Here is a 102433-nt window from a genome sequence, read left to right as displayed (position 1 = left end):
CCATGTGGGGATAGGGGGAGTGAAACTGCCCTCCAAGTTTGAAGTGCTATTTAGAGGGGTTAAGATCTAATATCCTCTTTATTTTCTACAGAAAGATCTGCAGGGCCGAGCCCTGCATTAGAGATCTCCTTGGCTGTTCTTGCCCAGATCAGTCATGTCAGTCCTGTGAAGGGGGATCTGCATGAGCTGGGGATTGTAAGTGGGGAAATTGTCAGACTTCAGCTCCTTGACTGTTGGGACCTGAAGGTCACTGCAGTATGTCATTCTCAAGGCAATTTTCTCTGGAATTGCAATATGGTCATGGCTTTGTTTTACGACCTTGATGTCACAAAGTATTAATAATCTCTTAAAACAAGCCCACTTGCAAAAAAAAAAAAAAAAAAAAAAAAAAAGAGATTTGATCATTTGTTAGGTTTTTTTGGTCAGTATTTATAGTCTGCTTAAATATCGGAGCTTTTGGTGTGATACATAGGTACGGATGCGAGTGGGTGGGTTTCTCTGCCATACTTGCCTGTATACAACACGGAAATGAATTTTCAGGAGGGCAGCTGTTTCCACGACATTTTAAGGCCAGTTTGCAAATATCTTCATCTGTTTTCTTTAGCTATATATACAATTTGCATGCTAGATGGGTGCGACATGGCTTAATTCATATTTTTAACTTTTTCACACAAAAAAAGACTCTTATTAATTTATTTCCTTTCTGCAATAAATATCTCAGATAGTAATCTGCTATTTCTGTTCTTTTGCCCCAAGCATTTTTAGATATATTGCAAAAAATATACAATGAAAGGTACAGGCGAATTACCTACTGGAACAGATCGGAAGCCTGTTCAAGCGAACATCCCCTCTGAGAAGTGGACTGTTATCACAGGCTCACAGGAAAGACAGGCAAACCTTAAGCATGATGTCAAACAATTATAGAATCTGTTCAGAGAAGTTTATTTTTCATCAAGAGTTAAGGGTTGTCTCATACTTTTTTATTCTAATTAGAATTAACATAGCTACCACTGCAATATAATTATCTTAATTACCTTTAATATATTCTGGCATTGAGTTCCACAGGGTAATTCACCTTAATTGTATTTTTCCACTTGTTAACTTTATATTTGTTATACATTCTGGCATTGAGTTCCACAGGTTAATTTACTTTAATTGTATTTTTCCACTTGTTAACTTTGTATTTGTTGCCACCCTCCTCAGATTCTGTTTCTTCTAAAGAGGGTAGAAGAACACACAATTTACCTCCTTTCCTTTCTTTCTTTTATATCTTCACAGCTAAGAAGTTGGCATTTTCCACCAGCCAAATCTGAGACCCATACAGTGCATTTGCGTTGTCTGTAGCTCGGGCTGCAACGCACACTGGCATGACTGAGCCCTGATACTTGCAGAGAGGGACACGTAGCGCAGTCTTGTCAGGAATATTGGGCATAATTACCACGTCCCCTGTTTCTAAACGTGGTTCTCATGTGCCTGCATGCCTTGCGTTGTGTAGTGGAGTAAGCCTGTGCTTTATGGGCGCCGTGAGGACTGTCGGGTTAGTGGCTGCAGTGCACCCTGAGGATCAGGGCTAGTTGTTCTGACAGGACTGAGAAGGACTGAGCATTTGCAGCATTCGTTGAGCTTGTCTGTGAGCATTTAGGACTGAGACAAATATTAGAGTAGGCAGCATAAGCTGTTTTAACGTGTACCTTCCACATTTAGTCTGGTCCACTCAAAGCACTTTACAGATCAGGTCGGTATCATTGTTCCTCTTTCACTGTTAGTGAAAGCAGTTGTTGAGATGGAGGGAGTTTCCATTTTACACCAGCAGTAAAACCAGAAACTAGATTAGAGACCAATTGTCATATGTCCCCACACAGTGCTCTATAGAAAGCCACACTGGCAGCATTCTCACGGTGATTCTTCCTTACTGGAACATATAAGACAATTTATGTAGTGCAATTAATAAAACTAAATTGGCAGGAAACTGAAGAAGTGTGTGCATATTCCTGGATCTGGGTTATATCATGGCATTTGACAGACAAAATCCACATTATAAAGGATTTTCTGTAATAAATATTCTACAATGAAAACAAACACCTGGCAAAGGATCAGGCTTTCTCAACCTTTCTACTGGGATTTTTGGGAATCATGACTGCCCTTTCTGCTGGCAATCACTGCAGCAATATCCAGTCGCTGAGTGAGGTTATTTGGGGCACCTTGCTACTCTGCTCTCACAAGACATGTTATTTCTGTGTAAAGAAATACTCTCCTTTTTATAAAGACATCACACCGATTCTTTAAACCTTTAATGTCGTACTGAAAAATGACAGCTGGGATCAGTGGATGGTTGAATGGGTTGATGGTGGAAACATACTATGGTGGGAAAACTGAAATTCTAACATATGGTAGGTAGCTCCTCTGTACCAGAATAGCATGGACATTTCTGTGGAAAGAGAACAAAATGCAGTTTAATTATCATCCAGCACTCTCCCAGAGACAGGATAGCAGCCTATTCCCCTGCATCAATGCTGAAACAAGATGTGCTGTGGGTTTTGATCTATGTATTTATGCTATGCTCATTACTGCGGTATTTAAGTTAGGTCAGTCAGGGTCTTTGGTTGAAACCTCTCCTTAATTAAAAACATACATATCTTTGTGGGAAGTAGAGGGCAGCTAGTTGTACTGTGGATGGCCTCCTACCTTTTCTGTATTCCTTCTGCCTGAAAATTGCTAATATTCCACACCTCGGTATGGAGCCAGCAGAGCTCATTAACGTAGGCTTACGTCTCACCCAGCAGGCAAAGCTGGCTGGGAAAAACTAGCTTATCAGCTACTTTAATGACTGGAAATTAGTGGACTGTAGGTGGTCCTGCATGGGACTGTAAGTCATGTAAACTTCTTTATGCTTCAGTTTTCTCATCTGCAACTTGTTACGAAGATTGTTTGATGTGTGCTTTGGGATCTTCTGGGAAAGCGCGCCCTATGTTAAATTACAGCGTCAGTGCCTTTTTGGGCATAGCCTTACTTTTCTGGAGAATTAAAGGCTAAGAACCCAAAGCGGCAGGACTGGATGTTTCAGTGGTCACTGCCCACAGTCAGGCCAGCTGTCCACACCCGCTCCGTGCACTGCCTGCTGGAGACGTTTAAAAAGTCTGGCTTTTCTTTAACTGTCAAAATTGGAGCTCGTTTCCCTCCCCTTCCCCAATAAACACAGCTTCAGTTGTAGGGACTGAAATCTTTTTTCAAGTTCTAGGCACAGATAGGAAGCTTTTTCGTCCTGGCTCCCGTCCCTCATCTTTGATCTTGTAACACACTCCAGTTCATGCAAAGGAAACGGGATTCTCTTGCCTCTCACAGGCGCTGCGCATTCTGTAGCTCTGGTACAAAACATCTGGTGCTTCTATTTGGTCTGAAATTGTATTTGTGTCAGGGCTCAAACAACAGGGAAATAACTGCTTTTTTTCATAAAGTACAGGCTGGCTCCAATTTGTTACAGACCCTGCTCAACCAGGTCAGAGAAACCAATAAATCTTCACACCCCTGATGACAATAAGAAAAGTCTGGTGGCACGTACTTGGAGCAGCAGCAGAAGAGGGGAATCATTTTTTGACATACAATGAAAAATAGTAAGTGAGTCAGAAGTAATTTTGATTTGCAATGCACAGAGGCAGAGCTTGGATGGTTTGCAAATGACTGGGCCTGGTACACATGATGCTCTGACAACTGGAAAAATGCAGAGTTGCCCCACTATCAGTGATCTTTGTATTTTCCTGAGGATACACTGAGCTACACAGAAGTATGCAGAGAATTACCAGAGGCTTTATAAAATAGGCTGCAGCTTCACCTGCTGAATAGGGGATAGGACACCGTGCTGGGAGCTCTAAGGCTGGCTTTCTTCTCTGACTTGAATGTGTATAAAAAGAAATGCATAAACTGAGTGAAGAACAACATGATAATGCCCAGAGTTTGGCCACCTAGGTTCTGCACCCAGCCGTGCTGCTGCATTAGCGTGGGCCTTGGGAAGATAAACTAATTCCCCCCAGTTTCGATTCCCAAGTCTATATGTGATGTTTGCTCATCTTTGAGGTCAGGAGGCATGGAAGTCCCTTTATTTGTGCAAGCCTGGCTAAGTGCAACTGTCAATTGCCCCGCTCTTTAAAAAATGGACTAAGCAAAGGACAGCGTGCTCTTCAGTCTCGATTCAGACAAGCGACAAGCTTTAGGGCAATAACAAAGAAAATGGAAATAAATATGTGATACTGTGCTGGGATGGGAGGGCTGCTTAGAATGGCTTCTCCACTACTCAACCTCTGTTTTTTTGTTGTGGTGTTCCCCGTCCCCCAGGAATAAGATGTTATACTCATTAGTGCCGAATCTCCCTTCAGTCTCTCCAGGCTCTTATCCTTCCGTATTACTTTCTTTTGGTCATGCTTAGTTGTAGATGTTTGACACTGAAGTGTAGATGTCGACCAACTTATTTCTGTTTTAGCTGGATGATCACAGATATGTTTTTTTTTTCTCTCCATGACTCATTTACATCATCTGTAAAGAGGAGCTTCATCTTTGGATGAAAGATTGGTGATAATTTACTGACTTTAAAAAAAGAGCTATTCCAAGTTCTCCACTGCCAGTGTGATCTTCCATAGGTCATTTGGACAAACATGGTACCAGAGGACAGAATTTCAGAAGGCCTCCACTTAATAGATGCTGAATTTCTCTGAAAATCCCCTTGCCTTTGGGCTTATGGATAGGGAACAATCTTTGTGATGAAAATTACACTATTTCTTCGATCATGCAGCGTGGTCCACTGTACTCTGTGCATTTGTGTGGAGTGCTGTCCCACATTCCTCAGAGTCATTGCTACCGCAACAAGGAGGTTTACTTTAAAAATGTAGAACAACAGCAACCAGACTGTGCTAATGATTAAATTATACTGATGGTTGAAGTTTAAGTAACAGTTAATGCACTAATTTCAGTATAGGAAGTACACTAAAAAAGCAGTAAGAGCTCCTCTTGATCTTCATAATTAATGAGAACTGCCATGATCTTTCAACATATTTCCACCCACACTTTCTTTTATGTTAACAAGTGTGTAGGAACGCACAGCAGTCAGCCTAGTAGAAAGCCTTCTTTCAGAGCACTTTCCATCACACCGTACAAGCCACGTGCGCTCCCCTGAAGGGTCCTGGAGCCAGATCTTGCCCCTGTTGAATCCTGGCCAACAGTTTAATTTCTTTCAGTGGAACAGAACAAAGTCAGGCCTTCAGACGAGAAGGCACCCAACACGCATGTCTGATCTACATGCACGCAAACAAGCATCGTCAGCTGTGCTGAACATTTCTGGAAGGAAGATGAGTGGAATTCATATCACTTCACTTTAAACATCTCATTTGGCCTAATTCTTGACTACCCCTGTAATTCATGGATGGAAGCGGGCATTGTTAGAGAGCAATTAATCCATTTCAAATGTCTGCAATGTGATGAGGGGAATTGCACCCCAGTGCCTGTTTCTCTGCGCTCGTTATATAGGAAGTCTAGACAGTTGGCTCGGATATAGAGATGTCTGAAGATGGATGAGAGGGTTCTTTCACCTCAGGAGGTAGAACGGAATCTGCTGGATATGGGAAGCTTTGCAGTGGCTCTTGGTTGGATAAGAAATGCCTGAAAATATGGGGCCGCTTAGCTGAATTGTTGCAGCTGTGCAAGATCTTAACAATTTAAAAGCTGTTTACAAGAAGTTTCTGAAGTTTAGTCTTGGCCTAGAATGGGTAAGGCCTAAAGCAGTCACTGATCCTCAAGATAAGAACTTCTTTCAGCAGCTCTGTAATCAAAGGAAAAAAACAGCTTTTCTTTAAATCACTGCTTTAATCTTGTTTCTCCCACCAATGTTGGAATTTTGTGCTCTGCCACCAAATGCAGTAGGCTATTTATAGCATCAGCTTGAATGAATAGTAAGAACGCTCTTGTTGCGGCTGCATCTTTGAAATGATGGAAATCACATAACTGCAAGTTGACAGTAATGAAGTTGCACAATATTTTCAAATATAGTTGTTTCTGCCACCGCTCAGTTCCCACAGTACATTGGCGGAGGCAAAGGGATATATTTGGCAGGGATTTCTAGGCATGTGGTAGGGAAAAGACTGAAAGGATTCAACCCCGAAGCTTTTGTTGACTTCTGGGGTCCTGATGTCACCACTTCATGTGGCCTATGGATCCTCTCTGTAGCCTTCAAATGTAGCTGCCTTTGGGGAACAACTGCAGGATCGGGGCTTTAGGAAGTGTAACCTATTGGTACGTGACAAACCAAGCGTCCCATCAGCTCCTTGCAGAGAGGTGCTTCATCTCCTGCCGGTGGCTAATAAAATGGAAAGATATTTGAACGCTTTGGCCACTTCTTATCTGCTGTCCTTATTCAAACAATACAGATAACAGCAAAACACAAAATGTTTGCTGTTTTTGTTTCCCTAGATGCACGCATGAGTATTCCCTTCGTTTTTACGTTACGTTGTCTGTGTAATGCTTCAGTTTGTCAGGATAATTTAAAAGAAAACAGCTGTGAAGCTTTTTAGTGATCCCAACAGCTAATGCAAATACTTACTAAATCAGAATAATGGATTAGTCAAGGGGAGACGGTTTTGACTATCTGTGAGAAGCCACTTTTCAAAACAAAATATAGATCATATCCATAAAATAGGAGGGTAGTATATAGCAAGAGGTTTATCAGGCAAATGTGATAGCTCAGAAACGCCAGGGATTGCATACCAGCTTTCTACACGTAATGGTTTAATTGAAAGTCATGGCTCTGCTCACCTGTGTAAAATTAACAAGTCCTCATATATTCATAGGCTGAAACCTCAGCGTCCCCTGTGCTTCTCCGTGTCTGGGGTCATCAGTGCGGGGTGGTTTGCCTGCACGCAGCCCCTGGGAATAAATAAATGGTTATTGGGAAACAGCAGTGCCATTCTGCAGAGTGATGGGATTTCAACATTTATTTTCATCCTGAAGCTTTGTCTGTGAAAAGCAGGTACAACAAAAGCTGAAGGATAGCTTTGTGGGAGGGCACTCGATGGCAAAGACACAACTTTGAGTCTGCGGGTACTTCAGCCACGTCCCTGCCAGTGGTCTGGCCCCAGATGATCTTTCCTTCTCTCCCTGGAAATTCCCTTGAGAAAGTTTAGTCAGAGAGGCAGATTTGTCAAAATGATTCAAGGAAATGACTTAAGAGCTGTGAAATTTTTCCAGCTTCATCTTATTGAAGCCAGTGGGCTCGATTCTCCTCTCGGTTTTGCATCAGCGTTGCAGAAAGCACGAGCACAAGGGAAACGCGACGCCGTGGCGTGCACCTCTGCTTCAGGCAGCGCGCGCTGCCTGGCACAGCAGCCTCCCAGCGCAGGACGCCTCGAGTCACTACTGCATAAAATACAATAGTCATTACAGTGACTATTTGCACACAGAGCCCTTGGGATGAGTTCTAAAGAAGAAAACAAAACTGCTTGTAAAAGTCAAGACTTCGGCCGCTGAAACGGAGAAGCGATGAGAAACGTGCCAGCTTGCGACGTAGCGTGTCCGAACTGGGCCCCCGTCCGGCAACAGTTTCAGACTGGAGACGGGAAGCGGCACTGAGCGGCTGCGTGGACCACAGACTGCTGGCAGGCAAAATACAACCCCAGACTTGCCGACCTTCTTTGTCGTAATGTAGACATAGGGCTGTAAATTAAACGTTTATAGGGAAGTTTCTGTAATGAGAACAAATTAGCGTATATAAGATACAGCATAAAATTGTGCAATTGATCAAAAATGAGTAGGTTTAACTTCTGAGCAATACCTGATTTGAAATCCTACCCTGAAGCACCTGAAAACATTAAAGAGCATTTTTTTTTCAAAACTGCTTTAAATTTACACTCCTCCTTCTTACAAGATGCATGGCTGCATGTAAAACTTCTCATTAATCTCTCTGGAACTCGCAAAGGGAGGTCACCGTCATCGCTCCATCACGATTTTGATAAGGAAAGAAACTCGGAGCTAAAGCTACGGACCGGCAGAGGTGGCAAACCAGGGGTGAAGCTGGACGAAGAAGTGAGACCTCCCGTGGGAGTCCAGAGCCTGACTCCATAGGCACCTTCTCGTCTCGCTCTTCTCCTGGTGACACGCTGTCTCCCTAGGCAACTAGAGATTGGAGAGGAGACGAGAAATCCTGTACCCAGAACCGCAAAGCGATGACTCGAGCTTGGATGTAGGGAAAATATCAGGGAAAGACAGTGAACTAACAGTTGAAGCAGAGGCGTCGGAGTCAGGTGCTTCGGGTTCTATTTTTGACTTGGACCAGCCATTTCACTTCTGCTCGCTTTGGCTTCCCCTCTGCAAGATACAAAATGAGGATGCTTGCGGCTGCCTCCTGGGGCTGGGTTGTCTTGCCGAGGCCAGGGCTGTCAAATCGCACCTCCTGGGTGATGCTCAGTTGACCTCGGCTTCGTTCTTCTCTGCTTTGCTACGTGCGTCTCTGCTGTCCTTTCCTGGGCCCGTGCGGAGTCACAGCACCAAATTTCAGGACCGTTCCCAGCTGGGACCCTCCTGTTACTGCATGCTATTCCACCACAGCGTCTGATGGGCAAAATCCCTGCCCGCTGGGCGAGCTGGGGTGTCCGTACAGCTAGTAAAGTACGTGGGATCGAGCTGTGGCCCTTGTACGAAGCGCTGCCACTCCTGTCTGAATTAAAGATGCCATCTCAGGGGACAGGCGCTCGATAGGATCCCGCACCATCATGTCTGCATCTCACGTCAGCCCAGGTACGGCCCTGGGAGCTGTCGGCAGAGAGGCGGTGAGGGACCAGTGATGGGTGTCAGCTCGGCCTACCCTGCCCTGCCCGGCTTTGAATGAAGGACCTTCCCAGGCTGCAGGTGCTTTCACTTTGCTGCATTCCCCAGAAGATCCCTGGTAATGAGGGCTCTCTCCTTTTTTCCAGGAGGCACCTCCAGCTCCTCCTGCCCTTCTGGAGTCAATCAGATTTGCTACCACGTAAATTCAGGTGTGCTTAGAGAGCTCCTCCTTTCTAGAGACCAGACCCACAGCCGCGAGGAAGGGCGGCCGCATCTCTGCGGGGCACAAGGTGAACTTCGCGGTTATTTCTGCTTTAATGAACGCGGCCGCAGGGCCGCAGGCAGCCGGGAGGAGCCTCCGCGCTGCTTTTCCACCCTCCCGCCCGGCTTCCGGCGGCACCGGGGCCCGGCAACCAGGGGGATTTCGGCGCGGGGCGGCTCGGGGCCGGCCCCTTTGTTCGCGCGGGCCGCGGGGCCCGGCCGTGCCCCCGCAGCGCCGGCGGCCGGGCGGAGGCGGCGACCCGGGCGGAGGCGGCGAGCGGCGCCGCCGGCCCCGGCCTCCGCCTCCCTCCGCCAATCGCGGCGGCCCGCCGGGCTCCCGCCTTCCCGCCCCGGCCCCGCCGCGGCCGCGCAGGGAGTGGCAGGGCGGCCGCCGCCAGGGCTGCAGCCGGAGGCGGCACGGAGGCTCCCGCTCCGCTCCCCGGCGGGCTGCCAGCGGGTAAGGGGGCGCGGCGGGGAGCGGCGGGCGGGGGGCGGCCGCGCCGCGCCGGCAACAAAGGAGGGGATGGAGGGAGGCGGCGAGGGAAGAGCCCGGCGCCGTGGCGCTGTCAGCGGCGCGCTCCGCCGCTCGGTCGCCGTGCGGGAGGCTTGGCGGCGGGAGAGCATTGTCCTTGGGGCGGGGGGGCAGCGTCCCTGCTGAGGGCTGCGGGGAGCGACCGCGCTCCCGCCGCTTCCCTGCTGCGCCCCGCCGCCTCTGCAGCCCCGGAGGCTGGGCGGGAGCGGGGGAGCTCGGCCGGGAGCCGGGGCCGCGGGGTCTGCTCGGCTGCCGGCTGGCCTGGCGCACGCCCACCTGCACACACACCCCCGCACACCCACGGGGCTGCAGCCCCGGCCCGCACCTCCGCAGCTGGGTGTTGGTTTGGAGGTAGCGCACCCGCCGGGGCGCAGCAAATGGCTCTGGCTGGGAGCAGCTGGAGAAGCAGGGGCCTGATGCTGGGAAGATGGAGATGAGAGTGGGTGTCAGCATCGATAGCTCAGCGCCGAGCGAGTTTTGGTTTTGAAACGGGAGGAAAATTTTCTTTTGTCTCTGGACTGCTTGCGGGGCTCAATCTCCTCTCTGTATTTTTGTTCTTTAGTGATACAGATATCGACATTAACTACATACTGCAGGATTTGATGGGGTTCTTTTTGTCTGTGGCGAGGAGATGTGCTTCTGAGGAAGGCCCAGCTGGGTCGGGCTGCGGGCACTGACACGCTGCTCAGGTTGTGAATGGCAGGGCAGATCGAGCGGGTCTCTGCCCCTTGCATCTCTTGGTACCAACCAGCAAATGGTCTGTTTGGGGAAGCATCCAGGGATGGAGGCAGAGGCACGCGTTGTTATCTCCAGGGTATCCAGGCAGGCTGCGACGGCGTTTGGGAAGTGCTGGGAGACAAAGCACTGTGTCAGCACCGACTGGTGTTTGCTGCTCTGTTGAGCATCGGTCTCGTAGGCCTGCAAACCTTGTCTCAAACTCATCCTGCTGGAATGGATGTCAGGTTTCACCAACCTATCCGTTACTGTCGGCTAGAAGCGTTTCTTGAGGGTGACTTGCAATTTGAGAAGAATTGATCTGTGTGTGGACAGAGGTATATTTGGGGTGCCTGGCCAGGCTTGTTGGCCTTAGCCTCTGCCCCGCCGCCTGCTAGGCAGCGTTCCTCTACCCAGCGGTGCTCCCAGAGAGCCCCTTGGATCAGCACGGGTCGGTCCTGCCCCGTCATTGCTGGGGAGGTGATGCTTTAAATGTGGTGCAGCTGCCCGTTCTTAAACTTGGGTCTGGGATTTGGCATTTTAAGAGATTACCTGCCTGCTGTTATAGCCTGCCAGGGCTAGGAAGGAGAGAGTCTGCATCAAACAGCTGTGTTCTCATGAAAAGGTGTCACTGTGCCTGCCAGAAATCACCGAGTGTACAGGACTTCAAAGGCTCAGCTCTGAGACAAGCCACAAGTTAAAACGTTGGCACCAGCCATTACAGGCATGTCGGAGGCAAGCCGTGCTGGAGTCAGTCTGTCGTCTCGGGAGCACTCGTGTGGGGCCTGCCTTCAATTAAGGGAAAACCTGTGTGTTTCAGGAGATGCTCTTAGGATAAGTACGGACTGGATTATCTGCTGAGGCCAAGGGTTGGTGTGTGCTCTTCTTCTGCTTGGCTTCCTGCCGCCTCTAGCCTTGGAGGCTGCCATAATTTGCTCTGGCAAGCAGCAGTTCCTGGTGTGTTTCCTCTTTCTCCCACTTGTGCTTTTGCTCTGGCAGAAGAAACGATGAAGAACCCAAAGGGGGATTTTCCAGTGTCCAGGGATGCATCAAGTGTCAGTGTCAAGATCTAAGGGTACGCGTGCCAGTTCTTCCCTTGTGTTACTGGGTGGCTAAAATGGGTAAGGGCACAGATTCCACCTCCTGATTGAGGTTGCTGTTTTTATTTATCAAAATGCTTCCTCTATCCATGAAATTCAGGGAAATGAATATTTTTATTTGGGGCGGGGGGGCAGGGGTCATAATTCTGGTGAGGACAAGAGACAGTACATAAAGCAAGTTCCATCTCCTGGATACATGGTGTTGATACCACTTTGCAGAGTCTCTACAATGCATGGCAAGGTTTGTATACTTTTAAAGCTCTGGAAAGCCCAGGTAGAGGTAGCTAGACCTGAACGTGACTTGTTGCTAACCTACGTTAGATGCTGGTATGCACTTATTTATAGAGAGATCTATTTTTTTTTCATAAATATCTTTTATAAATACTTGTGACCCGTTTCCCCCTCCATCTCCCAAGGGGTCCAAGAGCACAAGAACGACCAAGGAAGCTGCTGACATGGGACGAGAAAGCATGTTTTCTGCTGCTTTATTGCTGAGTTAAAGATAGCCAACAATCTCTGGCTGTTGCTCTTTTATCGCTGTTCTTGTGATATTTACAGTAGAATTTCAGGTCTTGTTTGTCTGGGAGAGCACCTTGGGTGATAGTACTGGTGATGTGAGACCCCAGCAAGACTGGGGATCTGTGTTACTGGTCAGTTTTCTAAAACAAACAAATTGGGTAAGTTGCTGAATAAAGAAGACAAACTGTCCAAGGTCACTGCAGGAGCCTAGGTTAGAGAAAGGAATTGGACCTGGTCTTCACCTTCCTGAGTCCTACTCTAATCCTGCCTTCTGCACGTGGCCGTCCTTCCCATCCCGCGTGAAAGCTCTCGTCTCTGGCTGATGCTGACAGAGAAACACCGAAGTCTGTCAGTGCATCGATATCCAAAGCCTCTTTCTGCAGTACCACCGTGCTCTCAGAGCATTTCCCCCTGCTCTGCGGAGAGGACCCTGTGTGCTGTGTTTGTCTTCTGTACTTTGTTGAATTGCGATGCTAAACAGGACAAAGCAAATTCACTTTCCTCGGAGCTGGATTTAGTTTCTTGCTCTTATATGATTGTGCAGTAGCTCTTGCTGTAGCTACCAGTGGAAAAATGACTTCATTGCATGTGACTCTGAGTCTGGCACCTTAAACTGATACTTACTGCTATTCCTGAAAAAAAAATCCCCAAGAAACCCCATTAAGAAAAAAAAAAAAAACCCAACAACAAACCCACAATATTTGTGCATCAGACTTCTTGGAAATCATTCCCATGCTGTGGCACGGTTTTTGTTATCTCCTTCTAAATGAGTGAAACTGTGTCTATAAAATAGCCGTGGTTGTCTCAGATGCAGCGTAAGCAAAGAAAGATGTGTGAAGAAATAAAACCAAGCATTGTCATATTTTGTTGTCACAGTTTAAATTTTTTATTTCAGACTGATGGAATAAAATATGACGCTGACTTGAATTGGCACTGAAAGTAGGTGATACTTTCCTTTCAGTGATTTATTTTTATTCTGCTAGTGTTTACCCACCTGGATAGTCATAGGGAAATGTGGCACACGGGAGTGAAATGCCCTGCTGCAGATTCTGAGCCAGCCGTGAAGTCCCCATCTCCCCATCCCCATCTGTGCTGCAGCACAAAGGGAATCTGAAGTTTGTTGGGTTTATTTTGAGAGTTAATGTTCTGAACTCTGGTGTTGTCTCCCTTGATAACTCCAGTTGTGCCTGGGAAAGCCAAATGATTATTTTTGAAAAGCTTTTATACTCTGTGTCTATAAAGTAAACACTTCAGAAAGACTTCCCAAGCCCTTTGATGGGTTGGCTATTCAGAGAGATAGTGGTGCCTCATAGAATCAGGCAACTATTCATCTCTGCCACTGTTTTTGGAGTAATCTTGGGAAAAATCTTTTCGTTCTCTGTGTCTGTTTCTCCCCGGTACAAAATGGGTGTTGCAGTTCTGACCTCCTTTGAGGTCTGTGAATGAAATGCTCTGTGGGTGTTGGATATGTGGATCTTGGAACTTTTAAATCACTTTTTGGTGCCTTTTAATCCATCTCCTGCGCTCCCCCACACGGTTCCTTTAAAAAGATAACACGAATAAAATTGTATTGCTTGTGCCAGAACTCTCGGTCAAAATTAATCCTATTTTATTTTAGTGAATAACTTGCATAGTACAGTAGAGACTACATGGATATTGGTTACACTGGGAGGGCTTCACAAAAATTTGGGGTGGCAGAAACTTCGAGAAATCATCTGATCCATCTGTCTGTTCCAAGTTAGGTCTGTCTTCATCTCTGTCATTCAAGACAGAGGTTTGAAGAGGTGTTTTTGTTTTATTTTGGTTTTTTTTTTTTGTTTTGTTTTGTTTTTTTTTAACAACAGTGTGGGCAATGAGGGAGTTTCTACAGCCTCTCTGGCCAGCCTAGCTCAGTTTGAACTGATGTTGTAGTCAGAATGGCATAGTGTGTGTCTTCCCCTTTGTTTTGTTTGTCGTCGTCACTTTGTGTATCTGCCGGTTACTGTACAAAGGACAAGTACAAAGGTGTTTCGTTGACAAAAACAGCACAATTTCTTTTGCAGCCTGAACTTCTTTTACAGGACACCCTCCGGAGGGGCAGAGGAAGGCTGCCAAACAGAGGCACCAACTTCTGGCCTAGTCACTAACAAGGGCTTTCTCTGGCTGGTCTGTTCTGTTTCTTCCTTTGACATATTCCTCCCCCCTTTATCTGTTGCATCACGCTCCGAAAACTTCTGCGTCCGCCAATTAGTGCTGGAAACTTTTCTGTAATCTTGACAGGCGCGAAAAGCAGCTGTCTGTTGAAACAAACAGCGCTTTCCCATCCCTTGCGAATACTCCCATTCGTGACCTGCAAGCGCATCCCCTGGATGCAGAGGCTGTCCTGGCTGGGGAACAAACCTCCCTAGAAAAAGAGGCTTCTCCTGGAAGATGTGGAGAGGCACTTACATCGTGAGATGTGTTTAATGGGCTTTTTAGCCTCATATTTGGCTGCCATATGTTGCGTGCTGTACTACCTCAGTGGCTCCTGTCAGCCCTCTGCATGAAGCCCATCCTGGTGATTAAAGTCTGCTCCTTAGCTATATTTAGTGTATAGCTATTTGTTTTATAACTGAGATCCTTACTATGCAAACTGGAGTAGGTCAGTCTGCAACCTTGAATAAGTGTGTTTTCTTTTTTCTCTGGACTTCTGTTTCCCAGCTGCGAGGTTCTAGCTAATGAGCAATCCACCAGCCATTCCTAATGGCGATTTAACGATGGACAACATGGCACAAAAAGGCTGGCTTGTGTGGAATACGCAGCTGAGGCAGAGGAAGCTGATGTTTTGCCTTACCCAGTTCATCTTTTACATGTCCGTTTACATGGAGTTTTACTGGGATCTATGAAGTAGCTTTTTGAACTTGCTAAATCTCTTCCATGGGAAACATTTATATGCGTATGTATATTTGTATATATTTCTAGTAAATGATACTGGCAATAGCAATGCCTCTTGCGAGCTTAATCTTGATGTCTCCAAAGCATCTGCCAGAAGTTTTTCCCTTTTTATCTCTGAATCCCCTCCAAGCACGTTGGTTAGACAGTAGGAAGGTGTGGGAGCACCTGATGTGCTCGCATGGAAATGTCAAAGTCAAATGGGCGATTTTGGGTGATCGTATGGTTCAAGTTTATGGAACGCTATGATATACTCTGCCTTAGGGTGCTGGAAACATTGATTGTCCTTGTCAGAAGAAGTGACAATTCTGTTTTTGCTCTTCGTTTTTGCTCTTCGTTTTTGGTTGAAACAGGACCCATCTGCATTAGAGATGTCGTGCCAGCACTCTGCATTGCAATGTACTCAGGCTGCTGCTTGTAACCGCTCCATACTTGCTTGGCTAGATGAGATTGTATCTTGATCTCTGTACAAAATCATGATTGTGGTCTTGCCTGCATTAGAGGAGAGATTAATGGCACTTGCGGTATAGAAACAACCCGTTTCTCTAAGAAGTGAAGGAGCAGCTAGGGACACGTGGTGGCTCTGCAAAGCTCTGACTGGAACATGTAGTGCTGCGCTACTCCAGGAGTATGGTGGGTTGATCCATCTGTCCTGCCTACCTGCATGCAGGCTGGGTTCACCCCTCTTATCTCCAGAGATAAAAAACGTTAAATCCCATTTTAGCACCAATCCATCTAGCCAGACCTGTTCCTTTTGGCTGCCGGCATCTATACATCAAGCACTGCTGTATGTGTGTTTCCCAGTGGCACGGTAGCGTATAGATAGAAATGCCGATTAAAACCAGGCGACGGAGCAGTACAGCTCTTGCAAGGTCTGCGTTGCTGCTGGAGGAGGCTGGGATTGACAGCCTTTCCCAGCTGTGTGCAGCCCGTGCCGTGACCGCCTCTCTTGTTCTTGCCAGCCCAACGAGTCCCGCTGGAGCACGGGCAGCACACTGAGCATGTTCACTCTCTACACCTGCTTTGCAATCTGACTGCGTAGGATGGTGTTTTCTTTTTTCACCCCCTAGAAACTGCAGTCTCCAACCTTCTCTGGTATAACATACTAGGTAGCCGTACTATGGTGCTGGTGTGGCTTCGTGTGTGGCTTAGTGCCTAGAGGCTTTGAGCTAGGATCTCTGTTTCTCTACATGTGGTGCAATCCAAAGTCAATGGTGGCCTCTGCAAGGCGGACTGTGAGCTGTGGGTGAAAGGAACCGCGAGGCAGGAGGGGATAACGTAATAATGTTGACAGATAAGATCCAATTTGATATAACTTGCCAAATTTATTATGGTTTTGGTCATTGATAGGGATGTAGTTTGAATAAGAGATGTGTTCCTTCTTGTACTATAAGGTTTGTGAGCTATCCAAACTCCTGGCTTTTCTAAGCACCTTTGTACTGGGGTTGGGGATGGTAAAGTAGGAAACTCCATGATTAACCCTTACTGGCCGAAAGCAAACTTTCTACATCACTGGTTATGGGGGGAGCTGCGTAGATACGTCGGTGTCAGCTGAGGTCTGGGGAAATCGCAGTATTTGTAGAGGGGCTCAGGAGAAAGCAGCACTTGGTGCGTGCAGCCCAGAGGTCAGCTGCTTAAGTGGGAGGCTGAGCGCAGGCTGGTGAATCAGCAGGGAGGAGGAGGAGGGTGCTCCAGGGAACAACTGCATCCAGCATCGCTCTGCTGCCGCCAGCGCAGTGATGGGAAGCAGGAGTGTGGGTAGAGGGATGGGGCTTACACAGTGCCTTGGTGCTCTGGGGAGAGAGTGGGTTTGCTCCTCCTTGGCATCTCTGGTGATCTCCGATCTTTCAGCAGGTCCCAGTGGTGCAACCCTCCTGGTCTACCACCCTTCTATTCGCAAGCTTGGTACCATTATCATCCCTCTTTATGTGGCAAGGAGATTACTGGCCACTGTGGAAGAAGAAAGCAGGAGTCCTGGCTGTCAGTGCTGCATTTCAGCTCTGAGATGGTCTGTGTTTCCTTTTCAGCTTACCTCCTCTTGTATCTCAGCTTACTCTTAGCAGTCAGAGTGCGAAGGTGGGTTAGTTATTCTTTCAGCTTTTGGGAACAGTTGCTTTGTTTGTAGCAATGAGGTGATGTTAGCTCATAGTATTTGGCATAGTTTGTCCAAGGCCTGATGAGACATCGCCTGGGATGCAGCATGCATTTTCATAGAATCATAGAATGTCCTGAGTTGGAAGGGACCCACAAGGGTCATCGAGTCCAACTCCTGTCCCTGCATAGGACAACCCCAAAATTCACACCATATGTCTGAGGGCGTTGTCCAAATGCTTCTTGAATATTGTCAGGCCTGGCGCTGTGGCTACCTCCCTGGGGAGCCTGTGACAATTTTGGGTTGGCCGTGTCTAAAACAGACTGAATTCAAGTGATGGAGCTTTAGAGAAGGTCTCCTAAGATGAACCAGGAAACGGTGAGTCTCGTATCTCAGGGCCTCTCAAAGGAGAGCATCGCTTGTTCAAAATGACATAGTGAAGCTGGAAAAAGGGCAAAGCTGTCTCATGGGGGTTGGACAGAATCGGAGAGCATCAGAGCTGTGCAAAGGGCAGAGCAGGTACTTGGGCAGAAGGCTGGCTTGAATAAATCTGGACTGGCAACTGGGGGGTGGGGGGGTGGGCTCCCAGCCAGCAGAGGCCAAAACGAACACTGCTGAACTGCAGGAATGAAAAATCTTGTGAGGTGGTTTTATAACTAAACAAAAGGGGTTGCATCAGGTGCAGGGTAGGCCCTTCCATCCTGCATCCCTGCCTGAAGTTTCAGCAGCTTGTGGAGAGGCAGGGTCACTTTTCCCTTAATGTGACGTTGTTTGCATCGGGGTTCTTCTGAGGGGGTTCTGTACTCGGCGTTACACCTACAGTACCAGTGGCCCGGGGCACGGCTTTGCTCCTGTTCCTGCTCGGATCACCAGGCCTCCACAGCACACCCAATTGCGTTAAATGTGATTGCATGAACGTGGCATCTTTTCCTAGTGCATTTGAGGGTTGTGTAGATATTGGGCAGCATTAGTGGAGCGCAGTGGCGGCTTCAGTGGCAAGCCCAATGTGTCCCAAGGTCTCTTCTATTACACCAGAAATATGTTGCGTTCCACTCGTATTTTCTTTGCTTTTAACCAAATCATCTGCAAGTTTAAACCAGTACAACTGCACTACCATCAGACAGGTTGTCATAACACTGGACTGAAAATGAAAACAAAATTCCTAGTTTCAGAAAACTTAAATGTGCAAGGAGAAAGAGACAAAACTTGCAAGACCAGTTGTTTCCTATTTTCAGCTCTTTGTTGCTCCAGCCTTTCAGTTACAGTCTACAAACCCAGGCTGGCCTGCAAAGAAGTTGTCTTTGCAGGTGCAGGTTGTAAAAAGGGGGGGAAAAATTAGGGTGAGAGGGACCTGGGTCCTGTTTTTGTTTCATAATCAAAGTCCAGGGCAGAGGTTAGGTTACAGACGTGCACAAATCAAAATCTATGTGTTAGCCTGAGCTGCAGTGAATAACAGATGAAGTGCCAGGGTGAACTTTAATGCTACACTAAATCAAGCAGTCAAAAGCCAGGAAATTCCAAAAGTTCAGATCCTTCTGCAGCTCCGCACAGAGTGCGTAGCGTGGCTGAGTTATTGTATAGCTCATATTTAATTAAAGAAATTGTTTCTCTGGTAGTAAACCACCAAGCCATTATAATGGAATATGTTTATCATGTGTCATTGGCTTTCCTGCACTCTGCCTGCTATCCTCGTGTTTCTTTTCCAGATACTGCTTATGACAAATAACACTTTCTGTGAATAGGAAACTTGGATTTTGTCAAAGCTCCTTGAATTGTAGAGAAACCTCTCATGGAACTGAGTAGCCGTTGGATCAAGTCTGAATTGACCTAGAGGACAGCAGGCCTGATACCTCTGGGTATATTCTGTTCCCTTCCCACGTGAGTCATGCAGTTTTGCTGTCATGCCCCTATATATTTCTGTAGGGACACTGTCCCCTGCCCCCAGGCAGCAGAAACACGTGTAGATACAAGACCATCCCCAGGATTTTTCCCACAAATTAGAGATAGTTTTGCTCTGCAATTAGTGCAGAATTGTTGCTATCCACTCTGTCAGCCTTCAGTAGGCGTTTTGCCAGCATGGGGAGCGTGAGCTCATCAGCAAGCCCATAATTACTCCCCAGTTTGTATATGATGACTTCCTTGAATGGCCTTTGTTTCTTTTCCCCGCTTTGCCTCAGGTTTTGCGTTGTGGTTTTTAGTTAGGAGTGCAATGAGATGTGTTTGCACATTCTTCCTTTAATAAACATTGTTTTATAACTAAATCACAGGCGATTAGTCTATAATAGTGGTTAGAACTAGCTTAAAAAATAGCTAAGTTCTTAAATAAAAGGCCTCTAGGCTTTTCCTTTGCATTCTGTGCCGATTATTACAAAACTTGAGTGAGAAAGAAGACTAAACAGAGGCTTTTCAAGAGGTTAACAACCTTTCAGACATGTAAGGGAGACTACGTAGTAACAACAGAGCTTCGTGGCTGAAGAACCTGTGTGAATTCTTCAGCTGCAAGGGAGAAAAAGCCTGATGGTTGCCAGAGGGTCCCTGTGTGTAGCTGAAAGCAACACGCTCCTTCCTTTCACTCCTGTAGTACTCTATCTACGTTCCCTCTATGGGAGAAGGAAGGGTTTCTTGGGAGAGGAGTCTGACCTTAATTAAGAATGAGAGTCTCTTATTTCCTCTAAACTTCAATTAAGTGAAGGGATTTAATCCTAATCTGCCATGTGCTTGTTGGAAGGAGTAACTAATCGGAGGAGTGAGAAGGCAGTGATATGATTACCTTGGATTGGGTGGAACATCTTAAGGAATTAAAAGATAGGATTGCCCTGTCTTCTCAGCATAATCTCTTTCTCTATTAGCAGAGCTGCAGTTTGGCTTTATCAGATCCTCTCTTTTTGTTGATAGGGTTTGTTTCCCATCTGCAGAAGAGCAGTTTGAGCCTGGCCTTTGGATTTTGATTTCAAGGCAAAATTCTGTCCTTAAAACCCCTAGCCCGTCTTTGCAGCCTGGCCAGTGTTGTGGGGTCATGAGTCTGGGGCCCCAAATCTTCACCTGTCCTTGCCTCTGGCATGTGGTCAGTTGGGCAGTAATGTATCCTAGAGCAACGACTCTAGGAGATGGAGCTTTATTGCCTGAAAATCTCATTTTCCTGGGGGTGGGGAAGGTGCAGAAAAGCTTGAGAATATGAAGTGGATGCAACCAAATGCTCAGAAACAAAAAATGAAATAACTTTAAAAAAAAAAAAAAAATCAGTCTCTCTAGGCCAGTAAAGGTTTTGTATAAGGCCTAATAAATGAATACTAGAGTTGGCACTGAAAGCTTTTCGCCTTTATTCTGTATGCTTATTGTTGAAGTGAGTGAAGAGTTCCTCCAGCGATCAGTGGACCAAATTCTTCTCTAGCAGTTTGTTTTCAGGGAGATGTTGGGCTTCAGGTATTGTTTTCAACATTTACGGTGCCTGATGCTGAAGGTTTCTGCCAGCAGTAATGCTGTTTCAGTGAGAGATTCTGCATGGGGAGTGCGACACGTGCGAGAATGAATTGCTGGAGCAGGCAGTTGTGGGTCTTGTGGGGAGCAGGGGTTGTTCTTGAGCTGTGGTTCACTCTTGTCCAGAGTCCCAGTGGTTCTTGAAGGACAGAGGCTAGGGGACCAAACCCAGAATCCTCTTCAAGGCTCTGTACTCTTTCTAAAATACAAAGCCAGATCGTGGGTAGAAAATTACTCCTTTTATGTTTGACTCTCTTGGACATGCGTGCAAAGGATATGTCAAAACCAAAGTGCTGTTGGACCTTCCCCAGCTGCACATTGCGTGGCAGCGTGTGGATTGTTTCTCTTTCCTGTAGAGGATGGGGATTTACCTTGCAGGCGTAAAATGCACTTTCCATTACTCCATATGGAGTCGCTGTTATTACATTGTCAGAGCAGCTGCAGACAGAATTCCTGGTCCTTCCAAGCTGTGTCTTTATTACTAATGCAAAAGTCTTTGTGCAGATTGAGCCACACCACCACATCTTATGGCAGCCCTGAAAATGGCTGAAACTCTGCTTGCAGTCGTGCTGCCGTAGGGCTGCATCCGAAGCCCTGGTGTTCCGCATCCTTGGTATGAACATGAGGAAAGCTGGCGTGGTGTTTCAAATAATGGCACAAACAATTGCTTCTCAAAAGAGTAGATAAAAAAGGAAAGACTTTATTGTGCAAACCTTTCCCTATCCAAATAGTTGTCTTTGAAGTCACTGATTATTTGCATGAGTCAAGATTGTTTTAAAAAAAAAAAGTGTTTTACTGCTTCTCTGTATTGTCTTTGTTTATTATTAACCTTCTGTACAATATGATAACCTTGATTTCCTTTAGTCTGATAACTAGATACTGTTCTTTACCTTTTTTTTTTTTTTTTAATGGGCCTCTGTCCTGAAAAGATGTGTGCATGACCGCAAACTTCGAATTCAATTTCTTACATGTGGATTTCCAAATTTAGAAAATCTGAAACCTAAATTTTGGTACTCGCTTTTTGGGCTATATGTTCAATTTTAAGAAATAAGGAGTTATTTCCCCACAAAATATTGTATATACCCAAACATTACAGCAGTTTTCAGATACAGCTGGTCTAAATTCCACTTGGGTCTGCATTCAGAATGAAATCCCCGTGCCTTGCCTAGGGTTTCGTGTTGGGTAAACGCTTCTTACATCTAGATCCATCCAGAAGGAAGCACCAGGCACAGGATGGGATTCAGGCCAACTCAATCTGGTGTCTGGAAACCTGTGCCTGTGTCTTGCAGTTGTTGCACTCAGTATGTCGAGGTGAACAGATCCTTAGGTTGGCAGATACCCATGAGGGCTTTCTTCTGGGGCCTGTGCTGACTCTGGGAGTCTGCTTTGTTGCTTATGCCCATCTTGAACGGGGTGGTATTCCATGTGGCAAGGAAGTACTCGTGTGCCTCACTGAGGGTAGGAGGGATGGATGAAGCAGAGAAACGTGCGGATAAGCTATATTGCCAAGACTGACAAAGCCTTTTGCTTCCAACCCTTGTTTTGTGTTATTCTTCTACCACGTTTGAGAAATAATTGAAGTCTAAGCACCTCTAATTGTTTCTCTGTTTTTAATGTGTGCTGTTCTGATGCCTGGCCAGCGTTGTGGTTACTTGTGTATCCAGATGCATCGCTCCTGGTGAAAGGTATTTTTTGGATGTACATCTGTACTTAGTAGAGAACTGTTCCCCTTCTTGAATCTGAGCCTAGGTGACTCAGATCCAGCTGTGCCCTTTTCTGATGGAAAGATGGAGAACAGAATGTTTTGGTCATTTGAAGCAGGCTTTCATATTGTGCATTCCTGGGATGCTTTTCTTGGTTGTGGGAACAGACAGAGCCATTCATCCCAGTATGAAAAGATTGCAGGAACAATCTAGCAGAGATCTAGAAAATCCTTGTAATCTGTGTCATTTTGGAAAAGGAAGAAAAACAAAATAAGCAGAGCTGGTGGCCCTGGAGTATCCACAGGGGCAGATGGGTTTGGTTTTTTTTACAGTGTATCTGGAGAAAGTCACGTTTCCATGAAGTTATATGGGAAGACAAAACTTACAGCTTGTGCAGGTAATATAGGGAGTAGGAAAGAGAAAATGGCTCATGTGTTTCTTACGCCACATGTGGCATCATATTTGCCTGTGATCAGCATCTACTGCTGGAAATGGATATTTCAGAAGGGCTCTGGTCATAGAGCCTGTTGGGATGCCGAGGGTACAACCCAGGAGCTCAGGGCAGGTTGTTATCTCTGGGGGAGCAGGGCAGCGCCCTGTGGAGATACTGGCCTGTCTCCCAGGCCGAGGGTATTTCTGCAGCACAAAGGCTGCATCGCTGGGTTGGGAGCTAACGTGGGGCTTGGATGGCTGAGGGCAGCGTTGCTCTGGGTGGTGAGGATGACCTAATGGTGTACTGCGGAAGAGCTCCATGCTCGGCGTTCAGCGCTTCCTAAAAGTCTGCTCGTATGTTTTTATGTTGAAGTGGGGGAGAAATTGGTGACAGAGGAGTATCTGTCCCTAGTAGCAGGCATAATCTTCTTCAAAAATGTCCCAGGTGTTTATTCTCATCTATATATTTCTAACAAGCTGCATTTATAGTAAAATTTACTCAAGTTCATTCTCATTGCCCTGTGCGCTAATGAGCGTGCAGGGATACGCTGAGGCTGTATCCCTGTTTCCTGGCTTTGGGCGCTCTGCAGCCCGTGGAGATGAGAATGGCGCTTTAGACGCGCGAGTTAGCCCCCGTCGGACCCCTCTGTGAGCCGACACGCGGCGGGCGCAGCTGGGCAGGGGGTGTCTGGCTGCCGCGCAGGGTGGCACGTCACAAGTTTTTGAATCTGGTGTGTGGCATGGAGACCCCAGTGAGTGTGGCTGGGAACTAGTCGTGGTGATTGTATTTCAGGATAAAAGAAGCTATCTGTTCGGAGGGTAGCGTAATTAGCAGCCTGTGGAGTTCATTTGTTTTTCAGCGTTAGTATGTTGAAAGCAAATGTGTTTGCATAAAGGATTCTGGCAGAAATCTTTATGCGGTGGGAATGCACTTCCTCTTATTTCTCCCCCCCCAATGAAAAAATAAAATCCAGTCATCCTGAGAAGGAGCAGAATATCACAATATCCTGTGACTTGTGTGGCCAAGTGATCTTCAGGGATAATGAGTAATGGAGGGAGAATGAACTGAAGGTCCTTCTCTCCTCAGAGATGAGTAACAAAATAGAGGAACAGACTAAATTCACTGCCTCCCTAAAGTTTCTGTGGTTCTGGCTGCAAAGTCAGAGACCCAGAGACTCCCTCTAACAGAGGCCTGAAAAACTGTAAAGTATTTTTATTCTTCTGGCACCCTTTCCTGCTTAAATTCTTCCCTACTACTGTTTTATCTTTCCCCTGTGTCCTTTTATCCTTCCCCTGTCCATATTCCTGGCTGTGGATTCAACAAGCCATCATGTTTTATCTGGAAGAACCAGCATCCCCAGCTTGCTAACTCGCAAGTACAGCATCAAACCTTGTAACCAAAAGGTAGGACTAGGCGATGAGATGTGTAAATCTAGGAGCCAGGGCATATTGTGAAGTGAGCAAACCTTCAGGTTGAAGGTGATGGAGATGGGGCGAGATCTCTCCGTAGAGCACGTCACCTGCCAGCAGAAATGCTAGGAAACAAGTTGCTCTGTAAAATCAAAGTTAGCCCTGGGCAAAATGTGTCATAGGAGAGGGAGTGGGTGGGAGGGAGAGGTCTGATGGCTTGACAGATAGGAGGAACTAGATCAATGTTTCTCACCTTCAGATTCTGTTACTTGTCTCCCTATTTTATGCTAAATAGAGCTGGAAATTGCAGCCTCCTGTCCAGCTCTGTGACAGCATCTGGTCCTCGCTGGCTCTGTCGCAGGAAGGCTGTTTTCTCTCTCCCTTAAGGAGAACTGTTTGCTCTTGTCCGTTGTTCCTGCTGCTGGTGATGTGATCTGAGCGTCCTGCTTCTCCTAAACAGCCCTGACTTCTGTGTAAGCGAAATGCTCACCAGTTGGTGCTGTCTGCAGGTGTCTGAAGCCACCCCAGGTGTTGGACACCCTTTGTGGGGGACGTGGGGAAGAGACGGGGCTTGATCCCTTGGGTTTTCACGCAGGCTCCCTCACCAGGCTGTCTCTGCTGATCCCTCCTTTCTTTGTCTCTCTAAGCCGGTGTGGGATGACTGGCTCTTACTGCTGAAACGCTCTTTGGTGTCTCAGATGTTTGTGAGCCCTCAGGAATACAGTTTTGGAATTCTCCTTGTGGTTTTTCCTCCTCTGTGTCTGCTTGCAGCTTTCCCTGGAGCCCTGCCAGCCCTCCCCTCGCTCTGACCCAGCCTGTGTTGAAATCCTTACTCATGCCTTAATCACTTCCCGTCCCCGCTATTGCAATTCCCCCCTCGCAGCATCTGTAAATCTTTGCTACGTTAATTCTCCGGAGTGCTGCCTGCAGCAGGCTGCCTCCGTCCTTGGCCCAGGAAGCGGGTCTGGGTGTCCCCCGGCTTCTGGCTGGCCCTTGGTTTGCTCTCCTTGCAATTCCCTTTGCCGTTATTTCGGCGTTCTCCCTGGCTCACTCTGCTGCCACCTTCTTCCCTCCACATCCCAGCCGGCTCAGTCAGCCAGCCTTAGCTTCCTTTTGGCTGATAGTCTCAATTTTTTCATTGTTTTTCTTTATCCATTAGGAATGTTTTTGCATTTTTTTTTTAAGCAACTTTATCATTTCCTTTATTTTTCTTTTCTTGTCATAAAACTTTTTGCTTGAGGGTTTGTATGCTTGTTAATGCAGCATCCTTGCAAGGAATTTGGAGGTTTTGTTCCGTTTGCCGACCGGGAAGGGAATGGCATAGGGAAAGGTTATGTGGCTTCACTCATGAGTAGTTGGTAGTGTCATGCTTAGGTTTCAGAAAGATTTTTTTTTTTTTTTTTTTTTTTCTTTCAATCTTACTGCAAATCCGTGGGGTCAGATGCCCTTTTTCTGTAACAAGGTTGTGGATTTCTTCTTACGGAAAGGAGCTGAAAGCCCTGTCTCAGACACTGGCCTCTTCCTTCCTTCTCCTGTCAATTTGGAGAGGCTGCCCTGAAGCCTTGTGAAAATGGGGGCCGCGCACCAAAGCGAGAATGCTGGGGGTCGTTAGCGTGCCTTTGGTAAGGGCTCTGACAGCAGAACTGGGTCTTGCCTGATGTACGAACTGAGACTTTAGAACTTAAAATCAATCAACAATTTCAGTCACTCAAATCCCAAACTGAATTTAAATTCTTGTTTAGTGGTTCTGGGAGGTTTCAGCTTTGGTCCAGGACTCCAGGGTTAAAGTGAGACTGCGAGATTGAGGAAAAGAATGTAACGTTAAGATGGGAGATGAAGGAAACGATCACCCTTGTTTTACAGGAGAAATGAAAGATCCTGACCCTCCTAGGGATGTGAGGAGGAAGCTGGGCACTGCTTTCTGGGAGCCTGTTCAGTGCTTTCCCATGCATTCCCTATCTGATTTCTTTGTGCTCTTCTCTCCCAGGTCTGTGACGATGGAAGAAGAGGTCCATCATCGAGAAGCCTGAACGGTGATACCAGGACAGCTCTTTGAGACACTGGCAGTACGAGCCTGAGATACAGGAGACAGCAAACATGCTGAAGCCAAGTGGACTTAAAATCCCTGGCAGGGCTGGGAAGCACTCCAGCCCAGTGGGACGGGCATCAGGGACCGCTGCAGCTGCCGTCACCACTGGTTCAAAAGAAGGTAAGGACTTGATTTGGCAGGGGCGTGAGCTGACGCAGGTGATTACCTGGCTTAAAGGCAAAGGCCTCGTGGTGCCAGTGTGCAGTAGGACGTGAAATTCCCCATCTGTACATAGATTGATCGTGAGCATGGATCAAAACAAGTGTAATGGGGTGAGTAAATGGCCTCCCTCTCCCAACTAATGCACAAACCAGGCAGGTTGTGGAGTGGGTGGGAGGCAGATGGATACTCTGGTGTTCAGGGCTGACAGGGAGGGGTGCTGCCTCATGTCTTGCTTGTTTGTGTATGAGTACCTGTACAGACACTAACATTGGAAGAGCTGGTAATAATTAGGGAGATGGGAACCTCACCCATGGCCTTCTTAAACACTGTCCTATAGCCATTCCTTCTGGCCTGTGATAATGCAAGAGTAAGAACGAGGTGCTTAAGGTGATTTGTCCTGTGCTGATTACCCAAATTAGTGCCTTTGAACAGAATCATTTGAAGCACTGGGATTTGAATAATGACTTACCTAGACATACATACACACACTTTACTGTCCATTGATCTCTATCCAGTGTATACGTAAGCTATATAGACTGCCATTACGCAGTTGGAATTGCACTTTTCTGTGTTTGAGTGGGTTTTAATATTAGAAAGACTAATTTCTTCATTTAGTATCCGAATCAAAGATACCGATGTCTCCTTATATCTGTTTGGTAGAGGGAAGCGCAAATTGACAAAGGAAATTCTTAGGATAAGGTTTGTAGGTTTGGCTGTTTATTTTGAAGTTGTTCCCCAGGCCCATTTCTGTATTTCCCCCTTGTTTCTCCTAGCACCCAGCTGTGATTGAGAAAGGAATTTGAAGGACTCCAGTGAATTGACTATTTAGCTACCAGTCGTGAATCTCTCCAGGTGCTTCATGCTGGATTTATAATTGCAGTGTGGCGTGGAATTATTTTCAGTTGATTTTTATCACTTAAATAAAACCCAAATAAGGGAAAAGATCCAAGGCCTTTCTTCCCCTTGGAGGCTTTGCGCAGAGGCGTCTCGGCAAACACGGTCAGTGTGTGTGTTGCGGTATGAAAGAGTTAGTCAGCACGGACGGTCAGCACCGGGGTCCGATGCAGCCTTTCAGCTGAATGCAGCGCTTGTTTGCTGGAGCTTCTTTGTGCCTTGTTCAGCTATAGCCATCTGTCACTGTGATAGATGTGCAGCAAAGCCGGCCGAGCGCAGGCAGAATCTGCACCAAACTGAGTTTGACCTTTGCCTGAGAAGGTCTAAAATGAGTTTTATTCCTGGAAAAATGTGTGTATGGAGAAGGGGAGAAGCCTTGGGATGGTGGGTTGATGCTGTGAGCTGTGCTGCTGCTCCTCTGCCTCTTGGGATGGTGCAGGGGGCTTCTAGGACTCGTGGAGCTGCTGGAGCAGTCGCAGCACTGAGCTGTTCCTACCTGGGAGGTGAGAACAGAGCACAACGGGGCCACGTTGCGTGTGCTTCGTGGATAGCTGCGATAGGGCTTGTGGCATCATCTCTGCTGTCATCCCTAGCATCATCTTCTTGCTCTGCGTCCTGCACAAGAGCTACTGCTGTGTCTATGCGTGGCCTGTACCTGCTCTTCCTCCTGCAAATCTCTCCAAAGGCCTGGCCAGCCCCTCGCTGCCTCCTGCTCTTCTCCTTTCCAATGATAAGCTGAAGTGGTGAGCAAAGCATGTGTCCCAAAATCCTGTTGGCTTGCCGATGTGCCCCTCTCTGAGAGCAGCAGCGTCTGTGCTGGCCGTGGGCCCAGCCGCAGCACAGACAATTGTGAGATTTGGCCTTTGGCAGGGAAAAACTCCAAGGGAAAAACAGTCTTTTTTCTGTCAAAGTGGTTTAATTCGATTTCAGAGCCAAGTGTCCACATCACTAAAATCCTGACCACAGCAGGCACTGACGTAAACTTTGAGGATGCCTGCAGCCAAAGGATCTGGTGGTAGATGGCCATGGAGGCTGGATTTCATTACCTTTCCTGGGATTAATCAGGTCTGGGCCGCAGGAGGGTGATGGAGCTTTGCCCCATCATCACTCTTCTGTCTTGCTAACCTGCATCACTCAACCTCTGGCCTCTAAGCGCATCGCTGCTGTTAATTCATGGCAGTACTGATAACCCAGCTTTATCAAGAGGAGGTAACTGTATGCCAGCCCGAGGGCTGTTAGGGCTGGTAGTGTGCAGTCAGCACCGAGTGCTTTCCTCAGTGTCACGGCGTTGGAGCCTTTCTAACGTACAGAGGGACAATGGCAGAGATGGAGAGGCTGAAAACAATTTTCTTTTGTGTGTTTAATGTGAATACTGCAAAGGGCTCTTTCTGCTTTTCTTCCCTCTTGTGTCACTGTCCAGGAAAGTGCCTTCATGTGATCTATTGGGTGTCTGCTGGGATGGAAAGATCCTCTAAAGATACCAAGCTTTACATCAGGTCTTAAAAAGTTGCGTGAAGGAGGCTGTATGCGAGGCATTTGAGAAGCCCTGTAGAAACCATGAGCTCTGCTCTTTGCTGTCTTTCAACGTTTGCATGAGCTCTGTGAGCTGTGTCTGTGCACTGAGGGTGATTCCTGGGAGACTGGCAGCGTTTGCCTGGCTCCAGGGGGGTCAGAGTGGACTGGATTCTTCTGAACTCCTGTGTTACCTCCACACTTACCTGCCCCTTGCCAGAAATGCCAAAAGAGACTTCTCCAGTTTCTTAGGCATTTGGTGAACCACCTGAGCCCTGCAGCTTGATGGAAGAAAACCAGTGTGGTTTGGATTACAAAATACAGACTGCAACATTGATCTCTATGAATCTGCTACCTTGGGGGAACAGAACTCAAAAGCTTGAAATATAGTTGCAGAAGAAAACCATAAATCTAATCAAGTGCAGAATTAAACTGTAACGATGTACAGTCTGTTGGCTCTGAGCTGTCTCTTGGCTCTGGTAGCCTGGGGCTGGCTCAGAAAGACCCTGCATCGAGGTTATATCTTCCAGATTGGATGTCAAAAGAAGGTGCTCGTTCTCCAGCTGTACCTGAGAGTTGTCAGAGAGCCAGTAGATGCAAATGAATTTTGAAGAGCTTCACACTCTCTTCCTCCTGCCTTCCCATAAGCTGCTCAGTCTTGTCTGCAAAAGTGCAAGTAGAGGTACTTTCCTTTATTCTTAGTCTGGAATACACAAAGATGCTTTGATTTCTTCTTTCTCTTTTCCCCAGCACTCTGTTCGTATTCTTTTGTAGAAAGTCAAGTGTCTCTCATCCCTCTCTCATCACTTTTCCTTTCCCTGGCAGTGGAGATGTACCCTGTTAAACATTTCCATGTACTCTTGACAACTCGCATCTTATGTAGCAGAACAGAGGATTGATGCAGGTGTAAGATGCTCTGTGTTCAAGTGTATATAATTTCACAATTCATGGCTGTAGAAACCACAGAGACCAAACATAATGTAGTCGTAGCATGTGTGACAAGCTGGCTCAGTATATCAGAGTTATTTTTCCTGGAAACTTATTTGGAGTCCCTGTTTCTTACCAGCTCGAGGAGTGTCCTCTTTGAACTTTCCTAGAGTGGAGAGTTATTGTGTCTCCCACCAGAGCTGGCACTTTCAAAGACCGATGAGGTATAAGGGCTTTTTGTGCTGGTATTCTGGGTCAGGTGCATTGGCTTGTTGTGGGTGGGAGCTGCTTTTTTTGTGAAGGAGAGCTGAAATGATCATTTCCACTGAGAGTCAGTGGATTCTTGGAAACCGTTGGCTTCAATGAGTGGTGTCCACGCTGACTATCCCCCTCCCTTCTCTCCCATAAAGCTGGAACAACGGAAAAAATAAGTTCTGCTGCTTTGTGGTAATTATTTTCCTTAAAACCAGACCAAAAATTCATCTCTATCTGTCTCGGGAGAGGATTTTCCACAAATGCATTGGCTTATTTCCCACGCTTCAAGTAAAGAAAGTTACTGCTCTCAACCCCATGTGCAAGAGAGGTTTCTGTGCGAAAGGTGTGGGCTCACTGGTAAAGGGCTCAACATAATGTTGGGATTTCTTGTTACTTACAAAGCTCATATGTCTTGGTTTCTTTCCCACCCTCCTCCTGGAAAAGCCAGCTTTTGCCTGGAGTTGCAAGATGGAGAGAGAATGGAAGCTGTGATGAATGGGTCCACACAGCCCTCCCAGCTGGTGGAACAGGTGAAGGCCGCTGGGAAGGGACGCGTTCACATTTCAGAGTGGTTTTTGTCTGCTCGGAGCAGCATTAGTGTAACTTGGTTAGAGGAGAAAGTTGCCTTTCATGCTGCATTTTGCTGTCAGCTGGCTCTGCCGTTCATTTACAGTGCTTTCTATGGTTCTTAAATCTTTCCTTCAATTAAAGAATTCTGGCAAAAGGGGGAGGGGAAAAAGGAAAATTAGTATTTGCAGATGGAGCTGGGCAACTCTGGGACTTCAGCGCTGGAGGCAAAAAAGCCCAAACCTGTTACATTTTCTGTGAGACTTAAACGCATCCAGTCTGAATCCAGCCTAGATCTTGAATTTTACAGATGGATCCTGTCTTTCTGAACAGGCAGGTGCAAGTATCTGTAACCCAAATATCATATTTAGGCATGGTTATGAGTATCAAAACTGTTTTTCAGCGGGTGCCCAGTTTTATTGCCAAAAACTATACTTTGGTAGCTAAGCTGTACAGCATTGCCAGGAGCCTGGGAATGCCCTCTGATTTTCATATAAGTGTACATACATTATTTGTGATGAAAAATAAATACACAGAGCTATTAATATTTGCTGGCATAATGTCCGCCTTTACAAACACTGTATGATGCTTTTGTTCGCTAAAAATAAAAGCGAAGCGGACTGGAGCGCTCACAGGGCCATTAAAGAGCGCTGGATGACTGGCTCCATAGGGTAATTAAACGAAGTATGTTGTACTGAGGGTTTTGTAAGCCTGAGCTGTGCTAGTTCTTGGGGTAGTTAGTTGTGCTTGGTTGCTGAGGCTGGGGGATAGTTACCGCTGGGCTGCGGGGATGAGCTTTGCCTTGTTCAGGCAGCAGCGGGGACGGGTTCGCTGGGTGCAGTTGCTGAGTTTGCATGAGGTGGGATGCGTGATCCAACCTCAGCGTGATCAGTCGCTCCTAGCGTCGGTGAATAAGGAGAAGGGGCCAACAGAGGGTTGGGCAGACTGGACTCCATGGGTTGCATCCCAGCTCCCTCTTTGTAATTAAGGGAGGTTTCCTTTGAAAATTGTGCAGCATAATCTTTCTATCAGGGTTGAATCTGGTTTTGAGTCTCCTGGGGCAGGGAGGAAGTTAACTTTGTTTTCTGATTTGGTTTCTAGAAATGCAGTTATCTTCTGAGGGCTGCTTCTAGTTTCAGAGACTCAGCAATTCTATATGAATAAGTCTCTGCATACATCTAGGCCCCATCATTAATGAGCTATACCTGCATGAATTCTGCTGGAGGAATCGAAATCTCACCACCACCTTAGCTCCTCTGTAGGATTAGTGCCTTGCTCTTACCTTCGCCAGTGGGAAATCTTCATTCCTTTTTATTTATCTGCAACAGAGTTAACAGCAACATCTTGGTAAATTAACTTGGAAATCAGCGGTTCACCCCTCGAGTTTGTCAGGATTTCGTTGGAGTAAATTGGCTGGATGCATAGCAATAAGAAGTAATTTCTGTTGCCTCTAGGATTATTTTGCAGTAAAACAGGGGGAGGGAAGGTGTCCTTGATGAGGAATTCATGCCTCAGTCATAAGAGAGAGTTTGGGCAGGTTATTCTCAGGTAATCATTAACAGTTTGTCAGTGTCTTAACACAGGCTTTTTTATAAAGCTGTAAGAAAGAGTGCTGAGGCTGTCTGGTTTTGTATCAATCTATTAATTCTCATTCCCAAATAAATATGAAAGACACTAAACTACTGTTTTGTTTGAAACAAAAGAAATGGGATTGTAGTGTCCGGAGCAGCTGATTGACTGGCACAGACATAGGGAGCTAATTCTTGTCTATTCAAAGGCTTTGTGGCTCTTGATTAATATTAAACTTGGGATGTTGTGCACTGGCGAATTGAGAGAAAAGACCCCACATCGTGGGGCCAGAGGCTGCTGTTATTTCTAGCAAACATTTGGTTTTGCTGTTTTGCTTCAGGCCTCATCGGTATTGTCAGCTCTCATCTGAGCGCTGTCCCCAATTAAATCCGTGCTGCAAGCGTGAATGGATATTCCTCGAGTCAGATTAGTGATCATTGCTGGAAATGCGTCATCGGTGTCTGTGAAGTTTGATTAGGTCTTGCTTTATCTTAACGGGTCTGTGTACACAGCATCGTCAGTTCCTAGGGGAACTGGGAGGACGAGGTGCCAGCAAGCATGTTTCAAGGTCAAATGCCTCTGACTACTACGGTATCAGCAGATTATCTGTCAATTAGTAGTAAGAGCTACAGTATCCGTGTACGCACAGGCAGTCATCTGTTCAAGAAGTTATCAGATATCTGAAAGAAAACAAGCGTGTGTTTTCAAGGGCTGCACAGGAAAAACTGCAAATGCGAGTTGCTGGTTGAGGATTGATGCACAGCTCAAAGGGAGAAGCGAGGCTGGGAGGGGAGCTGTGGTGGCTGATGGTCGGTGTGGCTGAGGCGTAGGAACTGCGACAGCCACGGGAGAAGCTTTGCTGAGTGATCGCTAGAGCTTGAGCGCGTTTGTTCGTCACCGCTGTGGGGTGACTGAAGTGCCCTGCGTGCAGGTCACGTCACTGTACAAATCCCCTCGCTCACGGGCAGTGATGCTCTCGTGAGTCCCTGCATGTTTGTGTCCGATCCCCACTGCTGATCCAGAAAAATGTTTTCTGGCATGGTTGTGGACCAACCGTTTGACTGTTTGCATAGGGCTTGTATTCAGCTCTCACGTCCCTTTCATGAGCCGCTCTGTCTGCTGTCCTGCAGTCTGAAATACATTGTGTACTGGCGTTTCTACAGGGTTTTTGGAGGTGGTGGTTCCCCCACCCCTTCCGATTCCCATCTTGAAGAGGGAAAGGACCTTCGGCAGCATTCCTCTCCCAAGGAGAAGTGGTTTGATGCATTCCAAGCAATATAAAGGGGCATTGAATCAATCTTGATTTAATCAGCTTTACAGGTGACATCTAGAGACAACTGAGAGTCTGATTTTAATTGTCTTAATCATTAGATGCTCTTAGAAGGATTTGATATAGTTAATCCTTAATATTCGGTGCACTCGTAGAATGAGATGCGAGCGCACACTGAAGGCATATGGAGGTCAGACGCCCTCCTGCTCTCTCTGTCTGTAGCTCCTCGCAGAACAGCAGGGAAAGAAAATCTGCTTCCCACAGATGTTCAGCTTATGGTGGTTTGGACATAATGAACCAAATCCTATTCAGCCGTGCTGGTGTAAGTCTATAGTAACATCAATACGCTTGCAGTTGCACTTGGAGTACGCTTGGAGTAAGGGTGCAGCTTCAGGGCAGAATCTGCTCCTGCGTGTTCTGCCTCAAACAATTGAACTAATCCTGCAAGAGTGGATTAATCATTAGAGGCCTGAGCCAATATTCAATGAAATCAAAGGAAAGATTCCCTTTGGCATAGATGGATTTGGGATGAGAATCCACAGGATTACAGTGGCATCAGACTGTTGCTACACAGTGTTGGCTATTGGTCTGATTTAGCCATCACACACTGACCCTGCATGTGAGCATCCTCCTTGCAAGCAGTTAAATAAGTGAATTGGACTCCACAAAAGCCTTAAAATATTTAGAATACAGAGTTTTTGCTTTTTATTTTGGGTCCAGTAGGATATTTACTTACTTTTTATAAAGATGCTAGAAAGTACTATCCCGTTATTTTTTTTGTTTTATGCAATGATCTTCTATGCAGTAGTGAGGTCTGTAGGAAAACTCCCATGTATCACAATACTCACTGTAAAATAATAAGAGCTGTCACAATTGGGCTGTCTGTGACTTAAGCAACTCTATTCAGAACACAGTTGATGGTGTCTCTACTAAAAAATGTGACTGTTTCGGCAATGCTGTTTTCCAGCGCAGTAAATGTGTGTCCTCTTGTGCTACGCCTGGGTCATGGGTGGCCCAGAGGATGCAGCAGAGCACGTTACTTGCATGGTCTTGTTTACAGAATTCTTTGTGAGAAAGGAAATATTTATGCGTGGGGATTTTAAATGATTGCAGAGGAAGGCAGTGATGAACTTTGCCATGAGTACCTCTTAAAAACCGAACCTACACCAAGAATTCAGAAATTGCTTTGTGTGATCTAGCGTGCTGCCAGTGCTCTGATTTGCAGGGCGGTGTTACACAGGAGTTAACTGCTGCTACAGGAGTATTCCCAAGCTGCTTTATGCATTCCTGCCAAGCACAAGCTGTAAGTCATTCTCACTTTCTGTAATTATAAGCCTGCTATGCACATATGAAACCTCTCTGGTTAGACGTTCTGAGTGCTTCACCACCACCTGTGAATCCTGGGGCTGTGCGGTCTCCACAAAAGCCTTAAAATATTTAGAATACAGAGATTTTGCTGTTTTTATTTTGGGTCCAGTCGGATATTTACTTACTTTTTATGAAGATGCTAGAAAGTAATATCCCATTTTTTTTTTTATGCAATTGTCTTCTATGCAGTAGTGAGGTCTGTAGGTATTATCTGTGTTTTACACACCAGACAACTTAGGGAACCGGGTCTTGCCCCATGTCATCCTGTGAGCCAGAGGTGAAAGTGGAACAGTTATCCTGGCCAGCAGGTTTTCACGGCCTTTTGCCCTCCCGGTCCTGGCACCAGGAGCAGCAGCTTCCCTCCCTTTTCATTGACTGAAGTGCTGCGTCTGTAAAGATTAGTGCGTTGGTCATTTGGCTGAGGGTACGCAGTCATTGAGGATATAGAGCAATGTCTCAGTCCCGCACTTAGGGTTTGCTTGTCTTATTTCACACTGAAACCTGTACAGTTGTTTAGGATTCACATGCCTGAAGGTGACAGGAGCCTTATGTATTGCTGTATAATTTATTTCGCAGAATTGCTTGTTGCAGAATATTATATTTTGAGGTGTTTGCTCAAAAACACCTGCCAGAAATTAGAAGGGCTTGATGCAGACCTTGAACACAAAATTTCAGATAAGGATGGTATGATGCTGAGAAAATCCTGACCCCAAAAAAGGGCTTGAGACTTCATCCTTACTGCCTGACTGCTGCCCTGGCCAGGTGTGTTCAGAGGATAAAAGCATAAAACTGATCATCTGATGAAGTTCTGAAGAAGTGGCATAAGAGAGAGGGTCAGTTCGCATGTGAATGTCTCTAACCAGTAAGATGTACTGGGATTGGGAGCATACTGTGTGCTCAGGGGCAGTCAGGGGGCCTGGTGGGACCATGTACTGAGATTTTGTACCACTCAGCTAGTCAGCTCCCACAGCTTTGTCCATGACCTCTCACTTCACATTATGCTTTTTTTTTTTTTTTTTTTTCCCCACTGCTTCTCACTTTACCCACCATCACCCCTGGAAGGGTATAATATATCATTTCTGTTGATCACTGAGACTTATAGCTGTTGGGTTTGACATACCTGCTGTGGGTTTGTAAGTTCATATCATAGCTCAGAGGTTTTAGGGTCAGATCTGGATCACAGTCATGTTTTTTCTCAAAAAAAAAAAAAAAAGTCTGCTGCAAATAGGCGATTTGCATTTTCTGCAAACAGTGCCTGTTCATGTACAGCTCATTGCCTTTTGAATTGGATACTTAGCTGTTTAAGCCAGATATTTGGAATAAAGTAGATGACTTGTTAATCTGCTCTCAAATATCTTTTTTATTAGATTAGGCAAAACAAAAACGGCCCAACAAACTCTGCATTCTGCATAGCGTGGATCTGCGTACAATCAGTCCATTGTGTGACCTTCGCAGGAGACGTATACTCTGCACAATCTGCACATGGATCTATGGCTGCAAAAGTAAATGGCTGATGAAGTAATGAATCAAAAGCTGTGTTTCAGCACAGCACAGCCCTAGGGTTGTGCACAAGTTTGCTTGGCAATTAAGAGATGCTGGTCTTTACCTCTCCTGCACTTCCCCTGGGATCCTGGGGATGCTGCAGATGGCCCCTGAAGTGTCCCTCTTTCAGGCAAGTCGGATGGATGATTCAGAGGGATGGTATAATTGTATTGCTGTCATGTTTCTGTTGAGGAGGGGAAAAAACCTACATACAAGATAGAAAGCATGGTGCTTGCCTTTCTGCTGGTACCATCCCAGTGGTTCAATTAACAGTGGCTTAACTCTCTGCTGTCATCCAGGATAGCTGGTTACGCTGAAAACAAGCCTCTCAGCATGCTTATAAGGAGCTAACTATGTATCCTCCTTCATTATTCCATGTCAGGTGTTACGTTTTTGTACTTTTCTCTCAAGACTAGCTTCAGACACGTCATGAGAAAGTACCTTGTGCAGCTGCAGGCTGTGAGCTCTTGCAAAGAGCAATCCCTGTGAGGATTAGCCCAACTCCTGCCAGAGGGAAGCAGAGCAAGGTAATATCAAAAATCCAGAGAAAAGCTTGTGCTTGTACCTAGGAAATGTTTCTGAGGTTCAGAAGGTAGAAATGAGAAGTTGTTATCAGTTAAGAGAGAAAGAGTAGGGAAGATCTTACTGATGTGGTCTGTTGCTGCATGTCTAGCCCTTCACGTGGGGAAGCCCTCCCAGGTGCCAGCAGAGCACTCGCTGCCTGAGCTTGCAGCTTCCAGCTGCACAAATGCACCCCTGGCTTGACTTCAGGGATGCTTTAAGCTTGAGCTGGGGGCACGTGGGCCTCCGAAGTGCTGCTGGTCCCGAGCCGACAGTGCAGCAGGAGCACAGGTATGAGCGGCATGTCTCATCAGCTGTCATGCTGGGCAAAATGCTGCACTACAGTAGAGCTAATCTGACTTGAATGGGGCAACCAGATCATCTGAGCCCTCTAAGGAGGTAAGAGAGGGTTATAATGCTTGTTATATAGCTGGAGTAAGTACTATGCCCAAAGACAGTCTGTGCCGAAGTCAGAGTCAAACTAGGCTCTCTCCTGGTCATTTAACTTTCCTTTCCCCTGGACTGTTAGAGGTATGGCCACTCCGCTTGTGCGTGGCTGCTCAGGTTATGTCCCGTGAGTAAATATCCTGAGTTACGCACACACAGCGACTTCTCCTGCATCGCATTCCCCGTACAGGCTGTTGTTCTTGGAGCTGCTGATCCCCTGGTCCGGCTCTGGTCTGATCATAAAGTAATAATTGCTCTCTTGATGGACCAAGCCAGGCTATTTTTTGGTACATTCTCTTCTACATTTTATTGGTAGTGAGCTAATTCCATCATTTGTGAGTGAATAAGTCAAAGGCCTTTCTTGTGCACCTGCTTGAGCAATGTACTGCTTGGCTGCTCATCTCTTTCAGTTAGTGCCGTAACTGGTTAGGAATGGCACCAGCGTCCATCCAAGTGGGTTTTATATGGGAATGATGCCTGAGCAAAAATCCTACGCTTAAAAAGGCTGTGAAATTTCAAAACCCTGCTGCTTGATTGCTTTTCTGGTGGAGAGAAAGCGCTATGCTTTGCTTGGCTGCTCTTTATAATGTTTGGTACTCAAGATAAATTTCTCCAGTTCAGAAGGTGTCCTGAGACTGCTCCTCTCTCTGTGCTAATGCCAGTGCTCTGCCTGGGAAATCGTTTATAAATGTCTCATTAAAGACCTATGTCTGCCTCCTTTTCTTTCTTTTTGTCATCGGATCAGCTCACTGAGAGCAGCTGTCTTCACTTCCGTAATAGCCGCCCCGAAACCACGCTTGTGCCTTACAAATTCCCACAGCCTAAGAAACCGCGGACAACTGTGCACGTATGTATGTGCTGGGGAGTGCAGACATGGCGGGTTTAGCCTGAGCGCGTTCCCAAGCTTTTCCGTGCTTCTTTGAAAAGAATAGACTCTAAGAAGTTAGCTTTGTGCTAGATTTATAAAGAAGCTGAACATATGGTGTGACTACAGCTATGCAACCAGAGAGCTGGAGACGCGTGTGAGTGCGTACTGGCGATTCAAGGGGAGGTTGTGTTACGTGGTGCGGCGCTTCGGCTCCGCTGGAAGGAAGCTCGCCGCGCGGGGTAGGAGCCATCCCTGTAAGTGTATCTCCCCCAGCTGGCCTTCTCGCTCTCGGAGCCGCCTCATGGGTTACCATCGGACTGGGCTACCCCGGGCTGCTTTCTAACGTTGCTTTCTGTCCTTAAGTCTTTTGGTAGTTGCAATGCTTTGGGCAAGGTAACCCAGTGGGGATATGGGGCTGGGGGGACAGAACTTACCGAATCTTTACTGCTAAGGGCTTGTTTAAATGGAAAACTATATCCTCTAGTTAGAATAAGCTATGGTGAATAAAGTGGATAATGCTTCCAAGTGGAATATTCTCTAGTTGAAGTGATTTTATTATTTATTTATGGAAGAATGAAGCCTGTATTATTCCGTAGTACACCAAGGATTACTTTAGCATAGTCGTAGTTTTTCAAATGTATCTGTGACTTATTTCTAGAGGCAGGGGGTGGCACGAGCTGGGGAGGAAGGCATGGGTGCTTCATTCTTTTTGTCAAACCTGAAACACCCGTAAAATTGTGGGATTTTTGTTTTCATTATTTTCTGGGAAAATAGGCTGCTGCTCCAGAGGTGTGATAGATGGGCCCTGTTTTCAGACTGGAAAATGTTGAATAACGTGTTGAAACATGAATGTTGAAAGAATATACTTACGGTTTCAAAAATAATAATTATGTAAAAATTAAGACTGTAATCTTGAGATGAATAGATCCATCCATATGCTGCAAGTTAATTATCCCTCAGTGAAAGAAACCTTGTGCATTTTCTACTAGTCACTTGCTTCCCTAGTGCCCTGTGCTGCCAAAACCTGTCTGCTTTGCCTATTTTGTTGAATACCATTGTTTATTTGAAAAACTTAATAACAAATATATATTTTTGCTGTTTGTTTCTTTTAAGAATTATACTGGATGTGATATAGCATAGCCAGTAAACCTCAGGGTCCTCCATCCCTCCCGTCTCCAGCGGGCACCAAGAATGCACGTCTCGCCTGTGGCAGAGCAGATTTCGTACCAGTCAGCCTCTTGAATGAGACCTTTATAAGAAAGCCTTTGTTCAGTACGTCTGTTTGAGGTTCAGTGCCCTTCCCAGCTGCCCTTGTGAAGACAAATATCTGCCTCAATGGGCACCTCCTTGCATTCAGTGCAAAACAACTTTGCAGTGGTTCTCATTCAATTTTGATTGCTCATTCATAATTCTCGTTCACTTTCCTGTTGTCGTCTTTTTCTTCCTCCTCATCGCAGGTTTCTTTCTAGGTATGTCTCCTCTCTTCAAAGGAGCTAGAGCCAGTGATGCTGAAGTTGTATTGGATCTTAATATCCACGCCATGGGGGTTATTCCAGGGAACAGCAGGGGCCATAGATTTCCAGGGTGCCAGATGCAGAGCTCGTCTCCGTGCCAGATTACAGCCCCAACCTTTCAGCTTTGAACTTGCAGAGCTTTCAGTCGTTGTTTCCAAGTCAGCCATAAATCTCTTGGGCTGCTTCCTCCCACAATGTGCTGCCAGGCATTCGGCTATTGCCTGCAAAGCATTGCTTTCTCTCGCAGTCACCCCGTCCCTCTCTATTTCTGCCTTATCCTTCAGCTTGAAAAGGCCATGATAAATCTTGCAGAAAACAGCTGCTTCGTTGCTGTGCTCGATAATTTGAATTTGGGTACGGCAGAGTGGACTGGCTTTCACTTGATTGCCAACAACGTCATGTTTATGTAATCCAAGCTGCTTTGAGAAGCAAAGTTCCCTGTGTGGGAACCTAGAAATTGCATGTGGTGAGGGCTCACCATCACCGAGCGCTGTGAAGGCAGCAGGCAGCCAGCCCTTCTCCCACGGGAGACCCCGTCAGCCTGTGTGGCTGCTGCTGCCAGGTGAAGCCCTATCTCCCTGCCTGCGCAGGTGGCAGCTTCTGGAGGTGCAGCAGGTTGTACCAGCTTGTCTCTTGCCTGGTAGACCAGCTACTGTAGTCGATAGAGACTGAGGCTTGGGTCTTTGACAGCAGATGCTCTGGACTGTCCTTCTTCGTTCCCTTTTCTGTAGGGGAAGCTCTAATCAGCTCTGCTCTCCATCGGCTAGTGAATTTCTGCAGTGTTATACTTGGGGATGAAATGGTGTTGCAGCCCCAGAGAGGCTTACAGTAACTGCAATGTGAAAGCAACGGGTAAAAAGCACAGAGGCAGGAGCTGATAGGTGCTTGGTTGTAAAGGCAACGCACTGCTCTTCAACACCTCCAGCTCGTAGTGCAGGGTGGTGGTCTGCTGAATGGAAAAGTATCATCCACCACAAATGTTTGGTGCCCTGAGCACAGGCTGCAGCTTGAACAGGAGCAGTGTCTGACATCCCAGCTGAGACCACGTCCCCATGTCATCACCTGAGCATTGAACCAAGCAGTGAGCCCGGCTGCTCTAATGCCTCTTAGGCTCTTACCTGATCCTTGTGGCAGTAAAAACATACGTTATTCCTTTTAGCTGGCACCCCTGTGGCCAGCGGTGGGGTTTTCCAGCTGACAAAATCTGTCTTGGCTTCAAATGGGAATTACGGTCCCCTGGTCACGGGACTGTCCTGAAGCCCTGCCCAGGCTGGGAGGGAGCAGAGCTGGTACCAAAGTTTTTTGACTAGTTAGTTTGGTCGCAAGGCTGCACATCGAGAGATGCTCACGAGCTGCAAGGCACGCTGCCCTGCCACAGGTTAGTGATATCCATAGCACGGGCCAGTGAGATGAGGATGTAGTGTCTTCAGGTCTTGTGGCAGTGATACTTCTGCCAGGCTGGTACAGCTTTTCTTGCCGGCTAGTGGCTGGGAAGCTTATCAATTGCCATGGAGAGGGACCGCAGCCCGGGAGCGGGCAGGCAATTCTGTGCTGCATGTCAGGCTGTCTTGTGATGCGGTGGGATTTGAAGGTAAAAACCTCTGAAAGTTAAAATGGAGAAGGAAAAAGACCTCTCCTAGGGGTACTGTAAAGTTCTTTGTAAATATCTTGTGTTTTCTCATTTCTCCCTCCCTTCCTGGCATGAGATGCTACTCTGGTATAGCTCTTTTTTTTTTTTTTTTTTTTTTTTTTTTTTTGTCTCTCCCCCCCCCCCTTTTTTTTCCCTTTCTTTTAAATCTAATGTGCCTCCATTTTATCAATTAACTGCCTGTCTCCTGATTCCCATGGCAACACAACAGGCTGTTGCATTTCTGATTCCTTTGGCAGTCGAGGTGCCTGGCATGTGTCTCGGGAGCAGTAAGATTACAAAAGGGTTCTGCAGGGAGTAGGAAATACATGGGCAACACTCACTATGCACTGCTTCTCATGCTAAGCTATTTTTCTCTTCCTCTCCCTCCTCCCCTTTAGAAACAAGTTTCCTTTCCCCTTTGTTTCAATTGCCTGGTGATAAGAAATGAGCAACTGAGCAACTGTGGGAGGTCAAAAGATGTGGAGGGAGTGAGGGGATGCATGGTTTTGCTGAATGTGGATGGTACATAGCTCAAGGCTGGGCATCTCCTCGGGGATCCTGCAGAGAAGGCTGTTCCTGCTGATGCTGCAGAGCAAGTGCTCTGTTCCTCCTCCTTCAACTTTTAGAGCTTACTTGAAGGGGGGGTTTCTTGCCCCTGTACTGTACGAAGCTGTCTCTTCACCCCTTCCTACAGCAGATGTTTCCAAGAGCTGGAAGAGTCCGTCCCCTGTTTGCAGACCTCCTTGTGCTCCCAGGGATTTCCGACACATGGCTTTCATTGACGTGGTAATGAGAGCCATGTGGACAGGCTGAAGCTTCAGTTAAAACCTTTAACCTCTCCAGCTCTCGGCTGATAGGAATTTGTTTGGCTCCTGAAGTCCTGGTGCCCTGTCAGTGTGGGGTACCCTGTCACTGTGGGCCCCTAAAACTGATGGGAGGAGTTTGCAAAAAGGGCCCTGAGCACCAGGTCTGCCATGGTTGTTTTTAATGCATCATGCGTGGGCTTTACGACAGCTAAAGGAAAAACAGAGATTTAGAGTTGGATAAGACGTGCATTTAGTGGATGCTGTGTATGACTTTGATTTATAAGTTGTTGTTCAGCCCTGAAAGCTGTGACCTACAGGAAGACCATTTAAACAGAAAAGAATGAGCCGGTTAATGAACACAATAGGGTTGTAAAGTTGGAAAGCTCAAGTGGAAGAGATCCTGCTTACTGCTTGTTGTGTCTTGCAGCCTGGTCCCAGCGAGAGGGAGGGAGGGAGGAGCTGCTGTTGCAGTCCTGCCTAGCAAGCGAGGTTTGTGTTGGGCAGAGCAGCAGCGGGAGATCCTCCTGGACCAAGGAGGAAAGAGCTTTCCCCATCACTGGCTTCCAGGTGAGCTGCTGAGTTAGATGCCTAATAGCGACATTCAGAGTTCTTGTGGTTTATTGATCAGCATCACCAGATAACGGCAGGGTTGGAGTAGGAAATACTCAGTCTACATTTTCTTGGGTTTGTTTCTCTTGTGTAACTCTGTTCTCAACTTCGTACCTGAGATCTGTACCCTCGCTTTGCTACTAGCGAGTTTCTTGGAACTTGTTGGTGTTTAATTGGGGAGTTTGACTCGAACACGAAGATTTTTCTTCTCCAGAAACAGCAAATCCAAATGACACAGGCATAGACTAGCTCTTTAGCTGCCTGTAGGCTGGAGAAAGCTCAGGAATCCTGGGCACTTGGGTGGCTTTCCCCTAAGCTGTAAGAGCCGCTTGGAGAGCAGGTAGCCCCAGATGTCAGGTCTGGGAGAGCGGTGCCGTCAGCTTTTGGGCTATCCACAGATACTCGTGGGATCGAAGACAAGTTGCTGATCACTACCTTTTGCCTTCTGAAGGGCTGGTGACTAGATACCTACCTGGGAGGATCAGAGCTTGGTCTACTCAGACTACTCTGGATGTTGTCTGGCCATCTAGTTAATGGGTCCATCAGACCTGAAGCCAAGAAGAATGGGTTTAGCTTGATATAGCGACTTTTGGCGTCTCTGAAAACCCAGTGCACAAAAGCCTGTTAGCTGCGCTGTAGGAAAATTGGTGGCTTAGTTATTATTTTATATGTGGGTAATGAAGGTCATGTAAAATAGCAAGTTTCTACAGCATGGCCATAGTGAAGGTGTACCTTCTGGCAGTTCCTCACTTAAATCCTATCTTTTTGAATCATTCACCTCGTGCTAAAGAATAATAATGCTTCTGACTGCACAGCTCTGCTCGGGAGCCTGTAATTAGACTGTTTCCCTGAAATGGTATCATTACTGTAGTTTGGCAGCCCTGCCTGTCAGACAGGCACCTAAAATGAATGGAGTGTATAAAGTCCCACTAAAATTTTGCCTTTATGGGGAACGTGATGTTACACCAAGAGTCCAATGAACTGTTCTTTTTTTTTCCCCAGTCCAAGTCAGTTTTTGAAGGTGTTTGCTCTTGCAGTGAAATACGGTGAGTCTAGTCGTGGTATTAAATCCTGCTGCCTTGTTTGTTCAGCCTTGGGGAGCCTTCCTGCCTTTCTTTGCTTGAGCTTCACTGCTGAAGGGTTTGCTTATCCCAGCCATGTTGCAGAGGCGTTTGTGAGAGCTAACGTAACCTGTATCTTGATCGTTAACTAACAGCCCTAATAAAGACTGCTAGTGTGCTGAAACTCAGGCTCCAGTAGGACTAGAAAAACAGCTTTGATCCTTTTTGTGAATAGAGATGCAGAACCCCTCCAAATTTCTGTGCTTACAGTTCCCTGTACAGTAGGGTTGAATTCGGCTGTTCTGCTTGGCATGTTGCATATGTCTGTTGCAAACACGTCAGCGGCACGAGATCTGTGTGTTACGGCATTCTGCTGAGCACGAAACCAGAATGTAAGTTGTGTTTCTAATTTAATTTTTTTCTCATACTCATGAAAGGAGAGATATACGTATCACAGACGTTGTGTGGTGATAAACCCCTGTAGCTATCTCTGGTTATTAAACTGAAAGACTCTTTTTTCAAATGTAACTTGTTGGTTCCTAACCTAACTGTTTTACTGTCTTGTGCTATTAAACACTGAAATTAAAATGGTGGCCTTATTTTCTGCTTATGGTTGTCTTTATGGTTCACACGGATGGAGCCCTGTTTCCTGTGTCATCCCCCCTCCCTTTTTATTTAAAATCTTTTGTAAAGATCAAAAGCTCTAAGCATCCTTAAAGTCTTTTGTTTTTCAGTTTTTAAGGTGAAACTGGTTCTTGGATGTAATGCCATACCCCTAACGGAGCTCCTTTTGACGTGCTATCTTTTACAAGATTGAGAGTAACACAAGCTTGAAAGTCAGGCATTTGCCAAAAAAAAAAAAAAAAGAAATTAGTTAATGAAGAACATGTGAGGTAGAGGAAGCTTTCAGAGCAGGGCCCAAATGGCAGGAGAAGGCAGCTCAGGGACTGCACCGCATCCCTTTCTCCCAGGGAGCTGGCTGAGCTTTGCCGGGAGCACTGCGGACTCGGTTGCTTTTCAGTTGGGAACAGTATTTATGTTACTGCCCTTTCTGTGCCCATCAGAGGATCGGCCTCTTGAACACGCCCCGTGTGTTGTGCTGTGCGTGCCCTGCGTAGCTAACTTTCTCGAGAGTTGTTCCAGCTCCAGCCCACCAAGCCTGGTGAGCAGGCTGGAGGCCGTTCTGTTCGTAAGAGGAGTTTGTATGCCCATGCCTTAACTGCTGCTCTGTCCTAGTTCAGATCAGGTCCAGACCGGGCAGAGGTACTGCTGTCTTCCAGGAGCCACAAGCAAACTGGTGCAATTGAACCATAGAGATTTGTCAAGAGCGTTGACTCTGGAGTCTAATGAGAACGAAAATACCAATATGAATGCCTCTTAATGCAGCTGGTTTAGCAGAAACTGTAGGTTCTTTATACCATCACTGAAGCACTGGTGCTTTTTTCTTTCCCCTGACATTAGACCTTTAGCAAAGCTTTGAAGTATCTTAGTTTGAGAGCTTTTATGTTCTTCAGGCTTTCTAGGAACTGAGCCTGATCTGTCGGGTCCATTACTTCTGAAAAGAGCTGTAAAAATGGTGCAGGCTGAGCAATAGTGATGGCTGAGGCTGAACAAGTTTCACAGTTCATGTCAGATAAGCACTCAAGTTTGACTTGTCTTTGCAGCTGCTCAGACTTTCTCTGTCAGCCTTGTCTGGCAGCAAATAAAAACTTCTTCCTGAGTGTGCTTTAGGCTTTTCTGGTTGGTGGCACCCAGAAATTTCAGCTTGAAGTTTGGCTGAAAAGTCCAGGTGGCTTTCGTTGAGCGCAGGCTGTGCGGGACCAGGGCTCGCGCGCAGCCCCCCGCACCAGCTGTGGGGGAGAAGCACACTTGGGACCTCACTGCTACCAAGACCTGAGGATGACTGAAAGTCCACGGTATATGACTTGCTGGATCTTATTTTGCAAGCTTATTTTCTCATTCTCTTGCGTGGTTTCTTTTAGGGCTTTACTCTAACCTCCCCCTTTAGCCTTCAGAGTGTTTTAATGAAGTCCATATGTCCTTTTCTTTCGTTCCCCTGGCGCCTAGGCTGAGAGCCTAAACTTTGCTATCGGAGAGTTTGACACTGGGGTCACTGCTAACTCGTTTGCTCGGGTTGTCTTTGTTCCCCTTCAGACACCAGTCACATTTGGCCAGTCCTGGGCATGCTGGAGAGAGCGACCCGGACAGTGAATTTCCAACATCACCTGCAGTATTCCTTCTCCCAGGGCAGCAAAGCATTGCTGGAGGTCTGGCTTCGGCTTGACGGGCTGATGCCGGAATAAGAGCATTCCTTATTGCAGGTTTTATTGAGTTCAGCGGACGGCGTGTCAGCCCTGGGAAGGCTGTGCATGCAGGCGTTTGTGGATGCTTCCTGTTTATGATATAGAGATGCTGTTTAGGTTGAACATACCCCAGGTGTCTGCTCACTGCTGGGTTCTGCTCCAGCAAAGGGCAGAGCAGCTGCTGGGAAAACTGAGTAGTTTGCAGAGGCAGCTGCAGGGTCCCGCAGGAGCCATTAATGCTCTTGGTGGGACTCTCAATGCTTGGACTACCTGTTTGCCTGTATACAGACATGTGGAGTTCTCATAGTGCCAGGTACTAAAACATCAGTGCCTCACTCTCCCTCCTGCCATTTTTTTTTTTTTTTAAATTTTTAAATTTTTCTTTTTTTTTTTATTATTTTTGGATGAAAGGATGACTTTGGCCTCTTTCTTCAAAGCAGCGGTTCATTGGTCTCCTTTTGATCGTTAAGCACTTACCACCACTCCCGTCCTTTTGAGCTTATTCACACTAGTGCAGCCATGCAAAATACCCCTCAGTGCTGTGCTGGGGCTGGGGGTAAGTGGGCGTTATAGAGAGGGATGGAGGCATGGGGTCGGTTCTTTGTTGTGTGCGAGACCTGCAGAAACTGGGCAGTGTACGGGGATTTCTGCGCAGATTGCTTTCCTTCCAAGGAAGATATGTAAGTAATGGGGTTGCTCAGGTTTTAACCTTCACTTAGAGTAAACCTGTGACCTAAGTTGTGGTCCCAGATGTTTCCTTTTTGTAAATGCCCTTTCCTGGTGTTTTGGCTGCTTTTAGGATTTCTCCTCATACCAAAACCTCTTTTCCCTTGATTCACAGGCTCACCTTTACACAAGCAGGGTACCACCTCCACCGCCAGCGCCGAGAAGTCGGGTTCAAAGGTTGCCGAGGTGGGCGATGATTTCCTGGGAGACTTTGTGGTGGGCGAACGTGTCTGGGTAAATGGAGTGAAGCCAGGTGTGATCCAGTATCTTGGGGAGACGCAATTTGCTCCGGGCCAGTGGGCAGGGGTCGTTCTGGATGACCCGGTGGGTAAGAATGACGGCTCTGTCGGTGGAGTACGTTACTTTGAATGCCAGCCGCTGCAGGGGATTTTTACGCGACCGTCCAAGCTGACGCGGCAGCCGGTGGCCGAGGGCTCGGGGAGCGACGCCCCCTCCGTGGACTCCCTGACGGCTCAGAACTTGTCACTGCACTCGGGGACGGCCACGCCACCTCTCTCCACTCGCGTCATCCCCCTGCGGGAGAGCGTCCTGAACAGCGCCATGAAGACGGGCAACGAGTCTGGATCTAACCTCTCGGACAGTGGGTCTGTGAAAAAAGGGGAGAAGGACTTACGGCTTGGAGATCGTGTGCTGGTGAGTTGATCGCGGGGTCCCCCTAGAAAAGCAAAAGACAAGAATTTGTCCCCTCCCTAAGTGTTCCTGGTCAGGTTCAGGATGAGACAAAACGAGGACAGAGTTGGTGGTGAGGTGTGGGACAGAGCGTGGTCTTGGAAGGGGGATGCCTGGACCAAGCAGGCATCGAAATTCGACGTTCACTGTTGTTTGGGATGCTGTGTCTTCTGGACATGTCTTTTGCTTTGATGCAAAACAACATATTCCAGAGCGTTTCTTGTATTGGACAAGTCCTGAGCAGTAGAATGAGATCAGAGAGAGCAACTCAAGCATGGGAGGGAAATAGAAGAAAAATCATTGATTATTATTTTCTAATCTGGTGATACTCTCCATAATGGTGTATATTGGGGCTTTCGAGGAATTTGCAACAGAGTGCCTTGTTGCATGTGGTTGTACATACTCTGCAAGTATTTGCAAGAATCTCCTGGTCACTCCCCTTTTGGTGCTTCGGTTTCTGTATGTTGGATATGACAGTAACTCTTTTCCTGCACAGTAAAGAACTTGCAGTTATTTTTATAAAAGGACAGGACTTTGGGAGAGATCACTGTAATTGATGGATGGGTTTTCTCCGACTTCTGTTGTTGTTTTCGTTATGTAGAAGAGACTACCTGATGACTTTAAGCCAAAATGTTACACTTGTGCTAAGAATGGCTTACTGGAAGTTCGCCCTCAAGCTTGTCGCCATTTGTGTCCTAGCAAAGGAGTAGTGCTTTCAGTGGAGGTGGAGAAGGAAAAGAAAGATATCAAAGCACGGAAAGACTGAGTTTTGTTCTGCAGTTCTGTAAAAGAGATTTTAGTTTTGTTTAGAGTGTATGATATATACTGTGATATCAGATATTGGAAGAGCCAAGCATTTGAGCACAGACCTGTTGCGGCTGTATCCCCAGTAATATCCCTGGATCTAAAAGGTAAAGGTGACTCTGACCGACAGCGATGACAGAGGGTTGGTCTTTGCGCATCCTGGGCAATCTGGCTTCCATTTAAAGTTAGCTGTGTAGTGTTTCCTTCTTGGGGCACCTGGTTCCAGTACCGACAGCGGTAGTAGGGAAGCGTAGAGAGACTTGCCATCTGGTTCATAACAGGGGTACGGTAGAACTTGGCTCCACAACCGATGTGAATGAGGAGTGTATGCAGGGGGGTGGCAGAGGCAGTCTCAAATGTCCTTTGTGGTCTCAGAGGGTGGGTTTTTCTGCTGGCGATAGCAGCAGCCCTGGGCAGGCTGCGGCTCAAGCTGATGGAGGCGATTCCTTTGCTCTCTGCAGCCCCATGGGGACGCTGGGCGTCTGGGCCACGTTACAGCAGCTCCAGGTGGCCGGGGAGCACCGAGCGGCTGTGACGGGCCACACGTGTCTTCTGAGTCAAGACTACATGTGGCACAATCCGCTCTGAGGATTTCAGGGTCTCTTGTGTCCAAATGTCAGGCATCTCTGGCATTACAAATACCCTTTCAAAGCTAGCAATGCACTTGCACACCAAAGCACTGTTGGGTTGTCCAATAGTTTTCATTTTATTTAAATAAAATATAAACGATTTAAAGTCGGTTTGTTTTCAGAGGAGGAGAGGTGAGGATGGGTTCTGCTTGTGCCCGCTGGATATGACACTTAGTAAATCTAGTGTGAACACGTGGCCTTGTAGACCTAGCTGTAGGGGTGAGAAAGTTTTATATTCTCAAATTTTCCCCCAAATGTGCATTGCATTCTGTATCGCAGCAGGAGCTGACAGCTGCTCAAGGGTTTGTCCCTTGTCTGTCTTCTTCCTGACTTCACCGGAGTCTGCCTCTCCTCCCTCCCCATCCCTACTGTCAGCAAAGCTGCTGCTGTCCCCGCTGGTCCCAGGGGCAGGCAAAGGTGGCAGAGACATTCTCTTTTTACACGCGCACCGATGCTTCATGTTGATGTGTGAGAGCAGCCACACATGGGGAAAAATGAACCTGGAGAATCTGGCCTCCTTTGGTCCGTTTGTTTCTTTGCTCCCATTTTCCCCTTCAGCTGTTGCAGGGGGTGGGGAGGGTGCTCAGGTGAGAACTGCCCACTTCAGGAGCAGCAGTCATAGAAGGTAAACAGCAAAATATAACATCCATGGTAAACTTGGCTCTGCTCTTTCTCAACCAGCCAGGCAATGGAGTAGCATTCTCCAGACTTAATTGTTTAACCCCTTCTCTTCTCCTGATTATAAGCTCACCGAGGCAGGGTCTGTCCGCTTAATACTCTGCTTACCTCCGTGGGGGCCCCCGCAGATGGAGATTTTGCCATACCCATGCGATACAAACCGTTAGCATCTCTCCCCTTGGCTTCTGTTGAGTTGGTTTTGGGGGTGGTTTTGGTTGGGTTTTTGTTCTTGTTTTTAATGAAGGTGCATCCTTAAAAAGCCCCCCCTCCCTGCCTGCTAATTTATCCACCCCAGATGTTAAAAGATAAAATGTGTGGTATGATTTGTTAGTGTAATAAATAGCTCCAAAAGAGCGAATCTGGAATGAGCTCAGCATCTCACTGGCTCCAGCAGGAATGCTCAGCTTACAGAAACATCAGGAATTGTTTGCATGTGGTAGTAGAGGTCCAGGAAAAGAACAGATAATGACAACTAGAAGAAATAATTTGCTGTTATGGTTCAGTAACATGTGCTTGGCTTGGCAGATGGCTTTTTTTTTTTCTTAGTAATGGAGATGTCAGCTAATCATGTTTGGTGTTTGAATACATAAACAATAACTTTGGGTTAACCTGAGTTGCCTCAAATTCCCTGAGTAAATCTTTGCTCTTGTCCTCTATGGATTGCTACAGTTTCAGCTGTCTTTGTTACTCGTAGTCCATGCTTTTCTGAAAGATTATCTTTCTATTTGAGAACGGCTTTTAGGCAGATGGGAGCCACCGGAGGCTTTTCAAGCGAGGGAGGACGTGTTTTCCGTAATTGCTCAGTGGATGGAGCACAGGGCTGCAGGGGTCCATTGCAGGTCTGTGGGGCTGACACCTGGCTGCTCTGCATTCTGGTCGCTCCCTGCGAGTGGTTTTCTTTAACTTCATTAAAGTCCATTATGGCTTGAAGACATTTTTGCTTTTCAATGACTTTGTTCTGAGACCCTTTCTGACTCTATAGCAGTTGCAAAAAGTGACTTTTAGCTTTCCATTAGAAGCTTTCCATTAGAAGAATTAGATAATATTTGCCTTTGGCACTTTCTAACTCAGACTTTCTCCCAGAGATGCAAAAATTGCATTAAAGAGATGAGTTCTACAATATTAGGGTGCATTTTTCATCTCTTGAAGTCTGGCAAATGAATGTGGAACAATTAACCTTTGCTTTAGTAAGAATGGAGCTTCCCAAAGTACGATAATCGCTGGAGTGCTGCTGTTCATGTGCGTCTGGCTTGTCGGCTTCCTCCGGGGGAAGAAGGGATGGAAACAGAGCAATGGAGCAGTTGAGCATTTTCTGCTTGGAAGGAATCTCTGCTGTGTTTTTCGCCTACGAAAATGTATTTTACATGCTTTGGGCGAGGAGGCTTTCTCAGCAGCTGAACTCATTCCACCCTAGATGTAGTTGCTTTCTTAAGGGTGGGAAGGAGGTGGCTGTTCTCTATATGTTAATTTAAATAAAAAGTAATTTAAAAAAAAGAAATCCTCTTCATAGAGGTATTCTGCCCTTTAGCCATCCTTCTGTCTGCTAACTGGGATTGTACTCTTCAGGACTGAAATGTAGTAATAAGACTATTGAAGGGCTAGGTTCTGTCCCAGTGGCTGCTTGACTCTGTCGCTGTGGGGTGGTGCCCCAGATACCCTCCAGATGGATTCTAGGTTTGTGATTTTGCCAGAACTTGTAGGTGGCCAAAACCAGAAGAGATGCTGGAATAGCAGAAGCAGCCCTAGCAAGGAGATTACGATGGAGCGGTGCCTTGGCTGACGGACGGGCAGGACTGTCGCGGTGGGCTGGTTAGGCTGGTGGAAATAGACCCCGGGCTCCCCCGCGCACGTGATTTTAATCACTTTCTCCTCTGTATGCTGCAAAGTGATTTTTGCCTGTGGTGTGTTGCAACCTCTGGCTACTGGCAAATGAAGGAAAATTCTCATGAATAAACTAGCATGTCTTTTTCTTTAGCACCCTCCCTGCACGCCCACACCTCAGCCCTGCTCTGCCAGCCTGCAGCTGCAGAAAGCCCTTAACCACCTGAGTGAAAAATCATTTCCATTAGAAGCTCCCCGGCGAGGAGAATTGCAGCCTAAGCCCTTCTCCTTGGGCAGAGTCAACTACTTGCTCTGCTGCTACCAGCTTGCTTTGGGCTATTTCAGCGCCTGAGACTGAAGCCTTGCTGCTGCGAAGGCACGGGAGGTGTTACGAAGGAAGGATTCATGCTCTTTATTTTCCTGGTTAACCATCAGAGCTCTCCCAGCTTGCTGTGGTCTTGGAGGTGCAGCAATGCTCCTGTATGGGCTTTACAGACGAACAATCACAAGACTTATTTCCTTATTGCAAACCAGGCAGTAAAGAAAGAAGGATCCTGTTCTGTAGTTCTACCGAGGTGGTATTTTCAGGGAAGGCGTTTTTAGTATTTCATTGTCTGCTTTTAGCTCGGTCCATAAGGAGAACGGGAATTGCTGTGTCATGACTGGAGAGCATAGCAGTACGGCAGAGCCCAAGACCTTGCACAGGGAGCGTGGGAATGATGAATCTCCGTCCCTGTGGAGGTTTGTGACAGGCAGTGGGAAGTGCAGTCTTCCAGTTGTTTGCAGGATTCAAGAGGCAGGGAAACGCCTAGGTCTCCTAGTCCAAGCTCTTTCCTCACCATATAAGATTGTTGCCCTTGTCTGGTGTGAAATACAGCGCGACTGCTGTTGTCACAGGAGCAAGTGTTCCCTGTCACTGCAATGAAACTAAGAGGAAATAAGTAGCCCAAAGCAACTGCCTTGCCATGCGGCTACGTTAACCCTGTGCAACTTCTTGTCCACGCACGCACCCTCCTAACCATCCATTTGGGCTGATGCATTGGCCAGCCCTTGTCTTCTGTGTGCAATATCTGGCATTAAATAGGAGTTGTAAGTGGCCTGTGGTGGAGCAAACTGTATTATTAACGTGGGCGGACTTTGTATCAGAGACAGCCTCAGGAGGGGATGCTGTAATTCCAGGCTTTCCTCTTACACCACATCCCTAGGACACTATTTTCTCACCGGTGCCTGAAAGATAAATGTGCGCAAATGTCTTGCATCAGCAGTGCTGTCAGACTCATCCCTGTGCAATGCTGACTTGTGCTGCGGAGATGGGAAGGCACAAAGATAAGTGGTTGGATTAAAAGAAACCATAAAAATTCCTGTAACTTCGCATAGGGAGGACTGTCCTGTAATTCCTGGCTGTCTCTTTCTTCCTTCACCCTAAAAGCCAGTTCTGGCGTTCACAGATGACATGGTGAGTGTCTGGTCAGATGAAGCTGCTCGTGGTCGGATGCCACCTGAAGTAAGTTGTATTTACAGACAAACCTGACCACAAGCCAGATCTCCACCTTACCACTGGCTTGCTGAAGCAAGGGAAAGGGAAAGGATGGCTGCTTCAGTTTACACACTGGATACAGCCTGCAGCTGCGGCTCAAACTGGAGCCGATAAAGGTGAGCTCCGATTTCTTGTTGGTATCATCCAATGACAGTGTAGAGTAAGCTTATGTGCTGCACATCAAAAGTAGTTGAAGGTCCTCAGAGTAAAGAAAGTGTCCTGTGTCTGCCCTTCCCCCCCATCCCCTTCTTTTCTCTTCCCACAGGCGAGCAGTAGGAGAGTTTCACGCTCCGTCAGGAGCCGGCATGGACGTGGGAACCCTGCCGAGGAGGCATGTCAGTGTGCTGTACTTGGGCACTTACTGCTCCCGCCTCCACCCTCTGGTCAGCAGCACTGCCTTGTGGAAATGCTTTGGAAAGCAGCTGAGAAAATAAATTTAGATGGGTAAATCAGAATTTTAAGCAGACAGCACAGCATCATCTCTGTGGTTTCTGCCTGGGAATATGCTCAAGCAGGCATCTACAGCCATTGCTGACCCCTGAGCCATGCATGATATGGTGGGGAACCGTCCCTGTTGGCCTGAATGACACTTACCGTTTTGTTGTCTTTTCTGCCTGAGCAGTATTGGAGTGTATTGCAAGCAGTGCATTGCCCACAAGCCCTGGGTTGAGGACAGCTTTAAGAGGTTCTTGCTGAGAGCAAGACACTGCTGTGGAGCGAGCAGGGAGGACGTAAGGGGAAAAGAGCAAACGCAGGCTGGAAGGAGTCTGACTTGCAGCAGCCAGATTGAGATATGGCCTGGTGCTAATTTGGTAAATTGTTTAAATGATATATCAACGGCTCTGATGAAGACGGTGTCTGGAAGGATTAGCATCATTGTCTTTTCAGCCCTGAGATACTGGTCTGGATCCAATTTTGTCATTTTGATGAGAAAACCATAGTAAAACATGATGTCAGTGATACTACAGCTAGCAGGGAAGGCGTGTGGATGTCCTATGAGTGCACATTGCTTTTCTGACTCACCAGTTAGGACACAGACCTGTTAAATATTCCTGGCTTCATGTTGTCGTGAAGGTCAAGCCCAAGACTGTCTTTTGAGACTATTGGAGGTCTTTTGCTGAGGAGAGGCCAGGTCAGGAAGATGGTCTTTAGTCAAAGGCATGAAAAAGGCATCAGAGCTGAGGCAGAGGACTTCAGTCTGGAGCTGAACTTTCTGAGAGATCAGAGGTGCGTGGCTCTGGGGCTGCTTGAATCCAGCTGGAGAGGGTGGAGCACCACGAGCTTGTGTGAAGTTGATCCTAAGTGTTTTTACCTGACGCAGAGAAACTTGGAACATTGATGCTGGTCAAAATACCCTCCAAAACAAAAAATCCTATGTCACTGTGTCAATATCGTTTCCGTTTTTTGGAGCTTCAAGAAAGAACTATTTTTAACTGTTTTTTGGTTTTTGTTTTTTTTGTGTGTGTGTGTTTTTTTTTTTTTTTTTTTTTTTTTTCAAAAGCAACTATAACTAAAACCAGTAACACTTTACATTTGGTAAAATCTCATTCTCTTGGACATAAATAATCTCAGTAATAGTTTTGGTAAGGTAACTAGTAAAGGCTTCTCAGAAAAGCTTTGGGCGTTTTGTTCATTTTTGAACGAAACTTGTCAGCTGTAGAAGCCGTGGCATGCCTGAACTGCCGGGGTGTAGCTGAGCTCGCTGGCAGCCTCGTTAACTCTGCGCTGTCCCGTGCTGTAGCAGAGGGACGGGTTACCCTGTCCAGTTTGTCTTTGCTTAACGCGGGGCACTCAGCAAGCTGAAGGTGTGGTTGTGGCTCTGATTAATTGCCAGGCTGAGACAAGAAGGAAGGAGAAATAGAGCAATGTTCACGTAGAGAAACTGGTGGCCCAGGGTGGCGCTGATGCTAACGGCAGGCGGAGATGTTCACGGGCTGGAAATCCGCTGGTCTCTAGCGTGACGGTGGCAGTCGTGTTAGTGCCGTGGGAGCCACCCGCACTCGGCTGTCGTTCACACCCGGATTGTCGAGCATGGTATCAAAGCTAGGCACGGGCAGAAGGGGCGGCTGTGAGCTACCGTGAGTTATGCTGTGCAATTGCTAACCTCCCTGGCTTCCACAAGCTGCCTTTTATCCTCCGTCTGAGGTGATACCTCTGATTTATTGAAGGGTCTGATAGAAACAAACGCTTCTCTCTTGATGAAGCTGTTTCGTGCACTGATACAACCTGCCAGCTGGCTTTTTCCAAAACGCATTATTTATTTTAGCAGCATTAGCAGATTATCAGGGCTGAATAAATCTGCATGTCTGAGTCAGATGAATTTTCTAGGCTCTCCATCCATAAAAGTTTCTGTGTGCCTGCCAAAAGATAGGAAGCTCAACAAGAGGGTCGAGTGCTGGCATGCGAGTGTGACAGCCCGATATTGGCTTCCGACTGTACTGCCAGCCCTGTCGGGGTGCGGGGAGCCCAGGCTGTTGGAGAGCAGATGTGTTCGTTCTGGCTCGGGGGAGAAGATAATGTTGTATGGCGAGGGTGTATTTTATAGAGAAGATAGTAGAATAATTAATGCTTGAAAGAGAAAATAAAATACATTGCTTTGGAAGCAGAGAATCGCATTGCCATTTGGGGGAGCGTTAGACCTGACCTGTGCTTAGCATCTTCGCTGATGTATGATTTTCAGGTAGGAACACGACCTGCTCTCTTACTGAGCAGTTTTGGTATTGGCATCATGTGTGTATTAAGTCAATAAGGCTAGTTATTTTCTCTCCTGTTTGGAAACAGCTTTCTCAAAATAGGTAATATCTATGGGGACGTAACTGAGCGGTCCTAATGTCCGTGTGGACGGAGGAGTGTGGCCCTCTAGTAGATGCCCCAGAATAGCATGGTAGGAGTCACGCTGATGGAGGGAGCTCGTCAGGTTTTTCAGGTGTTTACGTGAGGCTCTGTGGGGTCGGGATCACGTGGCTTGGTAAAGGAAATGTGGCTCAATATCTGTAATTAAAACTCAATAAAAATAAAATTGAGGGAGCTTACCAGCAATGGTAAGTTCCTATAAATGACATTAAGATGAATTGCACCTATATTGAGTTCAACTTGCAGCTAAAGAAACGTATTAGCGTGGCATTAAATCATTGCATTAATATTAAGAGGCTAAATCTGTATAAACTCAAATAAATCAAAAAGAGGACTGCTGTTTGACTGCGAGTGATAGGTAAAGAATTTTACTGCAAATGTTCAAATCTGTAACTTGCCAAGTACTGAAATTGAATCATCTTTTTACACCTAGACACAGTGTAGGACCAGAAAGCTTTCTGGTGATACTTTTCCTGCTTGCAAATATTTTCCTCCTTCCTATAGCAGAGAACAACATAGATAACAGAGGCTGCAGCGCAGCCTCCCAGGACTTGAAGTAGGACCCAGGCTTCATAGCTGTGTTCTCTAGTCCATTCAGGTGCAGTTATTTTAGGGTGGAAAACCTCTTTCTCCTTTGCATAAGCAATTTTCAAAATTTGTAGGGATTCAGAACTGGTAAATCTGTAACATCGCTACCCCGGAATACACAAAACTAGAGATTTCTGCATTCAACTGTCACTGTTTTCTGTAGGAGAACATTACTTTGTTGATACCCGTTCATGTAAAATTTAATATTAAGGACATTAATAACTGCAAGTCATTCAAGATAAAGCTGCAAATTTAATTTTAACCTTATTTTTTAAGCTTTAAACTTATTTTTAAGCTTTCTTCCTTGAACCTAGGCTTTAGCAGAGATAGGCTAAAAAAAGGTTTAAATCATATGCTGATTTACTTGCAGTATGAACCTTTAGAACCACCCTCCTACTTCTCCGTCTTTCTTTTCTCAGCACAAGTATCTAAGTAGGAGCTTCGAGTGCAAAGGCAGAGGCAGCTGCTGCTCAGTGAGATGTGCTCTCATAGCAGTGATCAAAACACAGCTTCATCCATTCCTGACTTACGCTCTCCTAGAGTCCATTCAGCACGCTGAAAGCTTTAAGTGTACATACGGGTGCAAAAGATGTGATTTATTCTTATTTCTCCATGGAGGGGAAAAAAAATCTGTGCTAGTGGAAGCCTGGCAGTGAGCTGAGAGCCTTTCCCGTGCAGCACGCTAGCGCCGTGAATTGATGTAGGGTGCGTAGGTAAAAGCGGAGGTTTTTCCCTGTTCAAAACACCTCTATTTTGAGGGGTTTGCTGGGAGGGCTGTCCGCTACATCCTAGCAAACCCTGCGTGGGGACAAGCTGAAGAGTGATGAGTGCCTTCCTGGCTCAGCTTGTCCCTTTGATGTCCTGTCCCAGTACTGCTCAGAACGGCCGGCTGAAAGAGCCCGCGACTGAAACCCCCTTAGTGCAGATCTTGGTTCTTTACAGAAGGCAGGTATAAGCTGCACTTGGAGGGCTTAAACTCCTTCATAGCCTCACAAGTAACTTTGTGTAATTAGCTGACACCTTGAAATACGTTTTCATTATATTTGTTCTGACATCTTCCAGGCAGGCAGGTCCAAAAGTGGGAGTTTGTCAACTTGCTTGTGGTTACTGGAGAGACATTTGTAGTGCTAGGAGAACTCGATATGAGAACTATCTGTTCTGGTTTTATTAGATCTGAAACAGAAAATACTGATGTCTTCCCCCCCGCCCATAACTGTCCCAGCTTCAGTCCCCTTGTAGCAGCACCAGTGCTGCCATCTCTAACCCTCGGCATCTTACCTCCAACAGGTTGGTGGGACAAAGACAGGCGTCGTGCGCTACGTGGGAGAGACGGATTTTGCCAAAGGAGAGTGGTGTGGTGTGGAGCTGGATGAACCCCTGGGGAAGAACGACGGGGCGGTTGCTGGTACAAGGTACTGTGCACTCTCAAACCCAGCCTGGACGTGTAGGGCCCTGCACACCTCCTGGGGTGGCCGGGGGCCAGATGGAGCTGGGAGGAGGACTCGGGGCTGTGTGTGCGGCTGTGTTTGGTTGGACATTGTGGGTTGGGAGGAAGAGTCCGGTTTTGAGTCTTTTAGGCTTTGGAATAGCTTTGCAGGGAGATCAATAGAAACCTCATCACTATCTCTATCACTAGAGCATTTTAAAGCACGAGCAGATAATGTCTGTGAAGAAGTAACCTGAGTGGCTTCAGGAAACAGGGGAGAGTAGGGAGAGAAGATGCTTATAGTGGGATTTGGTTTTTGCTAGAAATTGATTCTGTGAGTGTATTAGCTCTGCTTTTTACCACACATTCCCTTCATAAACTTGCTTCTTGTGCTATGTCTGTAATTCACCCTGTCTGAACTACAGAAGACGAAGATTTGACTCTCTCTTTTTTTTCCTCAGCTTAATGTTATTTGTTGTGGTCTTTCTGGGGACAAATTTCCAGAGATCTGAAAGAACAATTGGTGGTCGTTGTCTGTGCTTGTACTAATTCTGTAGTGTGACAGCTGTCTGCTGATTGATCTTACCACCTCTGACTCCATGGGCTCTTCCACTATTTTCTTCTCAAAAAAAGCCCTTGTTAGTATCTATAAAACTAGGCAGGGACATCTCGCAGGCTTGCTGGGAAGCTGTTTCTGTTCCTGCTGAAGTTAGGTAAGGGAATGACCCCCAGCCTCAGATCTTGAGCTTGAGGATGTTCAAATCTGAGTTACCACAGCAGCACTTTGACCCTGCTTCCAGTAAAGGTGGAACTGATTCCTTGTCCTTCGCAAGTTCCTTTAGTGGGAAATACTGTTAATTTCTTGGAGCTTCTTAAGGGAATCTTGCATTAGAGGTAAGATTTAACTTCAAAACTGAGGAGCTGAGAGTTCCTTCCTTTTTAGATCTCAGGTTCTTTAATAAAGTTTTCTTGTGTTGGGTCAGCCTCGTTTTGTCCAGCAGCCATGTGTTTTCATTTAAAATAAGAGAAACACTGCCTTGTTCAAGGCCAGGACAAGAAAGCAGAAAATGGTTGGCAACAGATGGCTGAGTTCCAGCCTTTTCTGAAAAGAAAAGAACCGGGATGGTAGAGAATAAGTCATGGAGTGAATCCAAGTCCCTGCTTTCTTTATCATACACTACAGATTTTCTCTAAGCTTAACCTTCAGGGTGATCAGAAGTTGTTTATGGTCTCTGTGCACGTGGAAGGTGTGGAAGGCAGATGTGAGCATAAGGGTGTTCTCTCTGCCTCTCGTCCTCACGCCTCTGTTGCTGTGTTTTGAAAATCCAACTTTTGGAAGTTATCTATCTTCTGAAACTGCTGCATCTTGGCTGAGGTTGTTATGCTCTGTGTCCTGTCTGCAAGGCTTCTCTTTTGTTTCACACTTTATCAAGAGCAGGAGAAATTGAGCTCCACAGCAGGGATCAGGGAGCAGGAGTGAATGAAGAGGTTTGGATTAAGCAGGGGAGATTGAGGGACGTCTGTAAGGCATCCCTGCCTCTTGCATTCAGGCTGGTTTTGCAGATCTTCTAGCAATAATGGATACTAGCTGATACAGCAGTGGTCCACATGGACTCTTCAGCTGAAGGGCTCTCTGTCCACCAAGGATCTGGCATTGTCCACGTTCATCCTTTGAGCCTTCATCCAGCCTTCTGATTTTCTTATAGCATGTGCCGATTTCCACAGCAGGGTTTTGGAGGAGAAGCCAATATAGTAAAACTGACTCCCTGGGTGCATGCAGGCACCCCTCAGACAGTCTTCCCCATGTTTGCCACTGCCACGTGGGGTTCCTGATACTGCCCTGAGCTTGTCCTGCCAGAATCAGTCTGGGCAGAGACCGCCCAAGACTTTGGAGTCCCTCTGCTTTGGTGGTTGTTGCCATCTAGTGAGCATCCTTGGCCTGGCTGCCCAAGACTAGTGCTCGCTGCCGCAGCAGCCGTCTGCTACAGCAGGAGAGTCAGCTCCAAAGAAGCAAATCGAGACAGCGGAGGCTGGTGGAAGTAGGAGAGCAAACCCGTGGGCAAATGAGCGAGCAAAGGACTCTGTCACTGTCTTTGCTACCACGGGTTCTCCAGTTGAGTTGGTGCTGAATCACCTGAAATTTGAGGAGGGTCGCTCTGATTCTCTTGCACGCTCAGGAAGGGCATCCAGGTCTGGGTGTGTGTCAAGGGCAGGGTGAAGGGCCGGGGTTTCCTGAGCAGCTTGCGGTTCTCCGGTGGAGGCTGCCTGCAGGCTGCGGTTCCGTAGCAGTGCCTGAGAGGAGAAGGATGTCACTGTGGTGAGCACCTCTCCGCACATCAGATGGATGCTGCTGAGACGCTGGGGCTTGCTGCATCTGCTTTCCTGTCTGCATAGGAGACTAGAGAGGTGCTGGTGTGGTTTTTTTGGTTTCTTGTCCACAAAGCCAAGCAAGTTCCACTTACTCATCTCTAGTATATTAACCTTTACTTGCTTGTTTTACTGTTCTTTCTCTGCCTCTGTTCCTGTGGGAGCCTTTGCCCACTAAACTGCTCATGCCTTTGCTTTCACGTAGTCTGAAACATGTTAGCTCCAGGCCTTGGACACTGAAGATTTTTTTAAAATCTATTTCAAAATTTCCTGTGCTGTTTCCCACCTGCAGTTTGCATTGCCATCACAATGCCACTTTTTTCCCCGCTGTTTCTTTCTGTAATGTGGGTATAGAGCTCCTTAGCACTTGGTGAGAGCAGCTCGTGGTTTTCAAGCAGACTTTTTTTTTTTTTTTGCTGCCAAGTGTTCTGGACCCAATTCCTGCTTCTGAACTATAAAAGTTAATTGCAACCACTTCCAGTCTGAACTAAGAAAAAATGAGCAGACATAGTGATGCAAGTTTGGACTTGCTAAGAGCTGTCAGGGGGCTTTTGAGGGACTTAGCCTTTGGTGTGGTTGTACAGCCGCAAGTACCAGTCTATGCTTAGACCCGTGGAAGGGGCTGTGCCATGCTGTTGGTCCGCTTGTGCCTAGTTCAGTTTGAGAATATGATGCTGAGCAGGGTTTTGTCTGGTTTGCAAGAGGCCAGACTGATTTTCTTCCTTGGGTCTCTGCTCCACAGCAAGGTCAGCCTGCGGTATGGCTGGTTTTCCAGACCCAAGAGCCTGTGTTGGCAGCAAGCAGAGGGGGCTAAGTGATTTTGGGTTGTAGAGGGTTGTTTTGGTTTTGGTTTTTTTGTTGTTGTTTTTTTTTTTTTTTTTTTTTTTAAAGATTGCTACAGAAAAAATCAGGCTTGAGCAGATGTTTGAAAATGAATCACTTTCTCCTCTGGCTGGAGATCAGGCTGTTCTCTGGCCTCCCAAGCACACAGAGGTCTGCCTGTGACACAGCCGTGTGGCTGCCAGCACTTTAAAAGGCAGTTGGGGAAGCAGCTGCTCACATCTGGAGAGAGAGGACTTATGCTAGCAAAGCTGGATTTGTGTCACTTATTCATTAGGACCTGTTTTTTATGTTAACATAAGACAGACTACCATATGGCCCAGTGTTTTCCCCTGACCTTGCTACGAAGCCTTTGAGAAAGAACTCTTAATGGAGACAGTTTTCTGCGTTGACTGCTCCCTTGAAACAAGGGGATGCGACGCCTGGAGATGATTTGCTGCAGTGCAGCTGGCCAACAACAGATAAACCCTGGCTTGAGCTGGTCGGCCCAAGCTCTGAAGGGGTTTCCAAGGTTTGACGCTGTGGGTTTTGTCTCATTTGTATTCTGAAAGAGGGCTCCAGAGACACAATGATCAGGCTCGCTGCAGTTGTGGAAAAGAGCTTGCACCGTAATTATCTGATCCTCCCTTTTTCATGCTTGCTTCTTTCTAAGTTTGTTTGCACGGGAACCAGTTTCTCTGCCACCCAGTGGAGATGGCACAGACTGGAGTCTGCTGTAATGGTATTTTTAGCTTCAAAGTTAAGAGCTGGCATTTTCCCCTCCCGCTTTGGGAGGAGCGTTCATACAGAGCTGTGTGATTCAGATCTTTTTATTCGACACGCTTTCCTATGTGACTTTCTTGCAAAGCAGGTAGAGAACACACGCGAGTTTTGGGCAGGTTGGTTTGTTGCGGGAAGGAAGGAGTGCGTGCGCTCTCGCTGTGTTTATGTACTGGGATCTTTGTGCTATCCAGGCTACCAGATGGGTCTTTCCTGGCATCTCATCAAATTGTGCAGCAACTAGTGCGTGGCAATTATCTCAGGTTTCCCTGCTTAAGCACCACAAGTGAAAACCTGGAGGTTGCCACTGCTCTTAAGTGGCAGGAAAGGAGAATAATCCATCCGCTTACACGCAGGAAACGTTGTCACAGCAAAGCACTGAGAGATGAGCTGAGGGCCGGGGTTGCGTATTGCTTAGCATTGCTTAGCCCCATTCTGTGAGGCTTGGGTGAGATGGATGCTCTACCACTTCTGACCTGGTGCATCTCCTGTATTACAGGTATTTTCAGTGCCCTCCCAAGTTTGGCCTCTTTGCTCCCATCCACAAGGTGATCCGGATCGGGTTCCCCTCAACCAGCCCTGCCAAGGCAAAGAAGAGCAAACGAATGGCCATGGGAGTGTCTGCCTTAACCCACAGCCCCAGCAGCTCCTCCATCAGCTCCGTCAGCTCGGTGGCATCGTCTGTTGGGGGCAGGCCCAGCCGCAGCGGGCTGGTAAGTGGCTCTTTCCAGAGACTGCAGCCTTGATCCACTACTTCTGTGGCCCAGCTCTACGAAGTGGGAGGATTGGGGTTTGGTTTCAGCAGCTGCGCCAGGGCAGCTGCTCCTTCGCCATCAATGAGATGAGGGGAGTGGAGCGTGGGATACTGTTACCCACCTTACAAACAGGACTCCCTCCGTGGACACGAGAGGCGTAACAGACACTGAGCAATTGTGACCATTAAAGAGCCCAAAGTGCTATTTGCAATGGGATGAATCTCAGCCCCACTGTCAAGAGCAGGTTTTGTACAGGTTCCCAGCAGAAAGTGCTATTGCTTCTTGTCCCTCATGGTTGTGTAGCAGCGTGCTGCTGTGCTGAACAGCTACCTGAAAGCTCCTGCAATGACTGCGTTTTACTGTGGAGGGGTGACACTGTCCTGGATCATGTGCCTTGTGCTTTGGCAGGTACTCAAGAAGGCGGAGGCCAGAGCAGGCAGCAATATTATTAAAAGCTCTGACTCTGCCATAGTGTGTGCTGCATAGCACCTGCAGTCATCTTGGCTGGGGACGAGGGTGCGGTATCCGTTACTGGGAGTGGATCCAGCTAGCCCATACCAGTCTCCAGTTGAGATCAGTCCTCCCAGCTGAGCTCGCTGGGACTGCACCAGTGCAGGTCATCAATAAAGTATACTTAAGAAGGCAGATAATACAATACATGATAATCTTTCCCGACCCAATTCCCACCCCACATCCTGTCCTTTGGGACATGGTCCTTTCATTGCAGTGTAGCAGAGCTATTGAGCTTGTAAGCGGTGTCCAGATGTTTTGCAGACTTGTTAACCCTGCCTGTAGGGCCCAGAGGGTCCAGAGCTGGAACTGCAGCTCTGTGCAGCCTAATAAATCATCAGTAGGTGAGCTGCATTCCAGATTTAACAGGGGACTTTGAGCTATTCTAGACTGGGAAGGACACAGCATTACCCCTGTCTCTTTTGAACTCTCTTCCCCAGCTGACAGAGACCTCTTCTCGATATGCCCGAAAAATCTCTGGCACCACAGCTCTCCAGGAGGCGCTGAAGGAGAAACAGCAGCACATCGAACAGCTACTGGCAGAGCGTGACCTGGAGCGGGCGGAGGTTGCCAAAGCCACCAGCCACATCTGTGAGGTGGAGAAAGAGATTGCCATCATGAAGGCCCAGCATGAGCAGGTAGGAGGTGACGTGGGTTTATCGCTAGCACGCAAATATCTGGCATCCTCTGAAAGTTTCGGATCGTGATAACATTACCTGTGTATAGCTTCCTGACGTGAAACCTGGGCTCTGAATTTCTGCCTTTCATGTGGAGACGGCTTCCTGCATGGTGGGTTAAGCTGAGGCTCTTTCTCTGCTCCTGCCAGTGGAACATGTGCTGGCTCTCTGCCCCAAGCCAGGAGCAGAAAAAGGGCTGTGCCAGGAAAAGGACAGTAGATAGTTTGTGTCTGGTGGATCAATACATTCGAATGCTGAAATGCAAGTGGAGGGCAAACTTGTTCCCCTTAGCCACCCAATCTGGCTGTGGCTGTGACTGCATTGCAGTGGGTTTTTGATGCTGTCAGACACTGCTGAGAACATCAGCTCAGTTCATATGTCACTGCTTTCCTGCCAGAGGTGATGCTTTTATCACATTATTAAAGTCAAGAGATCTGTAAGGAAAACAGACCGATCATATTAGCTTTTTTTTGCACAAGCATTTGTACAAATGATATTTTTATGTGTTTGAATGCCTAAAGAGAACAGTTGTGTTTGTGCTATTCGTCAATATGTGGCTCTTCAATGACTGCTGTTGCCCTAAATTCCTTGCTCATGTTTATGAACCCCAGTCAGCTACTAGGGAGCATTGATGGCACTGTATATCTTTGTGTGGTGGGCTGCGCCTGCCCATCAGAAATGCAGGAGAAATTGCCAAATCAACGGCAAGCTGACGTCTTCCTTGTTGTATAGTATTTTCCAGTAATTACCAGTAACAAATGAATTAATGCAAGTCTGAAATGACTTCTTGCTTCATGACCAGGGCTGAATTGCATCTGGTAACCTCAGGCCAGCTTTTTCAAAACCGTTCAGGCTTCAAGTGCTTAACTCTTAATCAGAGCTGTATTATCCAAAGGGTTCAAGTCAGAGAGGCATTGAAGCATGGATCAAATTTACAAGCTGCTGGAGATTGAGCAGGTTCTTTTTGATACCTACATACTGCCCTTCTTGGAAAAATCTGCCTTCTTACCATAGGCAGCCTCTGAAACAGAACATCAAAACCTTCTGTTCCCTTGTTCTGATCCTTTTTTAAACAACTCTATACTTCAAACATGGTTAACTTTTGTGGCTCGGGCTCTTTTTTTGCTGCAGTACGTCACGGAGGCAGAAGGAAACCTCCAGCGAGCACGAGCCCTGGTGGATGGGATGCAGAAGGAGAAGATTGAGCTGTTGAACCAGCTGGAAGAGGAGAAGAGGTAAAGCAGGAGTGGATGGGTGTTGGGGAGGTGAAGTCATGGGGTAGATGAGGCTCTTACCCAAGAGCATCGTATTTGACAAGCTGCTTGCATGTCCAAGAGCATTTGACCATGGCGCGTGTTGCACTGACAATGCAACTGCCAGTGGAAGGCCAAATAGTCTTGGTCTCCTGCTGGGCAGTGAAGTTATTGAGGGTTTCCAGCCATCTTCCCTGTTGTTTGGTTTCCAACGCAAAGCAGAGACAAACAGCATTATTAGCCTGAAGGAACGAAGGGCGCCAGTAATACCAGTAACTCTGGGATTTGATACCCTGACCAAACTCAGCTGTGTCACTGTGTAAACTGGAATTAGTCAGTAAAGGTGGGATTAGCTCATGGCAAGGGTGCGGACAGTGACAAAGCCTTGCCTTCAGATATTCTTGTCTAAGGATACGGTATAAAAACGATACTGGATAATAAACAGAACTGTGTAGATTGGGCCATCCCAGACCCCTAACCCTTCTGTACAACCTGGCTTTGCTAAAGACCATTTCTTTCCCCTCTGTTTGTGATGTGATGACCTTAAGGACATTCCTTCTGAGGAAGGGAAGTCAAACTGGAGTACAGCCTTACTGTAGTGTGATTCATCATCTCCCCGCATCCCAGAGGCCCCATCCATGTACATATGATGATGCATACATTTCCTTTCTGGATAAGAGCGAAGATCTGCTTGTCATTCTTGGAGTCCAATTGCTCCATGTATATAATTAAGCTCTTCAGTGGGAATAGAAAGGCATTTCTGTGTATTAAGTAACTGAAAACAGTGTTGATATCAATTGAATGATGCCCCTCCTGAGGATGAATTGTTCTTTCGTGCACAAGTCTCCTCGCTCTCCTGGTAGGCAGCTCACTTTCCCAGCTCCAGGAGGCCCTTTAACACAAGGCAGCTGAATTCTCTCCTAAATATCAACAGATGCCTCCTCTAATTAGAGGGGGTTTAGACAAGGAAGCTTGTTTATGAAGTTAGATATGTACACTCACAGCTATTTTTGTCTATAACGGAATCAGCCCTTACATCTGGCTACCAGCTCAACATCCTCATTATTGCCTTTTTGAAAATCAGTAAAGAGAACAAAGAGGACTGAGTTTAGAAGAAGATTGAATTATTTTGTATCGTTACTGGATTTTTCTCTTCAGACTTTGCAAAAGAGTCCTAGGCACTTCTGCATTTGTGCATGTGATTTTATGTGCATTTATGCGTGACTGGCTTACACAATCTCTAGGGAAGGCTTTTCTGCCAGGAAACATTAAGCATTGCCCACCCTCTACCAAGAAGGCAGAGGCTCTGATTCCCCTGGAATATTTTGTATGGACCCTGTGCGTTTGGCACAGGAATTGCCCAGTGCTCGGCTGCAGGATAACAGGATCTAAGAAAACCAGTGAAACCTGGTTGTGGCTTTCATATTTTCAGGATCCCAGTGTCAGCAAACAGCAGTTGTGCTTGCTGAGAGGTGGTACAGCAGAAACAGCATGTCTATGAGTGTGTACCTTGCAAGAAGGCAACTGTTTGCTATGCAGAAAACTTGCTTATTAACTGTCTCGCTCCATGTGTCTTGCTGTTTAGCCTCTGCCGAGGTGTTTGTATACAAAGTTTGTCTGTATCCCTCTCGTCTCAGACTTTGGTTGTGCAGGGGAGGCCCCTGTGCAATGGCTGCTTAGAAATGGGATGCTGATCTGGGTGTTACTCATTGCTCTTTGTGTCTTTTTCCCTTCCCCAGGAAAGTGGAGGACTTGCAGTTCCGTGTGGAGGAAGAATCCATCACAAAGGGGGACCTGGAGGTAATTCCTAACACCCTTACCGAAATGTTGGGTTAAAACCTTGAAATTGCATGTGGGGCCTCACCTGAGTAATTTCTGCCACCTTTTGCTCAACTCTAAACGATACATTACCTTTATGGATGGCTTTGGACCTGCTGCGAACACTGTGGTGTAAACTGTGAAGATGGTTCTTTGGTGTGTAGCCCAATGACTAATAATGCTAGGCGCTGCCTAGAATTAATCATATGCAGCCAGCCTGGCTTTAAATGTTGCCATGAGTTGCCAAGCCGTGTTAAAATCTGACTGTATCTCAGTGCATTTCAACGTATGCTTTTCCACTGTAGAAATGATTTGACTGCTCAGTCACTGTCCCTGCAGTGGCCTGTTATTAGCAGCTGATTGGCACACACGATCTCCCAGTCAGTTGCTATTCTATTCCAGCCGAAATGCCGTGTATCGTTTGACCTGCAGTACCCTGGTGTGGAGTCCTCTGCCCACAAGCGTGGGGTTTGACACTAGGATACCCTTGCATTTGGAAGGGCTGTTGCTCAGAGCAATGCTGTTGCAGTGAATATTGTGTAAACTGGAAGTGGTGTTGGGAGCTTGCCCTTGAGTGGGAGGCTTTTCTGTGGGGAAAAAAAGGAAAAGAAAATATTTCTGTGAAAGCAAGGCTCTGCTCTACATGTGTAAATCGGGGACTTTCCCTTATCTTTAGCTAGAGTGCTAGGTTAGTAACAGCCAGAAATGTCAAGGGACCTGCTCCTGTGCTTCATTGCCGGTCATATCAATAAAAGCACAGGAAAATGGGAAAACTAGGCAATGGAGTATGTTGCTATGGCTTTGATCCTCTTGGCATAAACCTCTCCTCTTTATCCAGAAGCTGAAGCAGCATAATATGTTTGACAGGGTATCAATCAGCAATGCGCTGATAGCAGATCTTTGCTAAAGGACAGCAAGTGCACTTTCTGCCTAGTGTGTGCGTGCAAAATCAGGTTTCTGTTGATTCCTGAGCTTGGATGATAGGGTTCCCCCAGTACTTTAGGGAAGTGTCATTGATCCATTGCTCCCATTGAGAGCAGTGAGTCGTCCTTGTGTAAGCGTTAAGCGTTTAAGCCTGGCTGTGGAGTAATGGCAATGGGACCAGGGTTAGCTAGCAGGTATATTTAGATACATTTAAAAAGCCACCATGTTTTCACAAGATGGTAAGCTGCTGTGACATAAGTGCTCCTATAACTGCAGTTCCCAAACTTGAGGATAGATCTGATTTTCATTTGGGCTGGGAAGCAGTTGCTTTGCAATGGGGATGTGGCCAAGCTTCTTGCAGGCTGCCAGGGTCCTGTCCCCACTTCCATGTTCATCTGTACAGAAGAACAAATAACTTAGGGAAGAGTCATGGAGCAACTTGGTTTCCTGCGGTCCAGAGAACTGGGATGTTCCCCTGTGGGTCCAACACCAGTGACAGCACAGGCACTGCCAGAGGGCTTCGCTGTGGTCAGTTTTTACATTCTCTCCTGTCTAATTTGGATGCTCAGACTGAATGATTGACCCACTGGAGTTAATTCTCACCTTCCTGTTTTGTTGTGGAGACAGTTAGGATTTTCAGAAGCAAGCAAGTCACTTAAAGAAAGAAATCTCTCCTTGGAAATCGGGGGATAAGTGCTCCTTCATGTTGCATTATGTGTCCTGGGAAATGGTATTCCCTGATGTTCCTCATGTAAAATGACAACAAAGTCAACCAGTGGCTGCTAGCACAGCCCTTCGCATCCCTAGCTAGAGCTCAGCTAACCACCCAAATACCAAAAGCAAAGCCCCGTGACAGTTGTCGCCCCTTCTCTGGTCTTGTAGTCCTCTAACGCCCACGGCCCTCTTCTGACTACTCAGGGGAGAATGTTTATCTTGCTCTGAATAGCCAGTAACAGACATGATGGTGAGAAAAGATTATCTCCTCTGAGGTCCCTGGATCTAGGGTTTCTGCTGAAGGCTGGACTAAATCCCATGATATTTCTCATATTATCATGTAGTTTTTGAAGAAAGCTGGGACTCTCAGGTGTTGAATGTGGCAGGCAGCATCCCTGGAAGCTCTTTGACCAAAGAAATCAATGTGTCTGAACCCTGGAGTTATGGGTCCAGTTTTTGGGCCTCTGATAAAGAAGGAGGAGCTGCGGATTTAGCCTTGAAATGCAGTTGTGAATTCAACCCGTTTTTGATTCTGGTGGGCAATGCTGATGCTATAGTGTTTTGGAAGGTGAGAAGCAATTGCAGGAAAACAAAACCTTTTAAGAAAGGCTTTTGATGGTGGAAGACTGTGTTGTTATAGGAAATACTAACCTCTTCAAGGAACTGTCTCATGCTCGTCTCCTGGAACCTACTTCATACCTTGAACGCCAGTGGGAAGACAAGTTTGTATTTTGTGAATAGTAATTTAAGGCTAATAGCAAGAATAAGTCTAAAATTCAGATCTGAACTTCCTCAAAGTGCAGGAAAAGTTTGGATTTGAGGCTCTGAGTCATACTGGCTATGCAAACCAATTTGCATAAAAAAATAAATAACACAAGACTTGATGCAAATCTTAAGTGAAGCTATATTTAAGGACTGTAAAACAGTTGATCTAACCTTCTTCCCTGATTATTTTTCTCCTCTATTTTCATGTGTTTTTCCAGACTTGGAAAGTAGCAGGATTGGTAGATACTGAGCAAGCTTGGCTGGGAACTTGAGTGTCAACCTCAGGAGTCTTGAGAGAGTTTCTGTGGGAGATTCAGAGATTAGTTTTGTAATAGGTCAGCATCTTCAGGTAGCCAATATCTGACGCGCTGCCACCAGTTAAGGTAATTTCAAAAGTTTGTGTTGCTGAAGTTTCACCTGAGGATTTTGAGCTAGCTTAAATTGAGGAAAATTCATTAGGATCAATGGAATAATTATCCCTGTAAGTAAAATCAAGCCTGGAGCTCCATCTTGAGATGTGTATCTTTGAGCTTTGCAGAGAGCGGGAGAAGCCACTCAGTACAAAATGAAATGTCTTTATTAGCATGCATTCAGCCAACTTTTGCACTTCAGTGATATTATTCGGGGGTTTTGATAATGTTTGGGTTTTTGAAACCACATCTCTGACCCCTGAAGGAGGAAAAAAATAGACAACATAAAATATGGAGTAGTCTGAATATATCCGGCAGTTGAGATCTTGACCATCTATGAATGCATGTATGATGATACCTTTCAAGCCATAAGAGAAAACATGGATTTTTACAAACTTCAGTTTCCATCTTTTGTACACAACTAACCAAAACTTGCTTTATTGTAGGAAAGGGCAAAAAATCACTAAAACTCTTTCCAATAGAAAGAGGGGGAAGCAAATAATTATATGGAAAATGAAGGGCAGAAAATAGGGGGTAAAAAAAAAAAAGCTTCTGATCAGATTGGTTTGTTTTTTGATAGGTCCAGTTTAATTCAAAGGAAAATGTTGGGTTTGTAAGCTAAAAAAATGTGAAGACCAGAGTCTGCATGCATTTTCCCGTGTCTCCTCTCTTCTTTTATTTATGGGAAATTTTACATGATATTACAGTGGTCGTTGGAGAGTCCTGAGGTTTGCCACCAAGGGCAGCCCTATGGTACTTCTGCTTCAGAAGTGAAGGGCACCGAAGCAATGCCCTGAGTCAATGCTCCTGGATTTGGCAGGTTACATAAACTTCTTGTGCTTAGTTTACTTACCCGTTTGAAAAAAACAAAAAAGCAAAAACAAAACAAAAAATAGTTCTGTTTTGTGTGCAAGGCTGTTAGAGTCTTAGTGTGCAAAAATCACTTTGAAATTCCTAGCAGCCCTATTCAAACCTAAAGCACTGATTTATATAACAGTTTTGTATCTAAATTTCTTTGATTTGCTTTCAGTGCAGTGTATTTTTGGTTTTAGCAGCATGCTGTGTACAGTATGACCTGCTTCCCCCCCCGCCCCAGTGCAGGGTTCACGCTGTCTCCGGAGCAAAAAGAGGATGGAAACTTCCAACTCTTTTCAGTCTCCCTTGTGATTCTTCTTGAGGAGAGATGCGGAGAATCATTGCAAGGTCTTTGCCTTCTCTTATGTGGTGCGAGGGTCTTGTACTGGTGGTCTGCAGCAGTGGGACCTTTGCTTTTTAGGAGGTGTCTTCAGTAGAGTCTTGGTGCAGGAAAACACTGAAGCGGCTTTCTAATGCAGAGGGATGTTGTCCCACCACAGATTCCATTTTCTTGTGAATAGCTACTACGAGTACCATGTAAAAATCCCGTAGTGACCATTTTCTGTTTGGTTGGATTTTTCCTGCTTGTTTGGATCTTTATTCTCCTCCTGTTGTGAACTGCCTTTCCTTGTCTTGTACACTGAAGATGATGTTGCAGCCTTCTCTTTCCCTCTCTTTCTCTCTCCCTTCCCCTTTTCCCATCTCCACTGTTCTTTTTTCCCTATGTGTGACCAGACTCAGACGCAGTTGGAGCATGCCCGAATACGGGAGCTCGAGCAGAGCCTGCTGTTTGAGAAGGCACAGGCTGAAAAACTCCTCAGAGAATTAGAGGACACCAGGGTAATCGACCCCCACTTGCCCTGCCTGCAGAACAGCGTGCTTGCCCCCTGCGTTGATGCTCATGACGCCTTGCTTTGGGTTTCTTTTTTTTTTTTTTTTTTTTTTTTTTTTGGTTTGTGGGATTGATTGGTTTTGGCTTGAATTTAGGCTTCCCTGATTTTTTTGTTTGGTTTTTTTCTTTGCTCTCTCTCCTGGAAATGGTAGTACGATATAATTTCTAGCTTTGCTTCTTGTGTGGGGACTTGTTTCTCAGATTGAGTTTGCTTCTCTGCCCCATGCCACCATTTGACACATGAGCTCTTCACAATTCATCTTTCAATTAACATGCCCGAATAATATCTGCACCCTGCACAATTCATTCTGCCTCGAGGCTCCCCTAGGCTGTAACAGAAAATAACACTGCAATCAGCATTCCCTTTGTCCTCCCTCCAGCTGTGAAATGGAAGATACTGGTGAGTGCAGGTGGACCAGCTCTGATCCTTGGCCATGCCTGCAACAGGACAGGCTGCCCAGATGAACAACGCACCCGATCCTAAAAGCAGCCAGATGTGGAAAGGGCTTTTTCATGCTGGTGTGGTGTGGGAAGCGGCGGACTTGCCTACAGTGAGCTTGCTCCTCACCAATGGATTTGTTTAGAGCTGTAGAAAACACAAACGTGAGGTTCTCCAAAAGGGCTAAATGGCTGGAATGCCCCTGTGCCCATCTAAAATAAAAAGCACCCAGCCTCGTGGGCTGATGGCTGGTGGGGAAAATGGCAATTGAAATGAAATGGAATTGATCGCTTGTGTTTTGGCATTGGAAGATCTGCTTGGTTTCCTTGTTTTTTCTGCCTTTTTCTAATATTTCATCTAGTCAAATCTCTTCTTCTCCATCCATAGCTGCAGCACCCTGAGCTCCCTGTGACTAGCAGGTAGTTCAGCCCTGTTAGGTTACATTCAGTTTGTAAGACGTTGATCCATAGCCCTTATGCTCGATGTTAATCATGGCCAGATTTATTGTCTTGCATCCTCCAGCCTTCTACGTTATTTTTACTTTGCTAATAAACTCTAACAAGTACTCATGTGTAAAAATCCCTTTTCCTTTTTACACCAGGGTAAACAAATTACAATGCAGAAGAGAGGTGTGTTGGCTGAGGATTGCTGAGCAATAAAGGAAACATGATCTGCTTAATGCTGGTTTCAATGCTTGCGATATTCCTGCATGTGCAGTCACGTTTCCTTGGTGTGTCATCTGGCAAGATGCCTAGGCTGGAAATATAATGCCCTTTCAGGACATTATTTTTCATAAACCACTGTTGCTCTCTAGCGAATTTCAAGGGTTGCTTCAAAGATGTGTGTTTCTCTGTGGAAAACGAGAGGTTCATATTAGAAAAAACAAACTGCAATTGGCAAAAAGACATAACTGTTAGAGTTATTGGTGATAGTTACCCTGGTGCAAAACTGTACTCAAACTGGAGGGTGCTGGGAATTCTTTTCCTCTTTATTTGAACTTTGACTAATGTACTTTGGATTTACTTCCACTGGAGCATATTTACTAAATGGAAGGATGCAGCGATGAGAGGTGGGGACTGACTTTGTCTTCTCTGTCATGTTGCAGTTAACCACGGTAGCGGAGAAGTCCAGAATCCTGCAGCTGGAGGAGGAGCTGAGCCTCAGGCGCAGCGAGGTGGATGAGCTTCGGCAGTGCCTCAGGAGCGCGCACCAAGCAGAGACCCCTGAGCATAACCTTGGCTTGCAGTCAGAGGCTCTTCGTCTACGAGATCAATTGCTGTCTGCCAACAAGGAGCATCAGAAGGAGAGCAGCCAGCTAAAGGAGAAGTATGAGAAGACGTTAAAGAAGTACCAGCAGGAGATGGAGAAGCTGAAAGCTGTCAATGAGAAGTATTCACAGGAAATCGTTGACCTAAAGCATAAAGTTCAGCAAGCCACTAATGAGAACATGGGGCTTATGGACAACTGGAAGTCTAAGTTGGACACGTTAGCTTCTGACCACCAGAAATCTCTAGAGGACCTCAAAGCCACGTTGAACACAGGCCCCGACACCCAGCACAAGGAGATTGTGGAACTGAAGGCAGTGGTGGAGAGTATAAAGATGGAGCACCAGCTTGAGTTGGAGAACCTGAAAGCAAAGCATGACATTGAGACAGCTGTTCATATAAAGGAGAAAGAGAGCCTCAAACTGAAGTTGCAGGAGGCTGTGGATGAAGTGGAAAAAAACAACAGCAACTGGAAAATGCAACTGGAAACCAAAAGCAATCAGCACCTTCTTGAGCTCCAAGATGTGAAGGACAAGTGTCGAGATGCTGAGCTGAGGGTGCATGAACTGGAGAAACTTCATGGTGAATATAACGATCAGACACAAGCAATAGCTTTCTTGAAAGAGCAGATTTCTTTGGCTGAGAAGAAGATGTTGGACTATGAAACATTGCAGAAAACAGAAGCCCAGAGCAAACAGGAGATCCACAGATTGCAGGAAAAAGTGCTTGTCTTAGAGAACAAGCTGCAGTCCATGGAGGCCCTGCATCCTTCGCAGCATGCAAACGTATGGCTTCTGGGTCATTCTGCTTGTTTGTTATCACTGTTAGTAACCCTTCCTAGGAGTAGCCCTCAGCTGCTGCCTTTGCGCAATTTTCTGAGGCTTCTATGCCTCAAAGTATCTGGATGTTTTTACCTTCCTTTGGTAGTGCTTTTTCTGCACTGCATCTCCATGCTGAGGGTGTCTTCCCACTCTTGAAAGCCAGTACAGTGGTACACTTAGAAGAAATAAGAGTCAAGAGAAGCAAGTGGGCCACATCTGGGCTTGAAGGCACACGAGTGCTGTGGCAGCAGAATAGGACTATCGTAGTTTGTCAAGGGTGGGCTCTCATCCAGAGCAAGCAGCGTTCTTAGCTGAAAAAGCATCATTTCTGCAATACAGCTGTTGTCCTCCAAGGAGCTGCAGCAGCCTTAGTCTGTTATTGAGCAAGGCCCTTTAGGGGTAGGTGGAGGACAGGGTGGAAGAAGAGTCATTGCCCATGCTGAGATAGAGCACGTAGCTTGCTCAGCACGTGGAGCGTGGTTTGAGAGCCTCAGTTAGGGGGCCGAGCTGATGGGATTGGGTGGGAGGTGAGTGCCAGCAACGCGGCAGAGGCAGTGGGGAGCCTTCACGGGGCATATACAGGAGACACAGGGAAATGTTGACTTTGAGGATTATAGTGGAAGAGCTGCTAGCAAGAGTCAGGGTGGCACCAGGCTGGGGAAATAAAATGCCTGATTGAATACGAGCCCGGAGCCTCCCAGGGAAGGCTAGAATAAGAGCAGTGATAATATGAAGAGGTCAAATTTCTGTGTGTCTTTTTAAGTCATCCTCATTTTTTTGACTATTTGCCCCAGGATGCCATCCTGCCTTTGTGGTGTGGCGCAGGGACGCATGGCTGGCTTTGCACTAGAGCAAAGGGAGGAGATTGCTACTCATGGCTCTAGGCTGGATCCCTGTTTGTGTTTGGATTTTGCGTGAGAAATGAGCAAAAACCCAACTTACAACTCGTCCCTGTTGGGATGCAGAAAATGAAAATAAGCCGTGAAATGTGCACGTTTTAAGACTACTCGTTGGAAATCTATCACTGGTGATGTAGTCACTGTTACAGACTGAGGTGGCAGTGAAGCGAATACGATGCTTATGTTTAATTTGCCAGCATGAACAGCCCCGTTGAAATCCGTTGCACCTCTAGCCAGCAAGGTCAAGCCAATGAATTACTGTTGGCCGAGTCGAGCCTCGTGCCTACAAAAAGGCATGCTGAACTGGACAGGAGAGGCAAAAGCCCAAGGAGGAATCTACAGTAGTAATGGTGCTTCAAGGGTTGCTCAACATGTTTCATCTAGGAAAGAGTCATGAACAATAAGTACAGCCAGGGCCCTGGGAAGAGTGGGTTGTTGTTACAACATGGCACATATTATAGCCAATATTCGAACAGGGATGAATGTAGAAGAGGAAGCTGGAGGCTTGTTCCAGAGCCCTTTAAATAAATGAGAGGGCTCTGGGGGATATTGATATTGGACTAGAACCAGGGAGTCTTGAAATAATTATTTTAACTCTGTGTCGATTAAAATCAGGAAAATGGGGGAACAAATGCATGGGTGAAAGCCATTGAGTATCACAGGGCAAATTCTATTTTTAAATGTCTTAGCTAATTTAATGTGACTGCAGTATTAACTATCCAAATATTTTAAACAAACAAAAGAGTCTTGTGATGATCTTTCCTAGACCTTCAAGTGAGAACCACAACTGTGCTTGCAAAGAGCAGTTAAATAGCTTTCCCGTACCAAAAGTACATCAGGCGGCCTATTCCCCCTTTGGGTGTGCTCCTGCTTCTGTTCAGGATGGATCCTGCAGCCCACTCAAGCTGTCGGGGACTGACCTCGGGGCTTTCAGCGGTGGTGGCCACAGCAACTGCTTGATCTGGGGCATGTGCTGAGGCCCCACCAAAGGCTGCTGGACATGAAGAGGCTTGAAGGGCTGAATTGTGGCCTCTGCAATGGCAAGCTTGGCCGTGAGCTCTGCGGTCTCTGGCTTTTCATTGCAGTGTAGACAAAAGAGGATGGGGAAAAGGCTGAATCCTCTATATGGACCAGCATTTGCTTTCTATTATTTTTATTAATGTATTCATTTTCTAATAATTATTATTTTATCAATGTTTTATTACTGTTTTTATAACTTTGGGCACAGTTAGATTCTTCAGAAGTTGAGGAACTTGTTTGATAGGTCTCAAGCTGAACGCTAAAGAGCATTTGCACCTGAATATTTGCCGTGATTAACGACAGGAGACTGGTCCAAAGGAGAGCAGCTCTTCCATCGCTCTGCGCAAACTCTGGGTGCATGAAAGCTGGAACCAGAGCTTATGGGGAAAGCCTGACCTCTTTTTCCCTCCCGGGTGAATCTCGCTGTTGTGCTCAGCTGCCTGTTGGGTGTGTACCTCTCAGATGGTACTGGTTAACCTTCATAGTACCCAACTGTAGAATTGACTCCTCAAAAGCTTTTGTTTCCCTCTCAGGAAGGATGTAAAACATCGTAACTTGGGTACCGGATACCCTGCTGTATGGATGGGGCTTTGTGGTTGTTAAATTTGCTATGAATCCTTGGGTAAAGGGCTGTTTTACATCTCATATTTTACATTTATTTCAGATGATTGAAACTAATGATATTTCGGAAGAAAAGATAAAGATGAAGCACACTATGGAAGGTATGAAATTTTATTGTTTTTTCTTGGAACGCCCTGTTCTTGTGACTTGCATGCCTTCCCTTCTTCTACCTTTCTGCTCTTGCAGGGATGGCTGTGTGGAAAGGGCTTAGCAAGCCATTTCATCTCTCAGATTTTGCTGGATGGCATTTGTTGTCTAGTTTCCCCGCCCCCGCCCTCTAATCTGGCTGAGCATATGCAGGGGTAGATGTTTTTACTTGTGTTACGTTCTCGCCGTGCGGATGGTGCAGGTTGGAGACAGATCTGGGGAAATGGGCATGCTTCCATCCCATCACTGATTTTTATAACAGGTAAAATCCAGCCATTAAATGTAATTTGCTCATAGGAGAGGACTGCTAATGGTAATATTAATGTGGCTGGCTTAAAATAATGCAAGTTACTTTTTTAAATTAAGTTTCCTATAAATCAAATCCATCCTTTTAACAAAATGCAGAATTTATGCACTCAGAAAATTTGTATAAGTAGCTCTGAAACTGAATTGCACACAACCTCCCTTGCAAAGAGGGTAAGCTGTAACCCTAGTCGGAGTAAAAGCAGACTGGGCAAGATTAGAGCTGGATGGCCCAGATGGGCTCTGTTGGGAGCGATGTCCTACTGCTTTGCTGTGCACGATGTATGCTTTTGGGTGTCGGTGAAGGATTCAGGGCTGTTCCAAGACACGTAAGGTGCTTCCAGATCACATCTTCCATTGCTCATTCCCAGGAGACTCATATTTCTTCTGTCTCCCTTAGGGTTGGTTTTTTTTTGTTTGTTTTGTGGGTTGTTTTTTTTTTTTAGCAGAAAACATTATCAGTGTAGATTTCAAAGGTGATCTCTAAAGAGCTAACTTGTCACTTCTCTTTTCAAATGGCATTTGGCTTAGGGTGGCATAGCTTTTTCTCAATCATTCACTTCTAAGGAGTCTGTTCTCTGCAAAGCCCTTGTTAAAGTCCTGCTGAGGATGTAGCAATCTAAACGGAGGTTACTGGGGACTTTTGCAGGCTTAAATTTCACTTAATAGAAACTGTGTTTAGTTTGAGTGTCCCTCCAGCTGTTTGTGGATTGAGACAGAGGTGTTTTACCCTATTTCCATCTGCCCTCAATGCTAGCTAGCATTGTCAGTCGGTCTCATCACTGTCTTTGCAGGTACAGGATTACATATATGCCGTACCATATTGTATGCTGATTGACAGGTAATTCCTGCCTAGCGAGGGCAGAACATAACTAGGTCCAGCAGCCACTGCTCTTAAAATGGCCATTCAGTCCATGCGCATGTTGTTTCCACACTGAATAAGCCATATATAGGATGTATTAAAACCAATTTGTTCAGATTTGAGCCCCAAAAGCATCATACTTAAAATCTACGGCTCTGAGTGTGAAAATGCATCAGTTGCAGAAAATGTGTCTTTTAAAACTGTCTCTGCCTTCCAGTGTAGGAGGTAACACAAAGAAATGTGCTGAAAGTTCCTTTCTGTGGTTTTTATGTTTTATCCCCCCCCCCCCCCCCCTTTTTTTTTCTTTTCCCTCCCCTTGTGGTTGCTTTCTTAAACCTGTCTGATACGGCTTCCCAGCTGTGTATCCTGCCTCCTAATACCTGGGTGGTGATGAGATGCAGTGAGGAACACCCATTATCTGTCCCCTGCTGCTTCTCTGCTAGTGGAGGATACCACCACCATGCCCCTGTCGCACCCCGACCCGTGCCGTACACCCAATACCTCCCTGAATGTGCACAAAGCATTTTCCAAGCTTCTAACCTTTGTCTTGTCTTTTCCTTCTCCCACAGACCTCCAAGACAAGCTGAGTAAAAGAGACAAAGAGGTGTCATCGCTGGTGTCCCAGACTGAAACTCTAAGGGCCCAAGTAAGTGGTAAGTTTCCCTAATCCAGTGCTGGTGGGAACTAGGTGTTTCCCTGCTCATCCTCTGTACTGGTGTTAAACGAAGGCCCAGGTGCTGAAAGGGGCAGGTATAAAACATGACACTGCCTGTCTGTTAGCAGGTGTTGTTGGTAAAAATTTGTTCAGGAGTTCTGGTCTCTTTTCAGGAGGTGAATACAAATCCTGCAGAAGATATTTGTATCCTGTGAGAAGGGGTTTTTGGGCTCATTGAATGTCAAAAGCTGAAAGAGGGAGAAATAAATGGAGCTGGGCATGTTGTTTCCGAGATCTCCCCTTAAATAGGGCTAGATCCAGAGCTAATCAGACCTGTGCTGTTAGGAGTGGGAATTGGGAAAAGGCAAAAAGCAGGAATGTAAGTGAAGGACTAAGTGACCTTTCTTCCCCCTGTATCTTCCTCTTCTCGTAGCTTTGGAAAATAAATGCAAAACAGCAGAAAAGAAGGCTGATTCGGTATTAAAAGAAAAGAAGAGGCTGGAAGGTGAACTGGAAGCCTTGACCAAGAAAACACATGATGCTTCAGGGCAACTGGTCCTGATTAGCCAGGAGCTACTCAAGAAGGAAAGGTCAGTCTGCAGGTCTGAAGGACAGAGCTGGAGACGGGGCTGTGTGCGTGTGTGTTCAGGGTGCTGTAAGTTACCACCAAAAGAAATCTAAAGGTTGAATTGTTGAAGTCCAGTCCCCAGCTTTCCTGTTCTTCAGAGATGCTCATGTGGGAATTTGGTTAAAATTAGGGACTATGAATTATCAAAGGAACTGCCCTTTCACTGCTCGCCAGGAGCTGCAAGACAGCTCAGTGCCCATGTAGATGCTGAGTGAAGCCACCTACAAGCCAGCTAAGCTGGCTGCTGCCCTGCTCTGAAACACGGTGCCCTGTGCAGGTCCCAGTCTCTTTACAGCTGGTGCGGTGGGGAGGACAGGAGATCTGAAGTGGTGGGAGTTGGGTCAGGTTTGCTCACTGGCCTTTCTTTGGATCTGTAACAGAGGTGGGAGGGAGCGTGGCAGGACTCCAGTGTGGCTCTGGAAAGGTCTTCACCTTTTCGTGCTGCTTCCCCCAGGAGCCTGAACGAGCTGAGAGTGTTGTTACTGGAGGCGAACCGGCACTCGCCTGGGCCAGAGCGGGACCTCAGCCGGGAGGTGCACAAAGCTGAATGGCGGCTGAAGGAACAGAAGCTCAAAGATGACATCAAGGGGCTGCGAGAGAAACTGGTTGTGCTGGTGAGGGCACCAAAACCCCTCCTGGCCTTGACCTGGGGGCTGGAGGGCTCTGTGCGGCTCGTGGGGGGGTTCTAGCCTTTCACCCTTACTCCAAGTCTTCATGCTTTTTCTTTTCCTCGTGCTTTTTCTGAGCATCTGATGGGAACTTCCTTGACAGCGCCTGTGAGCTGTGGCCTGGCTTAGCAGCACCTCATTAAGCAGCAAAAATGTCCATCTGGCCTTCTCCAGTGTTTTCCTGTTCCCACTGGTTTTAGATCCATGGCTAAACAGGGCTAAAATTTGTGGGAGAAACTGAAGGTCGGTCAGCTACCCCACATTGCTTATTCCTATGTCAGAGAATGTGTAAAACAATGTCCTCTAATTCCTGTGTACTTCAGTGTCCTCCAGTGGTTGAAATGTGAATAATTTATTTGAACTCTGCTGGGAACAAATTGGAGCTGCTGCTGGTTGCATTTGATATGATTGCCTTCAGAGTTGTGCTCTGACCCCACCTACTGTTGAAATCAAAACATGGTTATACGAGTTACTGTGGATTTCTACTTTGCTTAGTTTCTGTAGTTATTGGTTTTAATCTAACATGCTCCTATTTTCCCTTTGCTGTATAAGGACAAGGAAAAATCGGTAACGGATCAGCGGCGATACTCCCTGATCGACCCCTCGTCAGAGTCAGAAGTGATCCGGCTGCAGCACCGGCTCGTCAGCACGGAGGATGTGCTGCGCAATGCGCTGGAGCAGGGCCACCAGATGGAGAAGCTCATGGAAGCAATGAGGCTCTCCTCCGAGAAAACACAGGTAGAACATTGGCCATCGTTTCCCAGGTCGCTCAGCCCTCAGCGGTCATTTTTCTTGAGCGATCTCCTGGGATCTTGCCCTGTGCTGTGGGGGGTGATGCAGTCAGCTGGGTCCCTTTCCCTCTGCTGGAAACAGCCTGGCGAGACTTTGTTCTGTCAGATGTGTAGCTTCAAACTAAGAAAAGCCTTGCTAATTGGTAATTGCGGATCCTTTTATTGCTCTGCAAGAATGGTTGCTAAATGTGGTGTTTTGGGGAAGGTTACGATGTGAGTAACTGTGCTTCATGTGTACAGTGGCGTGTGGCTGCACGTCTTTGCGGTACAGGCGCTTTATAATATGAAAGTTGAGGCTTTCTGCCATCCCTGTTCTTTGAGAGGTTTATTGCCTTGCAGTCCATGAGCAGAAACTTTGGAGGTGACTGGGAAAGTGTTTTCCATTTCTCTAACCAGTTCCTGGAGGCATCTCTGTATCTGATCTGGGTTTGCTGATGAACCAGGAATGTTCCCATTCCAGTTGCCATCTTCTCCTCCCAACTTCCTCTGGTCTCCACTTGTTTTTTCTGACAAAAGCAAAACTGCCTCTGTTGTTTGTATTGCAACCTTCTTTGTGAAACTGAAGGCTGCAAGTAACTTGACTCTCCACATTTGGCTTTTTCTGTCTCGTACCTGTGGTGTCTAAGCCCTGACTGGTTCCTCCTGTGAAGTGACCTGCCCCTTGTGCCAAGCTTTGTGCTTCATGTCCCCTTTTACTCTTCTAGCTATATTTTCTCTTGTGTCTGTGACCAGGTCATGGCTTTCAGAGCCCAGATGCACCAGTGCTCCTCTTGTACTTGCTCATTTAAATTCTTAGCTGAAAAATGTCTTTCTCTTGCAGTAATGAGCTACAGTTCACATTCGAGCAGATACCTTAGGATAGCACAGAACAAGCCACTAGGCACGGAGAATGGGCAGAGGGCTTGTTTTCCCTGCTGCAGGTGCAGATATGTTGTGGTAGGTAATCTGGGGGGTATCAAGTCTTCTCCCACGACACAGTCTTCTGCACAGTTTGCAGATACACCAAATGGCTGTTTGCATTGCAGTAGTACTTGCAGGGAGGCAGTCGGGAAGAGGGTGCACAGTAAAAATTGCAGCCCTGAAAGCTCTGCTGGCTCAGCTGAGCATCTGTGTGTTGCAGACAAGTCTTTTTATATCCCGCAGTGCAGCGGTAGCAGCCGTCTGCCGGCACCAGACAGGACAGCTGTAGTCGTGATGACAAGTTTGTGGCAGTCCAAGATGTACTATAATCCTGTCAGTATCTCCAGAGTGACTTCAGCTTCTGCCGTAATTGCTATGTGTCAAATGAAAATGCATCATGACAACCTCATCTGTTGGAAGCTATGGAAGGGTGGGGAAAGTTATTCTCTGTTGGCTTTAATGCTAAGTCCCTTGAGAAAAGGAAATCTTCCCTTTCGCATTCCTGTCTCCAGAGGTGGTGCAGGTGGTAATTATTTCTTCCCCAACTGTAGAAAATAACTAATCTTACATAAAGTGAGTTGGAATGGACCTTACGAGGTCAGCTAATCTATCCCTGGTATTACTTTTGATACTTCCATGCTTAAGAAATCTTAGAGATATGACAAGATAGTATTATGCCTTCAACTACAAACCGTGGTACTAAGACAGACGGAGGATTATTGCGGGAAGCTAGGCTTCAAACTTCTATTGATGTCAGATTTTTAAAGTGCCTAGTTACAAGGAGGTCTGGATCAAAGCTCCCTAGTTTTGGTATGACATCTGTTCATCCTTTCCCTTATGAAGGGGAGTTGTTAACCAGGGGCTTTCAGGCTGAGCCTGAGGACATTGCTGGCCTAAAGAGATCCTGGTGCAATAGTTAGGGAATTAATGGTTCTTCCCCAGAAGCCACATTTCTGCTGTAACCCGTTCTGCACTACCTCCTGACCTCCCGTCTCCTCTCCGACAGCAGCAGCTGTTGCCCAAGGATCTGCCTTGGCATCGCTCTCCCTTTGTCTGCAAAGCCTTCACTTCACAGCACGCTCAAGAAGGAAATCTCTAATTACCAGAAGCTGCTGCTGCTCTCCCTTCGCAGGCTTAGTCAGCCACCGCGCTCTGCAGCCCTTGATGTGCGTGGCTGGCCTTGCTGTTAGAGGAGGTGCAGGAGCTGGGGGAGCATAATGGCACTGTGTCTTCGTCTCGTTGTCGAATAATTGCTGCCTTGCTGTTCCTGTGCCTGCAGCTGCAAAGTATTTGTCCTGTAATAGAGGAAGAGGATCTCTGCCTTCTCCACGTCTTGGGAGACCCTGATCTCGCAGCTTTGCAGGAAATGACAAGGATTTGGCACTCAGGCCCTTTTCTTGGAGAATTTGAAGTGGCTGCTCTGGGAGCTCTTTTATTTAATTTCAAGTGAATTGCACCACTTTGTTCATTATCATGGCCATGTACGGAGACTAAATTTCAAACCTAATTCCTGGTATCTGATAGCTGCTTAGGGCACAGATCGGGTGTGCTGCAGGTAGGACATATTGCCTTGTGCAATGCCTGAATCGCCTGTGGTCGTGGGTGCAGACCCAAGGCCGAGTCACCACAGCGGCACTGTTCTGGCCATCCATCCAGGTAGACCTCACTGCCTGCCAAACAGTTCAGGCTCTCAAAGCAGAGCTCGGTTTGAATCTCTGCCTGTTTTTCCTGCCCAAACTAAACCTCTGTCCCGTAGGGTTGACTATGCACCTTCACAGTCATGGGTAAGAATGGAAGCTGGGTAGCTGAGACTCCTCTAATGATGGGTTTTAAACCTTGCAGTCTTGTCTCCCCATAATGTCTGGGTTTGCTGCCATCAGCAATTCACCAACAACTGTGAATCTGATTACCAAGACCCAAGCAACTGACATCTGGCACGCTGTGACTTCAGGCTGCAGCTTTCTGCTCTCGTTTGTGCTGGTTGTACTGTCATTTTGAAGCTGAAGGGCTCCATATTATCCCTGCTAAAGAAACATTATAAATGTTTAAAAGTTCTTGTGCTTTGTAAAGATAGAACAGCCTGTCCTGGCTGCCAGACTTGTCCCCAGAGATGGGAAATGGCAAATGTCCTTTTCGCTGCTGGGATGTTCACTGTGCTGTGTTTTGCAGCTAACGCTACCCTTGGCTGAGGGTTTGTTTATCAGGATTTAAGAGTCAGAAGTGAAGCGTGGGTCTGTGTCTGTGAGGAACTCCGGCGATGTTTTGTAGCTGGGAAGGATGCAATCCGGCATGTGGGGATTGGGCCGGGGTGCAGAGGGCAGGAAGCTTCTTGCCAAAATTGGTGTGGGATTTTTGCATTCTACTTTCCTTGTTGTGGGGTGGGCTGCTAAGGAAGGAGATGGCGGTCTTGCCAGATCTCGGCGCTTGTAGGTAAAACCACTAGGCTCTGTGTCCCTCTTCCGTAAGTACTGTCCGTTCTCCATTGCAGACTCTTGGAAATTCTGGGTCTGCTAACGGGATTCACCAGCAGGATAAATCCCACAAGCAAGAGGTAAGTTATAAGCAGAATGTTGTTTAAAACAGTGAGTGCTTCATGTGATTTCTTGCCTGCTGTGCTGGGGACAGCTCTTGGATGGAGGCAGTTCTGCCAGCAAAGCCTGACTGTGTCATTCCCATAGCGAAAGCAAGGGGCTTTGCACAACTCCAGTTCCCAAGCACGGTGGGAACCTCACCTTACCATTAAAACCACTCGAAGCCATCAGGAAGGTGCTAGTGAGGTGCACACTGAGGTGCGATGGGTGCTTGCTCTGGGAGAAGCAGTGGGAAGGGAGTTACCCCTCAGTCTCCTGGGTCAGTGCCTATATGACTCTTCTCCTGGCAGCCTCAGCCAGAACATGCTCGGTCTCAGATATCTGCCGTCCCCTTTACATAGGTGGCATTTGTGGGACATTGCTGTCCTGGTGTCCCCTGGTTTTCACGATGTAGGGCAAGGTCTATAGCCTCAGACTTTATTTCCTCACAGGCGGGATGGTCAGCCTGAGGAAGAGGCAGTGTGACTTACCGGGCAGAGCAGTGGGTCAGGACACAGCAGGCCTGGTGGCATCCCGCTCTGTGCCTCAGTTGCTTGCCCTCTTTTTACCTAACAAGATCTCTTTTCTTCCAGGAGAAGCTCTGATAGATAAGGGATGAAGAGGATCATTTCACGCCAGTATCAGCTCCTCTGCACAGTCAGGAAAAACGATACCCCATCTGGCTTTAGCACCTCCAAAAGACTAGACACAGTATTTTCACTTTAAAGCAGGACAATGTTTATAATATACTAACTGATGTAATCAGGACAATCCTGGAGTCCAGTTTTCCAAGGCAGCCATCGTTCCAGGAGGGAGCAGAAAGATCTCTCTGGGTTTGGTTTTCTTACCTGTATTGGTTTTGACTGTGGAATTTGTATTGCTTGAGCTGCCCCGAACGGTGGCTGAAGTGTCAGCGAGTCCCAGTAACCCTGCAGGAACTGCAAAGGGATTTATTTGCTTGTGGTGTTCGACTCCAAAGCGCGTGCCCAGAGGCTGCACGCTTCCCACGTGGTCTGTCCCTTCCCTTCCACCCACCCCGGTGTCTTGAAGACCTGCGCAAGCGAGTGAAACCTGCTGGGCTGACTGTTCACGCTGGCACACGTAGGCTGAGGAAGATGGGGTGTGGGGATGTGTTTCCCTCCTCGCCTTGTAGAAGACATCGCTGTTCTAGAGCATGGAGGCTGCACTTAGTACTTGTATCGTAGCATGTTGTGGGAAATAATCCGATTTCAGAGGGATATTTATTTTGTTTCTTGCCCATTGCTGTTTAGGGAAGGAGCTGTGGTGGCTCTGAGTTTGGGGACAGGCACACCTCGCTCAGGTGCCGTTGGCCTTCCTTCCTGCAGAGAGATCGCTGAGCAGGCCTGCTGATGCCCTGGGCCATGGTCCCCCCCGCTTGTATGTGTTTTATTGTTCTTTTCTGAGCACAGGACTCCACAGACGGCTGGATCTCAGCATCACTGGCCTGAGAGCTCCACGCTGGCTGCAGTCAGTGTGGGACAGATGCCTTGAGGAAATGGTTCCCTCCTTGCCTGTTTAATTTAACAGCTAATCAGGGATTGCCTGGCCATTCTCCAGAGCTATCCTTGGCTCTTCAGTATGATGCCCATCCCCTGCTACCGGGAACGGAGGTGGCTAAGGTGCTGCTGTGAGCATTCATGCAGTAGTGGCCGTCTGTGTTTGATGGGTACAGCAACCCTCTGTGCATGACCTGAGTACGAGCATTTGGAGCAGAAGGAATCCAAGACTGGAGCCTCACAGCTCTTGTGTCTGTACACAGCAGTGCAGGCCTAGGCAAGGGTCTTGTTCCTTCTTCTGAAGGCTCTTCTCTTTAACTTTGCACCACAGCTCCCAAGGGACATTAGGGTGGAGGAAGGGGACAATATGCTCTTCGAGGTGTGAGAGAGTCCAGGTCAGATTCGCTGTTCAGTACCACAGGGAAGAGTCGCAGCAATATTTTACCAGGCTTCCCCTAGTTAGTGCCCAACTCCTCCAGTCTTCAGAAGCTCTTGTGTTAGGATGGGGCATCTGTGAAAGAGGACAAGACAGAAGAGAACACTGAGAGAGGAGATCTGAGCCAGGCCACAGGCAGATGAACATCACGGCATGTCGGCTTCATTGCTTTTTGCCCTGATTTCCTACAAAATTGTGTTACTTTTTCTTAGTGGATTGCCAGACTCCTACTTCCTCGAAGGATGGGCAGCCAGAAGCCACCTGGGAAAGACTTGGGCTTCATGGCTGCAATTCTCCCATGAGGAGGATGTTGCCGAATCTGGGCTATGATACACTACTGGACTCTGCTTCCTTGATGCAGGATTGGTGATCTCCCTCCGTTCAGAGGGAGGATGAGAGAGGAAGGTGACTTCAGGGGAGTAAAGCAGGTCAGAAAACACAGCTTAAATCTGGCACACGGCAGGGGGAGGTGGAGCTTGGGATCTAATTGTCTGAAAATAATTCAAGTGGGATCCCATCCTGCCTTGTAGAAGCGTTTCATCAGCTTTTTGTAATCACCAGGAAGATTGCCACATCTCTGCCTAGCTCTGGGACTTTCCCAAGGGATCATAGAGGTGGTCTCCAAAACCTTCCTGGTTGGTGTATTCATCTCCGAAGCGATTTAGGAAAATCCCAGGGGGAGTGTTCGTTGTTACAGCCTGCGACTGCGAATGCCTCACTGGGAGCTGCTGTTTTTAGGGATTTAGGGCTGGTGTTTCCCAAAGGGCTCCTCTGGCTGGCTGGTTTCTGAAGTCACTGCTGCAGCTCCCGCTGGCTTGAGTGGAGCTAACACAGAGTGCTGCTTGCAGTGCTGCCTGTCTCCAAGCCCAGGGCTTCCCAGGCACCTGCAGGGGGAAGAGTCCGTTCTGATTTGTAGCTTATTTTCCCCGATAGGTCTTCTAGTGACTTGGGACCAGCTGCCTTCACCTACAGAGGAAAGGCACCTGCATGTTCCACCTCCCTTGATGAACCTCTGGGTCTGCACAGGGCGGGATCCCCCAGGAGTGGTTATGGGGACCGTGTATTTGGCTCTATTGAACAGATCCAAAGTTGTCAGAGTGGCAGTGGTTCAGGCTGGAGGAGTCTCTGGCTCCTGTCTCCTCCCAAGGCCCATCCCCTGTGAGTGGCTCAGACCTGTGGCTCTTCGCCGTCAGCTTGGGTGAGAATGCAGAACAGCAGCAGATGGGGCCGAGCAGGTTTAGTTAGTGGTGATGGTCTTCTCTGGCTGTAAATAGCTGTGCTGGTCCCTAAGGATCAGCCAGGAACTGGTGGCACTTCCTGGCTTTCTGTGGAGGCTGTGTGGTTTTTGTGTTGCAGGGCTGTACCGAAACAGGCAGTGGGGTGAAGCCAGGTCCCCCGTGTCCCCACCACCCTTGGGGTGCGGGTCCATGGGAGCGGCTCCGCAGACAGGACTGGCTGCAGTGTCGACAGGGCACGTTAGCACACCGTCATCTGGGTTTCAGCTCAACCCTGTAAAGTGGCCAGGATGGGATTTGGACACCAGCCGTGTCTTCCCTCTCCAGAATGGGTATAGGCTTCCCGAGGGCACCTGCCTCTGGCTGCCCCTCTGAGGTTGCAAGAGACCAAACTAGGGACAAACTTGGAAAGGACAAGGAGGAGATTCCCCAGCCCCTCTATTTATTTGTAAGTTTAATTGCTATTTTTGCCTATGTGGTGGTGTATAAAGTACTTCATAATATTTGGTCTTACTGGCTTGGTTCTTTGGGAGAGATTTTCAAGGGCATTGGAGCAGTGATGCAGCCATCTCCTGTTGTTGGTCAGGGACTGGTTCCTGTTTGTGCCTTCACTCCCTCTTCGGCTTCAGCCTTGCTCTTAACTTGATCCCCAAGAGTGGTACAGGGGGGCTGCCTTCTCCCCAGCCCCGCTCCCGGCTCCCGCGTGCCATGCTGGTTTTGCATCCGGAGCTGGGTCTGGAGCATGCCTCGGAGCACCGCTGCAGGGTGGGGAGCAGGAGGTAGCCACGCACGTGCTCAGCATCCTGCTGCAGGCCTCAGCACCAGGGGAAGGACCAGCACCCTGGTTGTGAGACCGTCCCTCGCGGCCAGCTGCGTTACCCCAACGGTTAGTGATGCTTTTCTGCTGAAGGCTGAGACGTTACCCGGCGAAAAAAGTCTTTGAAATGGAGACTGTTCCATGTTTAGTGGTTTCTTCTCTAACCCTCTAGACCAAAGGGAAAAAAAAAAAAATCTGTCTTGGTGATTTCAGCTTTATCCCTCCTACAGCATCCAGAGAGCTGGAGCAAGGGGCAGCGCCGTGCCGGTGCCGTACTAAACGGCGGGTGCCAAGTCGCCAGCCAAGGCTTTACAGCTCTTGCCGACCCCCAGCCACCAGCAGTTCCTCTGGCTTGCAGTAGAGATGCATGAGGGTTTCATTAAAACAAAATGATGCAAATGACACTATAAAAGTCTTAACAAAAATTCCAGTACTCCATTGTTCGGCAGCTTTAGCAGCTCAACACTATCTTGTAGGGAGTTATTAATACACTAAGTTCCTATAGGCCTCACGTAAGTCACCAGAATAAAGATGATACTAGATGTATAAATGGATGATAACCTTTTACCCGTACAGTATGTATTACAATTTTGTAGCTTAGTAATTTTTTGGCTATCAGATTTTGTTAGTATGATATAAAAAAAAAAAAAGACAAAAAAAAAGTTTGACTGCTAATGTCTATTTTGTTATTTGATTCGTTTTATTTCTTCCTCTGTACAAAAGCTGTACAAATCTCAGTCTGTGTAACTACTACAGATATGTATTCATGTACCATCCACCCCTGTCCTGGCTTGCTGGTGTGGTGAGCTCGTTACTAAACAATAAAATCTGTGGCTGAAGTCGGGCGCCCCGGGGCTGCTGGGGGTGTGTTAAGGGTGTTTTGCAGTGCATGAGCCATGCTGCGATGGAGATGGCTGGGGGATGAGGGGGGGCCTTCCCTCTGCAGCTCAAACGCGGGGCTTTGGCAAGTCCCTCTTGCCCTGAGCCCGAGCCGTGACCTTGGAGCCATCAGCATTTGGGCCCTGCCGAGAGCAGGGTTTGCAAAGGGCGGAGAGGCTGCCGAGCTGCCCTGGGGGATGAGATGCCCTGGGAGCTGGCACACAGCGACTGCTCTTCGGCAGCCTGCGCTGGAGGTGAGGACAACCAGCTCCTTCCCTGGGTGACTCCCAGCCCACCGCTGTCAGGTACCTCCTGAGCCGCGGGGTGATGGTGCTATTTATTAATCCATTATTTTCCCTCTCCCTCCATCATCCCTCTCCCATGCATCCGCAACGCCCTGAGGCAAGGAGTGTCACAGTGTGCTGTGCTATACCCGCCTCCCCCACCTCCAGACTGGCCCCTGCTCATTTGAGTGGTGCCACCTTGATTTTGCAGGGGCAGAGACAGCGGTTGGGTCACCCTCATCCCTTCCAGCAGACCTTTAGAGCACAGGGAAATGCAGGTTGCCGTGGATCGGTCCCGGGGGGAGCTGCGGTTGCTGCCACGGTCAGTGCAGGTCCGGGTGAGCGACGCTGCTGCCCAGCCCAGCCTCCTGCCCCTCTTCCCCCGTGCTCCCGCCACATGCCCGTATGGATGCTCTGAGCATCGGGGGGTTGCGCTGTCCCCTGTGGGGCAGGACTGGGGGAATTTACTCCAGGGCTTGGTGCTTTTTTCATGGTACGGCATCTCTTAGTTGGGAATTTCCTTGACCGCCCATGCCCTGTGCCCCGGCACAGCAGCACCCTGTACAGCAATGAAACGTCCATCTCCTGCCATGCTGTCCTGCACCCATGGGCTGTAGATCCTTTACAGAAAGCCAGGGGTTTCCCAGTATTGCCAGCTGTCTAAAGATACAGGGAAAAACTGGGATGCTTTTTTCCTTGCTTACTGGCCTTTTCCTGGACTTAAAAAAAAATTCTCCACTACCAGGATTTGACAAGGGCACAGAGTGACAGGACAAGGGGTAATGGCTTTAAACTGAAAGAGGGTAGATTTGGATTGGGTATAAGGAAGAAATTCTTCACTCTGAGGGCGGTGAGGCACGGGCACAGGCTGCCCAGCGAAGTCGTGGATGCCCCATCCCTGGAAGTGTTCAAGGCCAGGGGGGATGGGGCTTGGAGCAACCTGGTCTGGTGGAAGGTGTCCCTGCCCATGGCAGGGGGTTGGAACCAGATCATCTTTAAGGTCCCTTCCAACCCAAACCATTCTGTGATTCTATGATTACCTGAAAGTTTTAAATTCTTTCCAAATAGCTGGTGAGGTTTGCAGGTGATGGGTTAATTCCAGCGTGAGGCCCCAAGAAAATTAGAGATGACTGACAGTAACACCATGAAAACTGGCCACGCAGCCTTATTCCAGAGCTGTAACATGGTCTGTACAGTGTGGTCTGTGATATCCTGCTGTTTTATTTTTTCAACGTGTTCAAGAGTTGCTGTCAAAAACCAATAACTTGAGACTTTCTGTTTCTTCACCAGCTCCCTGGCCCTGCATTGCAGCATCTCAGGATCTCCTAAAATAGCTGGGCAAGAACGGCAGGTCCCTGGGCCACCGTGTTGCTTATTTCTAGAGCGGGTGCTGATGGCATCCGCTGCTGTCGTGTGCTTCGCTGTCCTCCAGCAGCTGGAAGGAGAATAGTTTATTTGAACTTTGCTTGGGAGAAATCTCCAGACACAGGAAGGTGCCTCCAGGCTCAGCCCAGCATCGGTGCTGGGCAGGGAGCTGATGAAGTCGTTATTTTCCCATCAGGTCTGGAGATGCTGCAGCTGAGCAGGGCTGGAGGGTGGGATCCTCTCCCAGCCAAGCCGCCCTGGCGTGGGGAGCTGGCCGGTGGCTCCCGGCTGTGATCCCGCCGTCACGGCTCGGCCCTGGCCCCCAATATCTCCTCCAAGGAGGTGTGTGACCCTCTGCTCCATCGGTCCCATCTTCGCTGCCGAGGCTGCCAGCGAGGGGCAGGACCGCTCCAGCAGCGGCTGTCGAGCTGTCCCCACGCTGGCTGCGAGGTCGCCAGGCAAGTCCCCTTTTGCAGCCAATGCTCCTGGAGGGAGATGTACCTGGGAAGAGGCAGGGTTTGGGGACAGGAGGCTTTATCCAGTACAGCTGGCAGAAAACAGCCAGTTTTCCATCACGCCAGCCCTTCCCTGGGCTCTGGGCAGGAGGCAAAGGCCGTGAGCGCCATGTCCCTGCTCAGGGCAGGTGACTCCAGCTCCGTCTTTTACGCAGTTCCACTATCGAATTCATTAACGCGCGTATTTACAAGCAAGTGCCCAAGCCCCGGTATCTCATAGAGATAACCCTGTAGCGCATGCCTTTGTTTGCAGACATCGCGTTTCGGTGCCGTTAATCGTATGGTGAGGATTAATAAAACATGAAGTTTAAAGATGCCTAAATCACAGTGGGGGAGCCGGTAATCTCTGCCAACGATAATATTTGCACTTTATTTTCATCCTAGCATCCAGCCAAGGAGCGGAGCCTGGCCCGGGGAGCAGTGCCGCCGCATGAAAATGGATGGGGTGAGGCTGGCACGGGGTTCCCGGCCGGCTCCTTGGGCATCGTGGGCGGCTCAGAAGAGGCGGTGGGTGGGTGGGACGTCCGTCCTCAGCCACGTCGGGGACCTCATCCCCCAGGGACGCTGTGCTCAGGCCCACAGCTGGACGGGTGCTTCAGCGATGCGTTTAATCCAGGGGTGAGCGAGGGATGAGACGTGAAGTGGCCTCTCTGCACGGGGGACGCGTGCAGGGGGGACATCTCTGCGAGGCTGTGGCCACCCCGCTCTGACCGCACACCCTGCGGCCACCCGCGGCCCGTGCTCCCCCGCGACCTGCCGCCAAGGGCGTGTCCCTTTGGGATGTCCCCTCTGGAGGGGGCAGAGGTACCAGCTCGCCGCTTGGTGCCGGCAGACCTGTGGCCCACCGAAAGCGCGGTTCTGTTTTCGCAGGGGCTGCCCGTGTCCCCGCCGCGCTGCAGCCCCAGCGCCAGCGAGCCCGCAGCCCCCGTGCCGAAATCGGGGCCGGCAACGTGCTGCTTCCCTGGCAAGGGTGTTTCCTCCCCATCTCTTTGCTGCCTAACAAGCATCCTTGTCAAAATAGCTAATTTCCTTCCAGAACAAAAAGTCACCTGAATACATTTGGAAGCTGTATTGCACTATCAGGGTAATCAGAATTTAATTTGATGCAGTCAAGGCTCTAAAAAGATGTTATCAAGGGGAACATCAAAGCTGGATTCCTACGCTTGGAAATGCAACTGGAATGCTTAGTCCAGATTTCTCATTTTATCGGAGACTTTCAAAATATCAGTCTAAATAACAAAAAATGAATATTAAGAGTATTTGCAAATTAATGTCTTTTGTAGCTGAACAAAGGCCACTGTCTAACCTACTTTTGCATGTCTGGGACAGTCTCTTATTAAATCCTAATTATACAATTTTGTTGTGTCTAATCATTTCTGCACTTGCAGGAATTAAAACTGAAGCTCGTTTCCCCATTTGTTGTACCACGCTGCTCTTCGGGGTCCCGATCCTGCAGCGGGAGGCTCGAGGCAGGGACCCCGGGCGTACGGAGACGGGGAAGGTGGGATGGGAACCTGGGCTTGTTCTTTCTCTCCTGCGTCCGTGTTACAGCCCCAGGGCTTTGCGCCCTTCCCAGCTCTCGGGATAGCTGCGGAAAAGCTCCAGCTCGTCCTAGTGAATGCGATTGTGCAACAATTTCAGTTTTTATTTTTAAAGTACAATTTCAGAAGGAAGAAAGGCAGCTCTAGGCCTTTTGGCTGCCAAGAAGATTGAAAATGTGACCAAAATGCACCCTGGAGATGGGGTGCTCCTTTTTGGGGGGGTTTGGTTAACCTGGGGGGGCACGGCTGTGTTACAGCAGCAGCTGGTGCTGGGGCAGGGGACGGCGGAGCTGCGGCCTTGACCATATTCACTTCCAACGCCACGATTCCTGTGCCAAGCTCAGGCTGGTTTGCCACCGGCACGTGCCAAGCTGGCCGGGGCGGTGGCCGATGGCACAGCAGCCCCTGCCCAGCGCCACGGCCGTCGACCCCCTCTCTTCCCTTAGCTCCCATTTCCGCGGAGCCCGAGCCCAAATGCCGGCATCCCCCCGTGCAGGGGACACGGGGGACAGGCCCGTCCCCGGCTTTAGCCCTCGGAAGCGTCGCAGGGGAGCTTTGGGGGAAAGGAGGTTCAGTCAACTTCGTTAGGGAAATAGCGCGGATCTTGTGTTCAAACCTTTGAAGTGTTAATTAAAAAGAATTATGCAAAGGAGCGAGGATTTGAAACATTCATTTGAATCTCAATAAGGCATCTGTATTAAAAATAGCAGCGGGATCAACGACAGATACAGCAGGTTTGGAGCAAAACGGTCCCCGTGTCCCCGCCGCTGTCGGGCAGTGGGTTTCTGCCCGTGCCCTGCCCCAAATGGGCGCTGCGGAGCGTGGCACAGCGAGAGCTCGGGAAAACACTTCTTGCCTAATATTTAAAGATCTTGAAAGCATCTGGTTTAAAAAAAGGCCCAGTGGGGCCCGGTGCGGTGCTTAGCTGTAGTGCATGGGGTGGGAGAGCGGGGTGCACGGGCTGGTGAGGCGGGTGCGGGGCGGGGACCACCCCGGGGCAGCCGGTGTGGGGCACAAGGCACCCCCCACAGAACGCAGCCCCCAGCCCCCAAACCACCCCCGGCCTCCCCCCAAGCCCCGGCACGGCCCCTCCCAGGGAAAACCGAGGGGCTGCGCCTCTCTGGCACGACCCTTCATTAAAACCCCCGGCATGTCCTGGCCCTCGCTCATGCCAATAAAAAGCATCCAGGGTATTAATTACCAGATCAGCGGATAACGTCGTTAAGTTTACTTTTGCACTGTGCAGACCCAACGGGAATGTCAATGCCTCCTGCCCTTGGTGTCGGCGCTGCAAGGGTACAAGCGGGTGGGGGTACCGGCACCAAGACCCCACGCCTGCAGAGAACCGATGCTCTCGGTTCATTCCCGGCGTGGGAGCGGGCGGGCTGCGAGGGTGTGGGTCCTCCGGTGGGGATGGCTGTGCCGGGCAGCGAGGCGGGGGGTTACGATCACAGGCCAAAAGCAGCCTGGGCAGGGGATGGGGGGGCAAGGAGCTTTGCCGGGCCCGCAGCCCTGTGGGGAAGGTGCTGACGGGCAAAGCTGGAGCCTCACTGCGAAACTACGCGGCGATTTCAAAGGCTGGGGCTGTAACCTCAGCTGCGGGTGTGATTAAAAATGTATGAATATCAGCCCGACCTTGGGCAGGGCACGGGGCCGGCGCTCCCCCACAGCCCCTCGTCCCCCACGGCGGGAGGAGGTGACGCTCTCGGCCGAAACGGGGCGCGGGGATAACCCCAGCGCCTGCCTTCCCCTGCCAGGGAGTGGGATTTCCACGGATGGGGCCTCCCCTCTCCCGTCTGGATGCCTGAAGTCTGCAGAGGGGACCCCGGGACCACGGGCTGGGCTGTCGGAGCCCCCCAGGGATGCTGCCGGTACCCGCGGCAGCCCTCCTGCCCGCGCGGGTGTGCGAAGGGTTCCCCATCCCTTGCACTGATGAGCCAAAAAAACCCCTGGTGACAACGTCAGCTTAGGAGAGGGCCTTTCCTCCCGCCAGGTGATGTGGAGCTGGGAAGGATGGGGGGAAAATGGAAATCTCCCCGCTCTGCTCCCCGGGACGCTGTCCAGAGGCTCCGGTTCGGGAGCGCCTCGTCGAGCTCTCATCAGCATGGAAATAATTCAAGGGACGCACACACGACAGCGGGAAAAGCATTTTATCTGTTGCGCCGGAGCAAACTCTTTTTGCAGCGCAGCGTCGAAAGGCCGGCCCAACTGCGGGCAGCTGGCCCCGCAGGCAGGTACCTTAAACGCAGATAGGCAGAGTAAATAGGCACGATAAGCCACCGCTACGCCCCAGCAGGCAGGGAATGGAGAGAGGAGGGGGGGGTTGATCTTTCTACAAATATGTTTGGAACCAATAGACATCAGTTCAGCTTTTGCAGGGAATCCTTGCCAGTTTTATCAATAGCATATATCTTGCAAAAGAATTAATAACACTTGGGGCTGCCTTGGTGCGCAGCTCTCGCCGTAGTAGCTGTTTTCGGTGCAGGACGGACTCGCTGCAAATACAGCCCCAAAACCAGCGGTTAATTTGCTGCATGCAAAGCCTTGTTGTTCCAATTGCCAGCGACGCCTTGAAAAGCTGTTTTTCCCTCCCCAGCCCTCAGAGGGTCCCACCCGGAGCCGCAGACCCCAGTTCTTTCTCCTCTAGGCTCTTCCTCGCGTGGTTTTTGCGTCTCCCAGCCCCGCTGCGGGTGATGCCAGCTCCCCACCTCCGCACCGCTCACCCAAGATGTGCCCGGCAGCAGGGAGTTGCGGGGGGCTTCCAGAAACGTCCCGCTCTTGATCTATAATTTAAAAACCATTTTGTTTTGTCTTGGTCGTTTTTACCAGCAATTTTCTCTAGCAAAAGAACACAATACCCCTTTAGGAAAGAAGAAATAAACTCATTCTTTCAATTAAATTTCTCCTGACCTTACTAAAACTTTTTCCCCGTTCCGTCTTCTAAAGAAGCAGCTTTTCTTTTTTATTTTTGTGATCTCCAATTCCACTGAGAGACAGAGGAAATCAGCATATCAGAGAAAACAACGATTCTTGTGATGCCCAGCAGTCACTAATTAACAAATTAAAAAAAAAAAAGAAATCTTTCTGCAGATAGGATTGTTTTCTGGCGATGTTGCCTTTTCTTTTGTTGGCGCTGTGACAAGGAACTTCTTTCTTGCTGCAGATAGAGCAGATTAAACCGTCCCTCTCACGCCGTTCGCCCAGCTGGATGGGTTTGTGCGGCTCATTGTTTCGGCCCCCAAATAAAATGTCTTGCCCCCGCTTTTATCCGATTGTGGTGGGTTCCTTCAGCGACGTGGATAGATGTGAAAATTGCAAGAGAGCGTTTAAGCCATCGCATCCGTCCCCCGGCCGGACCAGGCGTCCTTTTAATAAGCGTGAGCATCCCTAGAAGATGGGGGCTCAGGGGGGCTGAGTCCACCTGTGTGGATGATGTTGCAGTGGAACATCTGGCGAACATCTGGGGTTCCCTGGTCCACCTCCCCTGAAGCCCCCAGCTGGCAGCTGAGACCTCCCCAAGCGGCCGAGCTGCGGCTCAGCCCGTCCCTCCCGGCACTCGTGCGGTTCAGCCCGCAGCCTGCCCTCCTCCACACCATCTTCCCAGGCTCCTTCTCCAACTTTCAGGATCATTTTGGCCTCTCCCCCACCCAAGCGCTCGCGGCCCTGCCTGGGGACGGCGCCTGAAGCAGAGGCTCCGTTGGGAGCTGCTGCTGGCTGCGGGGGCTGAGCTCTCCGTTCACGCACCGGTGACCAAAGGTGGCACCCACGGGTCTCCAACCTTATTTCGGTTCATGGACCCCAATGGTGAGGAGCAAAACTGGACCCCAAAGCCAGCCAGCACAGAGCCGGCCCCCGGGCTCAGCGCTGGGCTCCCAGCCTCGCGACCAGCTCTCAGGGTCTCTGCTGGAGCGAGGCACGAGGGCAGGACGGTTCCCTGCGCGTTTGCAGCCAGCCAGATGCTGGTCTTTGGCCAAAGGACCTTGGAAACCCTCTTTGCCAAGGTCCCCTCCGAGGGCCAGCGTCCTTCGGAGGGAGGGCTCCGAGAAGTGCCGCCCAGCAGAGTATTTGCAGCGGCGAACAGCTGAATGCATGTGCGGGTTGCTTAATTCCCCAAATACCAACATCATCGTCTTTGGCTGTTAGTGGTCCCTGGGGGCTGCTGGTAGCCCCGGACACCCCGCGGGGCCGGGGGCACGGAGCCGGCCCCAGGGAGGGCAGGTTTTGGGAGCAACGATGAGCACAAGCCTGACCCGAGCGCGGCCAAAGGCAGGACCCCGAAACCTCTGCCTGCCGCGATGGGCGCCCGGGGCCGCAGCCCTCCCGGGGCGCAGAGCAGGGGGCTGCTCACAGCCGCAGCAGCTGGATGTTGCATCAAAACACAGGCGTTTTTCCCCATTTGCTTTATTGCACAGGTTTCCCCGGTCAAGGGCCATGGATTTTGGCCGGGGCTGGAGAGCCACAGCGAGAACGGGGCAGCGGAGCCCCGCACAGAAACCTGCCCGTCCTTCGCAGGCAGCTCCCCCTCGTTCGGCTCCTGTGCTCGGGTGACCTAATTAATTTTGGTGGCTTGTTTTTTTTTTTTTTTGGGTCTGGCTTAAAGACAATTAGCCAAAAGATGCCCTGATTTCTTTCTTTGGAGTAAGATCTCCCATTTAATTAGTCAGCAAGTGTGTTTTCGCTCACCACTTGTGCTCCCAGGGAGAGCCGATGCCGGGTGCGAATTGGGGACCGGCTCCGGCCACCCCGGCGGGACGCATCTTGCCCCCAGGAGCCCCGTCCCACCAAACCCTTCCTCCCTCTTGGGATTTTGCTGGGACCCAGCGCAGCCTCTGGCCTGCCGCTACCAGTGCAATGAGTTTGCCAGGCCTGATGCCACGGGGAGGGAGGCGGGGGGTGCCGGGTGCCTGCGTGGGGCTCGGCAGCGCCAAAACTCCCCTTCCCCGCTCCTCTAGAAACTGGAAAAAAAGTGTTTTCTCTTAAAATGTTTTATTCTCTCCGTGGCCCCGGAGCAGTAATAAATCATCACTTATTTAAAACAAAATCCAACTAATGGAGCAGCTGCATAATGCGTGTGCTTCAAAGGGAAAAAAAACTGTCAGCAGTTTCCAAACTTTCGAGGTTAAAACGCTGTCAAGTTATTTTTAATAGTTTTTCATTTGTTTTAATTTGCCATGCCTTAATATGCAGCGAGGAACTCGGAAAATAATGACTTCCTCCTCACAGGTCGCCTTCCCGGCTGGCAAACGCAGCCTTGGCCTCCGTACCATCGGGCAGGGGCGGCCGGGGAGGCCGGCGGCAGCGGCAGGACGGACGGGACCTCCGGCACCGCCGCGCCTGGCTCTGCCGAACGGGGTGCTCCGAACGGGCACGGCGGGCCGGGCTGTGCCGGGCCGAGCTGGGCCATGCCGGGGCGGGCTGTGCCACGTCAAGCTATGGCCTAATGGGCCATGCCAAGCCAGGCCATGCCGTGCCGAGCAGGGCTGTGCGGTGCCAGGCTGTGCTTTCCTGTGCCAAGCTGAGCAGGGCTGTGCCAAGCTGGGCCGTGCCGAGCTGTGCTGGGCCAGGCCATGCTAAGCTGTGCCACGCTGAGCCAAGCCGTGCTGAGCTGAACTATGCAGGGCAAGACTGTGCCAAGCCGTGCTGTGCCATGCCACGTTGTGCAAGGCCAGGCCATGCTGTGCCAAGCCAAGCTGAGCCGTGCGGGGCAAGGCTGTGCTGAGCTGTGCCATGCCATGCCAAGCCATGTAGGGCCAGGCCATGCCAAGCCGTGCCAGGCCAAGTGCCTCCGTGCTGAGCCAAGCTGTGCTGAGCTGAGCCATGCGGGGCAAGGCTGTGCTGAGCTGTGCTGTGCCATGCCAAGCCATGCAGCACCATGCCATGCCAAGCCAAGCCATGCCGAGCCAAGCTGAGCCAAGCCATACAGGGCAAGGCTGTGCTGTGCCATGCCAAGCCGTGCCGAGCCAAGCTGTGCTGTGCTGAGCCGAGCCGAGCCATGCAGGGCCAGGCCACGCCAATCCACGCCGCGCTGAGCCAAGCTGTGCTAAGCCAAGCCATACAGGGCAAGGCTGTGCCAAGCCGTGCCACACTGAGCCATGCGGGGCCAGGCCACGCCACGCTGTGCCGTGCCGAGCTAAGCCAAGCCTAGCCAAACCATACCGTGCCAAACCGTGCCAAACCCAGCCATGCCAACACCAACAGGTGGCGACAGGTCCCCGTTGCGCCCCTCTAACCCCCCCCAGCACCGCACCGCACCGCAGCGGGGCCGTGCCGAGCCGCGCCGAGCCGTGCCCAGCCGGAGCAGCTCGGCACGGCTCGGCACGGCATAAAAGGACCTAACACAGCTCGTCCCCCCCTCCCCGTCCGGTTATCGGGCTGGTTAATCCCGTATGTAAATGGCAGCCAATGGATGGTGCCGTTGAGCGGGGTTGGGATTAGCGGCGGGGCGAATGGCTGGCACTTTTACTGGGATTACAGAACAAAGAGCTGCTCTCCCTTCCCAGCTCGGGGTCGTTTTGGTTTTTTTTTTTTTTTCCCTTCCCCCCCCCCAATCCCCCCCTCCCCTCTTACTCTGCCCTTTAAGCCCACACCGGGCAGCACCGGCTCCGCCCGGGGAGGAGGGCAGCGGCGGGAGGCGGCGGGAGGCGGCTCCATCCCGGCCCCCGCCCGCCCGCCCCCGCCGCTCCCGCGCAGCCTCGCCGGGGGAGGCAGGAGCGCCGCGCCCCAGCCGCCCGCGGTAAGGAAAAAGTTTTGCCCCCCCCCCCCCCCCCCCCCCCCCCCCCCTTCATGGTTCCCCCCTGCCCCGGTCCCAGCCCTGGGGGGGATGCGGGGGTGGGGGGATGCTGGGTGCCGTGGGGCTGGGGGGGCGGGGGCGGTAGGGGGGCATTAGGGCTGCGGGGGGTGATAGGGGTGCGGGGGGGCAGCAAGGCTTGGGGGGTGCTGGGGGGGGATGCAGGGCTCGTCAGGGCTGGGAGAGTGCAGGGGGCAATAGGGATACTGGGGGGGTAGTGCCGGGGTGCAGGGGGGCATTAGGGTTGCTGGGGGTGATGGGGTGCGGGGGGGCATAAAGGCTTGGGGGGTGTTGCGGTGCAGTAGGGCTGGGGGGGGGGTGTTGGGCTCGTTAGGGCCGGGGGGTGCAGGGGGGCATTAGGGCTGCTGGGGGGTGCTAGGGCTGGGGGATGCAGGGGGGCGTTAGGGCTTGAGGGATGCTGGGGGGATAGGGCTGGCGGATGCTGGGCTCGTCAGGGCTGGGAGAGTGCAGGGGGCAACAGGGGTACTGGGGGGGGAGGGCTGGGGTGTCCAGGGGGGCACTAGGGCTGGGGATGCTGGGGAGCGATAGGGCCGAGAGGTGTGGGGGCATTAGGGCTGGGGGATGCTGCAGGGCGATAGGGCTGGGGGGGTGCTGGGGGGGAGGGATGTTGGGGGGCTGTAGGGCTTGGGGGAGATGCTGGGGATATTAGGGCTGGGGGGTGTTGAGCTCATTGGGGCTGGGGGGGCATTAGGGCTGGTGGGGGGCAATGCTGGGGGTGATGGTGGGGTCCATCGGGGCTGCGGGGGGATGCCAGGAGGCAATAAGGCTGGGGGGGGCATTAGGGGTTGGGGTGCTAGTGCTGCAGGGGTGCTTGGGCTGGTAAGGCAGGGGGATGCAGGCAGCAGTGGGGGTGATAGCGCTGGGGGGTGCTGGGGCAGTTGGGCAGGGGGTGTCCGGCTGGCTCTCGGTGCCCACCACCGCAACGGTGTCCCATATCCCTAAGGCAGCTCCAGGGCCGCCACCTGCCCCGGCTGCGTCTGGTGGTGCCGGGCAGGAAGGGAAGCGGCGAGCAGGGCTTTGCCGGGGCTCGCCTCCCTCTCTGCCGGCGCGGGGAAAGGCAGCAGCGCGGCTGGAAATAGAAATGCAAGATTGAGCTGACGAAGCGCTCGGGGCTTCGGCTAGGCTGGTGACCCGGCCTCGGCACCGCGGCCCGCGGGGTGGAGGGACAGACATCCTCTGCGGCTCCCCGGTGCTGGCAGGGACAAGCGGAGGTTTCTCGGTGTGCAGGGACGACCATGTTGGGGAGAAAGTTGCTCCCCGGGGAGCCGGTGCCCTTGTCCTTCCAGCATGCGGAGCTCACGGTGGGTTTATCTGGGATAAGCTGTAAATCGGAGCGATCCTATTAATGCATCTTGTGCCGGAGTGAGCCTCGGACCCGGCGGTGCCGCACAGGTAATCCCCGGTGTTTGTGGCAGGCGCTGGGCATGCCTGGGTGAGAGCGCTTTGGGAGGCATTGGTGCTGCCGAGCATTGCTGCGGAGGCACGGGGCTGGGTGTCGCGGGCACTTTGGGATCGGTCGCTCAGTCTCCTGCCACGTCCATCGCCCTTCGGCATGCGAGCTCCGGACAGAGGGACTGCCTGGGGACGTTGGCACGGAGCCTCGCATGATGGGAGCCCTGGCTTTGGGGTATCTGCTCCCCGCGCCACTCTCACTGGAGGAGCTGCTGGAAGTGCTGCAACTGGGGGACAATCTGCGGATGCGAGTGCCTTTAATTCCACAGGATCCCGGGTCTCCGGTCCCCGCCGGCGCGGCCAGGTCCACTATGTTGGCTGTCGCCTGTCCGAGCCTGCGGAATTTCCTACTCCTGTGGAAACTGCCACGGTGCTCTCTCTGAAGTGAGAAAGCAGTGTGGTGGCTGCCGGCATCCAACCCGACCCCGCGAGGGGCTGGGATGCTAAAGGCCATGGCTCTGCCGTGTCCCACAAGCCCTGCCACCGGAGCAGCGAGCCCTGGCGCAGCAGCGTGTGCCGCTGTCGGGGCGATAGCAAGCAGCCGGTCGGGTGCCAGGGTCGCCTTTGAGCCGTGGCAGTGCGGCGTGGCTCTGCGGCCGCCCTCGGGTCCCCCGCTCCTCTCCCTTTGCCCCCGCAGAGCCGGGGTCCCGGTGACCTCCAGGGGATGGGGTGCCCCGGTTTGGGGTGGTGCTGCTGGTTTTCCCATGCACCGCTGCTGCCTGAGCTGGTGTTGCCTCTCAAGGCCGTGTTTTTAGGGTGATCCCTGCCCGGGATGCATCGCCGCTGGGTGCGGGCAGGGGAAGGGGTCGGGCAGCTGCCCTCGCAGGGTGCCGGCAGGAGCCGGGGGGTGACGAAGCGGACACGCACTGGTGGCCACTGCCACCTCCCTCCGCTGTCCCTCCTGGGAGGGCTTTCGTGTCTCAGTGGAGGAGCTGCTGGTGCTGCTGTGTCGCTGCTCGTTTAGGTTTGCTAATGAGAAGCAGGGAGAGGAGGGAAGGAACCTGCTCAGGGACGTATTTAGCAACCTGCCCTACCAGCCCGGGCGACAGACGCGATGCCCTTGCTGGCAGCCCGGCTCTCTCCCAGGAGCCTGGCACGGTGCCGGCAGGCGTGGACCTTGCGTGGGGCAGGAGGTGACAAGGAGGGTGGACTTTGGGGCCAGCACGGAGGGGACAGGTCTGGCTGTCCCGCATGATGTCCATCGCATATGACTCGAGTGATGCTCTGATTAAAAGGAAAAAAACCCCAAAACCCCAAACCAAAACAAGCGACTTCTCACTGTTGGAGCTAATGGGGGATTCCCATCTGCTGTTCCTGCAGGAAATAGCTCAGATTTTTTTCAGCAATTATCAATGCCCTGTACTTCCTTTGGGAATTTCGGCGGCTGCACCCCGGCGGCCAGGCTGGAGGAATGCGGAGGCGCTCTGGCCAGGCTCGGCCCGGCTGGCTGCCCGCTGCGGGCTGACCCCTGGGGTGGGCGCAGGGCTCGGCGCCAGCTGTCCCCGGCTCGGGCAGCGGTGCCCTGGCCGTCGGCTGATGGGCGCGGTTATTCCTTGTGCCACCAGCATCCATTTGCAGATGTCTGTGGCCGGTGGATGTGGTGGTGGCGGCTCATCATGGAAGAAAAGGTGTGGATGGGGACTGCTGCTCCCGGGATGGCTGGGCTTGGGTGTAGGTGGTGGGTGATGGTTTGGGGAAGGGGACGTGTGGGCGAGGGGCTGTGTTGGTACTCGCGCTCTGCTCCTGGCCCTCCGGCCACATCTGTGTGTGTTGCACCTCGTCGGCAAGGACAAACCTC

General features: G+C 48.7%; 1 protein-coding gene across 1 annotated transcript; it reads left to right on the top strand.

Moving 5' to 3' along the window:
* Positions 1–26006: 26006 nt before the first annotated feature.
* Positions 26007–88558, top strand: CLIP2 (CAP-Gly domain containing linker protein 2). The gene is made up of 15 exons (XM_082328691.1): positions 26007–26161; positions 46748–47286; positions 57520–57644; positions 62124–62337; positions 63330–63527; positions 64698–64801; positions 66559–66619; positions 72742–73686; positions 76306–76363; positions 78144–78227; positions 78663–78819; positions 79312–79471; positions 80078–80263; positions 83705–83767; positions 84380–88558. The coding sequence occupies exons 1-15, from the start codon at positions 26050–26052 to the stop codon at positions 84389–84391; spliced, it is 3018 nt and encodes a 1005-aa protein (XP_082184817.1). The 5' UTR covers positions 26007–26049; the 3' UTR covers positions 84392–88558.
* The last annotated feature ends 13875 nt before the right edge of the window (positions 88559–102433 follow it).

This window comes from Platalea leucorodia (assembly GCF_965183815.1).
Source record: "Platalea leucorodia genome assembly, chromosome: 16".
NCBI classification, from domain to species: Eukaryota; Metazoa; Chordata; class Aves; order Pelecaniformes; family Threskiornithidae; genus Platalea; species Platalea leucorodia.
Note: the sequence above shows the minus strand (reverse complement) of the source record. Positions and strands in the feature narration are given on the sequence as shown.

Excerpts from the sequence above, each read along its gene's own strand:
- CLIP2 (XM_082328691.1), top strand. The coding sequence starts at position 26,050 with ATGCTGAAGCCAAGTGGACTTAAAATCCCTGGCAGGGCTGGGAAGCAC. Across the intron at positions 26,162-46,747 it reads CACCACTGGTTCAAAAGAAG|GCTCACCTTTACACAAGCAG; the intron begins GTAAGGACTTGA and ends CTTGATTCACAG. Across the intron at positions 66,620-72,741 it reads TCACAAAGGGGGACCTGGAG|TTAACCACGGTAGCGGAGAA; the intron begins GTAATTCCTAAC and ends GTCATGTTGCAG.